Consider the following 144,179-nt stretch of genomic DNA (forward strand, 5'->3'; position numbering starts at 1 on the left):
TGTACAAAGCTACAAGGAAATTCAAACACAAAACAAAAACCCCGGTTGTGACAATATGGGAGTAACACAGGTGCAATGCTCATCCTATACTTTACACCTGCTCACTGGCTAATCCCACCTTTCTGTACTGTACCTTGTGTACAGCACCTCATTTACATTTATGGGTTAAATGACTAAATTGCCAAGAGGCAAAAGGCACTTTGGGTGCAACTGCTCTATGTAGTTCATATTAATGCATGCATTTTTGTACCTAGATGTTGCCCCCAAAATACTATATAGGACCCCATGTCACAAGTGGTGCATATCCTAACACCTTAATTTGTACTGGTAATAATTTATCACTGGCAGTGATAAGCAAATCTGAGAGGGTTTAGATGGGAATTCAACCCACATAATGCAAACACATTCGATACCACAACCCAAAGGTGATGATTCACATACTACAAAAGCTATATTAGACAAATGCATATTGCTTATAAATCAGTGCAATCTTTAGCATAAACTATTGCTAATTACTAGTGATGAGTGAATCTGTCCTGTTTCGCTTTGCTGGAAAATTTGCAAAACATGGGTGCCATGAGTATTTTTTTTTATACTACCGTGCCCTTTTTTGATGCACCCACAAATGACGAAATGCAGAAATTAGCTGCGAATCCATGTTTGGCGAAAAAATTTGCTCATCACAACTAATTATAGGTGTAGAATGGCTAGTGAGAACAGGTCTGTGCTCCACTAAGGATATGATTACCTTCCCAGGCCACTCAAGTGGACTTTCCTTTGCTGCAACCCTGCAATCTCCAGTATGCTGGTGTGTAAGTGCTACCCATAAAGTGACTACTGATAAACCATATATTTTAAACTGCCAATGTGTGTACTAAGTGAAGTACCTTTGCAGAACCAGTTAACATTAACATTCAAATAATAATAATAATTATTATTATTATTGTTACTATTGTTATTAATTAAAGAATCGTTAATGAATCGTTAAGTGTACATATATGAGTTTGGAGACCTCTCCTAAAATGCTACAATGCTACTCTCTTAAATAGAGAGTTGCATGTATTACGGGCTGTGCAAGAGTAAAACAGAAGACACATAAAACAGTTTACATTAGCCTATAAAAACCAGTTGAGTGCTGCCACATTTATATAGCATTTTCCACCACTTCTCATGCCTGAAAATATTTGCTACCTGAATTTGTCCCTTTGAATTCAATAGGCATTTGAGGTTATGTAAAATAAATAGAGCATCTTTAGGTATTAGTCTTTCTCCAAAATATATACACCTTAATAAATATACCCATTAGCTGTTTATAATAGATTATTTCCTCGATCATGACGCATGGCATTCATTTATACATAAGTACTACAGAGTTTTAAATATACAGTGTTTGTTTAACACTAAGGTTTACATCTCTTTTTTGTTCTAAATTATTTTACATGATTTTTTAAATATGCCCCTAGTTTTACTTGATGAAATAATATTCCTAGTCCTGAGCGTATTTTCCTGCTGTGAAACATGATCGTGCCTTGTGCCTTGTGCCCCTTTCGCTGCAAATATATAACTAATTGTTGGCAGATGTTTCAGTATCTGAAGCCAAATATATTTGTTTGCTCAGCCAGCTTTTTTAGTCTCAATGGGTATCAGTAAGTTGCAGCTGGATTTTATCAAATGTCTGTACAGTTTAGACGGCACACCTGGCAAAACAAGATCTGAACACGTGACACATAAAAGGTTTATATGGAGGTACATTATTTTGTCTGGGATGTTCTGTACAAAATCCTGAACACGGCTAATCAAAATAATGAATCTGCTGGAAAGCTTTTACTGAAACAAATTAACTAATCAACTACAGTTTGTACTTTGTTATTCTATTGTGACTTCACCCAATTAATGCACGACTGGAAAATGCATTGAACCAGGCTGCATATTTGCACAGCATCTCTACAGAATGCATTTTCCTAGCCACATAACATTAAACAGAAGGGTTACCAGCATATTGAGGGTTACCAGCATATCCCGTTGTAGTGTTTGAAATCCCCAAGGCATATTTTTATTCATTTCAAAACAACCAGTGAATTTGTATCACCATCCCTTGAAATATATTTTAGCAAAAAAAAAATCCATTGAGATTTTTACGAGTCAGATATAGTAGTGAGGATAAGCAAGAAAGCAAATGATTATTGGCATTCAAAGCAAAGAAAGTAAACTAAACTATTTTTAGTTAACCTACTCTGGAAAAACAATGCAATGCAGCTCTGGGGAACGTTTACAATACACAAAGAATGCAGAAGATTTATCAAATACAATTGTCTAAAAACCTTTCCCTTTTTTTCACAAACAATAGCTAAACATTATGCTCTCATCCTATCCCACCAAGACTACTGCAGCTTTCTACTAACTGGCCCCTAACTCCCATCTTTCCCCACTACAGTCTGTCTTATACTCTACTGCCAGAATTCTCCATTGCTCTTTTTTGAGAGAACAGACACCTTCCCTGCTGAAATCCTTATCATGACTTCCATATAATTGAATAGTAATAATAATAATAATACATATGCCTTCTCTCGCCTTCCAAAGCCCTTCATTCCTCTGCACCTCCCTTCTTCTCTTCTCTTGCATCTCCATAAATTGCTGTCAGTCTCCTCTCTTCTTAGAGACACCACCTGGTAACACCACCCACTACTGTTTCCCAGCTTAAATTTTTCTCTCTGGCTTCTTCTTACATTTAGAATACCACCTCTGAATTTTTCCTAGGAGGGGCATTTTTTTCTCTCCTTTGAGATTTAGCAACTGTATTTATTTGTATTTATTATTATATTGACCTTGTTTGTTCTGTTAATGTAATGTTCTGTTGAACAGCATTGCATGCACAAGAAGCAATATAAAAATAAAATAGATATACATTTATGCATACCTTGAAAAGGGCATTTAAGGACATTTAAGTATGTCTACCTTTACAATCTTTGTGTAGGCACGATGGAGCCATACTATTGGCAAGCTATTCTGGGCAAAATAGAAGACAGAGATATAGAACTGTGTAGCCCTACTGAGGTTTAAGAACATGTAAATTCTCGACAAAAATGTTCAAAATTTAATAATAAGGCTGCATCCCCTTAATTACTTAGATTTCCTTCTCCTCCTCCCATATGACACCTCTCTCAGGAATTTACTTTGGCTGTTGGCTTCTGGGCATGCTCAGTTTTTCTCAACACACCCTCCAGTCTAGCAGCCAATGAAGAGATGGCATTGGGAGTTCCCAGAGAAACTCTGCTCTTGCTGCCTGCTCCTATTTTTTCTCCTAACCTCCTCTCCTAAGCTCAGCTAAACCATCACAGTGTCTAAGGCATAATTAGCATCAGGTGTTATATCCAGATAACATCCTGCTGTGCACTTTTATTTTACTTCAGTCCTAAATGCCACCCTTGCTCATAAAGGGGCAAATTTGTTTGTTCCTGAGTTTTTGTCACCAATTGATTGTAAGGAAAATCTAGAATTTGACTGGTAGAAACAACCAATTGATCAATCTGGCTTCCACAATTTTTGCCTCTAGAATGTTTTTATCTTGCTCTTTAACTTTTTTTTTCTATCTTTTTCCTCCACATCTGTATCTATACTTATGTAAAGTTGTATTTCCATATCTTACTTTCTAGTTTTTCTACATCTAACATGTTGTGTCTCTTAGATATTTTATGCTTCTGTAAAATGTTTTCTAGTGGTAATCAGGCAAGACTTTTGCCTAGGGCAGTGCTGTCCAACTGGCGGCCCGCGACCCCCCTCTGTGTGGCCCCCCACCTGTCTGGCTGCTTTGATGGCTTACTCTTGTGTAAACTTTAAATGGTATCAGTACTGTGATTAACTGGCACCCTGCATGGTTCTCACCTCAGATTCAGGCTGTAAACCCCCTGTATTGTTTAAATATGTAATCCCCTGTGTTGTTCACACCTTTTAATCTCTGCATTGTTCAACCCCTGCAGTGTTCACACCTCAGGCTCAGGCTGTAATCACTCCCATTGTTCCCCTGTTCACACCTCAGGAGCAGTAGAAACCCATAAATACACCCTGCACACTACAAAAAGAACATATACTGAGGTGGTACTGCAATTAAAAAGTTTTTTAATATATAGTTATTGTGCAGACTGTTGGAGCAGTGCCAGCATTGTGTCACAGTAGGCTGCCTGTGTGTGCCATCATAGGGCAAGCAGAGTATGGCACACACAGGCAGGGTAGGGAAGGCAGAGTATGGCACACACAGGCAGAGTATGGCACACATAGGCCAAGTATGGCACAAACCAGTCAAGAATGGCAAACACAGTGAAAGTATGGCACATGCAGGCAGGGTAGGGAAGGCAGAGTATGGCACACACAGGCAGGGTAGGGCAGGCAGAGTATGGCACACACAGGCCAAGTATGGCACAAACCAGCCAAGTATGGCACACAGGCAGGGTAGGGAAGGCAGAGTATAGCACACACAGGCAGGGTAGGGAAGGCAGAGTATGGCACACACAGGCAGGGTAGGGAAGGCAGAGTATGGCACACACAGGCAGGGTAGGGCAGGCAGAGTATGGCAGGTTTTTGCTGTACTACAACTATTAATATGGGTATAGTCATGTGATAACATGGGTGTGGTTTCAAGTGGGTGCAGTTTCAAAAAGGGAGTGGTCAAAACTGGCTTCCATTATCGGCCCTCCACCACGTAGGTCGGATAAATTCCGGCCCTCGGTACAACAGAAGTTGGACAGCACTGGCCTAGGGGATACAGTTGATGTGTGAGTTGTACTTACTCTACAACTCTGCTTGTCCTTTATAATAAGAGCAGGGAAAAAACCCACTGGGCCCCATTGACCCAGACCGACTCCCACAAGAAACTATGGGCACACCCCCAAACCTCACCTAATCACAGCTGCAAAGAAGAAGTACAAGGTATGGGAGTGGGGGAGGGGGTTGCTGCATCAGGTATTTCGTGTGGAGTACCTCACGACTGGAGTGGGGGGGTCCTGTGGTGCCAGCTCTAGGGGGCTCCAAACCCCTAGTCCAATGCTGTATGAGGTTATAGTATTATATTATCTCTTACCAAGCAAATCATAAATAGGCCATTGCAAGCCTAATGTTCTGAAAACATGGTGTATAATTAGGTCAGCTTATTGTTCTCCATATAATTGTAATAGGGAAAATATACTGCAAATTAGTGCCATAAAGCAATGATGTATGTGGTATATTAGCACAGAGGATATGACATAGATAACGACATGCTACTGTGTCTGCTGTATCTTTATAATGGTAGCTTGCCAGCCTGGAATCAGCAACATTACTTTTGCAGAAAAAATGCACTAGTGCTTGTGATAAATTGATCTATATGTTGTACTTTTGTTTTATTAAAGGGATTCTGTCATGAAATGTGTAGTGTACTTTTTATGTCTAGATTACACTGTTTACATAGCAAATAATTCATTCTACCATTTAAAATTGTATTCTTGAATATTTCTTTTTTTTATTGCATAAGCAAAAGTATTTATAAAAATCATCATGTGAGGATTACATTTGTTATGTTGGTCTTGGGTGGCAGAACATGTGCCAGCACTGTGATACACCATGATAACATCACATCATGCAAGAGTCCCAGTGTGGCCTATATTCTTACCATAGAAGCTGGTATGAATGAATGATAGTAATACAAATTCTATGAAGTGCTGGACACCAGATCCGGTGAGTCCATAATAGTGTGATGGGAACCTAAAGTGAAAAACCCACTTTAGAATAAAGCCCCTAAAAAATGACACAAATTCTCTATTTTGCGTCAACATACCTTTCAGTCGAATAGGTGGGTATAAAACCTATTTTTTTTTTAAAAAAAATGAACAAGCATATGATGTTTAATCTAATGTAGGCTGCTGTTCAAGATCAGATATTTAATTAGCATCACTTACATTATTAATATTCAATGCCATTTAAGCTTAAGCTTTGCAAGCCAAAGATTCTACTTTCAAATAAGTTTGGTTCCAGGTTGTGTCTGCACTTGGAAAAGAGCTAATGTGATCCAAAAGGCAATTTTGTGTGTTTTATGCTATCAGCGGCACCCACTGGATTTTCACAAGGAGGTAGAATAAAAGTGATACGGGAGTTACAAGTTGCTGCAGAATTGAATTGTTGAAGAAATCCATTGTCCTTTCCGAACAGCAAACATTTAAATACCTGCTGCTCGGATGAGATTAAGTTATCCTGCTACATTTTACATTTATTTCTATAGTTCGTAAAAAAAAGTTTGAACATACTGAAAATTGTATTACCATCCAGATAAAATGTTGTCTTTAATGCTTTAAAATTGATTAACTGAGCCGTTAGACTGGAGAAAATCACCTATACCACTGAAGTGCAAGGATTTCTAGTTACATGGTATTAAACCCCCAGAGGGCTGCACACAAGGAGATGTTTTAACTTACAACTATCCCTTACAAGGTGAAAGGCTCTCATATATGCATTAATTTTCAGCTAACTCTAAAATATAAAAGAGCATAGTATTTATAGATCTTGAAAAGCTTAAATTTAATTTCTGAGTTTCATTTCTTGGGCAGCGTATTGCAGTTTGACAGTAGCCGCTACAAAAAGGCTATAATCCCATTAATAAACCCTTTAACAAACGTTAGAAAACAGCAATGCACTTTGTACATTTTCTTTTTTTTTTTACGATTCATTTTACTGGTGTTTTTCTACAACTTATTTAGGGGGTTATGCCATTTACCATGTTGAACATGATTCTGAAAGCTTTAAGTAAAATCACCATTCTTAGCTATAATTTTTGGACTACAATGTAAACAACTACTTTGACATTAAATGCAGTTCATGTATGGCTAATCTGTTGCAAGTCAGTTGATTTTGGTGAAAAATTTTCTTCACATGAATAAAACATATAGAAATCCTTTTATCCTTGCCAATGCAAGTCCTCCTGCACTCTTCTAACTCTTATTCTAGTCTTTTTAATATCACCTTTGCTCACCCATTGTCTCTGATGTCAAGAAGAAATGTGTTTTGTGCTCAAGTTTGTTAAGAATGTACCAACAGGTACATATTATATTAAGGCAGGTTATATATTATATTATATATTATATTAAGGCTGGTATAAAAATGAATGTACTATTTATATGTCCTTTATGCTCAGGATCCTGACATTACATTGCATGGGCCTTAGCCACAATAATATCTGCTAAATAATTAAAATAACATTTCATTTACAGTACAACAAAGAAAGGGAGTTCAACGTTTTATTGTTGTAATACCATTTAAACAGCCCTAACGTTTCACAAACACAATGAAAAGATATATACACGATTAAATAGTAATATTGACCGAAATTTACCCTGCTTCAATAACCCATATTAAACAATTAAAAGTTAACATTAACTGGCTGGGTAAGTGTTACTGGAAGGACACACTTTCATACACCTTGTTACTGTATATAATGTAAGCTACAACCACTTGACCCAACTTAACTTCCACTTTTCATTTGGCATACATGATGTAACTCTTCCCTGGTTTCAATTTTATCTTTCTTGTAAGTCTTTTATTCAGTTCTACCACTCCCTCACTACCGCTTTCAGCTTCTCCCCAATGCAAACCCCTCAGTGGCTCCCAAATTCCTCTCAAATTAAATTCATATAATTAGCACTGGCATTCAGTACCCTCAACAATGAAACCCCTGCTTTGCATTTTACAGCTCTTGGGAGGAGGGCCCTCTAAACCTTCCGTTTCATTTTATTGTAAGCCTACTGTCAGTTATAAGATTATTGTAAAACAATATTTAACTCAGCAGCACTATAATATATATATATATATATATGTAGAGAAAAAAAAGCCGGCACTCACGTAATGTCAGAGTCAACAGTGCCTGGGTGCAGTATATAAGTAAGTATATATATATATAAGAGAAGAAATGCCGCACTCACAGGTCTTAGTGAAAAAATAAAGAAAATTTATTCAGGCAGACTAACGTTTCGGCTGGATCCACCCACTAGGGCTGAACCGCAACTCCCCCACCAAGTCATGATGCACTGTATGAGTTGGTGGGGGAGTTGCAGTTCAGCCCTAGTGGGTGACTATGTGTTCTACTTTATTACATTTTTATCTTTGCATATACTGTCTATCTTTCTCTAGCTATTCCTTCCTTGTGACATTGCTATCTTTTTTCTAATTTATGTTGTTTGTTCTTTTATGCATTAGTGTTGGGCTATCACTTACTACACAGCTAGTGACGTCATCAGTTTGTTTTTGGCGCCATTTTTTGTTTATGAGTGGGTTTGCTGTAATGTGTGTTCACTCTGAGAAAGGCTGGGGATCCAGCCGAAACGTTAGTCTGCCTGAATAAATTTTCTTTATTTTTTCACTTAGACCTGTGAGTGCGGCATTTCTTCTCTTCTCTGTATATATATATATATATATATATATAAATCCCCCATAGGCATGTGCACACCGGGAATGTTTTCAAAAAAATTACTTTTATTGTTCCATAAAACCAGGTCGACGTTTCGGTCTCCTTCTAAGACCTTTTTCAAGATCAGAATACTAGCAATTCAAACACTTCTATATATAAATCATTAACCCAAATCAGACCCAATGAGATGTAACAATAGAATCATGTGAATGAATCATGTGATAAACCCCAACCCTGCGTCAAGCAGAGAATATATCTCAAAATTACAAAGCATAAAATATATTATACAAACATTTGGCAATATATCTAAATTAGTGAAAGTAGTCAACAAGTATAGTAATATACTGATGCAATAAAACTTTTTTTATCAGGTATAAAGGCATAGACTAAACTGTGTACACATTTGGCAATATACCCAAACTAGTGAAGGTGAACTCAACAAGTATAATAATATACCGATGCTAGAAAACTTTTTTTATCAGGTATGAGAGCACAGAATATACTATATATACATTTAGCAATATACCCAAACTAGTAAAAGTGAAGTCAACCAATGTAATACTGTACCAATGTAATAAAAACTTTTTTTGTCAGGTATAAAACCCAACACATGTAGCAATAAAAATATGAAACATATTTATAAAATATATATATCCAAGGCAGTGGACTGAGGTAACACCAAAAATCTAGCTTTGGTTAGAAAGCATAAAAATGAACAATATTCGTTGAAACCAAATGGAGCCAGTGTATTTAGTGTTTTAATCCAAAATGTCTCCCTCTGAAGAAGGCATTTGGACCTGTCACCACCCCTCCTTAATTGGGGAACATGATCAATCGCTATATAGTGAAAAGTGAGTAGCCTATGCCCAAACTCTAGAAAATGCTTAGCTACTGGTTTATTTGTCACCCCATCTCGTAACGCTGTACTAATTGCTGAACGACGTCCATCCATACGTAATCTTAAAGGTTGATTTTGCCAATATAAGAAAGGCCACATGGGCACGTAATCATGTAAATGACATATGGTGTAGTACAAGCGATGTGATACCTGATAAACAGACGTTTGCCAGTCTGAGGATGTAGAAAAGACTCTCCAGGCGTCATATATCTACAAGAGGTACAATTTGGGGCATTTAAAACAACCCCATTTAGTATTAGATAACCATGTTCCCAGTTTTTTCTGATAGCAAGCCACAGGGTCACTCTGTACTAATAAATCACGCAAATTTCTACCTCTTTTATAGCTTACTAAAGGTGCTTTAGGTAAAATCTGTTTGAATTCCTGATCTGCCTGCAGTATGTTCCAGTTATTGTTAATGACCTTATTAATCTGCTCTGATCTATTATTAAATGTAGTACTGAATACAATCCCAGGCTGACTCTTAGGGCACTGTACCTCTGCTAAACATCGTTTTCGGGCAATAGTAAGAGCTTGCGAAATGATTTTACTAAGATAACCCCTCGCCACAAATCTTGTGGATATTTCCTCAATTTGCTTCTCCGCTATTTGTGTGTCTGAGTTTTTACGCAAAACTCTACAAAATTGAAAAATGGGTAATTACTTTTTTAAGGAGAAAGGATGATAACTTGTAAAATGTAACAACACGTTTTTATCGGTTGGTTTCCGATAAAGTGTATAACCCAACTTCTGATTGCTGATCCACAATTCCAGGTCAAGAAAGTGGATACGCTCACAATTGATATCAGATTTAAACTTGACAGGACTGTCTAGAGCATTAAGCTCATTTACCATATCCAGGAACTCTTTTTCCGTGCCACACCATAACATATGCATATCATCAATGTAGCATCAGAAAAATTTGATTTTAGAGCCATATTTAGCTACAATGTGACTTTGCTCAAAACAATGCATATATAAATTAGCATAAGAGGGTGCCATGGCTGCCCCCAATCGCGGTCCCCAAAACCTGTGAAAAAAAATTATGTTCAAAACTAAAATAATTTGTATTTAACACTAACTCAAGTACCGTATATACTCGAGTATAAGCCGAGTTTTTCAGCACCAAAAATGTGCTGAAAAAGTCACCCTCGGCTTATACTCAAGTATATAGGGTAATTTGAAGATGTAACGCGCTGGGCGTTCTCATCCCCCCCCCCCACATGGACATGCTAGCTAGCGTGACAAACGCCTTGATAGATGGGAGCGCACACGGGAGCACAGCAGGATGATGAAGCTGTCATGGGAGCGCATGATGGGAGCGCACGCAGGGGAGCACAGCAGGATGATGAAGCTGACATTGGAGCGCATGATGGGAGCGCACGCAGGGGAGCACAGCAGGATGATGAAGCTGCCATTGGAGCGCATGATGGGAGTGCACACGGGAGCACAGCAGGATGATAAAGCTGCCATGGGAGCGCATGATGGGAGCGCACACAGGGAAGCACAGCAGGATGATGGGAGCGCACACAGGAGCACAGCAGGATGATGGAAGTGCACACAGGAGCACAGCAGGATGATGGGAGCGCACACAGGGGAGCAGAGCAGGATGATGGGAGCGCACACAGCAGGCAGCAGGATGGAATACAATACGCACACAGCAGGATGGCAAGTACTTGATATTTAGTATGGCAGCTTCATGGGAGCACACACAACAGGATGGCATACTTAAACCAGAGAAATCCTATTGCAGTAGCTGTTGCATTTCCCACCCTAGGCTTATACTCGAGTCAATACATTTTTACAGTTTTCTTAGGTAAAATTAGGTACCTCGGCTTATATTCGGATCGGCTTATACTCGAGTATATATGCCAATTCCAACACAAATGGAATCGGTGGTCCCTGGTAGATGTCCGAAGTCTCAAGAGTATATCGCACAGCTTCCAGCCCTGCTGCATGAGGAATACACGTGTATAGGCTAGTTATATCTAGACTAGCCAGAAGCAATGGTTCATCATCAGTGATGGTCAGTGACTTTAAACATTCCAATAAGTGAGGAGTATCCTTCAAATATGTAGGGATGGTTTGTACAGTTGGTTGCAATAAAGTATCTAAATATATACAAATGGGATGTAGAAGTGAGTCCCGACCAGACACAATCAGCCGCCCAGGAGGCGGTGTGAGGCTTTTGTGTATCTTGGGAAGGGTATAGAGAACCGGACACACCGGATACTCCTGTTTCAAAAATTCACCTAATTGTTTACTCACCACCTCCAATTGTTGCGCAGTATCAATAACCTTATAAACTTTAGTCTTAAATGTAGCAAGGGGGTCACCTGGTAAACGTCTATATACTGTAGAATCAGCTATTTATATAGGGCGGTTGGGTCTATGTAATAAGAAATGTGCCTAAGGAAGTAATAGTTTGTTTTGATCAGTGTGAGGTTAAAATGAAACTATTTTGTCAAAAAATAAGTGATGACATTTACCTAATTAGATGGACTTTCTATATTTTAATAAAACTTATATATAAAATGAAATCTATATCTGCGGAAACCCATGGATTTCAAAAAGGAAATTTGAGATCTTTGCAAAACAAACATATTCCGGATTGCTGCTAATGCTGAATTATAAGTTGTAGTGACCTTGGAGACAGTTCTAAGACTGCAAATTCATTAAACAAGCAAGTTGCACGAAGTTAGCAAGTTCTTCACATGAGGTAAACTTTGAGTCAAAGTATTTCCCACCAGGTGACTTCTTTTAAAGAGAATAATGTAAACCTTAAATAAAGTGGAAAAATAGAAACAGTCTATTTCAGTGCTAATGATACAGACTTCATGCATTTATCATACAAAAAGCATTTGTCAGGCTGATATTAGGAATCTTGTGTAAATCTCTGTTAACCATATATTCAAGATGCTGGGAGTCATTTTGATTTTAATGCTATGTACTTTAAATTTAAATATATTGTACTGTTAATATCCTACATTTCCACCATCTTATTAAAGCTGGAAGAAAGGTAAGATATTCATCAAAATGCTTCACTTCACTTTTCACTTTCTACACAAAAGGAAGACATTGGAATAATTTAAGTAGCAGACTGTGCTATGTGGGAAATTATCGGTGTGATCGCATACAAGTCAGCTATTTGTATTTAGTGGGAGAGACTATTATAAAGAAGAAAAGCCATAGAAAATAATTGCAATTCTTCCACTGTCAAAGAAGAGTTAATTGCATACTGTATTTCAATTCTGTTCATTTAAGAACAGATTAAATGTTTCTATAAAAATCCTAGAGTGTTACCTAAAATCCAAAAATGGTTGTCACCAAACCTGAAATGCGAGTAAAATGAAGAACAGCCCCCTGTAGATATTGCTGGGTAACCGTAGAGCTGGGCCCAGCTTGGATTTTTGGAGAGCTGTTGGAGAATAAGTGGTTGATAGCAATGAAAAAAAATCTAAACTTTATTCTAGCATAATGAGTGGATTTTATTACTTTTTCTAAATGTAGGAACATGTTGTCTCTTGACATTTTTCTCCCTTTTTAGTTAATAATTTCTCTTATACATTTTTAATGCAATAGAATTGCTCCAGACAGTGTTATAATTAAAGTGCAAATATAGAATAACTTAAAAAGGTGTTTGACATTTAGGCATATGTGTACACTGCTTAAAAATGCTATTGCATCATCATCAGTGGTTATTTTTCAACAAAATAATAAAAGGGGCTTAGAAGGAAGAGTCAGCAAATTATGAATATAAATATTTATGCTTAGAAAGAGATAACAGTACATATTTCTAATTTAACATTTCTTGAAGCTGTGTTTTATTTATGAATCCTTTCTCCAAATACTTTGTTCTCTAACACCTTGTTTAATTTCAGATGAACATTTTTGCAAATGAAATAAATAAAACAAAAGTAAATTATACATGGAAACCCCTAAAGAAGCAATGCTGCGTAAGCTCTGGAGGCAGAAGTAATCATTTAATAAATGTGGAAAAGTAATGAGCATCTTCAGGAAAAACTGAGAAGACCAAACAAAAATGGAACAACAATTGTGTACTCATTGAATACATATATGTTATATGTATATATGAGCAAAAATACAGGTATGGGATCTGTTATCCATAAAGCTCCAAATTACAGGAAAGCCATATCCCATACAGCCCATTTTGATCAATTAATTCAGTTAAGTTTACAAACATATTTCCTTTTTCTTTGTAATTATAAAACAGTGTGTTGTACTTGATCCCAACTAAGATATGATTAATCCTTATTGGGGCAAAACAATCCTATTGGGTTTATTAAATGTTTAAATGATTTTTTTAGTAGACAAAGTACGGAGATCCAAATTGCGGAAAAATCCCTCAACCAGTGTTATAGGACTATATATTAATTCTATGCTCAGAGCTGTGTTTTTTTTTTTTTTAGAAAGCATTTTTCAGAAGTAAAGGGAGTGACTGACCTGACCTTATTATAATTATCCCTTTATTTAGTACAGCCCAAGTGTTTGACCTAGTATGACCCAACTAAATTTGCAGTTTTCCTGTTTTTGTATTTTTAAAAAATGTTCTATTCAGTTGCCGACAAAATATTTTTATGTGTGGAAAAGCAATTTCTGACTAGATAATGGGAGATGCTCTGCATGAGCCCCAAATTCAATGTGCAAAGCCCTAGGTCTCATAACTAACCTGATATTAAAATTATCAATTTTTCTGCCTTGCCTTAAGCTGAATTCTTTGTCAATGTGAAGCATGAAAAAATGCTCATGGGGTTAGGCTCAGTTAGGTTCCCAAGAGAGTCCAATAAAATTGTGAGGGCTAATTTACTAGAAGATGTAAGTTGCCATGTTTTTACCCACAATTCAGCATTTTCCCAATTATTCCAGTGTAATTTCTGCCATGAGTGGGACATTCCCCTCATGTAATTGCATTCAATGCCTCAAAATAAGTGCAATTTCTTTGTCAGAATTAGAATGTAATTTCTGAAACTAGGTGTCAAAATGTTGTCTGCAATGATTCTTTGGGCAAAAGTATGCCGCATCCATTTATGCAGGTGAACTCTGGAGCTACTGCCACCATTGCGGTAGGTACAGGTTTCCCCAGCAACAATAGCTGCACTTGTACACAATATGCAACAGGACATGGGAGATACAGCAGCACTGAGCCCAACTATTCAGAAGTTCAAGGAGCAGCTTTGGACACAAGTACAGTACCTTAAATGATTCACAGAATGACTGTGTTCATTTTAGTGCAACCATAACTGCAGCAAGTGCAGTATGTCAAGTACAATTTTAGAAGAATATTGGCATTTTGCCCCACAAGCAACATTTTGCCCATAATTACAGTGTCATTACAGTGTCATTTTAGTGTTGCATTTACCACGATTACAACCAATATGGCAAATCAAATGCAATGCTGCATGTTCCTGACGGAACCAAACAGTAACACCACTTTCAGTGTGGCAAAAACCCCAGGGTTCCATTGTATCCTTTGGTGTACTTGCACCTGATTGTTTGTGGCAAACAGGTATTTAGAGCAACAGTGTAGAAGCATAAGAAGTGTGTTTGGAGACAGGTACTTTACTTCATGCTTATCAGGGTGTCATACATTTGACTCTGTGTAGCCCTTCCTTGGGAGCATAGTAATTATGAAAATAAAGAAACAGACAAACTGCTGGGAGCACACTTGACACAATTTATATCCTTGGATTGGAATAAATAAATTATATAATAATAAAATATTCTTTGCTGTATTGAAGGGGAACCGCTTTAATTTTGGGCCAACAATATTTGCTTCTTTCATCTGAATTGCATTCAGTGCTTCAAAACAAGTGCATATGCTCGGAAATTCACCGCAAATACATGTCTGGCAAAAATTTCGCTCATCACTTCTTTGAACAAAATGCATGTACTTTTGCAAACTAGAAATGATTTAGGTTTTAAAGGTGCATAATATTTATAAATGGTGCAATAATTTAGAGGAGAACCACTCCTATGTATAAAGAAACACACATCACATCATGCACATCATGCTGTATTAAAGACTGGTGGAGGGGGCCAGGTCTCAGATACCAGCCAGTATTATAGTATTCAACTATGAGCGTGCATTAGATGTGTCACATGTACAATTCCTACTTTCCAAAATGTTGGAAGAGAAAAGGCATGATATCATCAAGGAAAATGAGAGAGTTCTTGACATTTAGCTTTCTTGTCTCACACAGAAGCCATTCAGTAGATATTATTTATAGGGTTTCATAAACTCCTTATACATCTTTATAAGGTGATTATAGATTCTCATTAGGCATAAACTTAGCAAAGCTACTGTACAAAAACAGCCTGCATTATTAATGGAAATAGTAAATTATGTTTATTCATTTAGTGATGTTGTTTATACTGGTTACTTCCATAGTGTTGTTTTTATAAGGTTCACTCCCTTCTGTTAACTGTAAATCCTTCTTTCTCCCCCGTAGCTCCTTAGCAAATTCACATCTAAAAGCTATCGAGGTCATGTAGAAGTCAATGGGAGCTCTCCAAGCAATATTTTTCCAGTCCTTTTACTTCAAGGTTTTCAAGTTTTTCATATTTTTGGGGGAAGCTGTTTGTGTTGTAGAAGTGATGCAAAATTCACAATTCAAGGTTTTCAAGGTTTTTTTTTACACATTTCTGCGTTATTTTTTTTGTTGTGGTTTGTAATAAATGAGCGGGCATTAGTAGTGGTAGAAAAAACTAAAATTACACAAATTCGGATTTAAATAAATGGGCCTCCGCAAGTCACTGCTTTAAGCTTAACACCTTACTACATAATTAGTACAAATAAGATTTTACAAGCATAGTCACTTTCTTTTCTTCGACTCAGTTCTATAAATAAAGTGTAATAAATGAATATGACAGTGGTAAATAGAAGGCTCCCCAGTTTGCTCCACATTACCTAGCTTCCCCTTCATTACAGTAAGTAACATCAGGGCAAATATATTTGCATGTGCAATAGAACGATTCTGATTACATATGTCAAACAAGACATTAGATGTGTAAATAAAATCCTTGCTATTATCCCTTGTGTTAGATTATTTTATGCGTTTTGCAAAACAGCAGTTGATTACAGGCTGATTCTCTTTCTTTTAATAGTTGTCACTGACAAATTAACAGAATGTATGTAACAAAACATAACTGTGAAAGAAAGAGAAATGTTTGTTTCTAATTGTTCTAGGCTATGGCTACGAAATGGAAGCAGGAGGCTGAATTGAAGCACATGGGAAACATTATAGATTTGCTCTGCTATGAGAAGAGTGCCATATATACCCTATGCACCACATGTATTAACATATCTGTATTGTTATGCATAATAGGGTGTGTAAGTGAACCCCCAAATACATGAACGATGGCAAAATTATGAGCACTATGAGTTCAGTTTATAGCAGGCCATTGTGCCAAGTCAGCACTTTTTTTACTGTCGAGAGGACTGAGTTTTACTAAACTCTACAAGAGACACATAAAACTATTTTTACAGTGTTTGAAGAGGCCAAACAGTTATTTGATTATAGAATTTGTTTTCTGAGTGCTACTAAGTTTACACGGTAGCATTGCTTACAAAGAAATTTGACCCGCTGGCAATATACTGTATATTTATTGTCATCTATGTATGCCATTTATACCTAAATGAAATTATGTGCACGATGTTAACACGTGTAATTCAGACTTGCTTCCTATATTTCTTATGCTCTATAAGAAGTACATTTCTGTGAGTCCATCATAAAGAGGTACACAGGAGAGTGAATGTACTTTATTAATACAGATGTGAAAATCAATACTTGGTACAAGTCAGTGATCCTCTGGGGCCCTTTTAGTTGTACTGGATATCTTACTGGTTTATGATGGTGGCTTAGGTTTTTTGCCTCTGGGAAGTTTTCCTATAGACAAAGAAAAAAGAAACCAGTCTGCCCATAGGTAATGTGATTATGATCCAATGATACAGTTTATTGGATATATATTTTAGGCATTTCTGTTTATATTGTTAAACTATACATGTTACATGGCAAAAATGCTGTCTATAAGTGTAATTAACATTAGTACTATTCATGTGAATAAGATCTGGCTGATATTGACTGAAGGTTTCAGCATGTGCATATTACCAACATTTTTCTGCAATCGATAAACCAGGATACATCTCGAATCTTCATCAAAGCTAACTCTTTAAGATGCACAGGCGCTGTTAAGTGTCTAAGGAAATTTCATTAGCCTTTATTCCAGCTCAGACATAGCATGTCATAAACAGCAAGGCACGAAGGAGAGCAGAATATCCACAGGGCTTTGTGATTTTTTAGCAGAAATGAATGTGAGAATAAAGGGCAAGGAAAACCCCTCCCATGTAGGTAAAGATTAAACAGAAACTTCATTTCCATGAATGAATGTGTGAGATAATGACAGCAAAAGATGTGACTGAAATAACTAGGGAACTCGTATAGTAATGCTGTTCATGAGAAATCAGCACATGTTGTTAGCAAGACAGAGAAATATGGGGTTTATACTCTCATTCTGCTATATATACATACACATGAATATGAATATATATATATATACATATATATATATATAGCACTCTAGAGCCATAAATATCCTGTAAATAATATCCTTATAAACAGTGTTAAGTGATGTCATCAGTTATAATCAGTGATATCATTTCTGTCACATGACTCACTGAAACATGTATTATAAAAAATAATGTACCCCAGTTAAAATATGAGGATATTTCAAGTAAGCTCTGTGATCCATGACCTGTATTTTGTCTTTTATGGTAATGGAACTTTTCTGTGACTTATAATGTCCTAGAGAGCACTGAAAAGATTAAAGATTAATGAAAGCGCAGAGGGACTGGGGAGCTAGCGATATGCTAAAGACTCCCCCTGCGCACACACGCGCACGTCAGGGGTTAACTCACCCGTCCCAGCTTTCCCGCGCAGAGCAAAGAAGGTTAGAGGTCTCCTCCCTGGTTTTTCCTTCCCCTTCCTCTTCCCCCTGGTGTTTCCTCCCACGTTGCGCTCCTCTCCTTCACTGCTGCGACCGGAGCTGCATCTCCCTCCCACCGTGTTCTGAACTCAAATTGTCAATAACTGTTTGTTTAAATAAAAAAAATAAATATATATATATATATATATATACATATATACATAAATAATTTATAAACGATTCTATAAATGATTCTTTATATTTGTTGTAAAACTTGTAAAACTTGTCACAGCATAGGTCGGGTAATAGTCCTTGGCCATTTAATTTCTGGTGTTAATTGATGTCTGTTACATGCCTGCTGCATTCGCAGTGGCCAGCATTCGGTTATAAAACAGCTATAAGTTCATTAAGATGTTTTGGTACATGTGGAAAAACAGATGGCAAGGACTAAGGAGGAAGTGTTTTTTCTAATAAAGCTGTTGCCGGCCTGCACCCCACTCATGCGTCCTGGTGTTCTTTTTTGCTGTTTCAGTTAGCAGTAGGGGGTAAATTATTCCCTTTATATACATGGGATTGTTTCTAGTGTCTTCCTTTAGTAGTTATTAAAGTATAACAGCTTCACATTCAAGGTTGAAATATTTCCTCCATGTAACTATTTTCATTTTTAATTAGCAATGGGCAATTTTCTGCAACAGCATATGTCTGGTTTTCCAAAAATGCACTGTGGCATTGTTTCCTTTGACTTTCTTAGCTCAACCCACCTGATAATAAATACCATTACAGGGTTAATAAAAATATCTTGCATGACTGTTATTTTGTGAGGGAGGAATCAGAGTCATTATACTTATAGATAGATGATTGATTGTTAGATGAGGGGGTGAGGGTCTTTGACATACTTTAAAATGTACTGATTGCATGTCCCATTACAAAGTATTGAGTACTTGAAGATAACTATACCTTTAACTAGGCATTTTATGGTCAACTTGTGAACAGTGTATTTTTTTCCTGTTTATTAATGACTGTATAGATATTGGAAATTATACCTTGATAATCTGTGTCAGTTTAAAAAACCTAAATACGGTGTATTTAAGGAAGTCTATAAGCAGTCTCATTTTGTTCATATAAATATATAATTAGCAATAAAAAATGAGAATTATAATTATATATGGTAATCCACATATGATTTCTTTGGGAAATGTGTTGCAGAATATACCAGGATGACTTGCACTAGTGAGTTTGCAACTATATTATAAAAATCAGTTTTATACTAACATTCTGTAGGTATTAGGCATTATAAACATTAATTAAAAAAAAACATTTTCTAAATGCTGCTCATATTTTTGTCATAGATATGCTTTTGTATTTAGAAAAAGAAAATATTTTAGTTTTAAAAATAATGCTTAAATTCTGAAATAGCGTGGTGTTCAGTAAAGGTCTAAATCATGCATTTGTCATTCATGTCTCTTTTAAAGGCAAAGTCTGTCAACCTTTTAAGTAACTAGAACTAAAGGGATTCTGATAAACTGCCACTAGAGGGGGTCATTCTCTGTTCTACCTATCCTTGCAAAGTAATAGAAAATGACAATACTAATTGGGAAAGAGCCAGAATAACTGAAGTGTACAAGTCCACGTGGCAATCTGTGACTGTGAGGGATAACGGTGACAGGGAAGGAAGCATCCCCTTGGAGAGAAGAGTAAAAACCCTCTTCTCAGATCAGTGCAGCAGAGGTTGCATCAGAGAGAAAGTCTGAATAGTCTCTATTGAGATTCCTCTGCTTATTTAAGGCTGGATTTGATAGAAATGGGCATGAAAAAAGGTTTAATTAATGGAGAAATTAATATTATTTCATGTGTCTTTGGTGACTGCTTTGAAGAAAAAAAGTATAGACAGAGACAGGACAAATCCAGGCTCCAAAGGGGGAATTGGGAATGCTTATCGGATCAGAGCTGAGTGCAAGGGAACATGAGAAGACAGACGGTGTGCAACTATTCATTTGCACATCTAATGGTTCTGTTAAATGGTTTCTTTATATCTATATGTACATGATTATTAAATGAACTTGCACCCAGCTCACATATCTAAAATAGGCTACAACCAAGCTGAATATACTTTAAAAATTCTAAAAAGCATTGCTGTAAATGAAGCATTGATTACTCATACTGGTATGGGATCTGTTATCCATAATGTTTAGAACCTGGGGTTTTCCAGATAAGAGGACTTTCCATGCCTTAAGGCTACTAAAACATTTGACATTAAATAAACCCAAAAACATTGTTTTGCCATCAATATAGATTCATGTAGCTTGGTAACTATCAAGCACAAGCTACTATTTTATTATTACAGAGAAAAAGGTAACCAGTAAAAAATAATTAGAATTATTTGCGAAAACAGCATTCCTGTATTTCATTGCTTTCTGGATAATGGGTTTTCATATGTGTATTAATCCATCATATAGCAAACATTAAAGTTTTCTATTGTAATTTGTTTCAGAAATGCATAACATAACAAAATACATAAAAACACTGTATCGAATAAGACATACATTTATTTCTTTGCTCTTATATGTATATCCACCCCAGACAACTTCCATCATGAAGTCTATTTGTGCAAATGTTAAAGAAAACAGAGCAAATGAAAAGAAAAAAAAGAATACTGCAGGAATTTTACATGCAATTTACAGTAAGATGTTAATTTTACATTAAAATCCCATAGTCACCTTATATTTTTTGAGTAACAATAGTGCCAATTGTATCAACTATTCTACTCCTTACCCCTATGCCAAAATGCCAGGGTTATCTTTATTGCTGCACTAATGTAATTCTCTCTAAGGCTGAAGCCCAGTGTTTAATACCCCTGTCACTGTATACATAACCTGAATCTTCTCAACAGCAAATTTAAGTGGACTAAAAATATGCATAGACATTGTCCAAGTCATTGTGTGCCTGCATCAGACATTTAACATTAACTCTTTAATAAACATATCACACTAAAATCCTGTTCCTTCTAGCTTCATGTTGTGCTGCGTGGAGGTATAGCCTTGCTGCACATGCTGACTGAGGGCAACTGTAGCACTTTAACCCCTGAGAATGCTGCTGAGTTGTTGCCTACAGATCTTTTGACATATGTTCTCTGAACTCACACGCATTATTTGTCAAGCATTTCTTTTAACTCTCCAGGCCCTTGCATTCATATCTAGCCATCTGTAATAAAAAGCTTAGAAGTGTGCAGAAATATTCACATACCTTTATTTCTGATTAATCATTCCATTGCATTGGTTAGTTGTAGCTAGGGACATGGGCTTGCAAAATGTTGCAACTAGAAATAATTTTATCTGCCAAATACATTAAACATGATCACATTTAGTTGTTTTTTTTTTTTGTAAGGATTCACACTACTCCTGGAAATAGCAGCTTTGTTGGCTTATTAGCTAAATTATCTGTTTTACTACAGCATATGGACATGGGTAAGAATATTATTATTAATGCACATTTTTTAACCTACTATTGTAGGTATTTCATGTTTGAATTATTCTATTATTATAAGATATTGTAGACTCAAACTGTTTTTTTTATTTCTATAAAAATCAAGTTTGTTTGTTTTGTTTTTTCTGGACTTTTCTATGCTTTTGCCTAAGTTAGTCAACTGGTTTTTAGAGCGCTCTATGCCTTTGAAAGCACAGTTTCGTTTTCATGTAACCCTTACCTGGGTATATTATGACTGAACACTGAATGATTCCTTCTGATGTAGAAATGAAAATAAGTCCGAATAAAAATAACAAGAGAATAATGCATCTGATTTATAATGTATAAATAGTAATAATAATAATGATATAATTCTGTATGGTATTCAAGTCTCATAAATCCTATCACCTGCATTTGTTAAACTTTTGAATAGGATGCCTAATTTTAAAAAGGGCCAAGTAATCAAATAAATATTCATTGTGGGCAATTTTCTTGTCAGTGAATATTCTATTTGCAGTGAAATGTACCATCTTCTGTCTAAAAATGGATCTCGGTGATGACCCTTGTCATATGAAGTGTTCATTTAGTCACTTTGTGGATCATTTGATTTCTAACCCAGATGATTTCCTTGGTATGACAGTGGAAGTAATTTTCTCAAGTAAGTCCTGTACTTTCCCCCCCATCACAGGAAACTGTAGCTGTCAGTCTTTCAGGGATTCTGTTTTTGTGTTTGTAAGCTGTTCCTATCTTAGTGCTGCTTGGTACAGATAGGAGCACTCAGTGTTATGTCAGGGATAAATCCTCATGCACTGTTTGGCTCACACTATGGCATTGTTTTGGCTGTATTCTATTACCAAGCATGTCTTGTCCCTATAAACAAAGTTTCAGCTCAGTGTTTGATGTATCTTTAAAAATCTAGCGGATGAATGACAACAAAACCACATATTACACTTTCAAAGGAGCAATAGATCATCACTGAAGAATAACGCTGGTTATGCCCCCTAAAATGAATATGAAAGCTTTCTAGCTTGCAATGATATGATCTAAGTACATATATTAGATCCAAGGTGTTCTTATTCTTCAATTTGAAGTATCATGCTGTTTTGTCTCTATCAAAAGTCACTTTTTACTAAAGCGTATTGTTCTATCTGGTCAAATCCCTAACCTTTTGGAGACAAGGTGAAAGCTCAAACTTTTTGTAAAGTATACCTATTCTTTATTAAAATATCTAAGATGATTTATTCAGTCAGACCATCATCTACTCATCAGCAGGAGAACAAGGTAAGGAGGAATTATATCTTTTCTAGCATAACACTTAACGTGCAGCATTTTGATCTAAGAGGAAGAAACGTCCCTTTGAGTAAAAGAATAAAAAAAAAAACCTTCCTGAACTGAAACTTGTTACAAGAGAGACCTCTTGTGGATAGAATATGCATGTGTGCCGGTTGGTCTTTGTTGCAATATTGGGAAGTTCGGCTTTTAATGTACAGTGACTTTCATTTAAGTTAGAAACCATTTAAATATTGTTTATAAGAGCTATAGATATATTATATTTCTTAATAAAATATTGTATGCAGTAATTGTACGTATGCAAAAGTCATTTTTTCTCCATTGTTCATCAGAACCCTTTGTATTTGTTTCTTTTATTTACTACTATTTTTCACTGCTTTTTTAAAAAATTTTAACTTACACTACATTGTCATGTTTATGGTGATAATGAAATTAATATATTTTTCTGAAAAGAATAGAATTGTGCTTGAAAATGAAGACAGTGCTATCATGATTAATACAAATTGGTTATAAAAGTTTATTTAAGGCTCCTTTTACCTATGTACATTTAGCTTTTACTGGTTTAGAACTATGGTCCAACTGCTGAGAAACACAATAGCAGGACCAATGTCCAGTGTGCCTAATGCAGTTATCATTTTCTGTCATGATTAACTTTATGGTCTCTGGTTGAATTCAGCAGGTTTTAAGGTTTTAGAGAAAGATGGACATGAAAAATAGGAATATTTATAATAAACATTTTTATAAACCTTATTGTTTAAACAATGCACTGCTGATGTTCAAGTCTCTGCTTGTTCTGTCACTTGTACCTAAAGTCCAGGTATTTTTACATTTATTTCTCCTTGATTTTATAGCACAGATCTAATATGTTTCTTTTTCTTAATCAAATCTAGCATACTCACCAAAAACTCCATTTTCATTTACCTTACTAATGTTTCGTTTTACTTTGCAAGGGCAGAGAAAAAACACAGCAATGCAAAATACATGATAGCAATATTTTTAAATATGTGTTTATATATATATATATTCTTATTGAATCATGATTGTGGTTTTACAAGTACATGTATGAATTGTACAAGTAACTTGACACTGATCTGTCTGTCCATGATAAACCCATTCACCATGGCTCACACAGAACCCTTGAGTAACTATGCAAAAAGAAGTAACTATTAGAACTAGTACAATATGTCACACACTGCACAGTTTCTTTCTAATAAAGAAATACACTATCAGAGCAAAACAGAAAAAAAACAAGTTACTTGCAGTTTCATACAAAAGGAAGGAAAACTGTACAGCATGTTCCACTGGAGTATAACAATGGAAGGTATAAAAGGGATGTAGGAAATATATTTATCTTGCTAAAAAAGCTAGATATAGTATGTTTTAATAGCCACAATCTACAGTACTGATACCGAAGTGACCGCATAGGCGTATATCTTTAATATAAATGTCTTGGTATGCAGTAATCTAATAAATGTTACATAAACATTTAGCAATGTGTTACCAAAATGAAAAGTGTACAAAACCATGCAAGTAATGCTAACTGCTCCATTTTTCCACTTTGGGAGAAAGCAATGCATCAGATTGGCACAAATCAGAACATAGAAATGTATAAGCAAATACATGAAAAGTAATATGTCCCACAAACAACTGTCAAAATAAAGTAAACTAACACATACACAAGGGCTCAGGAGACTATGTAATAACATGCGTCAATCTTTTTACATAAGCCACACTGTAGCAAAGAATTATTAAGATGTGCACAGAAGCATTGAGACAAAGAGAGAATTTGATGAAAGGGTTAAAACGGGCTACTCTAGTGAGCTTAATTGCTTATGCGTTAATAGCTCTTGAAATTCCCTTGTGCTTATGCCAGTTATGCTTAAATTCTCACCTTTATCATCTACTTTTTTTTCTTAATGGACACCGTTTCTATGCTTGAGGGCATGGTCTATTATTCTCTTACTTTGCCCCTCCACAAGATTACTCTCCTTCTAAACTTTACATTTATTTACTCATTTAAATTATGTCTCTTCTCTCTTAACCCTTCTTTTAGCCTCATCCTTCTCGATCAGTGTTATTCCTAGGATTGTATATCATTTTTATACATGTGCAAAATATACTAATAGGAAAAAGCCTCAGCACTCTTACAATAGTGCCAAATTCCAGTGCTCAGCAACTTAGGGACGCCGTTCCATTCCCAGAATTATGAATATATTCAAAAATGAAGCAGCGCATGGATTGTCTTCAATGGAAAAAAAGTAAATTAAAAAGAGAATCACATATGCATTTGTGATGTCATTCTCTTTTTAATAAACTTTCTTGCATTGAAGACAATATGTGTGCCGCTTCGGTTTTGAATATTTACATGTGTAATTGTATGTACCACACAGTACATAATATTTAACATCGAAGATATAATTTTTTATATCCTCGACAGTGTACTGATTGAACAGCAATCTATTTAGAACAAAATACTAGCTGCCAATGTTTCTGCTCTGTGTTTTGTTTGAGGCACAGTAGATTTAACCATTGGCAAAGCTACAGCTCACCCCTGACTTTATTTCAGATTTGTTTGTTTAGGCCATGATGCAAAAGAGTGGATCCGTGATATCAAGCTGTCTATGAGCAGAGCAGCCACAATCCACAAGCTTGACCAAATCATACAACTTTAAAGCTGGCCTTTCTATACCCGCCTTTGGGGTAAGATGAAGCTTTAGATTTGTCTGGACATTGGACTTTGACATTATTCATATTCTACTGCAGGGTCTTTGTGATCAGTTTGTCTCTGTACATTGTTATATTATACATTGATTATATATATTTTTAGGTGTGTATTAAACACAGTTATTACATTATCTTTTAGTCTTAGATGAAATATCATAACACTGTGGCAACTAAATAAAAAAAAAATATACATATATAACATATATTATAGAAATATTTTTATTTAAAACTTTTTAAATCCTTATTAAAAATACAAGTTTTTATACACGGTTTCATGCATAAGTTTTCTTCGGTGGATCGTTGTTATTCATTTAAAGTTGAACTTCTAAATCTGCAACAGAAAAGCTAATCTAATACTGGTGAGTTACTCAGAAATTCCACTCGCACAAATAGCCCATGTATTGGGTAAAAAAAGTAGTTGGTGCACACATCCCTATTTATAGCTCAATAGTTCCCTAAACCTTGTCTTCACAAACTGCTTTAAAAATAAAAATGCATAAGAGGTAGACATGAAAAAATGGACAGTATGAGATTTTGAGTGACTGCATTGAGATATGCTAACTGGGAAATATTACAGTAAAAAGACAAAGCTCAGAAAGCAAAGCATGACAAAGAAGGACATCATAAATTGACAGACTACCTGTGAAAAGGCTTTAGAAAAATTACATGAAAGGCAACATGGTGACTGAAAGGTTGCTACGCTGGCTAATTTAAGATGTATGACAAAAAAGCAAGATTTATGTGAATAATGGCATGAGAGAGGAAATACCTGTGAGACATGAAGATGCCTCACATAAAGATGCTATAAGATATAAAATTTAAAAAACTAGTTAACTTTAGTCACTCTAAAATAGTCTTAGTTCAGAATGCTTATATATACAGCAAGAAGGAGCACTCACATAACAAATCCAGCTTGCCTGGTTGCAAGTAAACAACTTTTTTTTGCAATAACAGGACATAACACCCATCAAGATTACATGCAATAAACTGTATTTAAGAAAACATTTTTCAGTTATCCCATAGTGATCACCATGAAGTGATCAAAAGTTGGATTTTTTACTTAAATCATTTTTTTTCACGTAATCCAGATGTATGAGGTACTCTATCAATATATATGTATATATATATATATATATATATATATATAAAATATTTTTTGTATTCTTCTTTATCAAATGAATACGCATCTCACATTCTAAGCAATGATTTCAGGAGATCCAAGTCCTGTATTTAGACTGGATATCTCCACATACTTATACTATATTGGATTTTTTATGCTTGTTTTTTGTGATTGTTATTTTTTATGGGCCAACAAACACAATGCTTTGGTTTGTACCTGAAACTGGCAAACTGGAGGTGCAGCCCATTACTGGCTCTTTGACGGTGCAGCTGCTTTGGGGGAGAAGATGGCTAGAGGGTTGGAGGAGATTTTAAACTAGTGTGGGGGGAGGGTACAGTGAGTGATTCTGGGGTAGACAGGTTAGATTGGCATAGTAAGGAAAAATGGGGGAGGAGACTTGCTTGGGGGTACTGATAATAGCAAGGAGGACCATAAGCTGTATAAGCAAAATGCTCATGCTAACCAGTAAGTTTGACATCCATGGTGGGCAAGTTATTTGAAGGCTTTTTAAGGGATCACATTCAAAATTATGTTCTGGAGAATGGAATTATGGGCAATAATCAGCATGGCTTTATGAAGGACAGGTCATGTCAGGCCAATTTGATTGCTTTCAATGATAAGGTTAGTAATAAGCTACAGTATACAGTGGGGATGCAGAAGATATGATCTATTTGGATTTTGCTAAATCATTTGATACCGTTCCCCGCAAATGACTGCTTTCTAAACTAAGGTCTGTTGGTCTTAGTGAAGTCATATGCACTTGGATAGGAAACTGGCTACAGTATAGAGGATGGTTGTTAATGGTACATTTTCTACTTGGAGTAAGGTCCTCAGTGGGGTCCCTCAGAGTTCTTCCCCTTTACAGAGCGCTGGTAAGGCCCCATCTAGAATATGCTGTTCAGTTTTTGTCTCCAGTGCTCAAATGGGACATTATTGAATTAGAGAGGGTACAGAGAAGGGTGACTAAGCTGGTAAATGGTATGGAAAGTCTTAGTCATGAAGAAAGACCGGCCAAGTTAGGGCGATAGCTCTCAGTACAAGTTGATCCAGGGGTTGGAGTTAGGATGATTTTTTTCCCCCTCTGCGGCAAATTAGAGAGGCTTCAGATGGGGTTTTTTTTGCATTTCTCTGGATCAGCTAGCAGTCAGGCAGATTATATACAGGCATTAAGGATGAACTTTATGGATGTGTGAATTTTTTCAAACTTGTTACTATGTAACAATGTTACTACTGTAATATTTGGTCAATGAAAGTTATACTGGATAAAAAATATTTAATGTAAGTTTACATTTTTTTATATATACAATAACAAATATAGACAAATATAGTTTGTCGATGAGCAAATACAAGTCTCATAAAATAAAAATGTATATTTAAAAAGTTTAAAAAAAATGCAACCAAATATGAATTGACAATTTGGAATGGGGAATGATTTCTGGAGCTCACCACTGGTTGTGGTAGCCCAAAGTTATAATCTGTATTTTAATGTGGTTGTTATCACCAGCATCTTTCACATCACCCATTATTGCCACTGTATGTGATGGATCCAAGAATCCACATCTGAAAGCTTATCTTATAGTTAAGGTTGAGGTTTATGTTACCTAACTTGTGCTTCCATTCCTTGATCCCATATCTGAGTGGGTATGAAATAAGTCACTAATATAAATGAGTAGACTATTCAGACCAGGGACTGAATCCACACCCAACTTCAGCTCCTCTTTATATCCTAATTGAATTTACCACCCAGTTCAGGCTATATCTGACCTATCCCCAAACAGATATTGGTCAGAGAGGGCATTGTTTTGGGCTCATTTAAGGATCAAAGGGCATAAGTCAAGAGTGGTGAAATGAGCAACCAGAGACTTAAGTTTTTTATAAGATAGGTATCTTTCTCTTTCCTTGCTTTCCTCTCTCCTCTCTTTTCTCGTTCCTCTTCTTTTCTTCTAATTGGTTTATCTATTGACATTGCTAAATTGTTGCTACACTGTTTCATTTAAAGAAAATGTCAATAAAAAAAAATAGGAGAAATAAACAACAAAAGTTCTGCTGACTCTGTCCACCATAGATTGATTGAAGACAAAAATGGATGATGAATAATAGTGTACATGACATGATTAAAAGTTGTTTTTCGGCTGCATCGCTGCTGGCAACTAGATAGCATTTTGAATTAAGATTAGAGGGAGGAAGTTGGCAATGCACAAAGTAATGATAGCTTAACAGTACTCTTCGGTCTGATGCGTGAGCTTGTATGCTTTTAAACTGGATGGAAAAATCATTCATTCCTTTCATGTAGGTATTAGATGATGGAACATTTAAGGCCAGTAGTTAAACAAACATAAATACATAATGGACATTTACTTAACAGGCGAAGTGCAATTTTCATATGCATGTGTTTTCCCAGAACCCCTTTTTAGCAGTTGTGATCTGAATTTCACCAGCAGCAATAATGCCCAATGCAATTGCACATTAGATACAATTTATGAAATTAGATACAATTTGTGGCTAACATTTTCAGAGTGGGGATTACAGAATTCTACTGTGGAAACCCTGGAACTAGGTCCATATGGTTGTAGCTTCAAGTTTCCCAATGCCAGTAGGTGCAATTTGCTCATGATTCATCAGAAGAGACAGGATGGACCCAATGGCACCTGGGTCATGTTTAGAAGCAAGTACCCTAAATAAATGGCATCAACATGCACATCATTTACATCCATTTTAGATCCGCAGCACTTTTTTGTTCATAAATGACCCTTATAGTTCAGTCTTCCCTGAGGATAAAGAAAATATTTTTCGAAACTTTATTTTAAAGAAGGCAAATATTCACTGGAAGAAAAATAAGAATGTTAAGTACTCTTTTTCATCACTATGGTATATGCAACATGTAAATTAGAATTGTATTTTCAGCGGGCATGCCTTGTGATTCACATGCCTTGGACATTAATGTTTAATAATGTATCTTAAACTTTTGTTCTACTTTAAGTCTTTAAAAATGTCATTCTTATTTTATATTACAATTCATTTATAACTTTGCATCTGTCATTTCCAAGGACATAAGGTACAGATGGAATTATGAAAATTTAGCCTGCATTCTGAGAAGGAATGGATTTTCATATCTTTGTGAAGCTGCCTGTATATTAAGGAGCTTCTTTCACTAGTAAAAAATCTGTTTCATGCACTAGTCAACCATCTTTGCTTAAATATTAAGCAAGGTATATGACCTGTGGCCTAAAAGATCAGTTTGATACAGAAAGAGTAAAATCTATTAGCTGCCAGTGACGTGCCATGACCACAGCTCTCTCAAGACACCTATTTATGATCATTATTATAATAACCTTTCCACCAGGCATCCTAACGGCAAATAACCTTGGGCTTATCAGGGTCAGTCTGAAATTCCTTGGAGTAACATGAGGAGAATTTCTGGTTTATGTCACTCTGAAATCAACTACAGGCAGCTGTCATATTCTCAGGATTAGAACTACTGTATCTAAACTGTCTGAAAAATTCAACACATTGGAAGAATTTACGATTGTTAATGACAGGACTCAATATTGTTGTGCTCATGACCAACATCAAAAACATATTATATGACACCTATGGTTGATGTATTCATCAGAGAAATACGGAATTACAATCCAGATCTATTTCTTTTCCCTCAAATGCAATAAAATGCTATGGTTGAGAATGCAAAACTACATTAACCCCAAGCATGCAATTTGACTAGAAAAATAGAAGCAGAATGCAGAATTAATGTAGCACTAACTTAAGTACCATTTATTCCCTCAACTTTTTACCTTGGAGGATTAGTTCATGGTTCTGCAGGTTCCAGATGTGTCACACATAAAGAAAAGTGGCATAACTATTATCCCAAATGTATAATTTCAAGTAAATGTTTGCTTCACAGATAAAAGAACAAATGTAATATAAAATACAGGTAGTAGATGTTATATCAATGCAGTTATATAATGAACAGAATGTTTTTCAGTTAAACCATTCCACTCATTTTGACAGCATGCTCATTGCATTGGTTTTTTTTCCCTAAACATATCCATTCTCGTGTGTGGGTAAAAATATAGTCTGCAGAGAAAGAACTTGTGTGAAAGAGATAAAGGGTGAAATGCAACCACAAAATAGTAATGGGACCCAATCATGGCCAGATCGACCTGTGTAACCATTGGTAAGGCTAATAAGCCAGTTTTGGCCAATTTGGGACCTTACGTTGTAGGTTAAGATGGTTACTTTTAGCAGTCTCTCGAGTAACCAGATCACACTGGAGAGGTAGAAAACCTACTAAGCCAATAATTGCTTCCGCAATCTAAAATAATCATGTGGTTCACAACGATGGTTTAAAAACTTTTTTCGTTTTTGCTCATGTGTGGACAGTTGTTAGGCCAGTTAACACAAAGTCAATGTGTTAATCATAAATGTAAAGAGAAGCAGAAATGTGAGAGACATTGGAAGAACAAATACATTTTTAAATGCCCATTAACAAATCCTGAAGACCTGAAGCAAAATAAAGAAAGCATGCATACAAATAAATGCATAATAAGCCCTTGCTCACCCTTCGCTCAGGGGGGATTTTTTTCTCACAAATAGTTTTTTTATTTTTTTTTAAAATCACATAAATCAAAGTTTTTCATGGCCACTCACCACACTGATTCAATGGTCTGGGTACAGCACCCCAGACCCGTAGCAAGGGGAGACCCAGCAGTCACAAGCACAAGTCACTGCAAACAAAAATGGAGGTGGTTAAGAAACAAAGCTTTATTTCACATCAGTCCTGACACATTTCATACCTATGACTTGGTGTTAAATGACACAAACGCATCAGGATTGATTATTGAGAAATAGTATAGTCCTGTCAATATTACAGTATCATACAGATTAGAAGGGCTTAGATTTCTTGGAAGCCTTCAGTCCTGTTAAACATGGCAACAACATTATTATCAGCACCAGAATCAGCCATTATATTTTACTCACAGTGGGTTTATCAGTGCATTAGTGCATGCTATATATTTTGAAAATAATGTACACGTGTTAAATCTGAATATAATATGAAGATACAAATTTCTTATGATTATTCTATCTCTTTCAATGATTTAATACATAAGAAGTTATGTGCATCACATTCCTAGTTCCATTTGTCTGCATACAAAGCCAGCCACAGGGTCACTACCAATTACAAAAACAAAATGAAGAATCATGTTCACATAAAAGTGAATGTCCTTGAAAGATAAAGTATTGGTAGAAATATTCTAGGTATAAGATATTTAAGGTTTTCAAAGCAAGCCATTATCTAGTGTAATGTGTAGTAACATTTAACCTTGGCCTAAGCATTCCCCACCACAGTCATGTTTTGTATCACAACAGAGTATGCAGCCAGTGTTTAACGTTCATCTTACAGCCACATTTTGCTTCTAAGGACAAAACATTGTACAAATCTTAATATGAGAAGTTATTTAAAGAGATCATATATCAGAAAAGGTCTGCTAAAACAGTTTACGAAGAGCAGTAAAAGCCTTAACCTGAACTGCATCATTAGAATCAGGTGCCACATATTGTTATTTATAATTCTGTCTACAGGATTCCTATTAACTGTTGATAAGGACCGCATACTCTACTTTGATGATTAAGAAGGCTTAAGGCTCCATTGCTTACAGCATCACTTGATATGTGTTGTGCCAGATGTGTTTTATTATGAGAAAATAAATTATATATTCTCAGCAAATAATGAAAATATTCTGCATAAGGGGAAGAAAGGGGAAGAAAGGATATTGAAAAGGTGCAATAATAGTTATTTATGCTTACATTGCTCATAAAATATCACTAATTCCAGTAATGTAAGGATATTACCCCCTGCTGGTATTTATTGCTTAGCAACATCAAATATTTTAAGATATGGTTAGTACAAAAATGTAAAAATGTAATCATAATGAGAAAACAAGAATAGCATTTATTTGCCACATGTAAAAATGTCCTCATCTTTTGACAAAATATATTTTCACATAACACCTACAGTATGTGCTCTTTGCAATCACATATCAGCTGCATTCTGTGAAGTACTCCCACACACACGCACTTTCAGTCATATTAGTTTACCCTTATATAGCTTGAAAAATTAATTTCTTCACTAGTGTTGCCGCCTCGTTGCAGGGTTCTTTCTGAAGGCAGACATTGCTGCTGTTGTCTGAATGCACCTATTAATTGTGAGACAGATGTATCAGGGCTCTTTCTGTTGCAGGTCTACACCTAAATGTGTAGGTACTGACATAGTTACACCACTAACATTTTGGCTGTATAGATTTGTGTCATCGATCAAGTGTTGTTCAAGCGCACAGCGTCAGACCTCAATCCCCAGAGGCTAAAGGAAAGCCTGGTAGCACAAACTTTCAACAGATGAGGATAGTGCAAAATGCAGTGAAACTGCTTCAAAGCTTTATTGCTGACTACAAACACAACATATTTCGGGCTCCTGGGAGCCCTTTCTCAAGTGTATACAAGAAAGAATGTGATACCCAAAATAAACCCATAGACCCACCCCTAATATTGCTAATTATTGTGAATCCACATTCTGATTGGAGAAGTCCATAGTTCAAAGTGTCCATCAAAAATGAAAGGTCCTTTAAAGCATATGCAAGTCCAGTTTCTACATAAATCCAGTTTTGTCAACCTGTGCTAGAATTGTGTGAATTTAAAATATATGTACTGTAGAAAAGCAAGCTACATAAAGATAAAGAGCAACGTCTATCATAATGCAGAGGAGTTGTTAAGGCAGGTCTGTTAGCTACCATTGTGCAAGGCAAGTAACAGAAAAAGATCCACTTACAGGGCAATGGAGTTAAACCTGCTGAGGAAAAACACCTCAAGCATTGTTCAGCATTGTTTTGCTATTTAGACTGCCTCTGAAAGCTCAGCCCTGCACAACTGCACCCAGGCCAGCCCTGCACAACTGCTCCCATTTTGCAACAAAGGGCACGTGCAGATTTGTCCATTTAGGTGAACTGCCCTAGGCACAGTGCAACTGTGTCAAGAGAATGCCCATTTGTGTCTGCAGTGATGTCGGAATTCTGGGGAAAAAATACTGCATTGTAGGGAAAAAAATCATATTAATTGCACTCAAAATTGCACTTCGCACACTGTGTCAGTGTGAGTGAATGTACCCTTACAGGTGCAGGACCTTGGATAGTGTGGCTTGCATAGTAGGCAACTCCAATAACCATTGGGCAAAAATAAAAAGTTAGAATTTGGAGGAATGGTAGGTAGTGATGCGGAAACTGGCTCAATTCACTTTGCTAAAAATTTCATGAAACCCTTGAAAATTCACAAAATCACAACATTTTGCTAAAATGCATTGGAGTCAATGGGAAGGTGAAATTACTTTGCAGTTCAGGTAGTTTTATTTGGAACTGATCCAGATGGTATGCTGAGTTTTGCACAGGCTACCTGCTCCCTCCAAATGACATGACACAGGGATGCAAGAATTGCCAATCTTAAAGTAGGGACATTGGATGAGTTGATCTTGACAAAGGGATGTTGGATGTGCCAATCAATTATGCAGGGATGCAACGTCAGACTAGGCTGGCAGGACACTAGGGAAAAACCCGGTGGGCTCCAGCCCTTGTGGACCCCGCTTTCAAGGCTGCCATTCAGGGGAGGAAAGTCCCAGGTAAGATGGGTTTTTGGATGTTAGGGAGGCCCAACTAATCAAGTGCAGCACCGCTGGGCCCCCCTAACACCCCAAAATGCACCAGGTCCAGGACTCCCTGTCAGTGAACTGAAGACTTTAGAAGTGAGGCCCAGTAGCTCAGTTACCTGCATGTTTTTTCCTCTAACAGGAGGAAAGGTTAAGTTCTGGTAAAGATGCCTGGGGATTGGACGCGCTGGAGGGGAAGTTCAAACTTTACCCATTCAATCGCTGTGCGGCTTTACTGGGACTTAGGCTTCAGTGAGGAAAAGAACATTACAAAAAGATGTGTAGGGGAGACAAGGTGTAGGAACAGGGGCTCTTGCCCTCCCTTCCCAAGAAGGTGCAGCACTACAGCCCCCCACGCTTGATTCTCCTCTAAATGAGAATGGGCTCAATCTATTTAATATGGCTATTCAAGAAAGATTAGAATTTGACTAGAAAGTGTGGCAGCAAGTGTGGTAGTATAAGTGTGCTTGAAGGGGATCCCAGCTAGCACAGTGGGTGCTTGTCAGTTGGCATGGTATGGACAGTATCCCAAGTTTGTTTAACCCCACTAGATGGGTATCAATGGTAACAATAAATATGCAAAACAAGGAGAAATACTGTGTGGTCTAACCCTCGCCATAGCATTGACCAGGTTGCGCCAAATTGGGCATGGTCACGGCAAAAATGGCTGCAGAAAAATTGGGCGCGGTCGCTGCAAAATTGGGCACGGGCGACAAAAAAAGAGACGCGGGCAACAAAAAAGTCGCACAACAAATGTGTTTCGTGGATTTTCCGCCGTTTTGCAAATTTTCTTGTTGTTTCACAAATTTTATGGCGAAGCCAAATGTGTCAGATTCACTCATCAGTAATTTTAAGTAAATAATTCCAGTTTTTTTAAATATTTTCTTTTCTCTTTTGTCATGGAACAGTACCTTGTACTTCATGGTAACTAAGCTTCATGAATCCGTATTGGTGGCAAAACAATTAAACTATTGAGTTTATTTCATATTTAAATGATTTTTAACAGACATAAGCTATGAAGAAACCCCAGTCCCAATCATTCCTGATAATAGAGCCTGTATCTGTATAAGAAAGTTCAATACTAATTTGAGAAATAAAGCATATACAAGAGCAGAAATAACAGAAGAAAATATACTATAACATTTCCTTAATCTATACATTGATTATGCATTAAAGATTTGTAAACCCCATATGCTATTTATGCACAATATTAAGTTGCAATCACTTATTCTACAAGTGATTCAAACCACCTTTTTCTTTCATAAAATGGTCTGTAAACAGCTTAAGTCATATTATAAAACAGTATAGAACATATAGAAAAACATGATGTTCTAGAAAATAATTTCCCTGAGTGTCGAATTTATACTTTGTTGTGATCAAGACCAAAACATTGGTTGACAACCAGCACCTCTGCAATAGAACTGCAACTACACTACTATGTATGCCCTTGTCCAGAAATGTATTCAAAGGAGTGATTGTTCCATTAAGGTATATTTGTGCCGCAAGATACCTGTCCCTTGCATAAAATATGCTGGTTTAAAGGTTAAGGTCAAGTTTCAGTATAAATGGATGTACTATAAAATTCCAACCCTTCCATTGAAATGGTATTGTAAAGAGCAATTAGGTATGTATGCACGCATTATACTTTCAAGATACATTCTTTGGTATATGGCATACATGCTGTAAGCATAATGAACCCAGATACATCAGCAGTATTGGAAGTATACAAGCACATTTTATTAGAACGCCATCCTTCAGGTCCAGTCTATTAAATAGGTTGTGCCAGATGCACCACTTAAGGTGACACCAAGACACAGAGCACATCAAAGAGAAGCCGTGCCCTTATCAAACTGCCCTCCCCTTTAAGGGTACCTCTAGAGTACCTTGTGTCCTTGTGCACAAACCATGCCACAGGACAGCCATACACAGTCATGTGCTACCCTTCTAGTCTAAAGTCACAAGCAGGAGCTGGCAGCAGTTCATACATAGACAAACTCAACTCTTTGTCCAGCAAAGAGTTTTATATGTGAGCAGCAGGTGCAGCTCAGGGGTGGCAAGGTGCATTATGTGCAAAGACAAGGCACTTGGAACCTGTTATTGCACTGTGTTTCCACAGGAGAAAATGAATTATATAAACAATACATGTGACTATTTACATAAAGCAGTGAGTTTTGAATTTACCATAGCCAATTAGAAAGAAATCCATTGACAAAATTATAGATGAGTAAGGACTAAATGTATTTCCTTAAAGCGTAAACCATAACATGAAAATCTGATTCAAATGTACATTATGAAAAAATAATATATATATACACTACAAAATAAGATAAGTGGGAAAGGTGTCCTTTCATTAAACAGATATAATGTAATTGCAAGAAATGTTTTGGTGCTTTCTGACCAATATTTACAAAGTAAAAAAGTTGCCCTCATGAATCTTCTCATAATTAGATGACACCTTTGGGCTTCTTATTTAATAGGCTATAGTTGTTAGAGGCCATGTTTTCCTACGTAAAAATATAAAGATTGGACCCACGCTCACATTTAAAATAGAACTGTATCCCAAAGCAATGTAGTCTTTCATTTTCAAATTTTTGTGTTTTCATTTAAAGATCATCCCCATCATCTGTGCTGAAGCTGCTTCTTCTGCTGCTGCCTTTGGATAGGTCTGGTGATGTTGCCGAAAGAAAGGGATCAGCTCCATAGGGTGACATTTCTTCCAACATTTGCTCTTTTAAAGCTGCGCTAAAGGATAGATCTGTGAAATGTGATAGTGGGTCTGAAAATGATGTAGATACATCACACAAGTCTGCCGTTTGTCCAATGGAAACTGGAAGCTGAGAAGCAAAATCCTGAGACATATCTTCCCCATATGTTTGCTGCTTGATGACTTGGGAAGCTATTTCCACCGTACATAATGTTGGCATAGGAAGGCCGTGGGCTCGAGCTTGTATTTCTAGTTCCTAAAAATCACATTATTATGAAATTATTAGCTGTTATTTCAACTGAGCACAATAATGTTCTTTATATAGATGTATTATATATAAACATATATATATCCTACTAGTTTACAAAGTGAAGTACATTATCCACTATATATATATATTTAAATATCTCCCTACATGAACTATATGAACTATGCGGATATATAATGTGTATGTAAATCACAAATACTTTTATTTTTATACAGATATACTGCAGACTACCATCTTGTAGTCAAATATTTTCAGTTAAATTGTTTTCCCTGTAGGGGATTTATTTCATAATAGCAAAAAATGCTTTGATCGCAGATCTTTTCCAAAAGGTACAATAACAACCTTGCATTTAAATATTATTAGCTCCTCTGGAGCCCATATCTGAATATGTTCATATGAGTGATCTATGTGGAAGGTTAAGCACCTTTGGTAGCTACAGATGGCCCCAGTGTTAAATGGGAATAATAAATAAGTGATATCATTAGATGAGATTGATGGAGACAATTTCGATAACTTTGTAGTTCATTCTTATCGTTCACAAACCTGAATACGAAGCAGCAATCTTCTGTTAGCTTGTTCTAATTTTTTCTGCCTGTGTTCTAATTCTCGACCTTTTTGTTGTTCTTTTTGTAGCCATTTGATGTATTCTACCGAAGCTTTTAAAATAGTCCCTTTGTTCCAGCGCATATCACTGCAAAATGGAAAAATAACCTTTTTCTCAATTGTGCACATCAGCAGAATTCATAAGAACTTACAAAATCTTTTACATTAACCTGAAATAATGATTTACATGACCATTATTCACTCTTAGATCTTATTGCTTCTGAATGGAAATTTTAATAGAATAGTTAAGAAGCCCTTGTATAGTTAAATTGATCCTAGAATGAAAATATGTGTCAAAAGAAACTAATAGAGTAACTTTTTGTGAGAACACTAAATGTATTATCATGATTCAAGCATTACAGTTTTTATATTTTTATAAGTGAAAATTGCTTTTATTATTAACTTTATGATACCAATCTATGTGCTATACTTACATATTAATGGAGTAAGGACTGCACTTTGCTAGGAATTCAGGATACTTTTATATAAAGATCACTTAAAATATCCTATTCTTTATACAGTATGGGACTCTCATAGATAGTAGTAGGAAGAGGGACCTCTTCTACAAATAGTTGTTATAAAATAATATAATATATATTATTTTATTTAGCATCAGATTTATATGAAGTGTTGTTAGTCTAAAAATGCATATACTTTATTTACACTGTTTTAGCGATCCTGTCGAATATATGTTGTTAATGTGTGTGTATAAGATTAATGGCCAGTCAGATGGCACAGTAAAGCTCAGTACAGTTTTGGTACTGAATTTTGGATGTTAGTAGTGTAGGGGTTTAATAAAATAGGCCCCACAGGTTGGATACCCCTAGGACAGGCCCCAGGGTGGTAATGTTAAGGGTTTGGTCTGGGACATCAATAGTTAATGGGGAGTATCCCCGCAGTTCAGGTTATGGCCACAGGGTGGTGCATAAGCCTATAAAAAGGGATGCAGCCATGTGCTGAGGGAGAGTGAGTGTGGGGATTTCCTCTGGACAGAGGTACTCCATTTAGTAAGAGTTAGATAGCAGTTTCATGTTACAGGACACCCTAGGAGTGCCATGTAGGGAGTGGTAGTAAGTACAGGAGTGTAGAGGGGTTAAGATCCCCCAGCATTACATCAGCTGGAAGATCAGGGCATACAGTGGTTAGGCAAGAGGGAGAAAGTCCCTATTAGATGGGAGATCCCTGATAAAGAGTGCCTGAGCGTGAGTACCAGGGGTGAATCTTTGTGGAGGGTCTGCCTAGCATGAGTACCGGGGAGAGCCCTATGAGAGGGTCTCTTGGCGAGAGTACTGGGGGGACCTCCTAGATAAGATCATCTTGGCGAGAGTACCGTGGGTACCCCTTTTTATAGAGGTTCTCTATGAGTGGAGAAATGGTGGATGTGCCCTGACTGCTTGTATTACACTCCTGGAGAGGTCTGCCCAAATAAAGATCCATCTGTTTCATCATATACCTCAGTGTTCAGCTTATTCATACCCAGGACCACTAACCAAGCCGGTAAGAAGCTACCCCAGGGAGAAGCAATACTGCCGGGCGTAGAGTGGATCCCCTGAGGGGTTCAACTACAGCATTAAGTTCCCAGGGTAGGAGTTGTAGTCCCACAGAATCATCCCTGGGTGGAGGCACGCCATTGCTGGGAAAGCACTTGTCCCCCATAGTAAGCAGGGCTCAGGGCTCCTGTTGCGCCAAAGTGACACCAGTAGGAGCACCGTCTAATAAAGTGGGCTACAGTAGCATAATTTGTCATGACCAGATCAGTTGGAGCTCACTATGCCCTGGAAATAATGTTTACTAGCTGATTGATAACAGTCTACAGGAAATTCTCCACCACTTGTATAATAATGGATGTTTCCCTGTAGAAGCTGAATTATATATTCCATATAGCTGATAAAGTAGTTATAGAGATGCATAGCATCTATAACTGAGTCATAAAGTGGCCCTAAACATGCTTTATAATATGTACATTAGTGTGTGATGTTTATATCTAAGGAAAAATCAATGGACGATGCCATAAGTAGGCAAAATAATGATATAATCTATTACTCTATATCTGATTAAATAATTCCTGTAGTGCATAGAATGATTTTTTAGATAACATATAAATGTTCTTACACATACTGTACACTGTGCTGTATTCTTTGTGTATATAAAGTTTTACCCTTCATATCTAAAATATATATATATACTGCTAAGGTATGTACATACACAGTTACCTTGCTCTGATCATTTACTGTCTATTTGATAGAAAATGAACGTACACATGGTATATTTTCTATTTATAGGTTTGAATAGCTCTAACACAGTAGGACGTATTTACAATGACCCACGAAGTGTGCAAAGTAAAAAAAAACAAAGGCTGGAATTGGCCATTTTATGCACTTTGCCCACTGCATGGTTCATTGTGCAAATAGCCGCAGACCTTTGCACTCCGTTTGAGATTGCAGAGACCTGGGGACAATGATTAGAATCAAGTGTGACCTGTATTAGGCCGTGCTGGCAGGGGAGAGGCAAATGTTCCCCTCCAACCCCCTACCAGGCCCTACCTTGCACATCAGAATGATGCACATGGTAGGAGCAACAGGACACACAGGCACTAAGACTTAGCTAGCTGTTCATCCTGAAACTTTGCTCTTCACTAAGCCAGATGTGACACTTAGTTCAGACACAGTGTAGAGAGGGGTGCAAGTGCTCTAAAGCAGGGGTCCCCAACCACTGTGCCACGGTCCACTGGTGGGCCATGGGCTGTTTTTGCACTGGGCCGCCTCAGTTCCAGGCACGGAGCGAACTAACGCTTTGTGCGCATAATGGCACGAACGAACATTGCGTGCGCACTCCCCTGGTCCTTGGAAACATTTTCCAACTTGAAACTGGTCCTTTGTGTAACAAAAGGTTGGGGACCACTGCTCTAAAGGGCATTCTCATGCATGCCTTAATGCTATTGCACTGGCACCCCTGGGCAGGGCCGCCATCAGGGGGGCACAGGGGGTACAGCCGTCCCGGGCCCGGACGATTTTAACTTTAAAAGGGGGCCCGGCGCTGCTACAGTTCTCTTAGGTCGGGCCCCCTTTAATCTATTCCGGGCCCCTGTCATTGGTGGTCAGCGGTAATCCTATTGGTCGCGCCCCGTGCGTACATGCACGTCAGTACGCACGGGGCGCAACCTTATAAAAGGGCCTGGCGTCTTTTGGCACTCAGAAGTGCAGTGCTGTTGGGAACGAAGGACCTCGCCGGAGGAGCCGTCGCCGGAGGAACCGTCGCCGGAGGAGCCGTCGCCAGAGGAGCCCAAGGAGGGTTGTGCTGTGCTGGCTACCAATGTACTAGGGGGGTTTGCTGGCTACCAATGTAATAGGGAGATTGCTGGCTACCAATGTAATAGGGGGGTTTGCTGGCTACCAATGTAATAGGGGGGGCACTGCTGGCTACCAATGTATTAGGGGGGCCCTGCTGGCTACCAATGTATTAGGGGGGTTTGCTGGCTACCAATGTAATAGGGGGGGCACTGCTGGCTACCAATGTATTAGGGGGGGCCCTGCTGGCTACCAATGTATTAGGGGGGGCCCTGCTGGCTACCAATGTACTAGGGGGGCCCTGCTGGCTACCAATGTACTAGGGGGGCCCTGCTTGCTACCAATGTACTAGGGGGGGCCTGCTGGCTACTAATGTACTAGGGGGGGACACTGCTGGCTACCAATGTACTAGGGGGGGACACTGCTGGCTACCAATGTACTAGGGGGGGGACACTGCTGGCTACCAATGTACTGTGGGGGGCACTGCTGGCTACCAATGTACTGTGGGGGGCACTGCTGGCTACCAGTGTACTAGGGGGGGCACTGCTGGCTACCAATGTACTGTGGGGGGCCTGCTGGATACTAATGTACTAGGGGGGGACACTGCTGGCTACCAATGTACTAGGGGGGGACACTGCTGGCTACCAATGTACTGTGGGGGGCACTGCTGGCTACCAATGTACTGTGGGGGGCACTGCTGGCTACCAGTGTACTAGGGGGGGCACTGTTGGCTACCAATGTACTAGGGGGGGCACTGCTGGCTACCAATGTACTAGGGGGGGCCCTGCTGGCTACCAATGTCTCATATCTGTGAGTCCTTTATATTTGTGGGAGCGGGGCCCAGAAATGTTTTTTTGTGAGGGGCCCTGTGATTTCTGATGGCGGCCCTGCCCCTGGGAGTCATGGCTGACCCCTAGTGTGAGGAACTACTTCATCTGTCTCAACTGTACATCCCTACACAGGATGAATCCAATTTTACAATGGACATAATAATTGCGTATCTTTTAAAACTGCAACTAGAAGTAATTATGTTTCATTTAACAAACATACAAATTGCGCAATAACCAGTTCCTTTGTCTGCACAACCTCTGGTTCTACTTTTCACACAATAAGGAAGAAACCCTTCTTTAGTGACTGGTGAGAAATATGATGAACCCACAAAATCAGCATGTATATATGGCTTAGTTTCAGAAGTAACTTGTGAACACAGCAAACTGACTTTAGGATGTAGTAGTGTATGCTAACTGAAACAGGTTCAAAATAAATTTTCCCAATATTTGTGCACCATGAAAGTAGTATAAAACTATGTATAAAATTCATATCCATCCCTCACTAAAAAAAAAATGTGTTTGTACTCACGGATCATTAGATTTTGGGATTAGTGTTCCAAGTTCTTTAATTCTGTAGTTAATATTGTATCTCCTCCGTCGCTCAACTGTACGAAAAAACAAACACATTTATTGCACATTATTTTTTATGAGGTAAGTACATAGGTAAATATTACTGGGTTTTCAGGCAATGAGGCACCTCCCTAACAATATCTATAAGTAATAAAATGACTCAATCTTCACTTCAACCCAAACTAGATACAATTGCACTGAAAGTCCAGTAGTGACATGAACCCCTATTTTTTTTTGCACATATGTGCTGCACCTATTGACGCAGGGTGCTCTGGGAACCTTGGAGTTACCACCTGGTTTGGAGGTGGCGGTATCTCCGGGGTACCTCTGGTGTCAATAGGTGCAGCAGCAATTAGTTTAGGACTAAATGCTGGAAAATCTGCAGGCCTCTAATTGCTTTTGTGGATGTAAATTTTCCCTTATAAAAAACATACTCACTGAGATTATGGTTGTCCTTTTTCTGTCTTTCTTTTGCCATGGCTCGATTATCTGTGTCTAATAAAAAAAATTGTTGCATTAGTGGAAAGACATTGTAATATGAAAGCACGTGCTTCATAAGGCAGTTAGTTTAGTAAGTACATGAAAAACTGAATTAGTACTCTGTCTGTCTCTGCATCGGCACCTTTGGGGTAGTGGCACATGGGGATATTTTGGTCATTAAATAATAAATAATCTATCACTATAAATAACAAATGGGCACATGTGCTGTTTGTTGATTAACTAAAATATAATACATGTCTTTATTTCAAAAGGCTACTTGTAACAATGAGACATTGTAAAAATCTACTGACAATTTAAGGATATATTTTACCAAAACAGACAGTCCCTTAGCCTGATACTGTATTAAAAAAAACCCTTGAGGTATAAGCAGACATCCTAATTTGTCCTATAATGTTATTTAGGCCTACAGACATGCGCAGGCCTGAATGTAATTTGAGCTTTGTTTATTCTTACAACAGGGTAATAAAACAGCAGTCTATTTGCAATGCAGATTGAACTTGGAGTGTGGCAAGACAATTGATAACCATAGGCCAGTCAGTCTAATGTTAGGCAGATGAGCAAAACAAGAGGATGAGCATATTGCTAATGGCTCCATAGTGTGCCAGTAAAGGTTATTTACCAATTTGTGAGTTTTTTATCAACTACACTAGACTACAAATACTTGATTAGGGGCCTAATGCACACACTAATGCAGTTAAGGTAAGACTCAACCTGCTGACCCAATTTATATGTGGCTATTTGTGCGCATAACAATATGGACAGCATATGTTGTGCAATGAGTGCCTGATTACCTCTCTAACAAATTGGTTGGTGGCCTCTATAGAAATAAGTTAGAGGTTATCAGACAATCTGGAAATGAAAGTCACCACTTTCTGCCTTTTAGATCTGGTTATACAATCAATGTACAGTTCAAATGTTTGTATGTTTAATGTTTCCATGGATTATATAATGTGGTCCTTTGTTCTGTGGACTGAAACACACTGTATTGTTACAATATCTGCACATAATATTGGATTCCGGGAATGCTGCATTAGAATTTTTTTTTAAAAAAAATCCTGCAAATAATTGTTCAGTCCAAAGAAACATATTTTTTGCAGCTAATTACTATGTCAAAAATGGCTGTCGTTTTTCAGTACAACAAAGTCTTTTCCAAGTAGCAGTAACTTTAGCTGCTTTCATTCCCTTACTTAAACTATAATCAGATTTCCCAAATATTCTACTGAAAGAACTCTGTGTTTCGTTTCCCTGACATTAGCAAACAGTAAAAGGTTTTAGGATTTGGACGACTAATTGAATGTAACTTTTCAAGCTGTTAATCCGTTAATATAGATGCTTATTGAATAGAGTTTCTGTAAGCCTAAAAAAGCCATTTGTTCTAGCATGAAAAAATTTAATAGGAGATAATTAATTTATACAGTTCATCCAAAGCCGACATTTGAATGAATCTTGTGTTTCCCAAAATAATTTGATTCCAGAAATGCATGATATTCATAAAGATCACAATAGCAGCTGTGTCTATATGTTTCTAAACTAAGTGTACAGTATAAACATGTCTGTTGCTCTCTACCCTCTTGTTACTAAAATAGAGTTTATTAGGAATGACACTTGCGGTAACAGAAATAGAGGGATACACTAGCAATGTTTTACCATGGAGGAAAAGGAAGAAATATCCTTGTGCTTGGAGGAAATTATCAAAATGTACAGCTTTGTAGGCTAAGGCAATATATTTATTTCTAAGCACATTACCTGTAGCTTCCCTTTTTACTCCAAGACTAGGGCAGGCATTATTTGAAAGTCCCATGTCAGAGCTTTGGTCACTGTTGTAAAGATCCAGAATACTGCTTGAGAGTGGAAGCTGAGAGAGATACATAAACACGAATAACATTTAATTCTACTTGTTCAATAATTCACAAAAATATTAGAATTACAAACACGAGGATCTTTTCTGAATCTTTATTTGGAAAACACAAGTCTCAGTAGCCCAAACCATGATTTTTTGTCTAGGGTTGTTGTGATGCTAGAGGGACACAAGTATGACAGCTAAATATTCTAAAGCAGACTACTTAGCACAGAGAGCAATTGTAGTTACTGCCCTGCTACATGTCAGATATTAACTACAGGGAAAGTGAATTGAGGTAAGGAACAGGGCTATACCGGCTACTGTTTGACTTTTGGAGACATTGGGATCATTTCAGGTGACCCATGAGATGATAAGAGAGTATAAACCAGCAGTCAGCACCCAGAGGCTCATGGGTAGTAAGGAGCAAATCTGTTCTGTTTTGCTTCACTGAAAAATTACTATAAAATTCACAAACAGCAAAACATGTGTGAGATATGGCTACCGAATGACTTTTTGACGCAACTGCATTTTTTTTTATGCTGTTGCAACTTTTTAATCACTCTGCAAATTTTTGTCACAGTAAATTTTTGCTGCACTTTCACAAAAAAAATCACTCCTCACTACCCATGGGCTGAAATATTTATAATAAGAAGGGTCCCTGTACAGTTTACTCTCCAAGTGCAATGTTGCCAGTTTTGATGCAATGTGAAGGGATTAAAAAGCTTTTCCCAGGCCAGCTCATCTCTCTGTTGAGTATTGTTAAGTATTGTATCTTATTTACAATAACACTACTAGAAAGATTAGGTGGGCTGAATACAGTGCTATAGTGGGGAAAGCTGAATCATAATTTAGAATCAACACAGCATTGCATAATAACCAATGGGCTGGCAGGCTAGAGAGGCTGCTTGAATGCTGCATTTCCTGATGCATTCTATTAAAAACGCTTGTGTTTTTGCTATGGCAACCTTATGTAACCTTGCCTTGAAGTGGAGCCCTAAGGCAGTTCAGTTATATAGAAGTGAAAGCATTAATGAGAAATGTGTATAGTTCTGCACTTTTTTCTACATACAATGCACTATTGCATTCACTCACTGGGCTTGTTTAAACAATCATGTATTAATTAGCATTTTCAAGTTTCAGCACATTTTTCAACTTAAAGTTTAACTATCTCATTTGTGGAGCTCCCATTTTACACCAAGTATAAAATCAATGTTTTTCTTGTCAATGAGATCTGATAAATCATTAATGGATCAAATAACCTACCCAGAGAATGTATTTATTTTAAAGACCAGTTCACTATGTTATTAAGTTCCAAGAGCATGTCCATACGCCCATTTGATAGTTAATGCTAGAAGTATCATTGCAATAGTCAAGCTAGTTACTCTTTCAAGAGTGAAATCATATTTAAAAAAAGCAATGTAAAAGTCCAAGAATCATTACATATAGAGGAAACTCAGGTGCACCAACCTGAGCCTTCAGACAGGGGAGTGGATATCACCATATATTGAAGAGCAGGAACTCAATGAGCATATCTCCAGGAAGAGTTCTTATAGGCCTATGATTAAGTGTCATGTGATTTTTTGACTATAGTACTCAAATAAACTGATCCACGTTGCTCTTCATTATATGACTCTTACAAGAGCACCAACATACACTACATCAATAAATGTCATGCACTAGAAATTGATCACTTGCAATCTTGAATGGATTTTACTCATTAGTATCATAAACATATGTTATTAGGATACCCCACAATCCAGCTGATTGTATGATCCATACTGATTATTTTCCGGGCAGTTCTAAAGAGATTTTTGATTATTTTTTGGGCAGTTCTAAAGAGATTTTTGCTGTGTGACACATTAACTTCTAGTTATGTCACTAATATGGATCCAGTAGATGCTGAACTACAACTCCATCATGCTCCAACAGTAACTGCAGTCTAACATAAAGGGGGCAGCAACAGCTCTCTGTATTTACTATTTCATTTTCCATCTGGTTATGGGCCCTAACACCCCTACAGAAACATCTAACATACTTAACATTACCTTTACATTGTTTCTAGACTTTCTTGCATAGAGAGCAATAGAGCAGTGAGCAACAGAGTAAAACAGCTGTTAGTGTATTAAAATCCATAGTGATAATTCTGGGAGTTGTAATTTAGCAACAAATAGTCATAGGTCAGAAATCCCTGCTCTAATTTAAGACAAATGCTGGTTTGTGTACCTGTACTGTCATTTTATATATAGTTTTATACCTCATTTGTACTTACTTTATAAAGAGCATAGCTAGTAAAAGTAGCATTGCATTGTTTAAATAATACTTGTTAGGAAAGGTACAAAGTATTTTCCTCTCTGTAGGGTACAGAAATCATCAATATGCCAGTTTGCAATAGCAATCAAAGACCATTAAGCAGTCCTTAGTTTTTGTTAATAATGCCATAGCATAGCTATGTGGTTAATAATGAATGACAGAATAAAGTAACTATACAGGTATACACTACCGAACATAGATAAAGTGCTTTCTTACCTGGAAATTTCTCCCCAGTTTAACCTGTCCTGCAACAAGTCTCTCCCATTCCTTCTTACACTCCAAGCCCCTAGTCATCTAACTGGCCCTGGGTGTTAAGGAGAGCTAGCATTTGTGCAGCCAGATGACCTTTGCTTCTGCCTATAACTTAGTATACTTGTTTGGCAGCCTGTTTTTTCTCTATGCTAGCAAACTGTGATGTTAATGTTTGTTTTGTTTCTTCCCAGCAAAGGACGGTGCCCTTGTAGGAATTAGGCACTCTCTTCTCGTGTTTGGACTAAGGCAATTGGATGGCTGTAAATTACACACAATAAGGAGGGGGTGTTAAACATGCTAAAAAAACAAAGTTCATTGATAAAAGTTTGAACTATAGTTTGTTAATTCTGTAAACTACTCTGGCAATTTCAGCAAATAGCGTTTTGTGAGTGCTGTTTCTATCTGCAGAAAAAACGGTTATGGACAGGCATGGAATTGCAGCGAATTTCCATTGGTGAATTTTTTGTGAAACTGCTACAAAAATTTACTGCAGAATGAGGGAAAAGTTGCAGCCACGTAAAAAAAAGTTGTGCGCGTCAAAAACAATTTGCATTTTCACAAATTTTTCAGTAGTTTTGCAATTTTCCCGTTAAGAGTAACAGGACAGATATATTCACAAAATGATCACTGTCACCCTGTTGAGGAGTTATAGGAGATTCTTTCGGATGCCATCCCCCTCACTCCCGGGGGTGAGTAACTGTGCACTCTGCACTAATAATTACATTTAAAAAAATTGAATTTAAGCTCCTAAAGTTACAGGAATGGCTTTTTCCAGATGGGTACTGCAATCTAAGGCAAGTTTATTTATATCTATTGCAGTTTCTAGCTCAGTACAAGGTCTGAAAGAGACTCAATGAGGGGAACTATGATGGACAGGGAAAATATATTTTCTTTATTAATCATACATAAAGCTGGTTGTATTTGAAAGCCTTGGCTGACATGCTGGTACATGCTCGGGAGGACCACTCTATCAGTATTAACGCCCAAAATTTGATGTGACTCTAATACAGGTATGATGGAATGAAAAATCTTATAATAATATTTACCAAAAATGTCATTATAATTAAACTCCAGATACACTGAAAATCTTACATTACTTGACATCAACAGTGTGGGTTCTGTGCAGTTCAAGCCATCATCATTGAAACTTGATTCTAGGCTAATTATGTCATCAATTACTTCTTCCATCTGAAGCAAAGGTAGAAAAAAAGAGTACAGTTAGTTATAGAAATGGTAACAGATTGGTTCAAGAGGTTGTCTTAGAAATTACATTTTGAAATTATACACAGATATAATACTAATGACTCTTTTACAATAGATTTAAAAAACTGTCAAGACCCCTTCATGGCCTGGGTCATGCTTCAGCATCAAGATCACAAGATTCTGTACTGACTAAGGTCTTCTATTGAAAAGGCATTATTAGACAATTTTTACATAGCTGCTTTCAAGACTTGGGAACTAATTTAATAACTTAGGTATATACAATTTTACTGTAACTGTATTACAAGTAGCACCTTCTTTGCAAGCAGTTGTTTTAATAGACTGAAGTCCTGGGCATTGTGGTATTTAAAATAGTTGTGCTAAATTAAAAGTCCAGGATTTCTTGTCTACTGGCTTGGTTCTTTGTACCATTTTTCATCAATCTGTCATCGTATACTGAATAGGGATCAGTGAAAAACTGAAGTTCCTCCTTCTAGCAAGTAGATTTGGGCTATATAAAATATCTTGAAAGTTTTGCCTGAGCAGCCCCATAATCAAATAATTGATCACGTTTTGTCACTATATGCAGATGTCTGATTCTAATTTTTGTATCAATATGAACAAATGTAGAAACAAGCCTGTTCCATAAAGATAGTTACCCAATTCTACGCCATCTGCTAAGTAGTTACAACTCCTAACATTCATCTACTAGTTTACACAGATGCTATGTGTGGTTCATCTGCCATACTGTAACTGAATAGCTCAGGTTGGCCAATCCTTGTTTTATTAAACAAACAACAAGTGTGTTTTGAATGACATTATAAACAAATGCAATACCTCATTTTCCCTGTTGACTCCCAAGGGCATCAGTTTTGTTATCGGGTTATCTGTTGTATCATTGTCTGTGTCAGGGGACATGTGTCCATTCCGTAAGGTTGGCACTATTCCAGTAGGTTGAATAGCATGTGGGTGGGAATATGAAAGTGTCTGGGTTGAAAATTTGTTCCCAAGGTTCAGATATTGTTTAACTTGTTGCCTTTGTGATTGCTGTAAATGATATTTTGTTGGGTTCTCCAAGTGAGCTTGAACCTGCAAAATAAGCATTTAATGTTTTTAAGCTAATATATCCATCAAACATGTGAAAAAATATTATTCAGAGGAGCAATTGTTGATAACAGTGATTAAATTGCAAAAGTTGCTTCTCTACTTGCCTCCAAAATAATGTAAATGTTCTCTATACATTTAAACACTGTTATCCTTCAATTATACTGTTTGTTTGTTTCAGTAACTAAAATATTATATATATATAAATAACTTGCTGTGTAGCCAAAGGGATAGACCAAACAGGGTACACATCTAGATAGCAGATAACAGTTAAGCTGTGTATAATACAATGGTTTTCGTTTTTACAGAGAAACATAAACAGAGGTCAAATGTCATTCATGCTTGTCTAGAGCACTATAGAAAGAAACCTTCTGTTATAAAAGAATTGATTTGTCAAGAAGCAGGTTATTTGTACCTCCTCTGTCAAGCAGATGCAAACTTTAAAAGTAAAAATTGTTCTCTATTAAGGTCAAAGCACCCCATGCTGTTAGATCCCCACAAACGGGAAATTCTAAAGATCCAGCATTTGGAACAAACTTTTGCTTACCAGTATTGCCTATGGGAAGCATCCCAAAAGCAGCCCCTATTTCTTGTGTTAGTTATTTCCAAGTCCCCACTGATATCAAAAGTTTTATTATTATTGTTATTATTAACATTTATTTATAAAGTGCCAGCGTACAGAGCTGTACAATAAGTGGGTTTCATACATTGGACATACAGAGCAACATATAAAGCAACCAATACCTGATACAACAGGTGAAGAGATTACAATCTACAAGGTTAAAGGGTTGAGACACAAGGTGTGGGAATGGGCAAGATCAGAATTAAGTAATGTGAGAGGTGTGGCACAGGTTATTGCTTTTAGCAGCACATTGAGGTTATGTTAAACTAAATGATGGTAAGCTTCTTTAAATAAATGCATTTTTAGAGATCTTTTGAAGGCAGAGAGATTGGGAGAAAGTCTGACTGACTGACTGTGGGACCGAATTCCAGAGAAGCCTTTGCAAAGTCTTAAATGTGAGTGTGTGAGTAGGTAATGAGAGAGGAGTTGAGGAGCAGGTCAGTGGAGGAGCAATCAGAAGTGGTCTCCCCCACAGTAATGCAGCCATATTCCTACAGTAGCCAAACAGCCTTAGTAATGTTTCAAAGAAACTGCAACATATAAATACCTATACCTTGGTGATAATGGGCAAATAAAGCAGGCATAACAATTATTAGGTTCTACAGAGAAACTAAAGATACAAAGCTGTTATGCTAAAATACTATTTTTCTTTTACAGCCGTATATCTACTAAATGGGTTATATCCAACACCTGTTGCAAAGAGTTTGACAAAATAAAAGCATAAAAAGGCTCATTTATTAAGGTGATAAAATGGGCTATTAAAAGAGAACACAAAATTACTTTTTTACTCTTTTTTACCAACAATACACTATTCTTTTTCACAATTTCTACGTAATTGTGCCCAATGCATATGCTTGCACCTGATGCTGAAGCTGAAAACTATTGCACTGAAAATGACTAGCGCTCCTTTAAGCATATTATGGCAATCATGTAAAGGTTGGTATGGGAGTGAGGCATGAGAGTCCCCTTGTTTACCCCTAAATAGGTTAGGCACAACATATAATTTGCAGATCTGTGCCCTGTGGCCACGTGTGCTTAACGTATAAATGTACAGCACAGCCTTTGAATTGTTGCAGTTTTGCAACTATTCTTGTACATAACACTGTGACTGCCTATAATATGAGCTCTATACACTATTTTGTTTGTAGATTTTTGCTATGAGATGCAGTTTTCATGAGCTCGAGGACTGCCACCTTGGCATCCAAATATAGTTCTTTTTATTAAAGTTGAACAGGAGGCAATGTTTAAAATAATTAACAGCAAAAGCATGTCTGACTTGCTAATTATGGACAGTAGGGTTGTACATTTTGTGTTTGCTTGTTACTGAGCAAGTAGATAACTTACAGCTTCCCCTTATTTGACAGAGCATGTAGAATGTATGCAATGCAGCAGTGTGTGACAGCAGAGAGATAGAAGGAAGCAGCTGAAGCTTTTCCTGCTGAGAGACAGCCCACACTGCGGCACGTAGCTGCAGATTTCCTACCCCTTTAGCAACTTTTTCAATTCTCTTTAAAAAGAAAACCTTTTCAGGCACTATTACCTTTTTAGTGCTAGTGAAATTTGGTAAGAAACAGATATTTTTTAATATCATAAACGCATAAGTATGATATGGTGATGTAAAATCGTATCGGTTATTTCAAATATTTTCAAGTATTTACATTTATCTAGGAGCTAAACTCCTAATTTACCTACACACAATAGCAGTGATTTTGATACTGTAACAACCAAATGGGAAAAAAAATTGCAATTAAAATCAAATTTCCGCCAGCAAATATAAAGTAATTACGGTATCTCTGTATTTATGGCAAATATTCTTAATGAATTCAGCCAGTCTACAAATATTGTAGAGTATCCAAAATTATCCAAATGTGATATTTGAGAACAAGAATAAGAGAATAAAGAGAATAAAAGGCAAGTATCTCCTAATCTTTTTGAGTTCTAAAACATGGCATAAAATAAAATATTCTCTCTCTAAATTCATTGTACATACCTCATAGTAGGAACAGTCAGTTAAGTGAGGCATTGTGGAGAGCCACTAAAAGCCAAGAGTTCCCTTCAGCCTCAGCAGTAGATGTGTGAGTGAGTAGGTAGTACCAACCAACCACTCCGACGGGACTTCGCATTCAAGAATGACAATGTTTGAACTCAGTAGGACTTTATAATCTTACTAAGCATGATAAAGGATCTAATTGGTTACGACGAGGCCATCCTTTGATTGCAAAGACTGACAGTTACTTCAAATAGCTCTGCTTCTTGTAGATGTCACATTCCTTTAATTTAACCACGACAGGAATACTAGATACAACATAAACCATATTGTCCATTGATTCTTGCATTTTTAACTGCATTTGGGTCTGTTTAATGGTTAATTGCAAATGCCTAGCAATAATTTCCTCTTAGGAGCCCCCTGAGTCAGTATTTTAATGTGTTTTTAATGCTCAACCACACTAATGCCTGATTTACAACCCACACGTATCTCTGGCTTTTATTCCAATTACACAAACAATTTAGAATTCCCATACCATACATTAACAAGCATAAATAATCCACATTAGGTCTTTTGCATATAAATCACTCATGCTATTTACCAGCATTTACACTACTTAATTCAATATTAACATATATGCAAATGACAGTTTTAGCATTGCTCTTTTTTCTTGTTCAAGTATGTATGAGAAGATTAAGAAGTCTATGATCGTAATAGAATTATATTTCACTAATCAAAATGATATAACACAATTCATTCAAAAGAGGCACTTTATTAATGGCAATATATATATATATATATATATTTTTTTTTATTTTTTTTTTTTAAAGATTCAAGAAGACTTGAATGCATGTAAAGGAATAATGCTAATTTCTACTACTGTTTCTTTCACCATGTAATTCCCACCCAAGTATAAATGGCATTTCTACATATACCTCACACGGATGCTGGTAATTACTGGTACTCTTTGTTAATTAAGTATACATTTTTCTTTTTTTTTTGCTTTGGTTTTACCTATTTTCAATTATAATGCTGATGGCCTGTAGTTCTATCGTTATTTGTTCATTAGCTTGCATGAGGCAGATTGTGATTGTCCCCTTGTTCCCAACTTATTTTTGAGTAATTTAAGAGTTTACACTCTATTACATTTGTACAGCTTTGTAAGATACCAAAAATCTGGAGAAATGGAGATGAAACAATGTTTCCAAACATCATACTGTCAAAATAAAGTATAAATGTTAGTAAAAACACAAGATCTATAAAATATATAAAAAAATACTAAATCAACCTGATGCCATAGTTCTACACAAAACTGCATTCAGCACTAATCCTGGGACTGTGTTGAGTTGTCAACCTTAAACTTCTAATCCTGGGGTCCCATTCTCATACTGACACTTCTCCTACTTTAACTTTATGTTATACTGTGTCAGTATGTGTGAGCAAAATGTTTCAGTGCATTGAACCATATTACACTATATACTATTGTACATTCATGTCCATTATACCTTATAATGTGTAGCACCATCCAGAATAGGCACAGCACACTACGGGGTCTATTTATTATGATGTGTAAAATGAAATTTGGCAAAAAAAAACGTGCAAAAAGCTGTGGAAAATAAATTGAGAAGTTTGCTGTCCGAATGGCAGATCTTACACTGTTATTTTACGTAAGTTTTGGCAGAAGAAAAAAACAGGTAAAAGAATAATGCTGATTTAAGGCTGTTTTTTATGTGTGGCAAATGTTGTTGCCATTTTTTACACTATATAATAAATCTGCCCCTTATGTATTTATTGTAACCATAAACAAATAAAACTGCAATAAAACAAAAGAATGCAGATTCACATCACAACAGACAAAAAGGATACAAAACAAAATACACACATACACAGAAATTATATAAATCACCACATACACACACAGAAATATAACACTACACAAGATACAAATCCATACATAACACAATAGTTTTACAGTTAATAGGGAGTTAGAAAGTGTGTTTATGATGCATGAGCCAATAGCATTGGGCATTTGATCGCCATTGCCATACATTGGAGAACAGTGGTGTTTAAAATGTCCCCACTCTCTCCCCACATGTCTTTGAATGACAAACACCCCATATGATTCACACTAAGTGGTAACACAAGGACCTCTTTGCAATGTATGACAGAATTATTGTGCATCTGATTTTATACAGAGATTGATACTGCTGCCTTGCAGCACTAGGGACATAGACTCAATTCCAGGCACTATCTGCAAGGAGTTTGTATCCTCTGGGTACTGCAGTTTCCTCCCACACTCCAAAAACATACAGACTGGTTAATCTGGCCATACAGGTAAAGATCCTTATGTTTGGCAAGATTGCCAAATGGTGGGCAATATAGGGCTGATGCGATTAACTGGCCCTCGGGTCAATGATCAGATCATAACTGAAGCTATGCAGTATGTAGGGACAAGGACAGCATCAATGCACAGATTTGGCCCTCTACCTGTCAGGAAAATCAAACCTGCTAGATAGATATCTGGCCAGATATCAGAAGGGCAGGCTGTCAGCTTGCATCATACATGGGCCAATAAGCTGTCAGCCCAGTCTAGAAGCACAGGGTTTAAAGGTTTTATTGGCTTTAGTTGGTTCCTTATGAAATGAATCATAGTAATTATAAATGTAATAGGCAATTGTTTATTTATCTTTTTGAAGTGCCAGTCTTATGTAAATAAAGGATAATTAGTGTTATACATATAAAGTATAATAGTCATGATACATATACATGTAAATAATAGGTCATAAAACAGAAGGGTTTCCCAGGGACAAGCTTGGTTACAGTTTAAGAAATATTACATTTGAAAAAGGCAATAAACATCCTGAAAGGGTAAGTAGTCAGTGTGCCCCAGGGTGCACTTTTCATATGTAAATGACCACATTTAGGCTGGGAATAGATGTATTTCTATTGGCTTTGGCATATTCATACGGTAGGCACAGTTTATGTAAAGAAGAAGGAAATGCTAAATCACTGGGGGGTGCCAAATGTAGTACCCCTGGTACCCCTGGCTGGTGCACCTGTTAGGAAAAAAACAGCCTGGGGTAAATGCAGACGAGTGATCCTCTTCCCTCCTTCTCCTTCTCCCCTGGGGCCCGCACATGTGCAGTTGAAATAAGAAGCCAGATTTTTTTTGTTAACATTCGCCTTTTCAGTCTACTGCTCAGCAACTTTTTTTTTACGTCACTGTGCAAAGCAGCCACAACTTTTTTCTGCAATTGCAAGTTTTCTGTTGGGCCCATGACTTTTCTGATGGGACCTCAACTTTGTTGATGCGCACAACTTTTTGCATGCAGGGCGCACTCACAGGGGGATAGCTAGGAGCGCTGCCGGGTTGGGAGGGAGGTAGCCCATGGTGGGGGTAAAAGGGGTAGGCAAAGGAAGAGGTACCTGCCTAGCCCCCCCTTACTGTTGTGCCCTAGGTACGTGCCTCTTCTGCCTACCCCTAGTCAGGCAAGAGGCAACAGTAACAAATATGTAGTTGATTACAAAAGAAATCTATCTTCTATACAGTGTTGGACTGTGATGCCAGGACCCACCATAAGACCACAAGCCCACTTTCCAAACTATTTTTCCTCATTTGCTTATTCATTCTCTTTAAGCTCCTATTCTCCTTTCTTTCATACTATAATCTGTTCTTTCATCTATTTAGCCTCTTTGTTTCCATATAGAAATAGGTAACTGACCATGAAATAGGCTAAATGGAGGAGGGCCAACTAAAACCTAGGGCTACAGGGAGTTTCCTGGTATCCTGGTGCAGTGTTCAGTGTCCAAAGTTACATTCAGGCTATATTGACCACTATAATCAGTTGGTTTTATAGTATGTTTCAGTATATTCCAGGCCATTTTAGGAATGGATGTTGCCACAGAAAGGGTTCAACTGCCCACTTGTATAATTGCAGCACTCATATTAGTACATATGCCAAATGCCCTCTCACTGTCCATGCTTGCAAGCTGCATGGCTGGCAGGCAGTAAGTTCATGAAGACTGCAATTTCACTGTCCAAGCTTCTCTGCTCTATCTACAGTAAAGTTAATATTGGTGATTAATGCTAATGTACAATGCAGCTTAAATGTTTTTACAGTTCTTCCATTGTAAAACCTTGTCATTTACTGTAAGGGCAATGGGACATAAAGAAATTCAGAACTGCCTGAGTAATTGCCACCCCAATGACAAAAGGCTTCCAATCGCAATACACCACTTTGCATAATAAACATTTCAATGGAAATTGTCTAGATTTACAGGATCCAGAACCAGGCAACTGTCACTCAAATGCAAAGTGAGTCTTTTCAAGCTACAATCATGCAGCCTTGGTATAGGTGGTTATCACCAAAATGGTTCTGCTCATTATGGCACTTTGTCTCTGATCTAGAGATTGCTAAAATGACAAAACACTCTAAATCGCCCTGTGTTCCATTGCCATAATAAGATACAGTGGCTTGGCTCTTATTATAGTGAGTACATTGTGACCTTCTGTCATACTACCACCCAGGGCCGCCATCAGGGGGGCACAGGGGGTACTGTTGTGCCGGGCCCGGACGATATCCTCGCTTTAAAGGGGGCCCGGCCGTGACAGGTTTTTTTTTAGCTCGGGCCCCCTTTAAAGAACTCCGGGCCCTGGCTGTCATTGGTGGCCAGTGGGAAATTTGATTGGTTGCGCCCCGTGCGTCCATACGCACGGGGCGCAACCATATGAAAGGTGCAGATCGGCGGAGGGCCGGGCACAGATCGCGAGGACGCAGAAGAGGAAGGTGAGCTGGAGGAAGCCGCATGGGAGCTGGAGGGAGTCGCTGGGTGTGGGGCGGGGGACTGGACGAAGTCGCTGTGGGGGAGCTGGAGGAAGCCGCTGGGAGGGAGCTGGAGAGAGTCACTGGGTGTGGGGGGGGAGCTGGAGGAAGTACCTGTTGGGGGGGTCAAGGAAGTTGCTGGGGGGGCTGGAGGAAGCTGATGTTGTGGGGGGGCTGGAGGAAGTTGCTAGGGGGGCTGGAGGAAGCTGATGTTGTGGGGGGGGGGCTGGAGGAAGTTGCTGGGGGGGCTGGAGGAAGCCGCTGTTGGGGGGGAGCTGGAGGAAGTAGCTGTTGGGGGGGTCAAGGAAGTTGCTGGGGGGGCTGGAGGAAGCTGATGTTGTGGGGGGGGCTGGAGGAAGTTGCTGGGGGGGCTGGAGGAAGCTGATGTTGTGGGGGGGCTGGAGGAAGTTGCTGGGGGGGCTGGAGGAAGCTGATGTTGTGTGGGGGGGGCTGGAGGAAGTTGCTGGGGGGGCTGGAGGAAGCTGATGTTGTGGGGGGGCTGGAGGAAGTTGCTGGGGGGGCAGGAGGAAGCCGCTGTTGGGGGGGAGCTGGAGGAAGTAGCTGTTGGGGGGGTCGAGGAAGTTGCTGGGGGGGCTGGAGGAAGCTGATGTTGTGGGGGGGGCTGGAGGAAGTTGCTGGGGGGGCTGGAGGAAGCCGCTGTTGGGGGGGGAGCTGGAGGAAGTAGCTGTTGGGGGGGGTCGAGGAAGTTGCTGGGGGGGCTGGAGGAAGCTGATGTTGTGGGGGGGGCTGGAGGAAGTAGCTGTTTGGGGGGGCTGGAGGAAGTAGCTGTTGGAGGGGAGCTGGAGGAAGTAGCTGTTGGGGGGGGCTGGAGGAAGTTGCTGGGGGGGCTAGAGGAAGCCGCTGTTGGGGGGGAGCTCGAGGAAGTTGCTGGGGGGGGCTGGAGGCAGTCGCTGGTGGGGAGGGAGCTGAAGGAAGTCGCTGGTGGGGTGGCTGGAGGATGCTGGGGGAGCTGTGCAGATGTTGGGGGGAGCTTGGGCACATATCAAGAGGGGGGAACCGCAGGAAGCCACTGGGGGGAGCTGGAGGATGCTGGTGGGAGCAGGGGGGAGCCGGAGGATGCTTGGGCAGGTGGGAGCTGGAGGATGCTAGTGGGAGCAGGGGGGAGCCGGAGGATGCTTGGGCAGGTGGGAGCTGGAGGATGCTGAGGGGGAGGAACAGGAGGACAAGGGAGGGGGGTTAACTGGAGGATGCTGGGGAGATGCTGGCTACTAATGTTTTAGGGGGCCCCGGGCTACCACTGTTTTAGGGGGCCCTGGCTACCAATGTCTGTGTGTCCTTTTTACTAATGGGAGGGGCCATTGAGGGGCAGGACGTGGGTGGAGGGGGGCCCAGAAAATTTTCTTGTGATGGGCCCCGTGATTTCTGATGGCAGCCCTGCTACCACCAAAATACAAGCTGTAATATATATACATTATAAGATTAAAGGGGTAATTTGTGAACAGAGGGACAAGGTCCAAAGTGCAAATAACAGCCATAGGGGTAATTTATGATTAGCAGGGCAAGCTACAAGGTAAAAAAAAACATAAAATAGATGCAAGCCACAATGGTTTCTGCACTTTGCACTCTGCTCCTCTGTTTTGGGCAGCACTGTATTCATGAGGACTAGGATGGGCATGGCATGTAGGCACCAGAATTAAAAACTCACTCTCCTATCTGATGATTGTTTCAAAGGGCTAGTGCAGCTGTAGTCATACAGTAGCTGTAGTCATGCAGTAACCCATGGCTACCAATCAGCAAGTAGAATGTGCCGGTCACCTGTTTAAAAGCAAACATTTTATTGGTTGCTATGGTTTACTGCTACTGGGAAAACTTAGTGCCTTTTATTACATAACCATCTTGAGATCTTAAGTACCGATACGCCTATAAGTCTATAGAAGAATGAGAAGGAACTTTCAATATGTTTCAGAGCCTCTGCAGCAATCACATTTGACCCCCATAAAATGTAGTATCAATTTAACTCATTGTGGGCCTTTTTTCTGTGTTCTAAAGGAAAACTTTATTTTTTAGCAAGAGCCATAGCTAAACTATTCATTTATTGGATTGGATTTTATTTTTCATGCATCATTGTATTGTTCTCCATCTTATTCCCTTTCCCTATAGCAAAAACTGGGAAATTATATGCAAAAGCCTGCTGTTTTAGAAAAGACTATTAAATTAAAAAAAAAAAAGGAAAAACTGTCATTTGAAATGGAGACATAGAACTCAAACCCAAAAAATTAAATCGTAGAAAGCTTTCCAAAAAATACAAGCCCTTAACCTGCCATTTGATATTGCTGTGTTGCATTTTTCCAGTAAACCCCCAATGAGGTACAGATAAAAAGGGAAACCTTGAAACACACTGAGACTGGCATGCTAGTATTTGTGCATCAACACATTCAATTCTGCGTTGAGTAGCACGTAATGAGTTAAATTTCATTCTTTCCTGAAAGCCAGTTCAATGCTGAGAGTGAACTCTTGTAAGCTGTTTAGTTTGCCTATTCAATTCACATTGTAAATTAGCCTAAATCCTTGTCAATCACATTTCGCAAACCAAAGAATGTCTTTTATCTACCAGGTGGATCAGTGGTTTAGACAATGCTTACGAATGCCCCAAGTAGAACATGATTTTAAGCTGATTTGCATCACTGTGGTTTAACTATATAACAGTTTGTTAGCAGGATTTTTGTGATGTCATTACTCTAAATCCACACACATCATTGATATCTAAACAAGTCCCTGCTTTCCAACAGCAATTATTTTAGCTACAATCAGCACTGTTCCCATTTCTTTCACTTTTATTTTATATATAATGACTCAACAATAACACTTCGTTAATATCTACTGCATACTTTCAGTTAAGGGTAGGGATGCATTGAATCCTGGATTCCATTCAGGATTCGGTAAAGATTCTTTTAAACAGAATTTAGCCAAATCCAAGTGTCTGGCCAAACGAACGAGAATCTTTGAAATCACGAGACCTGTGGTTATGTGAACACAGAAGTAAAAAAATGTTTAAGCCTTCTGTTGCCTAATTTGCAAATTAGGATTTGGTATTTGGAGAATCTTTCAGGGTTAAAAAAAATAATAATGGATTTGGTGCATCCCTAGTTAGGGGTAAAGCTGGCCATACACGCACCGATACTATCGTACGAATCCTCGTTTCGTACGATATTCGGTGCGTGTATGGCATGTCGGCGAGTCGACCGATATCGCAGGAAGCACAAGCATTGTCTCCTCCTTTCAGGTAGCATATGGGATTGTGAAGAAAAAACACAAAATGATGTGGCTGAGCACCCTAAATCCTCCAAGTGCAAAGATGGGGCCCTGATGCAAATTTTGCCTTGGAGTCTGTAAACATCTAGTTATGCCACTGTGCCCTTCTAACATGTCATTACAGTGTAATATTGGAAAGGGAAATTAGACAGTAATCTTACAATATTTTATAACAACAAGATGACTAATGGACAAAATTACTAATATTCAAACTGCATTGAAAAGGTAGGACAGTTACAAAACACTGAATTTACACAGCAGATAAGTTGTGACAATGTATCAAAAACCATTCTGTTCTCTGTAATTTAAATTCCCAATGCAGATTGTTAATGGTGATTAACAATTCTGAATTTTTTTTCTTTTTGCATATAACATTGTTTAAAATAGTATTTAAAAAGATATGTTTTCCACGTTGCCTAGGTTTCTTAACCTTATTTTACAAAAATATGTAATTCTAAACTTTATCAAAAGTAAAAATAGAGCTCCTCCTAATTAACAAGGCTCTACTCAACCCGAAGGTGACAAAAGCATTGTAAAATGACATGTGCCACAAATAAATCCATCCAATAAAATTGTAAAACTCATGGATACATGTTAAAGACTTCTTGCTGGTCATATTGGAATCCTAATTGGCTGCTGACCCTTTGTGGATTCTCAGTCACCAATCTGAATGGGCCTTTTATATTGATGAGTGCCATTCAAAGTTTTTATGATATCATTAAGTAATTATGGTAAATTCCCATTTATCACTGAATGACAATAACATAAATAATTCCCAAGATACCATAAACTATGTCATAATTCAAATATAGTGTAAGACACTATACTAAGTTATAGGTGTGCACCATGTTAGTAGTTTAGCACAACAATGAACTTCTCATGGGGAAAATGTTACTGTGCATAGGTCAGGATAATGGACAATGATTCACAGGGTGCCTGAAGACGGCTGCAAGGGAAATGGAATAGGAAGGACATCTTCATGGGGAAATGTAACCACTGAGCAGCACCCGTGGATTTACAATGTGGCATCCATCCCTACACTTCTTATTTGTAGAGACAGAACTGCAGCCAGCTTCACATGATCTAAATTTGTATGCATTTATCCAGGGCATTATACTAAAGTCCTTTTATTTTCAACGTTTAATTTAATTGTATTTACTTTGTGGGTTTCTTTCTAAAATCATCACACATTCATTCTGCATTAAGTTTATTAAATTCTTATTTGAAGACTGAACTTTTTGACCTCTAATAAGATAACAACCACATATGTTTTATATAATGTATTATTATTATTATTATTATATATTATGTGGATTTGTGTTAAAGACTTCTTGCTGGTCATATAAGAATCCTAATTGGCTGTTGACCCTTTGGGGATGCTCAGTCACCATTTATCACTGAATGACAAGAAGTAGCGTGGAACAGGAAGTAGTGTGGAAGCAAAAGGCAGAACTCTGTCCATTAATTGGCTGATGTGGCCTAGCATGTATGTGTGCCTTGGCTTGTTTGTGTGCACTGTGAATCCTATGATACCAGGAAGCAGCCCTTAATTCTTAAAATGGTAATTTTCTGTTTAGGATTACCCAATAGCACATACTACTAAAAAGTATATTTTTATGAAATGATTTATTTAGATGAAGCAGGTATTTACATATGAGCTTGTTTATGCAATATATTTTTATAGAGACCTACATTGTTTGGGGTATAGTTTTCCTTTAAAGTATTTTGTAGTAGACAAAGCATGGTGACCCAAATTACAGGAAGATCCCTTATCTGGAAAACCCAATATCATTCTGAATAGAATGTATAAAGACTTGCCAGTGCAACATGTTGCATATAAATGTGTTTCCTCCTGCATAACAAACAATGTTAATACCTATTAATATCCAGTTATATTAGTCTCTGGAGTATAACTGGGCTATGAATGTAGACTATGGGTTCAGGAACTCTGTCTATTAAGAATTTTCCATTAGAGAATATCTTTCCAAAACTAACTTTTAACACATTGACTTGACACATTGAGCATTTCTGCTTAATTCATATTCTCTAGTACCAGTGCTTCATGTTTTTCCTGGCAAAATACTTACTAATTCATGATTTAACCTTTTTAGTGCCACAGGACGTAGAATCTACGTCCTGGGTACTAAAGGACCTAAGTGCCACAGAACGTAGATTCTACGTCCTGGGGCACTTCCGGGTTTGGGAGCGGAGAAGCGGCTTTTCAAGCCGCTCCTTCGCTCCCTGCTCGTTCCCCAGCCTCCAGACAACAGTCAGAGGTGGGGAACGAGTGGCCCCTGGGGCGCGATCGCCCAGGGGCCACATAAGAAAAGGCAGGCACGTGAAATCCATTCCTGGATTTCACGATCGCCTTCTGCCTTTCTCTGCTCCCCCCCCTGCTGGCCCCCCTCCTTCCTGCTGCTGATACTTACTCCGGAACGGCTGCGTGTGTGTCTCCCTGCAGATCCACGATCTCCTACACAGGTAAGTGGCAAAAACACACAAAAACACACATACACACACATAATACACTAATAATACACTAATACACACTTATACTCACATTTACACACAAACACATACATTTTAGGGGAGTTGGGAGATTTCAAACATTCACAACACTTACACTTACACACACTTACTTGCATACATGCACACAAAACACATTTTACCTAATGTACACACACACTTACACACTTATGTAATTTTGTAATTTTTTTTTTTTTTCTAATCGCATCGTTTTTATTCCTGCCTGAAAAAAATGTTTTATTGCCATTGCGGATAGTGTATTCGCTAACCGCACTGCGCAATATCTTTTGTGTATTATTTTGGTGTTTCTACTACATTTTCTGTGATTTTGGTGGATTTTGGGGTATTTTACTGCATGTTTAGCCATTTTATAGCATTTTCAGTTATGCATAGTTCTTGTTCGCTTGATTTTCAGAAATGTCACAAAAACCGTTCTGTTTAGCATAGCTTTGTAGTTTGTAGTAGAAAGTTTTATTTACCCATTTTTGTTTTGTCAGGATGTGTACTTTCGGAAAATATATGGTTTTCTAGGGTCTCCTTACTGTTAGGTGGTCGTATGGCACATAATACACATACCGGGTGCAAAAACTGCATGAGCCGAAGCATCTTATGTGAAAATTCATATGCACTATTTTTACTTGGGTGCCCCTGTACCCCACATAGTTTGGCAAATCTATGCATATAGGGCATCAAACTGTTCAGTAGACCCCTGGCGTTCATATTTAGAATGTTTTATGTTGATACGGTACAAAATGTGGAGGTACATAATGGGGTAAAATGCAAGCTTTGTGACAATTTTCAGAAATGTCATAAAAACCGTTCTGTTTAGCATAGCTTTGTAGTTTGGTAGTTTGTAGTAGAAAGATGTATTTACCCATTTTTGTTTTGTCAGAATGTGTGCTTTCGGAAAATATATGGTTTTCTAGGGTCTCCTTACTGTTAGGTGGTCGTATGGCACATAATACACATACCGGGTGCAAAAACTGCATGAGCCGAAGCATCTTATGTGAAAATTCATATGCACTATTTTTACTTGGGTGCCCCTGTACCCCATATAGTTTGGTAAATCTATGCATATAGGGCATCAAACTGTTCAGTAGACCCCTGGCGTTCATATTTAGAATGTTTTATGTTGATACGGTACAAAATGTGGGGGTACATAATGGGGTAAAATGCAAGCTTTGTGACAATTTTCAGAAATGTCATAAAAACCGTTCTGTTTAGCATAGCTTTGTAGCTTGGTAGTTTGTAGTAGAAAGATGTATGTACCCATTTTTGTTTTGTCAGATTGTGTACTTTCGGAAAATATATGGTTTTCTAGGGTCTCCTTACTGTTAGGTGGTCGTATGGCACATAATACACATACCGGGTGCAAAAACTGCATGAGCCGAAGCATCTTATGTGAAAATTCATATGCACTATTTTTACTTGGGTGCCCCTGTACCCCACATAGTTTGGCAAATCTATGCATATAGGGCATCAAACTGTTCAGTAGACCCCTGGCGTTCATATTTAGAATGTTTTATGTTGATACGGTACAAAATGTGGGGGTAAATAATGGGGTAAAATGCAAGCTTTGTGACAATTTTCAGAAATGTCATAAAAACCGTTCTGTTTAGCATAGCTTTGTAGTTTGGTAGTTTGTAGTAGAAAGATGTATGTACCCATTTTTGTTTTGTCAGAATGTGTACTTTCGGAAAATATATGGTTTTCTAGGGTCTCCTTACTGTTAGGTGGTCGTATGGCACATAATACACATACCGGGTGCAAAAACTGCATGAGCCGAAGCATCTTATGTGAAAATTCATATGCACTATTTTTACTTGGGTGCCCCTGTACCCCACATAGTTTGGCAAATCTATGCATATAGGGCATCAAACTGTTCAGTAGACCCCTAGCGTTCATATTTAGAATGTTTTATGTTGATACGGTACATAATGTGGGGGTACATAATGGGGTAAAATGCAAGCTTTGTGACAATTTTCAGAAATGTCATAAAAACCGTTCTGTTTAGCATGGCTTTGTAGTTTGTTAGTTTGTAGTAGAAAGATGTATTTACCCATTTTTGTTTTGTCAGAATGTGTACTTTCGGAAAATATATGGTTTTCTAGGGTCTCCTTACTGTTAGGTGGTCGTATGGCACATAATACACATACCGGGTGCAAAAACTGCATGAGCCGAAGCATCTTATGTGAAAATTCATATGCACTATTTTTACTTGGGTGCCCCTGTACCCCACATAGTTTGGTAAATCTATGCATATAGGGCATCAAACTGTTCAGTAGACCCCTGGCGTTTATATTTAGAATGTTTTATGTTGATACGGTACAAAATGCGGGGGTACATAATGGGGTAAAATGCAAGCTTTGTGACAATTTTCAGAAATGTCATAAAAACCGTTCTGTTTAGCATAGCTTTGTAGTTTGGTAGTTTGTAGTAGAAAGATGTATGTACCCATTTTTGTTTTGTCAGAATGTGTACTTTCGGAAAATATATGGTTTTCTAGGGTCTCCTTACTGTTAGGGGGTCTTATGCCGCATAATGCACATGCCGGTAGCTTATATTGCAGTGTATACACTTTGTATGCATTAACTTCCTTTTGGGGTCTCTAAATGCCAGATACATTGGTGATCCTATGCACAATGGGCATCAAACTGTTCAGCGGACCCTTGGCTTTCATATTTAGGGTCTGTTCTTTTGGTACCTAATGTTATGTGGGAGATAAGGTGCTTGAAAGTGGAAGATTTGATGTGTTTTTCAGGTATTTCACCAAAACTAGCAATTTTGGGAAAGCACTGCGACTCTGTAGTTTGGAGTAGAAAGACATGGGTACCAATTTTGAATTCGCCCGAATGTGTACTTTCCAAAAATATATGGTTTTGGGGGGTCAATGTATTTTTTTGTGTTTTTACCCCACAGAAAATGCAGTAAACGTGTTGAATTTTCAGTAGCTAAAGAGACCTCTGGGGCAATCTCTATGCACTGACGTCCTTATGGGGTCTCTAAATGCCAGATACAGTGCTGATCCTATGCACAATGGGCATCAAACTGTTCAGCGGACCCTTGGCTTTCATATTTTGGGTGTGTTTTCTTGGTACCTAATGTTATGTGGGAGATATGGTGCTTGAAAGTGGAAGATTTGATGTGATTTTCAGGTATTTCACCAAAACTAGCAATTTTGGGAAAGCACTGCGACTCTGAAGTTTGGAGTAGAAATACATGGGTACCAATTTTGAATCCAACCGAATGTGTACTTTCCAAAAATATATGGTTTTGGGGGGTCAATGTATTTTTTTGGGTTTTTACCCCACAGAAAATGCAGTAAACGTGTTGAATTTTCAGTAGCTAAAGAGACCTCTGGGGCAATCTCTATGCACTAACTTCCTTATGGGGTCTCTAAATGCCAGATACAGTGCTGATCCTATGCACAATGGGCATCAAACTGTTCAGCAGACCCTTGGCTTTCATATTTAGGGTGTGTTTTCTTGGTACCTAATGTTATGTGGGAGATAAGGTGCTTGAAAGTGGAAGATTTGATGTGTTTTCAGGTATTTCACCAAAACTAGCAATTTTGGGAAAGCACTGCGACTCTGTAGTTTGGAGTAGAAAGACATGGGTACCAATTTTGAATTCGCCCGAATGTGTACTTTCCAAAAATATATGGTTTTGGGGGGTCAATGTATTTTTTTGTGTTTTTACCCCACAGAAAATGCAGTAAACGTGTTGAATTTTCAGTAGCTAAAGAGACCTCTGGGGCAATCTCTATGCACTGACGTCCTTATGGGGTCTCTAAATGCCAGATACAGTGCTGATCCTATGCACAATGGGCATCAAACTGTTCAGCGGACCCTTGGCTTTCATATTTCGGGTGTGTTTTCTTGGTACCTAATGTTATGTGGGAGATAAGGTGCTTGAAAGTGGAAGATTTGATGTGTTTTTTAGGTATTTCACCAAAACTAGCAATTTTGGGAAAGCACTGCGACTCTGTAGTTTGGAGTAGAAAGACATGGGTACCAATTTTGAATTCGCCCGAATGTGTATTTTCCAAAAATATATGGTTTTGGGGGGTCAATGTATTTTTTTGTGTTTTTACCCCACAGAAAATGCAGTAAACGTGTTGAATTTTCAGTAGCTAAAGAGACCTCTGGGGCAATCTCTATGCACGGACATCCTTATGGGGTCTCTAAATGCCAGATACAGTGCTGATCCTATGCACAATGGGCATCAAACTGTTCAGCGGACCCTTGGCTTTCATATTTCGGGTGTGTTTTCTTGGTACCTAATGTTATGTGGGAGATAAGGTGCTTGAAAGTGAAAGATTTGAGGTGATTTTCAGGTATTTCACCAAAACTAGCAATTTTGGGAAAGCACTGCGACTCTGTAGTTTGGAGTAGAAAGACATGGGTACCAATTTTGAATTCGCCCGAATGTGTACTTTGCAAAAATATATGGTTTTGGGGGGTCAATGTATTTTTTTGTGTTTTTACCCCACAGAAAATGCAGTAAATGTGTTGAATTTTCAGTAGCTAAAGAGATCTCCTGGGTAATTTGTATGCACTAACTTCCTTATGGGGTCTCTAAATGCCAGATACATTAGTGATCCTATGCACAATGGGCATGAAACTGTTCAGCGGACCCTTGGCTTTCATATTTAGGGTGTGTTCTTTTGGTACCTAATGTTATGTGGGAGATAAGGTGCTTGAAAGTCGAAGATTTGATGTGTTTTTCAGGTATTTCACCAAAACTTGCAATTTTGGGAAAGCACTGCGACTCTGTAGTTTGGAGTAGAAAGACATGGGTACCAATTTTGAATTCGCCCGAATGTGTACTTTCCAAAAATATATGGTTTTGGGGGGTCAAAGTATTTTTTTGTGTTTTTACCCCACAGAAAATGCAGTAAACGTGTTGAATTTTCAGTAGCTAAAGAGACCCCTGGGGCAATCTCTATGCACTGACGTCCTTATGGGGTCTCTAAATGCCAGATACAGTGCTGATCCTATGCACAATGGGCATCAAACTGTTCAGCGGACCCTTGGCTTTCATATTTAGGGTGTGTTTTCTTTGTACCTAATGTTATGTGGGAGATATGGTGCTTGAAAGTGGAAGATTTGATGTGATTTTCAGGTATTTCACCAAAACTAGCAATTTTGGGAAAGCACTGCGACTCTGTAGTTTGGAGTAGAAAGACATGGGTACCAATTTTGAATTCGCCCGAATGTGTACTTTCCAAAAATATATGGTTTTGGGGGGTCAATGTATTTTTTTGGGTTTTTACCCCACAGAAAATGCAGTAAACGTGTTGAATTTTCAGTAGCTAGAGACCTCTGGGGCAATCTCTATGCACTGACGTCCTTATGGGGTCTCTAAATGCCAGATACAGTGCTGATCCTATGCACAATGGGCATCAAACTGTTCAGCGGACCCTTGGCTTTCATATTTCTGGTGTGTTTTCTTTGTACCTAATGTTATGTGGGAGATAAGGTGCTTGAAAGTGTAAGATTTGATGTGTTTTTCAGGTATTTCACCAAAACTAGCAATTTTGGGAAAGCACTGCGACTCTGTAGTTTGGAGTAGAAAGACATGGGTACCAATTTTGAATTCGCCCGAATGTGTACTTTCCAAGAATATATGGTTTTGGGGGGTCAATGTATTTTTTTGTGTTTTTACCCCACAGAAAATGCAGTAAATGTGTTGAATTTTCAGTAGCTAAAGAGATCTCCTGGGCAATTTGTATGCACTAACTTCCTTATGGGGTCTCTAAATGCCAGATACATTGGTGATCCTATGCACAATGGGCATCAAACTGTTCAGCGGACCCTTGGCTTTCATATTTCGGGTGTGTTTTCTTGGTACCTAATGTTATGTGGGAGATAAGGTGCTTGAAAGTGGAAGATTTGATGTGATTTTTAGGTATTTCATCAAAACTGGCAATTTTGGGAAAGAATTGCGGCTCAGTAGTTTGGAGTAGAAAGACATGGGTACCAATTTTGAATTCGTCCGAATGTGTACTTTCCAAAAATATATGATTTTGGGGGGTCAATGTATTTTTTTGTGTTTTTACCCCACAGAAAATGCAGTAAATGTGTTGAATTTTCAGTAGCTAAAGAGATCTCCTGGGCAATTTGTATGTACTAACTTCCTTTTGGGGTCTCTAAATTCCAGATACATTGGTGATCCTATGCACAATGGGCATCAAACTGTTCAGTGGACCCCTGGCTTTCATATTTAGGGTGTGTTTTCTTGGTACCTAATGTTATGTGGGAGATAAGGTGCTTGAAAATGGAAGATTTGAGGTGATTTTTTAGAATTTTCATAATTTTTTATAGAAAATGCTAAATTCAGTAAAGCATTGCCGTTTGGTACTTAGGAGTTTGAAGACATAGTTACCCATTTCGGATTCGTCAGAATGTGTAGTTTTCAAAAATGTATGGTTTCCTGGGGTAAACCTAATATTCCAGGATTTTTGGCTTTGGAATGTAAAGTATGCCGTATTCTGCTGTAATGCTTTGAAAATTTAGTAATTTACTGCTGGGAGTTTTTGATCTATAGAAGTCAGAAATCTCAATAAAACTATACATATCAGGTATTGGCACGTTCGGGAGACATGAGGCTTTCCAAATCAGTTGAATTTTTGTCCATAAAATAAAATGTGTTTCTGGTATAAATCCTTATATCATGAAAAATAGCATTTTTTCTTTTTTTTTTTGTATTTCAAGCTCTAAATCTTGTTCCAGAAGTGGAAATACACAAAAACTCAGGTAGATTTGGAAAGCTCAGGTTCTCCTGAAAAAAACAATATATAGTTTGCCTACCTAAACTTAACCCTGCCCCCAGTAAAAGCCCCTACATTGAGAGAGCACAGAATGTTTACAAAACGTCTGGCACTGGGGGGAACTGAAATGACGAATTCGGCTGGCACTTAAAGGGTTAATATTGTATCTTTGCCAAACTTGATCAGTAGGCCCAGTACAAAAGCTTCTGGATTTTGGTATTACAATGCACAAATTATGTGATTTGCTTCTACCTATTTTACACTGAAAAACTATACAAATGTCACAGAAAAGGTTTACTCAGCACAAATTTAACAAACAAATGATAACCATAAGGGCAGCAAATACATAACAAACTATTTTACAACGAAAAGGGGTTCAGCCATTTGGCAGTTTGTTCTTGCTACAGTGAGACTGGGGCTTAGGACCTCAATATTTACTTGATTATTTAATGAATTAGATGCTACTCAGTATCTCATTTTGCATGATTTATAAATAAATGATTTCTATAAACTTTCCCTTCTGCTCTAAGTGCATGAGGGCATTTCAGATTATTCTGCATGGAGTGTCATGTAATTTAACCTTTTGACATGCTGCCCATTGAGAAATGATGTTCTTTATAAAGCGGATAGACTGAAGAAGAATCAGACGCTGTCTTAGGTTCTTGACAAAGGTCAAGCTTTAAATATCTCAGATATTCTCCACCGCCTTCTCTATTTTTATATATGAATAGTCTAAAAAAAGCCTGACAACTATAAATGATCAACTATGGTGTGCAATCTTTATTTACCAGTCAAGTCTGTGAAGGGTTATTCTCAAATATAATACTAATGTATTTATAGGTTTTCATTGCAACTCAAAGTAGTTATTTCTAGATGACTTATTTATATCATCTATTCTCTATTCAATACTCGTCTCAGGCATATTCCTAATAATTGCCATTACATTTTTCATGGATAAATTAAAGGATGAAGACTATGTTTGGTTCAAAGTTAAGCTTGCCATTTATTGTCACGTACTAGCAGTAATAAATGCTGGAAAAGTACAAATGTGCCATTCTTGTTTTACACTTGTTACAGTTATAGATATGCTAATGCAGGGATGGTTCTAGGAACTCTGTAATCTGGGGCTATAATTACATTTGAATCTGATGGTAAATCAGGCTTTACTCAGCATTTGCTGTTCTAAATTTTTTGTCATAGTTTCTATCCATAAAATAGGAATAGTTTTAGACAAAAATATTATGACTTTATTGGTTTTTATTTGTATATAAATATATAAAAAAAACACTGCATTAGAAGGAAATAAATCATTAACTTAGTAAGATGTTGGTATTAAAAGCAATACTGAAAAAAAGGCCCAAAGGTTTTTTACTAACAATATAATTTTATACCTTGACACAACTCACATTTCCTCTTGTCTACTTTATATATTTTGCCCAATACACATTACACTGCAATAATTATGAGTCCTAAGGAGTAATATACAAACGCCACTGATGCAAATGCTAAAGAACTTAGAGGCACCAAGTGCTAATTCATTAAAATACTTTAGTAAGTCCGAGAATTTCAGATTACTGTAGTACAGGTATGGGACCTGTTATTCAAAACGGGACCTGGGCTTTTCTGAATAAGGAATCTTTCTGTAATTTGGATCTCCATACTGTAATTCTACTAAAAATATCATGTAAACATTAAATAAACCCAAAAGGATTGTTATGTCTCCAATAAGGATTCATTATATGTCAGCTGGGATCAAGTACAAGGTAGTGTTTTATTATTACAAAGAAAAAGGAAATCGTCTTTTTTTTTGTGCAAGTAAACTGGTAAAGGGGGTGGAAGATTTAAGCTATGAGGTGAGACTGTCGAGGTTGGGGTTGTTTTTTCTAGAAAAAAGGCGCTTGCGAGGGGACATGATTACTCTGTACAAGTACATTAGAGGGGATTATAGGCAGATGGGGGATGTTCTTTTTTCCCATAAAAACAATCAGCGCACCAGAGGCCACAGTTTTAGACTAGAGGAACGGAGCTTCCATTTGAAGCAGCGTAGGTGGTTTTTCACGGTGAGGGCAGTGAGGTTGTGGAATGCCCTTCCTAGTGATGTGGTAATGGCAGATTCTGTTAATGCCTTTAAGAGGGGCTTGGATGAGTTCTTGAACAAGCATAGTATCCAAGCCTATTGTGATCTACAGTTAGGGGCCAATTTATCAATGTACGATTGAGTCGGAATACAAAAAAATCATTTTAGAACTGTGCGTATGTTCTGCGTTTTTTTTGTTAATTTCCACAACTTTTTCATACTTTGCAACAATTTGCGTGACAATTTGTGCAACAAAATCGTATTTGTCCCAATGAGTACGAAAGTTTCAGGATTCATTCAAGCTTCCGTATTGTGACTTTCCTTGGCTTAGGTTGGAGCTGCAGAGTGCCATTAAGTTCTATGGGAAGCTTCCAAAATCATGCACTGAAGGTTCAAAGTCAGAAAGGTTTTTGCGCCGTTTACGATTGTTCGGATACGAAAATTTTGGAACTTTGGACATTTACTAAAAAGAATCCATCCCTGATGCACATGCTCATGCACCAGCTACACAATTAGATGGTTAGAGGGGAGCGGAAAAGTGAGGAGTACAGTGACATCTAGGAAGTGCTGAATGGTACATATCTATGCCTAAAGCATAGAGTCAGGGTAAGCAATCAATGATTGTCAGCTGGGATTTTTAAATGCCTTTATAATGGGTATGATTCTGTTAATAAGAAAAGTAATTTGGGTGTCATGTTTAACTTGCAAAGGAATTGTATTATATACATTTTTATGTCTGGGTGACAGGTCCCCTTTAAGAATACACTGATGCAACCAATTTGCTTGCTGGGAAAACCTCCAAATATGTTCAGTAAAATATGTCCTGCTGCTCCAGAATAAAAGCACACTGAGCTCTACTTGTAAACAGAATTATTGCTTGTATTTTGACATACAGTTTGCCATAAGGCCAACTGGAATGTAAACACTGTCCAAACCAGACAAAATGAAACTACAAGTAAAAACCAACATGGCAGTTTCAGTTCTCGATCACAAGTAAGTAAGTATTAGAAACCCCAAAAAATCCCATTTAATAGAAGCAGTGCTTTTCCCCCAGTTCTTGGAATTGATCTTGCAACATTTACCAGCAGCATTGTGTTTATGTAAAATGTAACATCTGCAAAGCAGAGAGATAAATCCGACACCAACATGATGTTACATGAAACATTGCATGAATGACTTTGCTCAGAAAATAGACAGTAAAACAGACAGACAACGTGCTGCAAATTCCTTATAACAATTAGTGGCTGCTTAACTCATGTTTAGAAAGCACAATGGCTCTCATGTAAATTCGTATTTCAATTTCCTGAAATTATAGCAATAGCAGGATGGCAATAGCAGGGCAAGAATGAGGAAGTAACACTTTATATCTGTATTATGGCCCTTCAGTTACTATTGAAATAGAATTCCCAATACTCATTTATAGCCAAAGGCTTTTGGTGAGGTGCAGGAACTTATAGCTGAACAGCAATTATCCTATAGGGCCACAGAGTGGATAGCCCTTCTTTTAACAATGGAGCCCAGTAAAGTCTGAACTGCCATGAGCAGTGGCACATCTACTGGATAGATGGACTTGTCTGCCAGGTAAACAAAATTATGGATCCAAAAAAATAAATATGCCATTTGCCCCAAACTAATAAATATAGGACAATTTCTGGTGTATCTCATTTGAAATATTAATAATATATAAGGTTGCCACAGTGACATGATGTCACTGGGGATGGGGCTATGAAGTGGTTGGCTGATCACTTTGCAACAGTCCTGCAATCAAGAGAAAAGGCACAGTAATTCAGTGCTTAGTACATAGTATTCCACTACCTTGTTTTCTCAGTAACCAGACATATTTTAATGGAAAAATCACATAGGCACAGAAAAGCATGAGTTGTCTCTCTATAAACCTTGTGTTTGACTGTGCATTTACCCATACTATTTTCTGTTAGAAAGGGGCTGTGCTACCAGGAGCATGTTGAGAAACTCACCTCAGGCGGCAGCAGCCTACAATTTACCAGCGGCAGCAAAAAGGAAATTCCAATTTTTAGTGCAGAGAGTGAGATGCGGCCCCTTCCCACCTCCGCCATAAATCCCAAAACGCCCCTGCTGCTACAGTATCAGCAACAAATTGTGATGCCAAAAGTACTGATGTTATATTCATATTTACAGAAACAGGTTTAATTCAGTTATTCATTTATTATCTGGAAATCTGTCATCCTATATGGTTTTTAACAATGAAATATCTAAGTAGCCTAAAAGCATGGTGCTTCACATTACTGAAAGACCCTTTATTCAATGTGAATAAATATGTCTAACATGGTCCAGATAAACAGTGACAAAATAGAATCAAATAGTTTCACTAACATGCCTAACAAAAGAGTAAATATCTATACTTATAATGGATCACTTATCTGGAAATTCAGTGACCATAAACTTCAGAAATACAAGAAATCCATTTTAAGCAAATAATTTCCTTTATTTCTCTTTACTCTGTAATAATAAAACAGTACTTTGTACTTAATTGTACCTGCATGAATCCATATTGCTGATCCCTGCTTATGTAAAAACCCTAGTCTGAAACACTCCAGGTCCCAACCATTGGGAATAATAGGTCTCATACCCGCAGTGCATCATACTTCAAATAAATATATACAGATACATTCAAAGCTTTGTTACATACCGGAACGGAGTGGATTTGTATCAGGGTTACCATCTTTGTGAAGTACAAACGGAATGTATGGGTAAGCTGGCAGAGACTTTGCAAGAGGGGAAATAAAGAAGTGAATCATGCACAAGCACCACACTAATATGTACTTCCTAAAACCTGACTCAAGTAACACTTGGAAGCAATGATTGAGCATTTTATGGGGAAATAGCTTACAAAGATAAATAGACTAAAAGGTCAGCCTGATTTCATTGCTCTGTATGGCTATCAAATTAAACTTAGTATATTTCCCTAGGTATTCGGGGATAATTGTGCTTTTGTAATCATATGCCAGAATATTTGCATATTAAGAATCATTTTTAAGAAGGTTGACTACTAAAAGGTTTGTAAATATATAAATAAACTATACAAAACACTGGATTGTGTCATTTTTAAAAATGGATACTTTTAAGTTATATTTTATTCTAGTACAGGTACAGGTACCATTATCCAAAAAGCTCCAAATTATAGGAAAACCATCCATTTTAAACAAATAACTCAAATTGTTGGATGATTTCCTTTTTTCTGTAATAACAAAACAGTACCTTGTACTTGATCCCAATTAAGCTGCATGAATCCATATTGGATTGCCAGGTACAGACTAAATGGAAGCTAATACAATAAATAGCAAATAATGTAGTGTATAAAACAGTTCTTCATATAGTACAGTATATCAGAGGTGCCAAACTCTTGACTCTCCAACTTTCTGGAAGTAGAATTTCACTACATCGCAGATTGTGGGTAATGCTTGCATTTGTAGTGCAAATCTATAACAGCTGTAGGGCCATTTTAATATATGGTAGAAACTAAGGGAAACATGACTACAGTACATATAGGGCAGTGCTGTCCAACTTCTGTGGTACCGAGGGCCGGAATTTTTCCGACCTACGTGGTGGAGGGCCGATAATGGAAGCCAGTTTTGACCACTCCCCTTTTTGAAACCGCACCCACTTGAAACTACACCGTGTTATCACATGACCATACCCATATTAATGGTTGTAGTACAGCAAAAACCTGCCATACTCTGCCTGCCCTACCCTGCCTGTGTGTGCCATACTCTGCCTTCCCTACCCTGCCTGTGTGTGCCATACTCTGCCTGCCCGACCCTGCCTGTGTGTGCCATACTCTGCCTGCCCTACCCTGCCTGTGTGTGCCATACTCTGCCTTCCCTACCCTGCCTGTGTGTGCCATACTCTGCCTGCCCTACCCTGCCTGTGTGTGTCATACTTTTCCTTCCCTACCCTGCCTGTGTGTGCCATACTCTGCCTTCCCTACCCTGCCTGTGTGTGCCATACTCTGCCTTCCCTACCCTGCCTGTGTGTGCCATACTCTGCCTATGCTGCCTGTCTGTATGGCACACAAAGGCAGCATACAGTGACACAATGCTGGCACTGCTCCTACAGTCTGCACAATAACTATATATTAAAAAACTTTTTAATTGCAGTACCACCTCAGAATATGTTCTTTTTGTAGTGTGCAGGGATTATTTGTGGGTTTCTCCTGCTCCTACAGTCTGAGGTGTGAACAGGGGAACAATGTGGATGATTACAGTCTGAGCCTGAGGTGTGAACACTGCAGGGGGTGAACAATGTAGGGATTAAAAGGTGTGAACAACACAGGGGATTACATATTTAAACAATACAGCCTGATTACAGCCTGAATCTGAGGTGAGAACCATGCAGGGGGGGGGGGGGGGCAGTTAATCACAGTACTGATACCATTTAAAGCTTACACAAGAGTAAGCCATCAAAGCAGCAAGACAGGTGGGGGGCCACACAGAGGCGGGCCACCAGTTAGACAGCACTAATATAGGGTATTCTTTTACATATACAAGTATAGACAATCAGAACACTTTTATGAAAATACTTCAAATGGCTGTGAGAAAGCCAAACCCCAACAGTATAGCTTTTATATATGGAAGAAACAAGAGTGTAACCAGACTTTGCAGATGCTGAAAAAAGAAAGTGATCCATAAAATCACTTCAAATAGAAAATCTCAAAGGTATAGTTGGCTTGATATCCATTAGTCAGAGATTCCCAAAATGTACTGCTGGATTACAACTCCCAGCATTCTCAAAATTCCAGTTTACGCAAAGTACTAAAGGAAAGTGCTGGGTATTAGTGATGAGCGAATCTGTCCCATTTCGCTTCGCAATAAAAATCACGAAATGGCAAGAAAATTTGCAAAACGGCAAAAAATTTGCATTTGTCGCACTTTTTTTTGTTGCCTGCGTCTTTTTTGTTGACCGTGCCTATTTTTTGTTGCCCGCATTTTTTGAGGTGACTGCGCCCAATTTGACGCTTGACAAAAAATTCCGTGCAACAAATTTTTCTGCAGCGAATTTTCACAGAAGTTTCGCGAAACAGTTCACCATGGCGAAATGCGGAAATTCACTGTGAATCCATGCCTGGCGAAAAAATACACTCATCACTACTGGGAATTACAACAGATTTTGGATACACAGAATATATATTTAGAAACATCTGGGAAAATTCACAGTGAAAAAGTTTGTTGTGCGTCAAAATAGGCAACAATATGTTTTTTTATGGAGTTTCACAAATTTTTCAGGGAAGTGAATCGAGACAGATTCACTCATCACTAATATGTAGATATTAGTCCTCCATTATGTTAGAAATGTAGAATTTGCTTTTTTAGCCATGCTTTTGCTTTTTTAGAAAGGAAGTGGACAAATGCAATTTACAATCCCCCACTGGTCACTGAGATAAATTAAACTGTTAGGCAGAAGTGTAACCATCATGTTTTACAGCTTGAAATAAGACAAGCTCAAAAACATAACCAATAAAATGCAATGGGATTTGAAAGGATTTATTATTTGCTGCTGGGTTGAGAATATTAAGTGCTATAACTATATGGCCTGCACAAAAGCACAAGCCCAACCACCAGTCCCCTATTAGCAATCCTGCTAGGTAGTATTTAGAATTTATTACAAATAGGCCTGCTAGCAGATTTAAAATGCTACACATTGTTGATGATGATTCAACTTTTGTGACATTAATAAGAGCAAATGTTACATTTGTGTTCTAGCATGACTTGATAGACTAATAAAACAGATGGTGCTTAATAGAATATAAATAAATATATAGATTCCTTCTTTGCGTCTGCTGCAAATAGCCTCAAAATGTTGGACATAATAGTAGTATTATGTCCAACATTTTGAGGCTATTTGCAGCAGATGCAAAAAAGGAATCTATATATTTATTTATATTCTATTATTCTATTAAGCCCCATCTGCTATATTAGTCGATCACTCGGGACCTGGGGTTTTCCAGATAAGGGATCTTTCTGTAATTTGGATCTCCATACCTAAAGTCTGCTAAAAAAAAAAACATTTAAACATTAATTAAATCTAATAGGATTGATTTGCATCCATTAAGGATTAATATATATAATTATATCTTAGTTGGGATCAAGCACAAGGTACTGTTTTATTATTACAGAGAATATTTTTTAAAATGTGAATTATTTCCTTAAAATGGAGTCTATGGGAGATGGCCTTTCCGTAATTTGGAACTTTCTGGATAACAGGTTTCCGGATAAGGGGTCCCATACCTGTACTGTATAAATATACTCAAATGAGATTCCTTAGTTGGTGTGTCTGGCAACAGAATCAGGAATGGGGCACTGGGAGTGGATAGGTTGAAAAATGCTAATTCTTTTTTATATAACACCACATATTATGTTGTGCTCTCCCTAACCCAATGGACCATAACACTCATTAATTACAGGGCTCAGACTTAGTAACTTAAGCTAAATGGCCAATTTGTTTTCTATTTTTTAAATGAATATGGGTTGGATTCCAATTAAATCCCTTTAAAACCTCAAGACTTTGATTCAAGCAATGACCAAAAGAAATGACCGAGATTGCTGAAAAAAATGAGCCCTCCTAATCACTAACTTAAATGTCAGACACTACAAGGTAACACTTTATTGCACAATGCGGATTTTGTCGAAGAAGAATGGAAACAAAAAAAGAGGAATAAAAAAACAAAAAGGGAAACATCTGCCATTGATTCATAAAAAGTCATTTACCACTTCTCTTATTTGTATCAATCCTAAGTCAATGCAGAACACCATATACTGTTTGGGCGAGCAAACAAAGGTGCACGCACAATGTTTTTTGCTAATGCAGAGAGGTCAGAAATAGCATGTGTGACACTCAGCAGCAGATACAGATTAAAGTGCACAGCAGGACACTGTGGAAATGTTCACTGCACATTCAATTCAAAGTACATTCAGTGGCTCCCATTTCTTTAATATGTTGTTGGTTATAAATTGTTCATATTGGTGCCAGCATTTGAAAATAAATCCACTTGACCACACATGAGCTATGCACAAGGGGACATAAAGGGTCAGATTTATTCAAATGTGAGTTTAGAGCTTAATACATTAAAACCTACCCACATTCTATTCATTCCTATGGGATTTTTAAAGTGTATGTTCTAATTGGTGAACTCTTTTATCCACTGATAAATACACTTCTAAAAATCCCATATCAATGAGAATGGGTGAGTTTTTATATATTAAGCTCTAAACTCACATTTTGATAAATCTGACCCAAAGTATCAAGCCTACCTTATGTCACTTGGCATGTAAGTACCTAATTGGACTGTATTTAAAGAACCCCCATTTAATAATTATAGGTTATAGAACAACAGCAAACACTTGGAACTAATTTCTATTTATAGGATTACTGAAATCCTTTCTTTTGTTTGTCTTTAAAAAAGAATGACTTTTCCAGGGTCAAGAATATCTAGGGACAGAAACACAAAACCAATAACAGTCCATTGAGGAAAGTTGGCAACACTCTTGGAGCCTTATTTAATAAAATTTGAGTTTGCAAAAATAAAATGTGCATGGGAAAAACACGTCAACAAAATGCAAGTGACTTCTGTTTTATTTTTTTCCTTGAGCAGTGCCTTGGGTGCAATTTTTCACAGGAAAAAAACTGAGGCTGAAAAACATGAATGTTTGAATAAATCAAGAAAATAGATACATTAATAAAGTTGTTAGAGAATTTTCCCATTGACTTCTATGTAACCTCATCAGCTTTTACTTGGAGAGTGTTTTCTGGTGACTTTTTGCAGTTTTTTTCCCTTATTAAATCCTGACTATTTGAGGTTTCAGGAAATACTCACGCTTTTTTTCTCTTTTTTCTCAGCATTTTTTAGAGAAAAAACACCAACTGATTTTTTTTACATATCTGCCCTTTTGAAGGCAGATTTATCATAATTTAAATTTTTGTAATTTTGGAGGTTTTTTCAACCATGACTAAACTTACATTTTTCAAAAGCATGACAAAAAAAAACGCAGATACTTAAGTGTGTTAATAAAAGAGAATACCTTGAATCATGAACTTTACATGCCTATAACACAAATTGCTCCCCCCAAAAATTTAAAATAATTGAATATCTTGAAGTGAAAGGGCCACAAAAATGCCTTTGCTGCATAATAAATGGTAAATAAAGAAAAAAGAATAAAGAATAAAGAAAATTGAGATTTTAAGCGCAATAAATTATGAATTGCAGAAAAAAACATAACCTTTGATAAATCTGCTCCTTAGTGTTTGAAGCCTTTGCATCAGGCAACTTTGCAGTGTTTATGCTCATTGGGGGTTATGTAATAAAAGGCTTGCCAAGGTGCAGTAACCCATAGCAACCAATCAGCAGATACCTGTAGACTTTACTGGTCACCTGTTTAAAATTAAACATCTTATTGGTTGTTATGGGTTACTGCTTCTGAGCATACTTAGTACCTTTTATTACATATGAGGGTTTATTCAAAAAATGGTTTTAAGACAATCAGAGTTTGTACATAAAAATGCAATAAAAAGGTATATAAAATATTATAACACCTACAACTGAGCAAATCTTTTTTGGGACTCAAATATTGTAGCTTTAATCTTGAAATTTTTTTGGGATATTTTTTAAATAAAGCATTAATATGTGTCACAGAGAATACTATTAAATATCAATAACCACAAACTTTATCCTAATCTGCAGTGAGGCTAATAATAGAAGGAGAATAGTTGCTGCAGCGCAGAGGTCCCCAACCTTTCCTACTCGTGAGCAACAGTCAAATGTAAAAAGACTTGGGGAGCAACACAAGCATCATAATAGAGGTACTAAATAAGGGCTACGATTGGCTATTAGGAAGCCTCTATGCACACTATCAGCTTACAGGGGGCTTTATTTGGTAGTAAATCTTGTTTTTTATTCAACCAAAATTTGCCACCAAGTCAGGAATTCAAAAATAACTACCTGGTTTGGGGACACTGAGAGCAACATCCAAGGGGTTGGTGAGCAACATGTTGCCCCCGAGCCACTTGGTTGGGGATCACTGCTGTAGAGCATAGAAGGCATGGCAGCAGCCTGACCATAGTTTAGAAATTCTTGTTTATTAAAATTGTGAGGTCAAAGGGATTTCAATATTGCAAAGAGGAATCACAATATTCTATCTGTCTGTCTGTCTATCTATAATCTATCTATCTGTATATATCATATACTATGCCTGCAATTGTTGTTTTCCTATTTATAAATTAAGTGCAGGCATATTGCATCTATAAAGGGGAGGTTAATTAATATAGGTAAATGAGAGAAAACAATGTTTTTTGTGTGCCCAAATTTTACAATATATGTAGCTTACAAACTTTGAATACACAAGAGAACATAAAACATTTTTTCCTTTTGTATGACCATTCTAAATAAGCTAGTTCTAGTTTTCTAAATAAAGCCTCTGACTTTGGCAGTTCCCATGACATTTATCACTATTCCTAGTAAGGTTTATTTAATAAAATCTGCTGGTGGAAATTAAGTTCAACCATGAAATTATATTTTTAAAATGAATGAATGAATGAATTATTTGGTAAACACCCTGTAGATAAAAGGAAAACCAAAATCTAAGAACCAAACTTATTTAGAGCACACAAAGATTGATTTAAAGTACACTCAGTGACCTGCATGGTAAATTTTGGAAGATCTCATTTGGATTGGCTGCTCTGAGAACATTGAATTAACTGCATACAAAAGCTGTAACATGGTTTCATGGTTGTAAAGTAATATGTTAGATTACATCAGCAAAAGAATAGATACTTTGTTAGAAATTCTTCCAAAAAAATACTAGATGCCTTTACAAGAGTTAACAAATATGTATAATACAATGGGCCTTATACACACACATATATATAGAAAGCAAGATATACTGACAACAAAAATACACAACTTTAGTTAAGTGCCTGGAAGCCGGATTTGAACTCTTGTCATCCTGAGCAAAAGCATGCATATGTATTTTAAAAAAGAGTAATGAATAGCTAGTACTTAACTAAGCTTTGTCATTTGAGCATCTTTTCTACAAGCAAAGACATGGAAATATTTTATTATTTATTATAACTTTATTTACAGAAACTCAGGCCCACTATCTTTGTGTTACGAAACTACCAGGTTATAGTATACAGGGCCACCATCAGGGGGAGAGGGGGTACTGTTGTGCAAGGCCCCTGGGAAGGGGACCTCAGGCTTGTTGTGAAAGATACGTTAATTGTGTAAGTTATGCATAAAGTTACGTTAATTTTACATAACTTTTGTAAAAGTTGTCTATAAACTTAAGAAACTGATTGAACTTGCCTAGAAACTTAGATAACTTGCGTACAAGCAAAGGACAATGCAGAGAAGGGGCAGGCAGGGGCAAACTCCACTCATCACCAATGAATTAAACAACTGAAGGTAAATCCCACTGCCCCCAATGAACTGGCTTAATTATTAGCTCATTAATTATTCATTTAAACTATTTTTATGAACTGCTTATTATAGCTTATTATATCAGCTGTTTATATTGGGAGCTATTTACTGAATTATATCAGTGTCTCCTACATGAACTTTCCAGCAGGGGAATGACTGGTTATTGGGCCCCACAGCAACATCATTGGGCCCCTACACCTGCTCAACTTACACTACTTTCCAACAAACTTGCATAACTTACAAATAAACTTCACTGACCCCCTATTTAAATTACTGACTTATTAGCACATTATATATTTTTACTATTTTTATGAACTACTAATGACTACTAGTTATTGGGCCCCACAGCAAGATTATTGGGGCCCCTAAACTTACGCAGTTTAAGTAACTAATGCGAAAATTTACGTAACTTCCATATCAAACAATGACAGAGTAGAACAGAAGTAGGTAGGTAGGAAGGAGTTAAACTTAGGGCAAACTCCACTGACCCCCCAATAAACTGAACGACTTATTAACACATTAATCAATGGAACTCTTTATATGAACTGCTTATTACAGAGTAATGACAGCTGTTTATATTGCACACACAAGGGGCCTGGTCAAAATTTGGGTACTGCATTCTTGTGTTCATGGGGGGCCCCATATAAATAACCTGTGCATGCCCCCAGAGTTTCTGATGGCGGCCCTGATAGTGTATGGTATGGATAATTATGGTTCAGTCTGGGGCTGAAGTGAACAGATCTGCCTGACCATCGAACAGGCATATTTGACAGACTGTCCTGGATCACAATTGGCCTGTTTGGTCTAAAAGTGATAGGGATGCACCGAAACCTTGATTTCGGCATTTGACCGAATCCCTTGGGTATGGAATCGGTCGAATACCAAATTGAATCCAAACCTGTTGGATGGAAATAGGCAGCATGTGAGCCGCTCACATGCTGCCTATTTCCATTTCCATTTCAAATATGCCTGTGTGCACACAGCACAAACTGCAAATTTTTTAAATTACATAGGGTTTAGATTTGGTTTCGCCTAACTGAATCTGGGATTTGGTGCATCCCTATTAATCACCACATGATTTGACTAGACTGGATTTAAGGCCTCATCCTGTTTTATTTCTGTTGGTTAAAAAAGAACCTACCCTAAACACTAACTTTAAAGTCTATAATTATTAAAACAGGTATGCAATTTATTATCTGGAAACCCATGATTGATTGATTTTTAGCAAATAATTCACATTTTTTAAAATGACTTACCTTTTCTTTGTCATAATAAAATAGTACCTGGTACTTGATTACAACTAAGATATAATTAATCCTTATTGGAGGCAAAACAATCATATTGGGTTTATTTAATGTTTAAATGATCTTAAGCAGACTTAAGGTATGACAATCCAGTTTACAGAAAGACCCCTGATCTGTAAAACCTCAGGTCCCAAGCAATCTGGATAACAGGCCCCAAACATTTATTCACAAAAAATACATAAAAAAAATTACAATAAAGATAGATTTTTCTTTCCAGACTGGAGAGCAAAAATGGCTAAATACAGAAATTAAAAACAAATACAACTGGAAAGTACCTTTGGATAGATACGCAGTGGCAGATACTTTTGGCCACACAGGTACAGAGAGTCATCACACAGTCATATTCCTTGGATAGGTCCAAATGACCCAACTTCCAATCTGATTCCATGCACATGTCTCTAATGCAATTCAGCAGAATGGATTCATTCTCAACACGTATACAATCATTGGCAGAATATTTTATTGGGGCGCCTACCTGATATAATGATTTGGACAGGGGTTGAATTGGCATTAGTGCTATAGGGGCACTCTAGGGTCATATATTACAGGGGTTCTTGTGCCATGATATCCTGGAGGTACTGTGTCATATATTACAGTGGTTCCTGTGTTATGATACTCTGGAGGTACTGTGTCATATATTGCTGGGACCACTGTATCATACACTGCTGGTGACCTGGGTTACCTTGTTATGAAATATTGGATTCTATGCCATTACTTCTGGGGTCACTATGTCATGAAAAACTTGAGTCACTATGATGTACTATGATGGACCAATGTGTAATTAAATTATATATCCACTGTGCCAGAGTCAAAGGGTTGGGGCTACTGGGAGTCACTGAGGGTGACCTGGAGATCACTGCATTAATTTACATTGCATACAGGAGAAGGAAAGCACAAAAGTTTATCTAGTGAGGCAAGAGGCCTTCACATATATGTTTCAGGACAACCAAAGCTTTGCAACGTAATAACTGTCTAATAAAGAATATAACATTACACTATTCATTGCAAATGGATGCAACTGTTTTGAGAATTTTCAATGCATCCCTTCTGATGTTCACAGTTACAGTGATGTGCGTCCATTCTTTAGGTGCAAATTCACTGTGGAGGTGGTGGGTTCCCCTGCTTCAATAGGTGGAACAGGAGGTGGAAAGGACCAAGCAGCTCTGAGCACAACAACAGGGAAGTTAAAGAAACGGGATTTTCTTATGCCACAACTTCTGGCAAGTTTGCATGACCACAACTGCACTTGCAGTAAAAAAAAAATAAGCCTGGTTGTTCACCTATTGCATTTAAAAAAATACTCCTTGCATCCAACATCTTTGAATTAAATAATCAATTTTAAAATAGTGCAAAATGCAGCAATTACATTGGACACATACATTCCGATGGCTACTTTATGTGCAAGGAAGAATGACATCAGAATTTGTGCCAAAGAATTGTAAATACTAAAGTAAAATCCAAGGACCCTGTACAGACACATATTTTAAGCATCTTTGTGCACCCACAGACAATGCAGACAATGCAGAGACAGACAAGGCTTCTGGGAATCATATTCTGTGATCACCACGGTATGGGTTGCGATATATAATTAAAGACAGGAACAAGCTTAGCCTAATTGAGGGTATAGGATGCACATGCATTGATGTGTGTATATGTGTTATGGTTATGCTCAGTGTTTTTAAATCATGATTAAAACAAGTAACAGGCTCTTTGGTAATTGTGGACAACAAAATGTACACTAGGGGCGTATTTATTATGCTGTGTAAAACTAATTCGCCGAAAAAACGGAGTAAATAGCTGCGTAAAATAAATGGAAAACATTGCCATCTGAATGCCGGATATTACGCCGGATATTACGCTGTTATTTTCCATAAGTTCCAGTGGAAGAAAAAACTTGTAAAACAATTACGCCGATTTTACGCCATTTTTACACGGCAAAGCCTGGCGATGTGTGGCGAATTTTCTCGCCGTTTTTTACACAGCATAATAAATATGCCCCTTAGGTTATCAAAAAGGCTTTTATAAATCAAAATATAAATTAGAGTTTTGAAAAGCATACATAACATAATTGTAGAATGTAATAAATAAGTACTCCAGCAAGCTGGCAATATTCAGTATAATTATACTCGTGATCTTAAACTCTGTCAACTTCAAAATCATGAAACGTGTTGTACTTCCAACTAATTCTATTAGGAATTTAGGACAGGATCACATAATCAGCAGAAAATGTAATCAAAGGAGGGAGCGATACATTTTAAAAAAAGAGTAGGTAAATGTAATTTAGAAATACCAAAACAAGTTAAACTGATCGATCTTTATAGGGATGGAATTACATTACATGGATGTACATAAAGGCAAAGACAGGATAGCAGGGATGGGAGAAAAAGAAATGATACATCTCTGACTATACAATAAATTAATTTGTCAACAAGAAATTCAGTCAGCTCACTTGAAGCGGAAGCTAAGCATCAAAATAACTTGTTATAAAATGAAAGCTATACCTACTATAGAAACTTTTCAGCTAGTCTTTATTTTTTTATGTTTAGTAAATTAGTAGCATTCTTATTGTGCTTCTTCTGGTCATAAAGGGTCACTAATACCTGCAACCAAAAACAGATTAGCTGCAGGAATTCAGATTTAACATTATTGTTATTTCTTTTTTTCTCCCAATTTGCCTTCTATGCTGCTTTCTGGCTGATAGGACAATATAAATTACATACTAAAAATTTGCTTTAAAGTGAACTACCCCTTTAACGCAAACCAATGCTCAGTGTTTCTCTATTCTACCTGCTTAGACCTATATTCTTCTCCCCATCTTTATTTGTAACCTTTGCTACAGTATCCCTTATTGTCAGTTATTGCACAGTTTTTATTAGTAATACATATTGGTGGCAGTTTAAAATCTGCCTGTTAAATCAATAGTAGTTACATCAAAGTAGCTTCGGGGACATTGTGCAACCACTGTCTGCAGATATTGTGTAATCATTCCCTTGACTAGACAGTTAGTAAAGAGTACTGGCTATAATAGCAATTGGAAGACGCTCATAATAGACCCTGGCATTTCAAGTACACAGAGGACAAAAAAGCCCCCCACAGGTACACTTAATAGTGATTGCCTACAGCATCTTACAGCAGCCCCTCTGGCATTTGCCAGAATCGACAGATTGCCAGTCCAGGCATGTAGGGGTCATTTACTTAGTGCAACAGCAGCAACGTTTCAGGTCACATAAGACCTTTTATCAAGCTTGATAAAAGGTCTTATGTGATCCGAAACGTTGCTGCTGTTGTTGTTTGCCCCAAAAAACTTTGCAATAAAGGCATTTTAATCTACAAAGACAAGAGGTGCTGTTACTGTTCTTCTGTACTGTAAATAGATGCCAAGCATTTTGTCAATAGGGTGTGTATATAACACACACCACTACATACTATTACAAAAGTGAGGTTAGTTGTGGAGGGACAGAGAATCTTTAGTAAAATATGTCCTTTTTTTACACTTACATTACTGAGCGACAAATAGATTTTAATATAATACCGTGTGGACTGTGTCTCCATACCTAGCTAAGGAAATATTTATTAGAAATTAAACTGATGATTCATTAAAATTACCTAATTTCTGAGAAGGTTTCTTATTGTATATTTGTCAAAACATATTTTTTTACATACAGAAATATCTGAATGAGACACTTGTCAAGTAAAATAACCAAAACCAATAATTTAAAGTAATTCAGCAATTCCAGATATGCTATTATACATACATTTAGGACAAAAGAAAAAAAAGCAAAGTTTTGTATCGCTCGCTATAGCTAGTAGAAATAATTTAATTTAAAAGCTAGAAGCATGCAAGCAATTAGTATGGCCTTTAGTGGTTATTTAATAAGTTGTAATTGCAAATTTAAATTAATTTTCCTAAAACAAAGACACATAACTATGCTGCACTTTTTCTTTATAGAAAGATGGTCTAATCATTATATTGTATCTTCAAAGTAGCTGAAAAAAGACATTGCACTAGGCTCCATATCCAGCAGACTAAATAGCCTAAAGATATGTAATTAAAGTTGAAACAGAGCCCACATTTACTATGAATTAAACAAGGGTCAGCCATGACGTCCCATAAGAGATGGCTTAAGCCGTAATTGTGCAAGACGGTCAAACTGTTTTTTCATCATTTTTTGAAGTTGTTTTTAAACACTGTTTGAAACAGAAAAACGATTACATTATAGAAGTTGAAAGACACAGAAAAAGCTTTGGGTCAATAAAAGTTAGCATGCCTGCCATCAATATGGGCATTGTGTAAGGCTATGTAGCAAACAGTTCAACCCCAACATATTAGAAAGGTTATTCAAGTTAGCAGAACTTCTTTGTAGCACAGAAACATTTGCACTATGATCACTATCACAGGTATGGTGTCTGTTATCCGGAATGCTTGCAACGTTCCATGATTTGGAGTACCATGCCTTAAGGCTGCTATTATACATTTAAATACTTTGCAAAAATAGGACTGTGGATTTATGCTTGCTTAGTTAAAATTAATATGTGAGGTACTGTCATATAACAATTAGAAATTAAAAAAATTAAATTATTTGTTTAAAAAGAACACTATAGGAAAGGGCATTTCTATATTTTAGAGCTAACTTCATATTGACTGATTATATATATATATATATATATATATACACACAGTCGAAAAAGCCGCTCTCACAGGTCTTATGAAGAATAAAAGTGTTTTTTGAACAAAAAAAAGTCCTGTGAGAGCGGCTTCTTTGACGGTCTACATTTGTCCATCAATTTGAAGATTGCACCCAGGCATAAATATATATAGCGATTTCAGTTTTTCAAAAATCCCCTATGATGTCATTTCGGAGGGGTGGTACTGTAGGTAGTATATTGGTAATAGGGGAGGTCCCCCCCATATCGAGGAAATTTACCATCCTATGGCCACCAATTTTGTTATGGTAGGATCTGAGTTTAACAATCCTCTTACAGGTGAATCTTTTAAAATTTGTGGACACAATACATGTGACACTAGTTTTGTGGTGTACATGCTGCTGTGTCCATGTAATCTTATTTATATTGGTGAAACTACCCAAAAAGTCAGGGATAGGTTCTCGCAACACAGGTCCACAGTGAACACCGGTAATAGAACCCTTCCAGTTTATAGACATTGCCTAGAGATGGGACATACTTTGGATGATTTGAGATTCCGTGTTATACAACATATTTCGCCCCTGAAAAAGGGAGGCGATCATACCCAATGTCTCAAAAAACATTGTGAAATGGATATACCGCCTTGATGCGCTGGCCCCTAAAGGGTTAAATAGGAATTTTGATCTGCACCTTTTTTTGTAATATATGTATATACTGTATATAGTGTCCCATTATAATAAACAAATAACCTTATATTTAGTGGTTTACAAATACTGTTAAATTTGATGTTTTTGTTATATGAGAGACTTTGGGCTTCAATGACTCATGTCATTAATTTATACTATTTACATTAATGTTTTGGCAGAGTTACGGAGCTGGTGTACCGGCTTCCGTGTGATGCATCATATGTTCATTCTGTCTCCACGGTGACCCGCTACATCACTTCTGTTTTGTCTATACATGGAGTTTCAAATAAATGTGCTCTATATGATGTGAGATGGCCACGGTAACACGCTTGAGAAAGGAGATGTGATATTCCCAAAATTGCGTAGATGTGGCAAATTGGATGGATAAGTACTCACTCTCATGTTACTATGGACTTGATTGTATATGCTTTTTAAGCATGCTTTAATAAAAGCTAAGTTTTACATATACGGAGTGCAACTCGGTTGGAGGATATACATATCTATATAATAAGCTTAAGATTTTATGATAATGATAGTACTAAGCTGGAGCTACTAATAGATAGTATTTTAGCACACAAAAAAAAACGCTTCTGTGATTTCATCAATTGATAAAGTTCATTACTGAAAGTTAGTCCACACTGCATACACTTTAATAGTCCCAACATATCCACTACTATACACAACATATTTTTTATAGTGTGTAAGCCAATAACACTAGTGATGTTGCCCATAACAACCTGTAAGGATGTGAAATAGTAATAGTTAATACAAATTATTTTAGCCACTAGGTGGCAGTGTGTTCTAAGGTTAAGTAATAAAGCAGTGTGAGAAAGAAAAGTAAATAAAGGAAAGAGGAACAGGAAATGCAGTAGCCATTTTGGCAGTGAGAAGGTAAGGGAAAGAAGTCATTGTCAGGGAAAGCTTAAAGGGACAGTAACACCAAAAAATGAAAGTGTATAAAAGTAATTACTATATAATGTAATCCTGCCCTGCACTGGTACAACTGGTGTGTTTTCCTTAGAAAGACTACTATAGTTTATATAAATAAAGCTTCTGTGTAGCCACGGGGGCAGCCATTTACAGGAGAAAAGGCACAGGTTACTTAGCAGATAAAGCTTATCTGTTATCTGCTATGTGCCTGTGCCTTTTCTCCTTTTTCCCAACTTCAATGACTGCCCCCGTGTTGACATAGCAGCTCATTTATATAAACTATATTATCGTTTCTGTTGCAAACTTACCAATTTTACCAGCACAGGGCAACTGTACATTATATTTTAATTACTTTAAAACACTTTCCTTTTTTGGTGTTACTGTTCCTTTAAGAAGGAGAAGAGTGCCAAAACTGTGTGCTGTACTGAAGTCACACAAATAAAGTTGAACTGGTTTACAGGAGAGTTTTCCATCACTTGTGTCTCAAGGTAACAAACCAACCAAAGGATTTGAATGGTCACCTACAAGTTAGAAAACAAAAGCAAAGATTGATTGGTTGCTATGGGCAACAACACTGATGGTGTTGTCTTACATGCTATAATAAATATGTCCCATAGAGTCTTTCATTGGAGAAATGGAATATAAAACACACAAACATATATTTATTTTTGACAATTCTTTCACAGCTGATGTCTGTTATTGCTATATTCAAGTTTCAAGTTTTATTGTCATATACAAATAACAATGAAGCATCATTACTGTAATGAAATTTTTTTGACCTGTGTTCCTCCCAACTTTTCATAGACAAAAAAAAAATACAAATATTAAATATAATAAAAGTGAGCAATAATGGTACAAGTATTTACAATAAAAAATGCAATGAAATATTTGAAATTGTGTAGTGAGGATTTAATATATAGTGAGTGAGCTGCTGGATGAACAACCCTAATCTAACAAGTCAACTAAGAATACTAAGAATATAACTAGATTGCTAATGAACCTTGGTAGATGATTTGGCTAGTTATAGACAACACAGATTTTCTAGAATAAGATTAAAATCCTAACAGATTCCAGATGGCACATGACATGAGCAATGTCAGATCTTGCCCCACCCCTCTCCCAACCAAAACCCTTCCTCACCTCCTTTACTTACCATCCCCAATAAACACACGGACACCAATTCTTGGGATGAAAATGGCCGCAGAACATTTATTACTAACAACCAAAGTTTTAATTTAAAACATATCATAGAGAACAAATATCATACAAAAAACATCTCATAAACACAGTCTAACATAACACAAATGTTTGTATAACAAACAACCAACTCTTAAAGAACCATACACCGTAACCAGCCAATAACTGTGCAGCACAACTGGCGCCGCCAGCTGCCCTTCTAGCCCAGAACCACCTACCCAACAAAACTCACCTCCACTCCACTTTCTTACCCCTGAGGTTCCAGGTGTGCCAGCCCCAATTAACTGTTAAACTCCCTTCCTAACCTAACCATTGTTTTCCCCAAACTCAATCACCCCGCCAACAACACTTCAGTGCCTCCACCCATGTAGGGAGGGAGGGTGGGCGTTTTACTATGCTGCCTAAAATGGATTGAGAAGCAGGAACGGTTTTTCACTACTTATACCCCTTGTTTATGTTATGCCCTGCAGCTACGAATCCACCAATCCCCTCTAACTGGGAGTGGCTACGTCAGCCCTACTGCTCTGTCATGCCCCTGCTTCCCTACATTTCACTACGGGTCATTGGGCTACTTTATGTCATTCTGCATACATAAAACAATTGCCTGGCATGGTGCACAGCATGATAGGGATCATATACACCAGCTCTCTATTCAGTGCAGTCATGACTAGACATGGGTAAGTTGGGTCAGCCAATGTTTTGGCACTGAGGCTTCTTTACATATACGCTAAATAAATATACACCTCAATGTTCATACTGTGGCTATTGGTCCAAATAGGCCAGATGGCCCTGTAGAAAGCTAAAGCCCCCAAAAAGAGTTGGTAAACACAAGTACCTTTGAAACTGTCCTACTTGCTGTAGCTCTAATTATACTATTGTATTGTCTAAACCTTGTTTGTGAATTTATTATAAGACCACTGTTTGTTATAAAATGATTGAAGTAATAATTTGCCAACAATACATAACAGATGATAACAGATGATCAGGGAGAGAACTGAAACAGAGAAAGACAGTCGTCTTTCAGCTGGGCTCTCCTTTACTACTAAATTACATCAACTTCATACAGCTGGCCTATAATAATAGAAATAATTTAAGCAGCACGGGAGCAAAAATTTCACCATTATAGTTCTCTTATTGGAGGTTAAGCCAAATTTAGTCTGTTCTAGTTAGGTATATGTTAGCAAACACTGACCCTCCATCTCCAAGTTCAAGTAGAACTGCATGACACAGGTAATACAGATGGGTTTGGGCAGGTAAATGCTGTTATGCAAGGGTGGGAGACAAAATAATTGGTTTCAGTTGTTTTTCTGTTAGGTTAAAATACTTTGGCAGAGAAAATGCCCCCTTTGCCATATGCCTAATAGCACTGTAGTGCTGGGTGTGTCAGCTCATTTACCAAGTAGTCAAATTCCCCAAAAATACATAATTTTAATTAATACATGCAATATAATATCCATGGTAATGATTCACAAATTATATAATTAATCAGTCTGATATACAAATTTATAAAGAATTTCCATTAAAGGAATACTGTTATGGGAAAACATGTTTTTTCAAATGCATCAGTTAATAAAGCTTGTCCAGCAGAATCCTGCATTAAAATCTGTTTTTTAAAAACACAGACATATTTTTCTAAATTTAATTTTGAAATTTCACATGGGGCTAGTCATATTCTTCATTTCCCAGGGTGCCATGGTTATGTGACCTGTGCTCTGATAAACTTAAGTCACTCTTTACTGCTATGCTGCAAGTTGGAGTGATATCACCCTCTTCCCTTCCCCCCTCCCCAGCAGCCAATCAGCTAAAAGTGGTTGATATCAAAATAGCACTCAACAGTAAAAAAAAGTATGACTACTCCAGTTTCATGGATTAGAAGAAACAATAGGTTATCTGAAAGCAGTTCTAATGTGTAGCGCTGGTTCCTTCTGAAAGCTCAGACTCAGGCACAATGCACTGAGATGGCTGCCTACACACCTATATTACAGCTAAAAAAATACATTTGTAGGTTCAAGAATAAAATTTTAAATGGTAGAGTAAATTATTAGCTATGTAAACAGCGTAATTTAGAAATTAAAAGTACACCAAAAAATTACAGAATCTCTTCAAAATATTGGATAATATAACGTAATCCTACATGCACACTGAGATAAATGTCTTTATATATGATTCATGGTTATGCTAGAATAAAACTAGAAAAATAAAAAGGCCAACAAGTTTTTCTTTAGCATAATTCTTAAATTAACATTTCTAAAGTAATATAGTTTTTACAATAATTTAAAAAAACATGCCATTTCCATATAATATAATAAAGCTGTTTGTTTATGTTTATGGTGACCCATAACACAAGCTTGGGGTGCTCATGATAAGGGATTTTTCTGAAATATAGGAGCCTCCATCTTGAGGTTTTATACATTAAAAACCTTACAGAAAAGTTTTCCCATCATCATGGATCTATTCTAGCTTATTCAAAATCATGTACAAGGTATCAGATTGTTTGTTTGAAAGGGAAATCATAGGAAATGGCTTTGCCATTTTTTAAGCTTTCTAAATAATAGGTTTCCAGATAATAGACTCAATACCTGTCCTGTATGTACTATATGAACTTTTATATATTTTCAAACTACTAACATCGCTAACTGCATTCATACGTAATCTTCAAAACATTGCTTTAGTTTTTTCATTAAAAAATATGGTCCCTTTTTTATTTTACATCATTTAAAATATCTATTATAAGTCTGTACTGTTTTTGTATAAAAAATGCTTACTCTGGCATTCATGTGTGTATAAAAACACTTTATACTTCGCCACCCCCTTTTTTTTTAACACGTTAATGTATAAACATGCTGGCATAGTACATAGTGCTATCTCCAATCACGTTTATTATTTAGCCTTTCAAACGGTGGTAATATTTTCCACTATAGTGTTTGTCTGCAATTAATAACACTATTTCCAAAGGATCTTTGTATAAAACAAAAGAGCACTACCTAAAATCATATTATTAAACCTGCAAAGAATAGATGGCACTTTTATTTCAACCATTACATTTCCTGAACATAATAATACTCACAGCTCATAGAGAATATCTCAAAAGGAATGTGTAAATATCAGTGCATTTGATTATACCCTGTCTTGTTTCACTTAACAAATCTGGTCTTTTGATCACATTAGCTAGATTATCTACACAGATCAATATCATTAAGCATATTAGCTTTTTGATTTTAACCTGAAGATGACAATGGCCTAAGATAACCATGAATTCATGTTCACATCAAGCACATATAACTTTTAGTTTACAGAATAGACTAAAGGCAACGTTACAAGTTGCAATACAGATAAACTTTAGCTGATAGTTAGAAAACATTTTAGTGGCCTTTACCATGAGCAAGTAGAAAATATTTTACATACCTGTCCATACCAGCTGTACTCCAGCATTATAATTGAGAACGGATTCCCCTAGACAACCTGTATAGTTGTATGAACCTTGGTGGCTAGGTTAATGCTTTTTCTTTTAAGGGAGAATGATTTGGGCTCAAACTCTCTCCTTAGCCACCAGTCCAGTTACAATCATAGCTTTGTTTAAGTGTTGTGCACTTACAGCTTAAACCTGTTGATAATGAACCTGAACCTATTATTTTGAGTCAATGAATTGAAAGAAATAGGGCAAAGAATGAAAGCCACAGGGCCAATTACCAGCATTCTTTGATGTATTACTTGCTAGCGCCCACCAAATCACTTTGTGTCTTTGTCTTGATCCCCTCTGTTATTCATTAATTATTCTAGAAGGGTTAGAGTTCAAGTTAGCTAATTGTGCAGACAGTCTTACTTCATGGGGATTCTCCCAAAACTGACACTTTCCCCAACTGTGCCCAGCCACCTTGCATTAGGCCAATTAATACAATTCTTGGCATATTTGTACTGTATCCAGGGCCCTTTGAAAGCATTTTTGTAGAATGCATTCCACAAGCCATTAGGAAAAAAATGACCATGGTTTATAACTGATCAAATTTAGGCATTACATTTTAGCCAGAATCACAGGCTGAGTGTTTATTTTCTTTAATTGCAATTGTTTTTATATGTACTGTATGTGTTTTTGGTACTGTCAGAAATTGACTCAACAAATAAGTCCTGTGAAAAACCAGGCCTTACCCCTGACATGGTACACTACATTGTAGTGATCCCCAACCAGTGGCTTGTGAGCAACATGTTGCTCACCAACCCCTTGGATGTTGCTCTCAGTGCCCCCAAACCAGGTAGATATTTTTTGAATTCCTGATTTGGTGGCAAGTTTTGGTTGAATAAAAACAAGATTTACTACGAAATAAAGCCTCCTGTGAGCTGATAGTGTGCATAGAGGCTGCCTAATAGCCAATCGTAGCCCTTATTTGGCACCTCCATGAACTTGTATGATGCTTGTGTTGCTCTCCAGGTTTTTTTACATTTGACTGTGGCTCATGAGTAAGAAAGGTTGGGGATCACTGCAACATTGGGGGCCTGCATAAAGACACCATACTGGTGGAACCCAGAATGAATGCTGTGGCTGAACAATTTTAATTTTAAGTGGAAAAAGGCTACTGGCAATGGAGAGTGGCACACATGCTCTCTTCCATAACAGGAATTAAATCATCTCTGTATGTTCTCAGCTTAAGATGCCCTTCATTAGCTGGTAGACTGTTCTACAGTCTACCAGCTAATTGTCATCATCATTATATGTGCTTTTTCTGGCATAAAATTCTTACCATTATAGAGGAATGTTTATAAAAATGGCAGATAAATATTTTAAACAAATTTATCTTTAAATACTCCTATGCAAATACATTTGGAATTGGAGAAATGTCATTTTTTAACAATGCTCATTATATCGCAATCTATTCTAGTTCATAAAATTTAAAGATGCTTATTTAACTTTACTTACTTTGCAGTGCTTTTAGATTTAAGAATTTATTTTCTAAAATGAAATGATTCTTTCCAGCTCAGTTAAGATCATTTTTCCCCACAGGATTTGCATCAGAGTGTAAGGTGTCAGATGGATGTTAGTGCTCAGCACTTCTGTGGAGCCGCAGTAAGCACAATTTGGCTTATCAAATGGTTGTGCAATTGACAGGCTAACATTACATATAGAAATGGTAAATGCATGGCAGTCATCAGTTGAATCAGAACTGCATAGATCCATAGATATGATTGGCTCATCATTCCATTTACATGTGTGGTGAAATGATGAAATAATGGTCAGTGGCCTGAGAGTGGCAAGAAATATACATCTCATGTAGGATAATAGCAGCATTAAGATTATTATAAATGTATTAAAATAATTTTGTAAAATATGCTTTGTGACCTATGTGACAGAGTGCTGCAAATATATAGTATATTTAGTCACAGGTCATTTACACTATCCCAGAAGCACATGGAAATAGGGGCACAGCAGCCTGACTGTATTTATGGCACAGAATTTCTGTTGCAAAGGTTTCATTATTGTAATATGATGAGCCATTTACATTAATACAAAAAATATCAAAGTTAATATTCCTATGAATATCACACATTACTATAAAAGACATGGTAGCTGCATACTTTATTATATACAATGCTATGAAAGGATTCCTAGAGAGATTACAGTTTAATCTTGGGTAATGTAAAGAAAACATATTTGATACATGCATTTTCCCACAGAGCTGGGATTAAGATCTCTATACTTCTATACTTTGCTGTTCATAACATAAAGCCATCTAGGTAGTTATGGCTAGGGTTCCCCATGTTGCTTATGTGTCATTAGGGTTTTAAGGAAGGAAGTCTCCACACATGCATGCTTACAATACTTCACAAGAGTAGCACTATACAATGGAGCTCATTACAATACAACTGATATAGCTGATGTTTTATTCCTATAAAAAATAAAATGGTATAACAGCTGACTTCTCTATATGTATACAATAAACCATGAAACCAGTAAACGTAATAGGCAGGAGCTGGATGCTGAGTGTTAGCAGCTTGAGGGAAGCAAATGATAGTCCTATAAATATTCAAATTATTTAACAAGAAGAGGTTGAGGAATGAGCTAATACTTTCCAGATAATCTTTTTTTGTACATGCCTTCTGCATGCTACTTCCTACTGGGATCATAAGGCATCACTACTGGGTCAGGCTTGTAGTAAATTGTTCAATTATGCCTTACCCAAAAAATAGCTAGTGCAAATGCAAGTGTTTTCAAATGAGGCCTTGAAATATGTTGTACGCTGGATTTCCAGGGGAGTGGATGTGCAAGTTGCATTGATTATAATACAGTAGCTACAAGTATCTGCTCTAAATATGTTCCAGTTTAAATGCTGTAATGTACTTGTTTCCAGTGCCATCCTTAGGAACACAGGCTGAAAAATCAGAATGATTCATTTTGACAGATCCACCTGTGTTGCCTGCCTTTGTTCTTATGATGTAAAGCTGAAAATATTGAGCTGCTTAATTTCTCAGGATCATAGACTATGTTTTAAATCTAGTTAAACTTTGAGAAATGGCTTTATAGAGACTTCCAAAATCCAGAGATACCAAAGCAATCATGGTTGTATGGCATATTTGTAAAATTAGTTATTTTTCTTCCAAATATGAAGAATAGATGTTTCTTGGTGCGTTGTCACAGTAAGATCAAGTTAAAAGATTACAGGAGAATATTAACAGAGTACAAATCTCAGAATTTTGGAGGTTGGCTGTGCGAACTAGGGTTCATGACCAATGCCCCACACAGTATGCAAAGTGAGAAAATAGGCCATAATCTGCCATTTTTTTTCTTTGCCCACTGTGTGGTGCATTGTGCAAGTAGCAGCAGGCCTCTGTGCTCTGTATTGTAGAGCAGAGACCTGTGGACTAAAGTTTGAATCTAGTGCGTCCTAAATTAGACTATGCTATGTGAATCACTGGAGGGAAAACATTTGCGTCACTTTGGCTTTGTGAAGTAGCCCGAAGTTGCATCACAATGTTTACCACCAGTGATTTACATTATTGCCGGTGGTAGAGGAGATTTATCACAGGCGACTGATCTCTACATATGCCATAGCCATAAGTTAAGAATATGCCACTTATCTCATTTAAAGGGATAATGAGAGACAGCAAAGATGTCTAACCATTGGGCTCTAAAATATAGGACTATGGTTGGCAAATCTATCCAGGCCTCATTACAGCATGGACCAGTGCTTCTTCCTGTCCCTGGTCACCAGATTGTCTATAAACTCAAGGATTTTATTGTGCAGACAAAGCAAATATCCAAGCTAGCTTTCCTCTAATCTCAATATTCTGAAACATATATTTTTTTTATACTTCTTGTTTTGAATACACAAGGCTCCTGCAGAACCATTCATCTACCACTAACCACTTTGCCTTGTCTTCCTGAGTATTTATAATATGTACATCCTTATATATGTCCCATTTGTGGTTTACAAAGGATGGATAGAAATAGTATTTTATTACTGCCAATATTTAAATAATCTGCAGTAAATTACATTGCAGACCATGCTGAATAAATTTAATGGCTGATCTCGATCAAACACAAAACAAAAACCAAGATGATCTCTCAACAAGTGACCGGGCAATTCTGAAAAAATGTTAATGCCTTTTGATGCTGATGGTTTATCTGGGGTGTTTAAAACATTTTGGGGTGAATGTCAGTCTTTGTGAAGATTAGTCTTTTAGTTCACAGAAAAATGCATTCCTGTATTAATCCACAGCCTAGCCATCATTGTACCAGTAACTGCAGTGTAAGCTTGCAGACGTTTGCTCACTTATGACCTGACCTTGGACCTTAGAGGACTGAACTCTCAATGGGAGATGGATAATTCCTTACTTAGGATAAATACATGGCTTTTCACGGTATCGGAATTTGTACTAAATGTTTAAATTAGCCCAAATAAAATTGTATTGTTAATTAGATAGTTTTGCCCTGTCACTTGTTGAGAGATCATTTGATGTTTGTTTTGTGTTTGATTGAGATTAGCCATGAAGTTTTATTCTGCATGGTCTGCAATGTGACTTACTGCAGACTATTTAAATGTTGGCAACCAGATAGCTATTGAAATTCCAAACTGAAGAGCTGCTGCTGAACAAAAAGCTAAATAACTGAAAAACCACAAAAAATTAAAACTAAAATACAATTGCAAATTGTTCTCAATATATTAATGTCTGCATCTTACTAAAAGTTCATTTAGAGGTGGACAACACCTTTAATGTTGTACTACTTTAGTTCCACTCCTGCCAGTTACACTTCTATTTTGAAATGTAAACATTAAACAAGTAACGCAAATAAAGTGTGAACAGCTTCATAACACACAGCCTCATTTCATTCATAACCAGTTAGATGCTATCCAGCAAGAATGGACCTTTAGTTCCTCACTTTAATGAGTGCTCTCTACTTTTATTTTGGCTTACACTTTAACTCTCCCTTTATTAGACCCAGTGGAATTCAATGTTATCAGAGGTGGCTGTGGTGATTCCAGAGAAACATTTATTGGTGTAACAAAATTAAACTGTTTTTTTTAGGCAATTATACAGTACTATCTCCAGTCAGCTTAGAGAGTTGGGCAATAGAGAATGATAGCATTAAACCTTATTTTTGACTCTTAGGGCTCTGGCACACGGGGAGATTAGTTGCCCGCGGCAAAACTCCCTGTTCGCGGGCGACTAATCTCCCTGAGTTGCCTTCCTCCTGCCATCCCACCTGCGATTTCGATTTGCGTAAAATCGCGCCGCCGCGTCTGCCATCCTGCCGGCGACTTACATGTTCGCCGGTGGGATGGCAGGGGGAAGGCAACTCGGGGAGATTAGTCGCCCGCGAACAGGAAGTTTTGCCGCGGGCGACTAATCTCCCCGTGTGCCAGAGCCCTTAGTGGCAGATTTATCAAAATGTGAGTTTAGAGCTTAATGCATAAAAACTCACCCATGTTCTGTTCATTACTATGGGATTTTTAAGTGTATTTATCAGTGGGTGAAAGTTAGAATTCACCATTTGATAATCCCATAGGGATAAATAGAACATTGGTAAGTTTTTATGTATTGAGCTCTAAAATTACATTTTGATAAATCTGTCCTTTATTTTTGCATTCCACCAATCTGTGTATGTAAATATATGCTTGTTTTGCATTTTTTTTTTCAGTTTGATACCTGCAACAGAAAAACACCTGGTGGAACATCTCACCAATTGGCAACAGGTCAGGAACATGATTAGGTATAAAAAAAAGGCTGGGTCACCCAGAAGTAAAGATGGGGAGGGGTACACCACTCTGTAAAACACTGCACAGGTAAATATTGGAACTGTAAATTGTGGGTATGTGGTCAGTCCCCTTCTAGAAAGACATTATGTCAACAATGTTTAATAGAATAATAGTGCTCAGTGAGAGTTTTATCGCCAGTCCAAATCTTTGTTCTCTGTATGCGTATATATATTATATATCATATACATGTTATATTCTGAACTGAAATAAACAATATTCTTAAATTTGACTAAATGAAATAAATAAATTAATAATAATAATAATAATAATAATAAATTCATGGTGCTTGATATATACAAAAATAATCCATGTGCTGTGTCAATATGTAGAGAAAGGCTAGTGCCACAATGGGCTGCTTCTCAGCTTCATATAAGTGCAGACCAAGAAACAGCCCCTCTGCTCGCGTCTGCTTGTGTCTTTGCACTGTGTCAGCCTGGGTGCAGGCAGATGGAGAGGACTTAAGAGTGGAAACGCGTGGGTATGAATTTTCACACTGAAATTCACTCCATGTGTCCGAACCCAGGCTGACACAGTGCCTGTTAGTCAAAATGAGCAGATACAAGCGGAGGGGTTGTTTGCCCCACAGGCCGAGAAACAGGTTATTGTGGCATTAGCCATAATGGAGTCACACAGAAAATTGAAAGAAACCTATTTGGATAATACCTGTACAGGTATGGGATCAGTTATCTGTAAACCCATTATGCAGAAAGTTCCAAATAATTGGATCAATTTTATTTTAGTCAAATAATTCCAGAGCTGGATAATAGCTCCCATATCTGTATATCAAATTCTTTTACAGAAATGATGAATGAATGAATTTTACCCTAGGCTTTATTTGGGGTTTCACCTAACAAAGACTGAGATATCTATGTATACATTAATTTAATTCATGGTTCAGATATATAAATATACATATATCCCAAAGGGTCCACACTCAAAGAACTTCAGTGGATGCTGAACCTAAATGGTAATGTATGCCGTGAAGAACCTGTACTACATTCTTCAATCTAACGTATAAATGTTTTATTTCACACTACATCTCTGGAATCTGATGTTTCAGTCCCCCTTGGGACCTGCTGGTCCTTCATAGAGTGTGTATGTATGTATATATAAAATCCATAGGTTTTCAGCACACCAACAGACCGAATGACCTGGGTGCTACCAGATTATGCAAGGTTATGCAAAAAATCAGGAAAAAACAGGTGCACTCCAGGAACCTTTAAAAATAAAAATCAAGATTCTTTATTTAAGTCATTTTGAAAATGTATCAGGCCAACGTTTCAGTCTTCTTCTAAGACCATTGTCAAGACCATATGTACACTTAAAATCAACATATAAATAGGTAAAACCTGTAGCACTCACCCAATCCCACGCTCTCACACAGTCATAAGACTGGAGGAGAAGCCCTGTACTCAGGATACACAATACCCAGAGTAACTACATACACAGGGACCCGTGCAATTAGGGAAAAATACAGTGGTTAAAAACAAGTGCATAATTTTACTGACCAAAAAACAGCATGTTACAGAAAAAGGTACACAATAATCCACAACAGTACAGTACAGGCTAAAGGCTTGTGTGTAATTGTAATGTCAGTGGTTGTAAATACATTTATAAAAAATTTATGATGATATTCACCTTAGCTTACATGGGTAGTAACAAGGCAGGTAATATAATTTCAGTTACTAAGTATGCCAGATAAGTACACCACAAACAAAACTGTTTATTTTAGCTGTGTGTTGTTCAGCATAATGAACTGATAAGAATTTGCATTCCACATAAACAATACATTAGTTTCATAAACTAATTTTACATCTAGCCTCTGGCTAGATGGTAAGTTAATGATAAGCTTTCTACAACTACATAAAAGGATCTATAACATTGGGCTCTGAAAAATTTGCTCTCATCTTATTTTTTGTCAAATATATTTATGAATAATAGTGATTTTAATGAAGTGAATACATCTCAAGTCATTTCTGTTTTTGTGATTTTTTTTTAATATTAACACCTATTTAGATGCCCTTTTCAAATATTTTGCACATGAGTATTAACATGATTTCCCAGATAGACAAGGTTTTCCAGCCAATAAAACCCATTTGCCACATAGTTTGCACACAACCACTATTACTACAATTTCCCAGTTAGAGAAGAACTTCCAGCCAAAAAAGCTATTTTAACTTTAGTGACTGTGCCTTTTAGAATCCATATTGCATGACCCCCTCAAAGGAAACTCTAGGGAGAATTGTTGAGGTGATCTCTTTAAATGGTTTTGTATTTCAGATAATTATTTAGTATCACATCCCTGCAGCTATCTCTTTGTGCAACAACAAGCTTTCAAAAATAAAAGTCGCTTTCTTCTTCATTACATAGTGACATGCGCCTGTGAAAGCCTCTTAAAATGTTGTGTAGCAACAATACGATGAAAAAGAAATAAAACAGGCAGCGCATTTTGTCATCAGCCCTTTACCCTGGAAAGCCAAGTGAAATCATTAACCACAACTTGAAATGTTCTCTCTTCATGTTTTCTCTATTTATTCCTGTTGTGCTCAAAATGTTGGAAATCTGAGCTAGAAAACAAGTTAAAATAATTGCATTTCATGGAGTAACACATATGCCACAGCGATCCAAGCATGCCTTATGATGAAAAGAAGAAGGAAAAGCAGTATGGACTGGAGTGTTAAAAAGAAATAATGTTAAGATACAATTTTTATAATAGAGGATGTAGCATTTTTACAGCAAATACATTTATTTGTTTTCCATACAGGTAAGAAAAATTATCTTTTATGAATTTTCAAACAAAACTATCCCACAGTCTCCCTTCTGAGCACATAGAAAAGCAACAGGGGCAAAACAGAACACCTGGCGCTCTGGCATTATATGGTCAATCTTCTTATCTACCAGAATGATATTCATTAATTTTTCATCTTTGATAGATGATCCAGTTACATTTAGGGTGACTGGGATACCTTAGTCCAGGTAGACTGTTAGCACTCTTCTACTGTCTATTTCAACTATAATCCATGTGACAGATGAGTAAACATATAGAGATATACCACTAATTTTGCACCACTCAGTACAGTAGAACATCTAGTATAGATGATACAGATAAAGGCTTGGACTGTACAGGAGGAGAAGAAGAAGTAAAATGTGTGCAGAGATGGTGGCCTGAATTACCAGCATTGGAACAGGCAGTTGCCTGAAAAAAACTGCTACACTGTTCCTTACTACCCAGTAAAAATAATTTAGTTCTTCCAGGAACTAATCTGAATAATACACAAAGCCCTGTAAGAATGCTTCAATAACCCTAATACCATTCCTATAAATTAGTTCTTTTGTAGCAGTAAATGCAGTCACACAGGGCTGTAGCACTCTAAGCCATTTAGAATAGAATGGCCTGACACTAGTGGTGAGCAGAAATTTTTGCCAGGTATTTCTTTTTTGCAAAACCATCACAAAATTTAGCAGTGAAAATTTTTGCAGTGTAAAAATGTGGGGACAAATGGCCCATAGACCCCAATGTATTTTGCATGAAAAATGTTGTCCCAAAAAAATCACCAATAGACTCCAATGTATATCTGCGCAGAAAAAGATGCCATGAAAAAAAAGACCTATAGACCAGGATATTTTGCACAGGAAAAAGTTGCTGGGGAAAAAGTTGGTAAAAAAGAATGTCCATACAATGCAACACAGTTTTTCACATGTTTTTCGGTGAAGTGGAGCGGGACAGATTTGCTCATCACTAAATGGCTCTAAAGCATCATAAACAGGGTTTATATTAAAGTTTTAAAAACAAAATAGGGCTATTTCTGTAAAAAATGTGAATACGCATGGGAGAACAATATAATGTATCGGTGTATGTATATTATTTTCCGAAATTTATATTTCTGGTTCTTTAAGTGAGATTATATGTCATGATATATTGGCAAATAAAGAAAGCCCTACTCATTACAGATTACAATCTTTAAAGAAAAGGGTGTATCAGACACAAGGTGCATCCATTAAACTTGGGTCTATGATCAACAGCAACATTTTAATATCGGGCATACTTATAAAAATGTGAATTTTTTTTCTTAAATTAGTTTTATGCATTGCCAATGTTCTCAAAGATTTGAATAGTAGTGATGAGCAAATGTTCAGTGTTTCCCTTCACTGAAAAATGTACAAAACTGTGAAAATTCGTATTGGCAAAAATGCATTGGAGTCAATGGGTAGGCAAAAATTCAATTGCAGTTAAAGTGTTTTTAGCTCTGCAATAGCATATACATTGCCCTACATTAGAGAAGATCTATTCTGCTATGCTACAGCTGTTCTTCATAGAAAATATGGCTTCCACAAAGCTATTTCTTTGCAAAACATGGCGCTGACTTCTCCATCAATAGTATACCATCAAGATATCCATTTTCCCATTTTCTCAGCACAGAAATTCTCCAAATCAACTTGACCAAAACCCCCTTTTAATTTTACAGTCATAATGCACTGTAGTAAATGTAGCTGTCTCACCAGAGTGCAAACAAGCAGCTAGACTTACGTACAAAAACACTGTATTTTCCAATTTGCCAGAAACTTTTACAAGTGCCACCCAGACAAACAGCCTACAACAAACAGAAGGACCCTTAAGTGACAACTGCCACCAAGAAAAACCTTAGCTGCAGATGCAGCAGCAGCAGCACAAGTATAAAGGCGAATGAGGCAGCACTGGGGAAAGAAGGATATATCTTTGAGGAGATTACTCTCTGATGCCAGCGATCAATAATATACAGTTTCCTCTCTGAACTGTTGCTGAGATCTTTCTGTGACAGCGACCAGGCTCTGTCCTTGCCATCATTATAATCCTCCCCTACATCACTAGAGGTTCTAGCCTGCAGCTCTAGACCAATAGCTAGAGTGCTGCCCTTGCCATTCTGTAAACATGATGGACATACCCTACTGCTGATGTGCTGGGAACTGTCATGTTCTCATCCTCAGACAGTAATACCCCCATGCCTGTCAGCTCCTCAGAATGATTCTAGGTGTCTGGACCCAGGTTCACCTCATGCTCAAGATCAGGGGAGTCTGCTAACATTGAGGTAGCAGAGGCAGAAGTGAATGGTCCATGAACCTGCTCACTGCTGTCTGCAGCAGAGCAGGTGTCCTGGGTCAGCCAGTCTTCCACTGTCCCTGTATGCTGTAATGCTATCAGTTGTTTAAGATAATCTGGCACAGTCCTGCTGGTGCAAGGTGCCCCACGGAAAATAGATGCCTGCCACTGATACATTTTGCCAACATTAAAAGCACATAGTGTAGGCTGAAGGACTCAAGGGCTGAACACTCACTGGACAACATCTTAAGAATTTCTGTCTTCTCCCTCAGCAATGTTTAACAGTGATATTGTTTTGGTGCTTTGTCAAGGTGGGGGGGGCAAAAATATTTTTAGCAGGGAGCCCTGTGACTGCTAGTTATGCCACTGATAATGTTTAAGTCATTTTTGTATAATGTGACAACCGTTAAGACACATATAACTGGCAGCAGATTCTGTGTGTTTAGGGTATGAGGCTCAACTACACCCTGGAACTTGATGCATGTATAAAATTTAGATTTTGTTTTCATATATACATAAATAACTGCTAAAAGCTGATTTTTAACATCTGCTGGGTGACTGCAGGATTATAGCCCTACTGTATGTACAACATTTGCATCACACATGATACGTCATTGCAAATGTGCATCTTGTTTTCTTTATTGGGATAAGAATACAGCTTTATAAATAAGAAGAATATTTAAAAAGCTAGTGAAAATGTATTTTTAAAAATAAATGTCTTTTTAGAATAAATCCAATTATAAAGCAAACAGAATGGCACAATGTGTATATATATTTTCATCCAAAATTTACATTTCTTTTTAGTATGATGTACTAGTAAGAGCTGAGCTGCAGTTTTAAAAAGGAATTCTTTCCCAGCTATGTAAGGACATCTATTGGTCTCACTGAAATCTTGCAGAGCAGCCGCTTCCATGTTCCCCTTCTGTTTGTTCTATGGTTAAGGCCACTTCTTTTCTCACTAAGAATATGTGCCAGAATTATCAAATGCAGGTCATTCTGGGTGAGGCAGTCTTTTCTTTGATCCTTTCAACAAGAAAGTGAACAATGAGTATAAGACTAACAAGTAGTGGAAACATAAAAGAAAATGTCATCTGGTCAGTCAAGCATACATTGGCAGATAAATCAATATTAACTTAATTGTTTGTATTAAACAAACAATTAAGGTTTAAATGTTGCATTGCACAGCAATAAATCTATGCCTTCCTAATTAAAAAGAAAACTAAGGGGAATTTAAAAATAAGCATAAAGATACGCACATATTCCTGGCATATTAAAAATATATATCTGGGCTTTGTATAGATATAAAAAAAACACCAAGCTCTTCTAGCACTGACCATATGACTTCTGGCAAACATTAATATTCAGAAATTATCAGTCAAGATTCGCACATTTCTGTCACTAAAACAGTTAATATGCATATGTTTGGAACTGAGACTGTTATGTGGTAACATTTTCCTATAGCACTGCAATTGGCAGAGTTTGTGTGTGTGTGTGTGTATGTGTGGCAGAATACAGAAATAGGTTGTATTTATAGTATTCATTTACTGGCAAGTAAATTCTGCAACTATCTTCACATTTAGCACTATACTCATTCTGGAACTTTTCTGGGAGCAGGCATGGACTTGGATACAATATAGGCCCTATTCAAGAACACAGAGGCCCCCACAGGTCCAATAAATAGTGACTGGCTATGGCATCTTACAACAGCCCCTCTGGTACTTGCCAGAAACCACAGATTGCCAGCCTGGGCCTGATCAAGAGTTATGGGTAGATAAAGTGTAAATGGTAGAATTTGCAGCTGTGTCTCCATCTAGTGGGATCTAGCAATACACCATTAGGAGGCTCCACAAGACAAACTAAACCCAAATAATAGTGTGTTATGATAATTATAGTTATATATGTGTGGCAAGCACAACCTACCCCTTTGCAATCAGTTTATAGAGTCGTAGGGAGCAGCTACTTATTGAATCTTTAGCATTTGCCTACATTGTAGGATGCAGTGTCCAATAAACTGGGGCATTCTTTGGGAGTAAAGTAAGTGACAGGTAACAGTGACAGTCCTGCTATAATGCACATTGGTGGCACAGCCCTGCCCATAAATCAACAGCTATTATGTGCCTTTATAAACCACATCATTAAATCCCAGTGCCAATCTCAGTTCCTAGATAAAATCCTCGCTAAGTAATTTTTGATTTATTTGCTTGCTCTCTGGTACTCACCTGCTCCAGTTGTTGCTCCTGATTCTAACTTGCCAGTACCAGTACCACATGCAACATGTTTATCCAACACGGTGGGAAGCAGTGATTTCTGCTCAGTCTCTCAACTTCTTTTCTCCATTAGGTGTCCCAAACTGCAACAAGCACTGGAAAGTTTGGTATCACTCTGGTACAGTTAAAAATAAGCTTGTTATTTAAAAATAGTGATGGTGGTTTTTAGTTCTCATCTTGAGTACTGCAAAAGGAATAGGAAATAAGCAAAGTTTTATTTTTTAAACTCTTATGACCTATGAATTATTATTGCCTTTGGATTGTGCAGGGTGTCATAACAGTTCTTCTATACTTTGTTTTTGTGGCTTTAAAAAACAGCTCCTATACATTTGATGGTCACAGTGTGCCTGTGAAGAATTTCAATTGACATAAAGGGTCTAAAATATTTGCAAAGCTACTCTTTACTATAAAGATATGTTGATAATGATTCTTAAATCAAAACAAAATATAGAAAATCAATTTTCTATGTTTACCTGTAGGAGTGGCTTGTATTTTCCCTGTTTCCACTAAAGATAAAAACATATAACCAACACTAAGCAGTAAATGTGTAAGAAATCATGCAGGCTCAGTAGAAAAATCCTGCATAATAGCATAGTTTGACTATCACTATTAAAACGACCATTTTACACATATTTAGTAATAATCACAACTGGATAATTTTGCTTTTCCATACATTTCCAAGCTATTTTAGGATTCAGATGATCATTTTTCCAATATTAGAACAGGTTTTTTTTCTTAGCCTTAATTTTTTCCCTATGGCAGACAGTCGGCAAAACTTTCCAGCTGGTGGCACTGTTGCAACAAATCCATTATTCATCAGTTTAAAAACGGCAAAAATCTTGGAAACAAAAAAAAAAAATGAAAGCTACAAAAACAATTAGAAGAGCACTGTAAGTAATTGTACATAATTTAGTTTATTTGTATTGAGGATTTGCATTTCCTATAGATGCAAGGGAAGGCTTTTTTTTATAATAAACAGATAAAAGAATACCCCTTCTCTGATTGCTAAATTAAAATGCTAGATTAGTTTACTCCTTTGTTAAATATGTAATGGTGAACTGCAACTCACAGTAAAGTGTTAACTGTGCTATTAAAGTGACAACGTGGGGGAGGGAATTCCCTACCCGAATCAGTCGTGCTGGCTGATACATTATATAACTTTAAGAAGGGGCTGGATGGCTTCTTAGCAAGTGAGGGAATACAGGGTTATGGGAGATAGCTCTTAGTACAAGTGAGGGAATACAGGGTTATGGGAGATAGCTCTTAGTACAAGTGAGGGAATACAGGGTTATGGGAGATAGCTCTTAGTACAAGTGAGGGAATACAGGGTTATGGGAGATAGCTCTCAGTACAAGTGAGGGAATACAGGGTTATGGGAGATAGCTCTCAGTACAAGTGAGGGAATACAGGGTTATGGGAGATAGCTCTCAGTACAAGTGAGGGAATACAGGGTATGGGAGATAGCTCTCAGTACAAGTGAGGGAATACAGGGTTATGGGAGATAGCTCTTAGTACTAGTTGATCCAGGGACTGGTCCGATTGCCATCTTGGAGTCAGGAAGGAATTTTTTCCCCTTTGCGGCAAATTAGAGAGGCTTCAGATGGGGTTTTTTGCCTTCCTCTGGATCAACTAGTAGTTAGGCAGGTTATATATAGGCATTATTATTAGTCTTTTTTTCAACCCAACTTACTATTTAACTATGTATTTTAAATAATTATGTGCCAAGCAGCTAAGAAAATGTGATCACAACTTCAATAAAACATTTTTGAATTTAATACTGTGGTGATTATTGTGCTTCTTTAAATTAACATAAAAAATTGGTGAACTACAACTCACCAAAAGTAAACAGTGCTTTTAGGGTGTTTATAATGAGAGAGGATGAAAGACAACCCCTTCTCTGTATTTAAATGCTAGAATATTTTACTCTTTGGTGAAGGTAAGGCATTTTGTGAAATTAAATGAAGGTGAGAGATGTGATGTCTTAAGACCATTTAGAATAAGGAGGTTTGTCTGCAAACCTCCATGTGAAATGTCAAAATCAAATATAAAAACATTTGTTTGTGCTTTTGCTTCAATGTAGGATTCTGCTGGAGAAGCTCTATTAACTGATGCGTTTTGAAAGAAAACATGTTTTTCCATGGCAGTATTGCTTAAATAAAAGTTGGACATGTTGTACTTACATCACTGGCTAAGTCTTCTTCCCAGTGTTATTTCAAATTCAAAGGAAGGCAAACTGTGAAATACAATGCTAATCTATAATACTATAGATTAATTCTATAGACTAGCGTTCCCCTACATTGATAAACCAATGCTTGTTATGCGCAACAGGAGGTGGGACAGCCCAAGTGGTGTCAAGAGCAGCTACATGGAAGAGTGGCTTTAGATACAAGTACCTATAATGTATGACATTTAATGTATTTGTGTGACCGTAAACTACTAAATATACTGACAATTATAGTAGTCAAATCCTGGCAACACACTGACTGATTTATTTAAACCAGTAATTTCACGCTAAAAGTACCCAAATCAGAAGATGGCCCGGGTATATACACCCCAGGCCCGTCACCCCACGCATCCAAGCCAGCTTCCGATTAATAATTTAACAGTGTGGAGCAACTCACCACCGTCGATGCCTGGTCCGGGTGCTTGAAGCCCCGAACCCGTAGCCTAGGGGAGCAATCAGAATCATCCAAAAACCACTTCAGGAGCCCACCGAACAGCCATGATATGTAGTAATATGCAGATTTATCAAAATACGAGTTCGAATCCCGAATGGGAAAAATTCGGATTGGTAACGAAAATTTCTGAAGATAGCAAATATCACGAAAATGCTTACGAAAAAATCGTATTAGTCACGATAATATCGTATTGGCGTTCTTGAAATTTTCGTACCGAACGATTGTAAACAGCGGCAAAACCGATCCGATTATTTCGCGCTAAAAATACGCAAAAGTCGCGCAAGCTTCGAAAAAGTCACAGAAAATATGATTGGACTGATCGAACAAATGCTCGGAGCGTTCGTGGATAAGTAAATGTGCCCCTAAGCCTTTATTCATATCCGTTAAAATATCTGGACGCCTGACGCGTTTTGTGCACATGCGCACTTAATCATAGGCATTATTTGTGTGACCGTGGCAAAAACTTAATGCAATTCTTTTTTGAGACAAAAAGTGATCACAACTAATCTGTGTTTTTGTTCTTTTTTTTTTTTAACTTGCTAGTTTTGTTGCAATTTCTTTCTCAAACCTGTATAAATTGACCTCTAAAAACGGCAACGTCATAAGGATCACAATATTGTATTGTAGCATGCCAATAGGTAATAAGTCCCTCACATTAAATAAAATCTCTATGAACTGCAGTTTAAGGATTTTCACAAAAACTGACAGATCTGCTTTAAAATGCAGATCATATGCCTGTGCTTAGCAACAGGTCAAGAGAAACAAAATGTAAGGGACAACATTGTGTCTAGTAATTAGATGCTTCAGTTACAAGACCTCACAGCATTTTTACTCAGTGTGTGGTCTGGGACATAAAATGTAGTTCTAGGAACTAAAGTGTTATAACGTGTGCTACTGAGTTAAATCATAAGTGAAATTGTCCCTACACAAAAAAAATGTAAAACATGTTTGTTACTGCATGACAGCTATTAGGAAATATTGGTTCTAGTAAGGAGACATTTTACTATGGCGGTCTACTGAAAACCTGTCTGCTATATTGATGTGAATGAATATGCAATAAGCTAAAAAATTAGCATTTATTTTTCATGATATAGTGCCAAGGAAACATGATTTTGCTAAGTAACATAAAAAAGTTCCTGAGTGAGCAAACTGCTCATTTACCATGACCCCAGGCAGAAGGGCAAGAGGGCTATAGGGCCTATTTATTATGCTGTGTAAAATGAAATGAACCGAAAAAAAGGGTGTAAAAATCTGTGTAAAATAAATAGAGTTTGCCATATAAAGACCAGATTGTATGCTGTTATTTTACGTAAGTTCTGTAGGAAGAAAAAACATGTAAAAAATTATGCAGATTTGACACCATTTTTTACACAGCAAAGCCTGGCAATGTGTGGCAAATTTTGTCATCGTTTTTTTACACAGCATAATAAATCTGCCCCTTAGTGTTCATGCACAGAGCACACCTGCCTGGGGTCTGGTTGTGCTCTGCACCACACACCAGCAAAAAACTCCAGTGCAAGGTAAAAAAAAACGCAGCATTGGTGGGCACAGGCCAGCCCAGTCGCCTAGGGATGAAATTAAGTGCCATAACTTGTAGATTGTATTTTCTAAAAACTGTAAAAACTTCCTTCTACCTTTAGTGGACACATGGTGCCCCTCATTGGTTTCCTTCACCTTTCAGCATTTTCTAACATATTCTGACATTTTCTATTACAGGTATCGGACCCCTTATCCAGAAACCCATTATCCAGAAAGTTCCAAATTACGGAAAGACCATCTCCCATAGACTCCATTTTAATCAAATAAATCACATTTTTAAAAATTTTCTTTTTCTCTGTAATAATAAAACAGTACCTTGTACTTGATCCCAACTAAGATATAATTAATCCTTATTGGAGCCAAAACAATCCTATTGGGTTTAACTACTATTTAAATATTTTTTTTAGCAGACTTAAGGTAGGAGATCTGAATTACAGAAAGACCCCTTATCCAGAAAACCCCAGGTCCCGAGCAATGGGTCCCATACCTGTATATGCAGACACACTTTTCAAACTAAAACTTATGGTGCAGGGGCTTTTGAATACTCACAGCACACATACACAATTCACAGCTCGACAATTATTCACACATATATACATACATATACAAACGTTTAACTTTTTCAATATTATCAATTTTTTTTCTCTTATTTTTTTCTATTTCTAGTGTAACTTCTTTTTTATTTTTTTGCTGTAGTTTTATTACATTTTTAGCAATATTATTGCATTTCAGTTCTGTGTGGCTTTTGATTGTTTATGCTAGTAAAACATTCATTGTAACAAGATTCGTATAAGAAGATTTGACCACAGAGCTTACTGTGCAATATTTTTTTTCTGTTGCTCTGATTGGCTTTACCATACTTTGTGGTTATTTTGGATTCTGCATTGTTCTTGATTACAAGTATTCGCCCTTAAAACTTTGAGTACAATATATTTTTTTAGGGCTTCTATATGCCACATTGCTTGTAAAAGTATGCATCTTGAGTATCTGTCTACCCATGTATGTATATATTTTTATTTATATGGCACTACTTATGTTCATGTGCCTATTGATGCAGGGGAACCCTGGGACTACCACCACCCTAGACCTGGTGGTTATTCCAAAGCCATTTCAATAAGTGTAACAGGCTTAAAGCAGAGTTGGAACTTGTGTGGAAATGACACAACATCCCACTCTGGCATCTGAGGCAAAAAATGCTGCATTATGGATAACAAATATGGCAAATTGCTCTAACATTTGCACCTTGCATACTGCACTTTTATCCATAACCATGAAATTACAAAAAAAATCATGGTTTTCTGGTGTCAGGAACGTCTTCTGACACATAAAATGTAGGTAGTGTGATAGCTTTACAGTAAAGTCTTTGCCAGTTTATATGCAATATTTTCATTTTCGGGTCTTTACATGCTGCACTTTGATACCCCTATACACATTGGGCATCAAACTGTTTGGAAGAACATCAGCATTCATTTTTAGGATATTTTATCTTTGTATTCAAGGACATGTTGGAGATAAGATGCTGTAAAATGTAAGCTTTTAGGTTATTTCCATAAATAAACATCATTTAATTAAGCAAAGGAGGGAGCAGAGGTGGAGAGAGTCAGCTGCTTCAGATTCCTGGGCATCAATATCAGTGAGGATCTAAGTTGGTCTCACCATGTTGGTGTGATCACAAAAGCTGCAAGACAGCGGCTCTTCTTTCTGCGGCGCCTGCAAAGGTTCGGCATGGACTCCAGAATACTCACAAACTTCTATCGATGCACCATTGAGAGTATTCTGTCTGGCTGTATCATCACCTGGTATGGCAGCTGTAATGCCTTGGACCGCAAAGCTCTGCAGAGGGTGGTGAGATCAGCAGAGCGCATCACCAGGACTGAACTGCCGGCCATGCAGGACCTGTACAGACAGCGCTGTAGGAGGAAGATGCAGCGGATCCTCTCTGACCCCAGCCACCCCAGCCACAGTCTTTTCACACTCCTACCATCAGGCAGGCGGTACAGGAGCATCCAGACCCGCACCAGCAGATACAGAGACAGTTTCTACCCACAAGCCATCAGGCTTCTGAACTGCTGACATTCTACCCAAACCAACACACACTCCCCATAACTACTGGACTCTTCCCAGTGTCACTTTAAGCAAAGCCACTTTAAATCCTCACTGCACAATTTCAAATATTGCATTGCATTTTATTATTGTAAATACTTGTACCTTTATTGCACACTTTTATTATGTTTAATATTTGATTTTTTTTTTTTGTTTGTTTTGTTTTGTTTGTCTATGTAAAGTTGGGAGGAACACGGGTCAAAAAATTTCATTACAGTAATGATGCTTCATTGTTATTTGTATATGACAATAAACTTGAAACTTGAAACAAAGTTTTGCAGTTTTGGCTACATTTTCCAGATTTAAATATTTGATAAAGCAATATAGATTAAGATTTGTATGTGCCTGAGTGTACATTGTTCTGTAACCTTCAGATGAAAAATACATGATAATATGAAGATAATGAGCATGATTTCAACTGCTCCATTGATGCGACTCTTCATACACATACATACCTAAAGGTAGAAATAGATGTCTAAGGTGGCCATAGTTTTTTATCTCCATCCCAAGATTCAGGGGCAATAGAAAAGGGTCCCGATAAGAAACTGAATAATTATTACTCAAGTTACTCAAAGTTTTGGGATTAGCAAGTCTTTTCAGTTATGAGAGATGAAAATAATTTTAGCACCATATTTTTATGATTCCAGTCAACTAAGGTTCTTACAAACACTGCAAAATGCAGTGGCAAAATGTATTCACAGTTTTAATGTCTAAAGCTTGTGTAGGCTTGGGGTAAATGAATATAAATCTAAATGGAACTTTGATAAGATTCTACATGCTGTTTAATTCTTTAGCTGAACACAGTAAAGTTTGAAAAATGGAATCTCCCCTATCATGTCGCTATTTATTTGCCTATTGCAGGATGGAAATGAAGGAAGTGAAAGGAAGATGTCATCAGTTAACCATTTGTCCTGGCAGGGAACATGCAAACAGTCTTCTGCCTTTGTTTTGTCTACTCTCATGATAAGCATTTCTGCAGGGCACTCTGCCAGAAATGTCCCTATTAGGAAAACAAGACATGTTGCTAAACTAATGTTGCTAGTAGTTAACATAAAATATAGCTACAAAAATACACTGCTAGTTGTCAGTAATTGCTGCACTGTGAACTGTCAACTACAAATTCACTTCACACACCAGATGTAAGTGCAATCAAGCTTTTCCTTAATTACTGTACATATACTATGGACAACTGGAAGTCCATTTCATTCCAAAACCAAGGGTATTACTATAAGGCTGGTCCTCCCTCTTCTGCTCTAGGAAAGTCATCTGGGAAAAATTTCTTGGAAGACATTGCCAAGATTGTAGGTGGAAATTGTTTCCATTACATCATAAACACATTAGTACTGTTGGACACTGGTGCTATGTGATTAGGCCTGGCTTGCTGGCAGCTGTTCAGTTGGGTTGAGGCCACGCCTCCATGCAGGACAGTCCTGTCTCGAACCCAAACTCATTCTGTACAGAACTTGCTTTGTGCATAAGGAAGCGAATGTACTGAAACAGGAAAGCCATCCCCAAATTTCTGCCATTGTATGCCACCACATTAATATTTACTTTCACTGGAACTAGGTGCGATATCCTCATACTGCATGAGACTATTACAGCAGAATCATACATTCCTATCATATACACTTGGCTTTTCATCCCTAGTATTCTTATTTATAATATTATTATTATTATTATTATTATTATTATTATTATTATTAATAATAATAATAATAATTGTTGTTATTATTATTATTATTATTATTATTAACCACAAATATTTACAAAAATGGTTAAGTAGCATTAACATCTGTACATGGTTAAGGCCTCATTAAAATAATTAACACACATAGCTGTACTTTATAAAGGTCTTTATTCAATCCCACATTACAAAAATGATATTAACTAACTGTTTTAGTTATCTTAGCAACAGGTTGAAAAATATGTTTTTCAGGGCACACTGGAAATCTGCCCAAAACACACCTATGAAATCCCCAAGAAGCATTGTATTGTGAATATTATATTCTGTTTCTTCTGTCATTAGCTCGTTTGTCTCCATTTTATAGTAATATGTTTCATGTTAGATTCCCTAGATGCTGCTGAAAGTTTATTTTCTATAAAACACACATAAAAAGAAATGTCTGAGCCGTATTAGTTGCAGGATTCTCATTAAAGAATAAAATATTCCTGATGCAGTAGATGACAATGAAAAACCAGAATACCTGAACGTTTACCTCTGTTTAACAGGCCTATCGGAACACAAACTAAAATCACAGAAAACAGTTGGTATTCAGTTAACAATCACACGTTTTTAGGGGTGGAGGAACAGCTCGCTTTGTTATCATAAGGTAAGACATTTACTAGTCAGCTGGTATTAAGTACAAAGAAAAGACAAAAGTGGGCATTTTTGATCCTCAAAAGGTGACTGCTGGGTTTTCTGTTCACCCCTCTTCTTCTCTCTGTGCATGTAAGCTACATTAGAATGTCAAGCAGAAAGACAATTGCTGTCAACTATTTTTCAGTTTAAAGTAAAAAATTCCAGCTGCTTTGGTGCCAAAGTGAATGCAATTCTACTAACAAAGTGTACCATGTGTCTACACAGATAAAAGTTTAGATTCTCATTAAAGTGGAAACAAACACTAAAAATAAGGAAAACTGACATCTAGGAAAACGCATCACATTGGTCTTTATATCATCACAAGAGGCAGATCACGAAGAGGTTACATAGTAAGCAAAGCAAGCTCCTTAACAGTAATGAACACAACATAATACTAAAGGAATGCCTTTCAAATTCTTCCATTCAATATAAAAAAATTATAAATTAAAAATGTTCCTCTACTGTATATATAGCACCTAACAGTTGTTTGGATAACACAGTTTTATTATTGTCTTATAAGCTAAAATAAATAGAAAACTAAAATGTAATTACTAAGAGAAGAATTAAGCCAAGGAAATATTTGAAGTAAATTTTAGAATCCACAGAAGCAAAAAAGAGTAAGTTAAGCATGATTCCAAAATGCTACACATGATACAGTATTGCTTATAAAAGTTACAAATAAATAAAAGACAAGGAAATGCATGGTAGATGTAATTTATATTTTCCCTTTCATGACTGATGCATTTTGCTGTTAATATTTGTGCTATAGCTGTATAATTCTATCATCTATTTATCTATCTATCTATCTATCTAATCTGTGTACCTTTTCCCTGAACAGGGTCTCTTACTGGATAGAGTTCTCCCCCACAGCTTTATATGCATTGTGGTAAGTTAATAATTATTATAAATCATTCAGTTTACCATAATTCCACTACCATTCACCATTCTCCAACCAAATCAGCAATGGAAGCTGTATGGGCTTTCTCGTTTAACAGCACCCACCATCTGGCCCATAAGTGCTAGAGAATCTAGTTTAACTTCCCCTGGTGGGCATTTGGCCTTCTGTTGTTTAAGGTATGCTGTGGACATCTACACTATTATATGCTGGGAGGACTCTACCATTATATAATGGGAACACTGTACTTTTAGATGCCAATACAGGAGGTAAAGAGTTTCTGGCTCTCATTTAGAAACACTGGGCAAATCTTACTGTGAGCGTAACCTATGTCAGTTAATTAAATGTTTGCTTTTATTGTTCTACCTGCAGCTTTTAAAAATGCTAATCACTGTCACTGATTGGTTGCCATGGGTTACTGCTCATGCCCAGGTGCAAATTTGCACAGTGTTTATAAATGACCCCATTGTATCATTATACTCTATGGCAGTGCTGTCCAACTGGCGGCCCGTGGGCCGGCTTCTTTGATAACTTACCTTTGTGTAAGCTTTAAATTGTATCAGTACTGCCCCCCTGCATGGTTAACATCTCGGATTCAGGCTGTAAAACCCCCTGTATTGTTTAAAAATGTAATCCCCTGTGTTGTTCACACCTTTTAATCCCTACATTGTTCATCCCCTGCAGTGTTCACACCTCAGGCTCAGGCTGTAATCACCCACATTGTTAACCTGTTCACACCTCACATACTCTGCCTTCTCTACCCTGCCTGTGTGTATGGCATTCTGAGGCCCACTTGAAATTGACATGAGGACTCTAGTAAGGTACAGGAAAGGCAGGGGAAAACTCCACGTACCTGTATATCCCTTGCAGCAGCCTTTAGTGTCATGCAAGAAATGTACTGAAAAGTAAGCAGCTCCATGTGAATACCGCACTGTCTGCATTCAGCACCACTGTATTCATGAGGGGTGGAAAGGGAGAGGCACTGAGACATCCTCCCCATCTGAAACAGGCTCTCTGCTTAATTCCTGCCCTATAGCAAATTAACTGACTTCTGATATAATTTGGGTTACCAGATAACTTGAAAATCATGGGCACATCTAGAAAATACAGCCCAAAGGGCTGCACTAATAGGTTTTGGAGCCCTGCAACATGCATTATTTAGAGGTGTCCCTGAATTTTCAAGTGATCTGGTATGGCCCTTGTATGTGTGTTAATGTGATAGGGACCTTAAATGCCTTATGCTGGGGTTAAGGATTGATGTAAATAATGTGTAATGTCTCTAAAGCACTACATAAATGTGTCAGCGCTATATTAATAACAGATAATAAATAAATATTATGCCTCTAAATATCTCCTCTAAACAACTGGCTAGCAGCTATCAGTCATGCTGACTGAATGATAAAACAAAGATAAAGGCAACAGCAGGGATGATACAAACATGCCCCTTAACCCCCATTTGTTGAAACGAAACTCTAAATGTGTCATTTATGACCCTGAAGGCGTTGTGACCCCCTTGATGCTCATTCAGAAAGGCACTTGCCCTCCCCTGCACTCTACACTCTGCACTAAACGCTGGATAAAAATTCAGGTGATCAGTTACAAGCACATCCTCAGAATAATGGGCAAGTTAAAGGAACAGTAACACTAAAAAATGAAAGAGCTTTAAAGTAATAAAAATATAATGCACTGTTGCCCTGCACTGGCAAAACTGGTGTGTTTGCTACAGTAACACTACTATAATTTATATAATAAGCTGCTGTGTAGCCACGGGGGCAGCCATTCAAGCTGGAAAAAAGGAGAAAAGGCACAGGTTACATAGCAGATAACTAATAAGTCCTGTAGAATACAATAGTGTTCTATCTGTTATCTGCTGTGTGCCTGTGCCTTTTCTCCTTTGAATGGCTGCCTCCATGGCTACATAGCAGCTTATTTATATAAATTATAGTAGACTTTCTGAAGTAAACACACAACTTTTACCAGTGCACGGCAGCAGCACATTATATTTTAGTTACTTTTATACGCTTTCATTTTTTGGTGTTACTGTTCCTTTAAGGGCAGGAGAGGAGGATGGCTATGTTCTTCCCCCTGCCTGCCACTTTTAAATCTAGTGCAGCTAAGTGTGAAGACATATAGAGACACTATTAGCAGCTACTAAAATAGACAATGCTGATCATTTACTGATAATGGTCTCACCATGTGTTTTAGCAAAGGCAATTCTCAGTATTGTCTATGGCAGGGTATTTTTTGGCGTTTAGTAGCCGTGAAAAAGTAGCTGCTGCTAGTAGCTCCATGTGTCTTTGCCCTAACACAGGTCACACAAGATTTAGAGCTCAGTCTGCAGGTCTCTGCACTCCTAAATTGTTTATTTTATTTATTTGCACAATTCCCCATGCACATAGCCCACTGCGAGGGGGACTGTAAATCAACCAATTTTAGGCCGATTTTGTTGTGGAAAACAAACACATTTCTGTTGAAATGTTTAGTTAGAGAATACAGGTAGGTATGAATCAGTAAGAGGGTTGTTTGAACAGGAATTGTTTAAAAAAGGGTGGGATGGAAGGAAGAAGAGATAGGCGTGGGTGTTTTTTGCTGAGCTGTTAGGTAGGGGGATAGGATAGGAAAGGGAACAGGGGAGAACAGTGACATTTTTCTTTGATGAGGCTACCAACAGAATGTTTTCTACTGGATAATTTTTATTTACACATTATAATATGGCAGTTCATCTATTTTAATTGGGGGTGGGTTTAAGGGAGGATAAAATGATTAGGAAGGCTTAGGTAAGTAGCTGTTTGGAAAATAAAATCTTTCCAATAATCCAGTTGCAAGCAATGATTAATTTCAATTATATTTAGTGTGTTTTTAGAACAACTTTTCTGTTTTCACTATCTATGACCTTGCACCATGTATTCTTATAGCGACAGATACTGTACATGTACAGTTGAGATAACCAAAATTTTGGTTGTTCACTTAAAATGATCATTCGTGCTAGTAAACAGAAATACAAAGATGTCTATAGACAATTTATTCTCTGTAATCCTAACTAGTCATGTATGCTCCACTGACAAACAATGGGACACATTTTTCAATTGCTTTTAGTCTGACAGTGGATAGAAAATGTGGCTAAATGTTGAATGAAACGAAGAACCTTCTCAAGTTGATTGTGGGTATATAACCTTGGAGTGCTGCTTACACAGTATAAGACCATGCAATTTGCATTCTTTTGAGGTCCTCTGACAGTATCAAAATAGCAGCAAAGTCTATTTCCTTTCCATTTTTCAAAAAAGCTACCAGAGTAAAGCTACCAATATAAGCACTGTCCTAATTTTGTATGATTTTCCACAGAAACATTAAAATAATATTAAAATAAACTTAGTTTTTTGTAATCAGAAAAAAAATTTAAATCAAAGACACAATTTTTCTGTGGACATTTTCATGTTTGCCTTGAAGTATAATCATTAGACAAGCGTGATTGTTACCATTGAAGTCAATTTATAGAGCTGTTTAAAGTTTGCTCCTCCCCGCTGCTCTTCTCCAGACAGTGTTAGGTGGCAGGCAGCATGCTGAGTATAGACATGCCTAGCAGTCTCACACTCATTAGTAAGCACCAGCCAGGAGCAGGTTTACTAATTGTTTTCAATTAAACAAATGTATTATCATGCTTTAGGGTAAAGAAATAGAATGCCACAGCCCAGTGATGTCAGTTTGCCACTTTAATGCTCATGATCATGAGACTTAGTAAACAAACATCTATAAAATAAGTACATTTAGATGTGACTTTAAAAGTGAGACATGTTAATATATAGATTTTTAATAATAGTTGTAACCACTGATATGGTAACTTTATCTGCTTCACAAGCATTTGCTTTCAGTTAAAGCATGCAGTGTTACAGTGTGTGCCTGGCATATGATATAACTGACAAGCACCCAGACATTGCAATCGGATGAAATACGAATGAGCTACTCTACTGGGGAACAGTTACATGGGCTTTTATGCACATGAGTCAGTCAGTGCAATGTCAATAAACATAGAAATAGATAGATCTCCCGACGCTGTTTTGTTTTACCCAATGCAACAAAACATCCCATTTCTTTAGATGCCTGAATGAAGCTGTACAAACATAGAATTGTATTATTTTTACTGTACTTTGGAAATCAGGGCACATGGTTGGAAAATATAGCACAGTTTCTTTGAGATAACTAACTAAAGCTACAAAATGAGCACTGTATTTCCAAGGTACACGGTTCAAAAGTTGTAAGATTACTACTAAGGTTGTTTTATTCTTTACCACATTTGGAACAGGAAGTCTGTGTTGTTCTTGAAGAATTCTGAAAAGCAATGTCACACTCTGATGACCTCTTCTCCTCATTAAAACGTTCCCAAAGACAGCTCTCTGCATGATGTTTTGTATCTTCAGCAGCCATGAACTAATTTGTACCTCTTATTTTGATCATACACTGGTGAAAGCACCAAACAATATTTCCCTTTAAACAGGGAGAGGTCTTTCAACAGCTCAGCATGTACTTCTACCCTCTTTTTAATCTTGGAGCACCTATTTATTTGCTCTTTTCACCACTAAATCTTCTTTGCTCTTTTTAGCCCCCCTGCAAAGCTGTTAGTTAAAATCCTTAGTGTTTTTTTTCTCCATAGGCTTGTATTCGAAAAGAGGCATTACCATAAAAAGGATGACAAAAAAATAAAGAGAATGGTTTTAAGTTATATTTGAATTTGTAATTTTTAATCCAGCAGTGTTCAAATATTTGTTGTATTCCATTCAGATGAAATGTTTTGAACCTTTACTAGCATGATAGAACATGAACTACATGTGGCACTTTGAGAATTTGTACACATAATATAATATAATGGTCGGAAGAATGCATTTGAATACTATAGACAGATTTTAGTGAGCTCTCAAAATTAAAAACCTGAAACGACACAAACATTTTTCTCCATCTTTTTGCATCTGAATATGTTTGGTGATATATTCATTAAAAAGAAGTAATTTTCCTGCTATGTCATCAGATCCGCAGCATACAATGTACAGACAGGTAGTGCAATATGGGCACGTGGTTTTACTGCTTTAGGCATTTACCTGTCAAATAGGAAGGGTAGAGCTACATTATTTGACATTTTGAGTCACAGAGGCAATTTTATATGGGATAACATAAGTTGCAGCAGAAATTGTGTTTTGATAGAATTTTAATGAATAGATATTAATATTGCAAAGGCCTTTAATTGGCAAAATACTGAATAGCTCTTGCAATTTTGTGTCCCCATATTCACTACGCTGGAATCTAGGTTTTATGCAAATAAATACAAGGAATATACACAATTTAAACTGTTTTTAAAATACATTTCAATAAGCTGGAAAGATGAAGCCTTTTATTAAATAAATCATTACTTACAGATGTTGAGAAATAATATTTTGAATAAAATGCATTTTTCAAAATGTCATCTGAAAACTCTATAAAATATTATCTGAAAATTATTTTTTTCTGCCAGCAAAAAATCTATCATTACTATTTGCAAATAACTTAGTTGGGTTCATTTTCTAAGACTGGGCAAAATGTTCTCAAGCTGCTCAAATCTGTAATTACAGTTTTTACATATAATACATATCTCTAAATGTAAACAGACATTTTCAAAACACATAGAGGGCTCAGGTTTTGTAAACTTAGGTTATGCAGAGTGCCTGGTGTATATATATATATATATATATATATATATATATATATATATATATATATAGCGAATGAACACAAAGCACTCACGGAATTTGTCCTGAAAAGTATGAAATACTTATTGTTTCATCAATTTGCCATCAATATTGACGCATTTTGATCCACCTGGGACTGTTGTCAGGGTGTAGGATTTTATAAAGGAACCGTTTTATAAAAATGCAACTGTGTCCAATCTTTTTGTATTAATCAAAACAAGTGCAAAATCTGCAACAAACACATAAACAAAGTGCTTGTGCTTAATAAAATGAGCTAATCCTTAACACTTAATCCACACTACAATTAAAGGCCATGTTAAACATAAAACATAAATAACTTACATGTATCGACACCAACATATTCTCATAAATCAATCAATATAAATGGTAACAATCACAAATATCTTCTCATGTAGTAAACCCATCCCACTAATGGACAATGCTTATTGTGAAAGGGACAATTAATTATATTACACATATATGGGTACTGAAAAGAGCACTCAACTATTTAAGGAATCAGCTGTCTGGGTGCAAATAAATATAGTGACATAAATAAAAAGTATTCCACTGAACAGGACTTGTGCAAAAAGATCAAAAAGAGTTTATTTAAATTCCCAAAGTTTGGGTCACACGTAGTGACCTTTCTCTGGGGAAACCAAACAATTAAGTGTATATATATCCTAAATATTGTGTGTAGAAATCTATATGAATATATATGCGTTTTTCATTCATTTTCATAATTATTTTTTTTTTAATTACAGAATATAATTGCCTTAATGATCATCCACTGCATAAAAGACAGAGGGAGACATTTTAATCTCCACTCATTGTACGGATATGTCTTTGAAATTACTATAGTCACGAATCCTGACTTCCTGCCACAGTTCTAAAATTTTAAATGACACATAGAGCCTTCAGTTTGGCTTAAGAAGAGATAGTCATATATTTTGTGAAATTCTGTCATTCCCACGCATTTTTTGTCAATAGAATGAATCCTTCCCAGACTTAACAGAAAGTTCCAGAAAACCTTTCTTTAGAGAATGGCTATAAAAGAACTGCCTGTTTCAATTTAAAAAATATTTAAATGTATTTATATATGGATTGTGGAACTCTTCCTTTTGCTGCAGCTAAATGCAATACAAATGTTTCACTAATGTGTCCTATGTTATCAAGAGAAGAGCAACTTTCTGCAAAGTTGTTTTTCTGTGTTACCAACCCAACCCTACCTGTACCATGATTTGCCCCCAATGCACTCTAAGCATGTTTGGAGCCCAGAAGTATATCCCAGATCAAAACTAAATTATCTGTGTCACACTACTGGAGTGGTGGAGTTTTCTTCATACAGAGAAGGCTTTGTTGTCCCTGCTAAAAGGAGAATGGCTTCTGCAAGGGAGATTTTGGCTAATGCAATCTGGCCTTTGTAGCTAAAAATTTATAAGACATAAATAAATAAATAAATAAATAAAGACATATGAAATATTTACTCATTCATTTTCTCTATGACTACTGTTTATACCATTAAGGATATACAATATCAATGAAAAAGCAAAGAAGCTGATCTTGAAAGTAGAAGATTTCAGAAACATTTCTTATGTGGGAATGTGTAGATTTTATTATACAGCTGTACATTAAATTTCCAAATAAAAATATGGCTTTGCTAAGGACAACTTCCATTAACATTGCCATTACATTCTACATAAACTTGCAAGATTTTAGATGCCACATTTTACATTTGAGTTTTTGGGACTTTTGCCCTTAATAAATATTAGACATTTGAGTTTTTTAAACATAATTTGAATTTTGGAAGTTTTAGCACAAAAAACTTGTACATATATTGCAATATATGCAAGTCATCCCTGGTCTTGTCAGTTATACACTTACCTTTGGAAACCAAAATGCAGATAAAACTTAAAAAGTATAATAATCAATAGAATTCTTACTGAATCAGATGAAAGTGAGAGTAGGCCTGGCCAGACCAGGGATGGCTTTGACATAGTTGGCCAGGTTAAAGTATATTGTAATATATGGACAAACATTAAAGGGGAGGGCATTTATGTCTTAATGTCCTATATATATTGATAATGGTGAGTGCAGAGGATCTCTTGATTTTTTATTTTTTTTTGGTCACGCCCTCATTGCACTCTGACCTAAAGGTTTAAAATGTAGTGGTGAGCAAACATTTCGTTTTTTTTGCTATAGGTTATATAGGAACAGTAGCCAGCTTTATGTTGTAGCTCCCTCCCATTTATGAGTTTTAACCTTGAGAGCAAGTAAGGTGCAAGTACAACTCAGTCCCTGTGTAGGTAGAGTTCTTAATGAATTAGAGGAAATGGAGGAATCAGGCAAAGTTATCAATTAAAAACAACTTGTTTTTCTAAACTAAGCCTCTATGCCAGTGACCCCCAACCAGTGTCTCATGAGCAACATGTTGCTCACCGTCCCTTTTGATGTTGCTTTCAGTGGCCTTAAAGTAGGTGCCCATTTTTAAATTTCTGACATAGAGACAAGTTTTGGAAGCACAGAGACAGTTTTACTCCAAGTGAAGCCTCCTGCAGGCCAGCAGTCCACAATGGGCTACCAAATAGCCAAATCCTTATTTGGCATCCCCAAAGAACATCTTTCATGCTTGTGTGGCTCACCAACACTTTATTCATCTGAATGTGGCTCACAAGTAAAAAAGGTTGGGGATCCCTGCTCTATACAATAACTACATGCTGATTTGTTGGAAAACAATTTGTTGGCAAAGTCTTTCTCAACTGTGTACCTAGTGGGGTTGTTTGAATAGAAAGTATAAATCATGAAAGTATGCAGCACTCTATAACACAAAGATATTTAAAAATATATTTGACCAAAAGCATACAGTGTGGCTTTCCAAACTGCAAAACATATCCCTACACAATGTCACACAGAAACCCAGGGGCCCAATAAACATTAACCCTAGACAAGCCAGTACGATCACTGAAAAATGGGCAGTGAGTAACTCCAGACATGCCAGTAAGATCACTGCAGAAATGGATCTCTGACTGGCTTCTGTAAAAAATCCAAGATGGCTATGCGTTGTGGATTTCTTTCTGAGGACCAGAGAGCTGAAAAGAATGAAGAAAACATGGCAAATGTGGGACATTTAAATAACAATCAGGGGCAGCTGGCTGGAACAGAGTAATTGGAAAATATGCACAATTCCCATAGAAACCAATAAGATGCTTGCCTTTAGAAAGGTGATTAATAAATGCTACCTGCGGATTTGTTACATATGGGGAAACATGTCTTTAATGTCCTAGATACAGTATATTCATAGTTTGTGTCGAGGAGGTCTTGTCTTTGTATGAATTTTGTTGTCACACCCTCTTAGCACCCCCATCCAAAGGTTTAAAATGTAGTGGTTAGCACAACGTTCTCTTTTTAGTTAAGTAAAGCTTTTGTTGGGATTATTTCCACAGCAGATACCTCTCACACTGGCTGAGAGGTGGCTATCCTATCAAGAGCCGATGCAAGAGGTAACCCCAACATATTTATTTATATCTACCTGCCCCTCCGGCAAGTATGGGGTGTCAGTAGGAAAGAGATTGAAGAAAAATGTTCCTTGGTCATCTTGGAGGATTTTTCTTGCCTATGGGAATTGCCCTTACACTCAAAAAAATTATATATCCACAACACATAGTTTAAGGGCTAGTTTAAACATGGAAATTACAGGTTTAAAAATATGGAACATGTGGTGGTTTACCGTCGCTAAATCGACGACTTATTTGTATGGGATGGAACAGAGGAGCATTTTAATGACTTTGTTAAAGGTCTTAATACTATGGCTCTGTGCCTGTAATGCAAACCACATAGTCTATCTGGATCTATCACTGACCATTAAGGAAGGAGAGATAGAGTATACACAGTATACACAGTATACACAAAACCTTGCTCTGGAAATTCCCTATTGAGAGTCGATTCTTGTCATCCTCTGCATCTTAATACGGGTATTCCAAGGGGTCAGCTTCTGCACTTGCGCAGGAACTGTAATTCTGATGAGGAATTTGTTAAGGAGGCCTGCAAGTTGCGTGATAGGTTTCTGGACAGGGGCTATGCTATGAAGTCGCTATTTGATGCATTTAAGTCTGCACTGGAAACTAATAGACATGAATTGCTTCCGAGAGGAGAAGAGACAATGATAAGAACTTCAGAGAAAGAAAAGAGGCTAGCCCAGTGATGCTTATAACTAAGTACAGTAGGCAGTTTGACCAGATTAAACAGATTATAGGAAAATATCTGCCGGGGTTCTATTTTAGCTCCTAGTCTGTATGTGCGGGTGATTAAAGAACCACTTGGTTACAAAGTAAAGGGATGTATAGGTGCGGTGCAAGGAAATGTGTGACGTGCACAGCAGTGCATGTCTTGGATTTTTTTGTACGCAGTGTGACAAATAAGCGTTATGATATAAGGCGTTATATAAACTGCAATACTAAGTCAGTTGTATACCTGCTTACCTGCAAAGGATGTTTACAGCAATATGTTGGCTGTACCACCAGACCACTAAAGGAGAGGGCTAGGGAACATTTAGACTTAATAAAATCAAGAAGTGAAACTACAACAGTCTCTAGGCACTTTAGTGAGTGCAGTAATGGTAATGTAGGGTATGTGAAACTGCAGGGAATTGAAAAAGTGACCGCAGGACCTAGAGGGGGCTATATACAATCAAAACTGTTATGGGCAGAAGTGAATTTATAAACTGTGCACAAGGCAACCTCAAGGGCTGAATTTAACATTTGATATAAGCTGTTACTTTTGCAAGCAGTTCATAGTTTGATTAATTTGCTGCAACAATGTATTTATCTAAAGGATTGTAACTGTAATTGTAATGTTATGCAGTTTTTTTAACTGATTATCTGAAAAGTTCAGGATATAAAGCTGTGTGAACAATAAACTACTTAATAGGCACATCTAATTACTTCATGGAATATGAATATGTTTGTAACAGCCATTGGATATTTTAATTTTATGGGTGGGATTATTTTTCCTATGTGTAAGAAATGGAGAGAGGTCTCTGAGGAAGTGCGCTGTCACGAAACGCATAAGACCTAAAGCTGTGTTTTTTAGATGTGCAAATAAGGGTTAATTGATTTTAATACCAACTGTTGCGGCTTTTTAGGGTTCTGGTACACGGGGAGATTAGTCGCCCGCAACAAATCTACCTTGTTGCGGGCGACTAATCTCCCCGATATGACATCCCACCGGCGAAAATGTAAATCACCGGTGGGATGGCATACGCGGCGGTGCGATCTCGAAGTTGCCTCTCAAGGCAACTTCGGCAATTTCCGCAAATCGCGCCACCACGTATGCCATCCCACCGGCGGTTTACATTTTCGCCGGTGGGATGGCATATCGGGGAGATTAGTCGCCCGCAACAAGGGAGATTTGTCGTGGGCGACTAAACTTCCTCGTGTCCCAGAACCCTTATGCTGACCTGGAGTGCACTGCCAATATGTGAAGTTTTAATTGCCCTTACAATACCACTAAATGCTTCCAACAAATCAGACCTGCTTCTCCACATTGCCCAGATGTATTGGGAGAAGGGAAAAGCGGCAATGGGACTACAATCCCATGGTCACTTAAACGTGTTTATTTGGTGTTTAACTAAAACTCTATACCAACTGACTGCAGTGGTTGTTGCACAACTTCAGATACTGTCTATTAAATTATCTTGTAATACAGATATATACATTGAATATTAAGATTAGATGATCCCTATTTAAATACATGTATATCTAAAAATACAAAGTACTGTGCTAATTGTTGACCTCGGTATACCTTTGAAGGGATGTAATAAATCTGCTCAGTTAAACTCAGGAATGGAATTTACTGAAAATATTACGTTACTTCTTAAATATCTATGACAGTTTGCATGCCTTTGCAATTTTATTGTAAGGTTAATGCCACACGTAGAGCAGGTAGCGTATTCTCGGCAAGCAGAAAAACACTTGCCGTGAATATGCCCCGTACACTTAAGAATCCTCCTACCTGTGCCTACACCCGACAGCAATGAAGATGCTTGGGTGTAGGCACATGTAGGCGATATCTGCCGAAAATGCAATGTCTTGCGGTTTAACTCTTCCTGTACCAATGCCTACCTTCTTCCTTGCTTGCCTTGTATTTGTAACCCAGCCTGTGCTTCAGTAGAGTTTTTCTGTTTCCCAAGGATCTGTGGGGCCTGTTTACCAACTCCTTTTATCGTACTTCAAACACAAGACCAGTGTTTCCTGAGCCCCCACTTGGCCATATGGTGTCATTCATAGAATGTTTTGGCCAAGGGTAATGACAACAGGGTTGAGTGCAACTCTAAACTGAGAGTGAAAGATGCTGTTGTAGAGACCTTGCTTTGATACTGCTGCAGGCACCAAGGTCTGCATAATCCAGGCCTAATACTCATTGGGACATCGTACCTCCATAACTGGTGCAAAGTGTGACACACTAACCTTAGCTACTCCAGTCAAGGAGCTGAGTCTACAACAACATGATTGGCCATATTATTTAATAATTAATTGTGTTGCTGTTCAAAATAGTAATTTCAAGCAACAGTCTGGTCTTGTAGCATAAAAGCTGGCAAAGAAACCAAATACATGACTGTCAGGCAACCTGTGTTACACTTGACCAAGCTAAACTAAAAACATGTTCAACCAAAACTCTATTTATTGAACTCATATTGAAAAAGGATTGTTTTGCCCCTTTGATCCATAGCTGTGTGAACTTCATGGTGGCACCCAGGTCTGTATTTGTTGCTGCAAGACTGTTTACAGATTTGTTTACAGATATTATACTAATACTGACTGGATTAAGTTGCTAGCACCATTGTATGTTAAGCTAGTAAGTGGGGCTTGTCCTGAGAGTAAAAGATATACAAAAGGTATGTACCATTTCTAGTCAAGCTAGAGCTGATAGCAAGGGTGAATTCATAAAAATGGGCTATCTGGGGTGTAACACCTGTTTACACACAGTCTTGTAAATGGATTATAAGTAGACACAGGCAGCAGATAAAACAATAGCTGGAATCTACAATTATGAATGAAGCTACAACATCAAAAATGATTACTGTATTCCTTAAAAAAAATTTGGTGGATTTCTCCCATTTTTTTTTTGCTACATGTCTTGCATGTAGTAAAGGAAACTTGGCCAGAACATTAGCCCACAATTACTTAGATTTCCACATATTGTCCACTAGATGTCCCTAACACACCATATTGAAATTTCAGGTTGCTGCAAGTTTTATCAGAAACATGCATGAATAAAATAATTTGACTCTCTCTAAAAATATAAGAACAATTATCATTTCATAACCAAAAAAATATGATTAAATGTAATAAAATGTTTATCTTTATTTCCAGGAGAATTCAGGGTTCATTTATTAAACAGTCCTGTGATTATACAATGAACCACAAGATTCTTACACACGATGCACATATACTGTACATATACTGTAGTGTCTATATATTACAATCTAAACATATAAATCAATCATTGTTTTGTGTATTGGAACAATTGTTTTTGTATTACATCTATTACAGGAAACCAATGTACCACCTCTAGGATGGTATGTAAAATAAATGAATTTATCAAAATAAGTGAATTTATCAAGATGTGTATTTTATTTTATGCTGCCTGCACGCTGGATTTGAGGCCTTTTTTGACACCATGTCAGACCTCACTAATCCATCAAAGTCAATCAGAAAAATACAAGTGGCAACTAAGTACTGGTGAAAAAAAATTACTGGTGATAAAAAATGCAGGTAAAAAACTACAATGGATGAATGGTTTTCCCATAGCATTTTACAGCTGCTTCTGTTTACATCATATTTTTACACAGATACGTGATCTCTGGAAATCCTTTCACAGTTTTATGATTACCCTATTTTTTATACAGTGATGCCTGGTGTTATGTGGAGTATTTTGTTACCTTTTTAAAAAAATTCCTATTATAAAACAACACTGATTCTGTGTAAAACACCAAATAGCTTATTCACAAAACAGCACTTTGTGCAAACTGCAAAATACTGATGCAAACTGCCATCTTTTTTATACTGGGGCTTTTCAGGATAAATGATCTTCATACCTTAAGTTTATTAAAAAATCATTTAAACATGAAATAAACCCAACAGGATTGTTTTGCCTCCAATAAGAATTCATTATATTTTAGTAGGGATCAAGTACAAGGTACTGTTTTATTATTACAGAGAAAAAGGAAATCATTTTTGAACATATTCATTATTTGATTAAAATGGAGTCTGTGGAAGATGGCATTCCTGTAATTTGGAGCTTTCTGGATAACAGGCTTCCGTATAACAGATCCAATACCTATATTATTGTTGCAATTATTAGAAAGGCTCTCTGCTCCTGTTAAAATTACCATAGGATTTATACTGTATGCATGAAATTGATGTAGCAGAGCACAGCCTAGATCATTATAATGGCTGGAATCTACAAATTTATGAAAGGGTAGGGGCAAACAAACAAGAAAGGGGCCTGCATAGGGCACTTATGGCCCACACACACACCCCTAACATGGCATAAGTTTTTCAATACCAAAACACAAAATTTGACCCTGACAGTAGTGTCTGCTTTTGCCTATAGAGCAGGATGCATTATATTACCTTTTCCTTATCCTACCTTTTCTTCATTCTGTACCCCCATAATTGAAAATTAATAAAGACTGAATTGAAAAAAAAAAGGCACTGTGCACCACTCTTTTTGCACTTTGCTCCCATTTTAGAAATGAGCCTTGATGTTTTATGCACTACAGCTACATGCAGGCTTGTTATTAACCACCTAGCTGTCACAGATAGCAAAATTTATGATCTCTACATGATTGGCTTAGTCTTCTCAGTACTGGTGGGGGCACTTTTAACAGGTTTAAATCCTGTTCAGCACACCTAGCAAGCTACCACACCTTTAAGCAATACGAAGAACAGAGTAACAAGTGTTTTCTGTTGCCTGCCTTATTTTATTGCATTAGGCATACTTCTAGATTACTTGCATTGCCTGTAAATATGGAGGGTTTTTTAATTAAAAAATAGCTAGGGGGGTTCAATCAATTTTAGGGGCATGTTGCTTCCAGGCATTTAAATTGAGAGCTTAGTTATAGCCACAAGCACTTCTGTGGCATGTTCAAATGGGTTCTCATGCATCGGGAGCCAGAAGTGACAGCATCCACCCTCTGCAAGCACAAGCTGCATGCATATTTTGGCACACTGCACACAATTGGGTCAGACAAAAACATAGTATTTTGGGTAAACTAAAGCCCCCAACCCCCTTCCAAGAATTACTTCTCAAGTGAAAGAGCACAGAAGGTCACACATTATCTACAAATTAATGCAAATGAAGAGCTATATTCAGCTAACTGTAAAGGGTTAAATAAAAACATATTCAGTTTTTCAGTTGGAAGATCAGGCATGGGAATAATAGTCCCAATAGTGCTTGATATATCTAAATTAGATGCTAGTCTCATACAAGAATTGCTACTCCTTCATTTGATATATTAAAGCTCATTATTTATCATCCATCATTCCAATATAAACATACACTACTTTCCAGTTAGCTGGGCCTGAGTTTCTGACCTTCATCCTTATTTCAAAGGGTGGAGGGAATCTTTCCAAGCTTGGCATTTACAGATTACAGGCAGACATTACATAAATATCATGTACACAAATATTATGATTTTAGAGAGCTAAGCGGAGGCTCTGAGTAACATCATCAGATAGTGAGGGATATTATTTTTGGCCAGATTGTTGCATATTTGAGCCAGGGCATGAAACCATGTTGAAGTAGTACAGAGAAATACCCACAAGGTTTTCCCTAAGAGATGTTGTACTAATTATAGGGTTTTTTTTACAAACTAAAACCAAAGTCAGCATATTTATAAATGTATGGCAAATACATTCCAAGGCAGTATGTGGTTTAAATATTTCTGGTGTGATTGCAATTACTCTAGATAGGGTAATTATTTTGCTAAACCTGTAATCTTTTCCCCTGCCATGCAGCTGGGTGCTACAATTAAATTTCAGAAATGTCTGTAATGTGTTGCTGTGCCTTGAGCTGCTGGATAACTTTTCAGTTACTGTTGTAATTTGTAGGAGTTGATCAATACTCTGTAATTATACTAGCTCTTGATAATAGGTGTCTTTTAGCCTCATCAAAAGTTCAAATATCTCAGTGTAACATGGGGGGCACTCTGTGACCTATAGTGAGTGCCTTAACTGTCTGCAGACCTTGAAATTGGTACCCCTCCATTTTTGTGATACAGTTTGAGCATGTACAAGGTCTGCTTGAATGGGGCCATGTTCTTAGCTCTTTTGGCAAGTCTGTTTAATAAACTGATTCCAAGAGGTTAGGTTGAGTTGCTTCTCTGACTCAATGTGCCAGAAAGGAGAGATCCATTGCTGCTTCTATATGATATTTTATTTTTTATCTACCGGATCCCTGAATCTATATACTATAGATATTGGTCAGGCTCAAAAATATAAACCTCTATTTTATGTGTCCATGGCGCATGGCACATATTTTCGGCAATCGTTTTTTGGCTTGCTGAAAATACACGCCATACGCATGGTGTGGCATTAGCCTTAATCAAGTAAATGAATTTTCCTGTGCTAAAAGCTTTTCATATGCATTAACAAAAACTGTGGCAAGCAGGTTATATCCCTTGGTGGACAAAACAGATGTAAAGAATGATTACCTTAATGAAATCCAAATTAATCTAATGATTTTAAATTAATACTAAACCCTAAAAATGAATATGGCTAGAAATGCCATATTTTACATATTGAACTTACTGCACCAGCATAAAGGTACAGCATCTCTATAGTAGTAATGATCCAGGTCAATGTCACAGGGTGTCACCATCTTGGATCCTGTTAGAAGGGTCAGCAACACTCACATACTCAGTGTGCTTTGGGAAGTTGTTGAGAAGCTAAACAAATGAGTGCTATTCACAAATCATCAAGCAGGTTTGCCTGTAATATAAGCCAATGTTATAGGGCTGATTATCAAATTCTGATGTTAATAGCCATGTAACGTAAACCTGAATAAATTACTAATCAGCCTTATATCAGGACCTATATTCTATATATACATATACATGTGAGACATGAATCAGCAGAAAAGATAATCTTCAGTTTTGGCCAATCATCTTTGGTTATATCCCACCAAAGCCAGCCTTGAAAAGAAGTTTGTATGTTCCCGCTGTGCTTGCTTCCTCTTTTAAATTACCATAAGGCTTCACAAAAAAAAATCAAGTACATTTAACCTCATTTAGCCTTCTGTTGTTGCTGACTTGTGCCCTTTCTTATTTACTGTATTTAGATTACTGGTTCCTGTATCTCCTTTCATTGCTGCTGCCAGAAACCACTATTATTTCTCTGTTTCCTCTCTAGCATAGTTGTTCTAAAAGCTATTAAAAAATTCAAACAAAAACTTAGAGTAAATCCAGTCTGAAAGAAAACAGAGGCCTGTATTTATATTATAGAACTTAAGAGAAATATTACAGAATAACACTGCAGTATAAATCGCTAAATGTAAAACAACCCAAAAGCATGGACTATAGTTCAGATATTATTAATTTATGCCAAATTGTAACTATAAAGATAGGTGGATTACAACAGAAGATTCTAAATATTTTTATTATAAACTGAGTCCATCCAACCTTTCATTGTATTCTTTTCGAAATGATACATGAACTTAGTTGCAAGAATAAGACTTATGATTTACAATATATGCTCATATATACAGAATATTGAGAAGTCATTGCAGAGGCACTTAAAATGAGTTAAGGCATACATGTACAAGCATACTGGTCTGTCTGTTTTTACTGGCCAATAATTTGTACAACACGTTTTCTAATAAGATCTATACATTTATGATAAGTCTAAAAGGACTACTAATAATTATTTTTCTGTCTACATTTATGTTTCCTTATCTTCAAATGTAAGCCACTAAATTTTATCCAATAAAGTAATTGCCAAATGTAAATAAATGGAACATTCCTACCTATTAACTGCTTTAAGTAGCTTCTTTTTGTAGCTGTAGTTTTAATTGCTTAATTACTTTGCACGCACTGAGTACTGATCAACCTGAACTTGCCACTAAAGCTGGCCATACACGCACCGATGATATTGTACGAAACCTCAATTGGTGCATGTATGGCGGATCGACGAGACGACTGATATCGCAAAGGCTGCGGATATCGGTCGTCTTGTTGATCAGCCAGGTTAAAAGATTTTGATCGGGCGCCACTAAAGGTGCCCGAACAAAATCGGCGTTCACGGCTGAATCGGCAGGTGGAGGTAGAATTCCTATTGTTTCTACCTCCACATCTGACGATTCAGCCCTGAACATCAGTGGGGGAAAAGAACTGATGGTCGCAGGAAATATCAGAATAGGTCTTTTCACACAGCAGTCACATAGCAATTGTCTTGCAAACGTAGTGCACTAAAGGTGGCCATACAAGGGCAGATTTAAGCTGCTGATTTGGGTCCTTCAGACCAATTTGACAGATTTGTTTTAAACAGAATTCTCTTCTGCCTAAAAATGCAACAGCTTTAAACATTTTGAACATACCTGACTGTGGTAATTAGGGATACACCAAATCCACTTTTTCGGATTCTGCTGAACCCCGAATCCTTCATAAAGGATTTGGCTGAATACCGAACTGAATCTGAATCCTAATTTAGCATATGCTTATTGGATTTTGGAAGGGTTAAATGTTGTCACGTGTTGCTGCACTGTAAAAAATTTTCAACTTCCATGTTTACATGATTTTTTGGATTCAAATTTGGTTCGGCCAGGACCATAAATTCAGCTGAATCTGAACCCTGTTGAAAAAGGCAGAATCTTGGCCGAATACCAAACTAAATTGTGGATTCGGTTCATCCCTAGTGGTATTTATAAACACTATTTTCATCACTTATTAAGATGTTCTGTAAATCTGACCCTATCCATTCTAGTCTTAATGGATATGCAGAAAATATAGCTTTAAAGACTGCAGTAAAACATTTGAAACATCATGTTCAAACCTGTATTTAGACTGTAATATTTAACAGTATGCATCTAATGAAATAAGTATGATTCCCTTCAACCACCACTCATATCCTCCATTAGTGTCCTAAGTTGTATATGGTGGTGGAACTTCTAAAATAAGGTGTAAGTTATTGTATTTACGTGTATGAGGTCCAATTTTAAACAGAATAAACCCTATCAAAGCCTATCAGTTAAGCCCTTTACTATTGGCTCTTAAACTCCAACTACCCCTGACACCACTTTAGTTCTTTCTTTACTGTACCACATCTTTCTGCATCTGGGTCTCTATTTTATGTGTCAGGAAATTTTTTATAAGAGCCCTGTCTTTCACCACCTAAATAGCACCTTGAGGAGAAATTATAGGAACCCCCTAAAAGAATATAAGTGCTGGAAAAGAGACTGAACAATATTTTCTTCCATAATATTTTCAAAACATTATTATTGATTCCTGTAATATAGTATGTCAGACAGAAGCACACAGAGATCAGACATTCAATATGTTGAACCTGAATTACACTAAGAGGGTTATTTATTAACGTTCAAATTTATTTTTTCCACAATTCAAGTTTTTTGTGTTTACAATTATAAATTTTAAAAATTGTATTTTTGATATTTATCAAGCAAAAAAATGTGAAAAACTCAAATGTAAAACTTTGGCATCTGGAAGCTTGCAAGGTCATGTAGAAGTCAATGGAAACTGTTAAGGCAAAATTTTAATTATTGAATCAATTTGAGTTTTTTTTCATGGTTTAGTTTGATCACTTTTTATTCCATTTCTTTAATACATCTGGTAACATTCAAACTCTTTTAAAAATATCTAGGTTATTTGAAGTAAAATAAAATACAAACGTTACACAACTACAAACGCTGATATATAACTCCCTAAGGGGCCGATTCACTAAAGGCCGAAAAAACGAGTGTTATTTATAGTATGCATTAAAATTATTATCACTTCTTATATTTGGAGAATTAGCAATCGATTCACGAAAAAGACACTTGTCTGAATTAAGAAGCAATTTTATTGTTATAATTTATGTTGCGATGACATATTTTTAAGCGATATTTTAAAGCATGCAATATACTTATGCATTATTTTGTAGCACACGATATTACGATTATTACGCATGTAACCATTACTTTCTGAGAACTACCGTTCTTAAAATTACAGGTTCCCTGAAAACTTAAGCATGCATCACTCTAGAACACATACTTGATTCTCTTCTTCCCATTCCAACAAAATCCGACTGCAAACTCCATCTTGTCTTCACAAACACTCACGAACCGCATGTTTTTTGAGTAACGCCTACTCCAAGAGGTGTTAATATTAGCACTAATTATTGCAATATTTCATGCTTTTAACGCTTCAAATATGTCTGTGAATTATGCGTTAGTATTATTTCTATTAGATAATTACTGCAATGCGATGGAAATAACGCTTTGCGATAACTGAGATTTTTGCGTCCTCACTCCTTCATCAGCAACTTCATTTAAAATTATAGACCTTTGCAATATATAACGTAAGTTTTAAACAGAGCAAAATGTTCACACATTCATAAATACTTTTTGGTTCTAAGTTTTTGTTTAAAAGATAACACTTGCACCCATATGTTATTGTCCCGCTGTCTATAAATATAACCTTAAAATAAAAAGTAGCAAACTGAGAAATGTTTATTTGGTAATCATTTAAAACATTTAGACTGAAGCTAAGTACGAATTGTAAGCAGAAATTATTCATGTAAACTGAAAATCGCCAGACAAGGTTTTTTGTTTTTCTCTAAATGTTCCTGGAGCCATTAGAAAGAATTATAAAAGTGGATTGTTATACAAATATCTAATCATGCATAACTGACTTGCATGGGTATATTTAATACTTTACTATAATAGATAGAGACAGAGCTTTTAGAAAGTCCAGTTTCGAGGGATGCTTACTGTAGTATTTTTTACTCAGAGAACTACAAACCATAAGGCTATGTATTTACTAAATACCAACATATTCTACAATGGTGTACAATAAATTGGTGTATACATTGAACATATATTGACATATATATCTCTAAAACACCTGGTTTTATTTATTTCATGGCAATATTGATTTTCATTGCTAAATAAGACACCCCCAACCCAAGAACTGATCAAGAGTAAAATAATGGAGTCATATTTCATAAACTTCCAAAAAGGTGGAAGTGGCATACTAGAAGAAAAGGGGCTGCATTCAGTTCCCAAAATACAATTTTAATGTGCCTGTTTAGCCAGTCATTTAGACCACACACAGAGGAAGGGAAATCAATCAGCATCTCTATATTTGGTTTACCTGCTTGGAAAAAAGGTGAGTTGTTCTTCTATTGAATTTGGCAACTGGGGTCAATCAGTGTTTTGGTGTGCTGATAGGCCAAGCTTACAGAAATTAATTTTTGCCCACAGCTTGCTTTCTTACTGGTTTATGCACTGTACAAAGTGCTGGGACACCAGAAAGATTATTTATGATGCAATGACCTAAGATACATTATCTACTGCATTTTGCAGTGCTACCTAGTTTCTGTTGTGCTGCACTGATGCACTCATATTTGATAATCTTAACATCAGCTACCTTCAGCAGGTTTAGCTCCCCCAACCCCTGAATCAAATAATTTATAAGATCCCAGTCCAGTCTACGACCAGCGCTACCCACATTCCACAATAGCCAGTAGAAGGTGTGCTCTCCCTTTCCCACAGGACCCAATACCTCACCAGACATCAGAGGCATAATTCCCAACCCCCTTCCTCCGGTACCATAGCCCATCCTTTCTGCTCCAACATAGGCAAACACATACTGGGTTACCAAAACCCAATGTCCCTAAGATTAACAATTTAACAGTCCAGTTTGTATTTCTGAATTCTCTGTCAGCTTTAATATGTGGTAACTGACAAAGCACCCTACAACATATTTTGGTTGAAAAACACCAACACTAGGGGGCTGATTTACTAATCAACGAATTCGATTCCGAATGGGAAAAATTCGGATTGGAAACGAACATTTTGCGATTTTTTCGTAGCCGTAACTGTTTCGCAAATTTTTCGTAGCATTACGACTTGCGCGAAAAGTCGCGATTTTTTCGTAGCCGTTACGATTTGCTCGTATATTGTCGCGACTTTTTCGTATTGAGCGCTCGTAAGCGGCGGGCGAAACTTTCAGACTTTGCATGATTTTGGAAGCCTCCCAAAGGACTCAATGGCACTCTGCAGCTCCAACCTGGCCCAAGAAAAGTCACGATACTGAAGCTTGAATGAATCCGAAACTTTCGTACTCGGCGGGAAGGCTATGAAAAAGTTTCGACAATTTGTGCAAGTCGTAACCAATCATTACGAAAAAAACGCATTCGGACGCCTTCGGACCGTTCGTGGATTAGTAAATCAGCCCCTAGGACACTCAGGTGCTTTGAATTCAAGTTAATGGAAGGCAATGGGTGGTTTGGGAAATTTTTAAACAGCTAAAGTACATCCACATAGAAAAAGCCCAGAATTACATCAGCCTTTGCATCTGAGTGTAACCAATAAAAATAATTTTTCCCAAATAAATCCACCCAATGTACATTTCACAGTCTAGCTTCCTTATGCCAATATTTGTACTAATGATATAAGAAAAGCTTTTTGCATATTCAGGTTTTGTGCAGGTTAAATCCTACCTGTGTCCAAACACAACCAGGTGATTATGACAAACGGTTCATTTACAAATTAAAGTGCATGTATATAAAGTAGTTATATTTCTAATACTACAGTGGTCTAGGAAACTGTTTGTATTAAGGCATTATCAAAATGTATATGAAAGTAGATGACAAGACCAAATACATGTGCAGAGAATGTTTTCATAAACTGATAAGCTGGCTAAGAATGCTGTGTGCTATTGACTTATAATTCTCCAGGTTTTTTTTCCTTTTGGAAAGAATGAATAAATAAACCTGTATTTCTATTTATATTTCCAATTGTGTTTGGCTCCTTAAAAGGGTTTTCTTGCTCTCTACCTCTTAGGAGGTTTATCCCTTTTTATAAACTTAGAAGTGTCACTGGCTGTGCGTTCCAAATAAGCAGCACTCCCTATGGCATTAGTATTATGACTAAAATACTTTTTTAAAAAGGCTAAGAAAAAAAAGTAAAACAGCAATATATTTCAAAATACATTATATACAATATACAGTGAATAATACAAAGACAGAACACAAACCTGAAATAAATTATAAATAGTAGAGTAATTTCTGTCATTATAAATGATTCTCCAGCCCATTCATTACATATCTCTTCCAGTGTCAGAATAGGGGTTCTAGGGCCCACTGGGGCTGCTACCTCAGGGGCCCCCACACACCCCCAGGGCCCCCCTACCCCAGTCATGAGGTCCTCCACTCACCAAGGCTGCAAACCAACCCCCCACTCACCTTGAATTTTCCCTTGCAGCCACAATCAGGGGGATGTTGGAGGGAGCACCTATAGTGTCAGGTCTGGGTAAGTTTTTTCCAGGTGTCCCATCAGCCAGTCAAACCCTTAGAGATCATTTACTAGCGCTGACATAGTGAGCAAAATGCACATTTTGGGTGCAATCACCATGTTTTAACCCATAATGCACATCTCACAATGCACATCACTCAATGCACATCTCCCCCCCTAAATCCAGCAAAATTGCGGTCATAATGAGGCAATGTGTGAAATATGCTTTGGAATAAAAAAAATGACATCTGTGGCAGAGTGCAACTATGCAGAAGGGCACGGTGCAACTTTTAATTAAATGGAATATTTTATGCATCTAACTACAGCAAATTTGTGCAACTGTACTTCATAAATAAATGTGTTAATATTAACTTGCTGTATTATTTATAACCATATATAGAGTTACATTAACAAAAAGCACAGCACTCACACATAGAACAAAATTACTATATAGGGAACTTTGTATGTAGATTCATATTTTGAAAATTAGGTTTTTCATGTCAGTATCATTTTAATCCATAGTCAGCGTCACATCATATTTGAGAAGCTTGGGTGAAACTTTGTGACCTCTCTCTGATGCCTGTAACTGATATAATGAGAAACATGTCATCTGAATTATTAACAGTTTGTTACACATTATTTTCAGTGGGACCTTGCTAGTCAATGGATTTCCATCAATTATCATCTTGTGGGAACCTGTCATTACCTTAGCTATGCCACTGGCATTATAAAAACCGTTGTTTGCAATCATATTCATTGTTTTTAAAAGTCTGGCCCTATTAATTACAGCTGTCTGTGTATACATGTCATCCACACATGACCATCAATAAAGGACAAGCAAAGCAGAATTTACTGGGGTGCCAATATGTTAGACCTCACCCAGTGTCATTGGCGTAAAATTGGGGAAAAAAAACTTAACTTATTACTTTTCAATGATTCTGCAAAATCTGACATTCTTCTAAAAAACTCATATTTTAAAATAGTTTGAATTTTGTAACTAGACCTCCCAATGACTTCTATATAATTTTGCTGTCTTTTAGGTGCCAAATATTTTTATTCTAGTTTTTTCATATGATAAAAAATTTACATTTTGAGCTCATAAAACTCAAATTAAAAATTAATCAATCTTTTCTTGCATCAAAAACAGATATTGCGGTAAGAACACATTCTTGAATTTTAATAGTTCTGCCCCTTAGACTTGCACATGCACAGTATACTAATTACTAAAATGTTCTTAATTTAGTACACTGCACATGCTTACATGTAATGTCTGAGTGAGGAATACCTGAGAACTACAGGTAAAACTGTGGTGCACCACAGCTTTAGAGATTCCCCCTAGTGCATTTTCTTCTACAGAGAGCACCCGCTCAGACACTAAAATTTTTAAGTAAAAAATCTATTCTACCCTGCCCGAATAATTGCCCTATCCTGCACACCATTTATTATTTTGAATGCTTTATTAGAAAATACCTGCTAAAACTTGGCTTCCGGTAATTTGAAATAGGGTGATAAGGCGATGCAGGGGAAGCATCCACTATGCGACAATCGATTGATCGATCCTAGCCCGATTCCTTCCTATACAGAAGGAAGGCTAGGATAGATCAATCAGTCGTCGCATAGTGGATTCTGCCCTGCATCGCCATATCACCCTACTTCAAATGACCGTTTAGTGACCACTTCCTATTATTCTATAATGTGATTAAAAAAGGGGTGGCACTTCCTCTTTGGCCTTACATACTCTCTCAAGGTGGTTGTTTCTGGGAAGCTGGTGTCAACAAGGCCCAGTAAAAGTTCTGTCATATAGGGACAACACAAGCTTGGGCAACAGGGACCCTGTCAACAGAGCACAGGACTAGCTTTGTGAGGAGTACATTCTAGTAATTTAAGATAGCTAGTAAAAGCCAGAAAAACAGCTTTGTGTTTCCAGAAAGATTGACAGCTAGAAGTAACTCTCCCTACTAGCCTAAAGTGAAGGAACAGCAGTTCTGAAGAGGGATTCAGGTTACATTTACTCCCTGATCAATTTCTGCTGTAGGGGCTCCTAGACCACTATTGCTAGAAACCCTAAAAGCAAACTCTAGAATCTACCAAGTTGTCTCCAGAGTGGTGTCACAGATCTCTGCTCTACCCATGACTGTATCTGACATGAGCTACAATACTACTTTTCCGGCAGGGTTCGGATTCAAATTCAAATCCTGATTAGAATATAGAAGTTTTCCTCCACTTAGCGAGGGCCCATCTGGGTAAGAGAATCCAATGTGACCCATGTTCTACCATCACTAGCTGGACAAGGCTTTTTTAGCCAAGACAGGGTTACACCTATTTTGCAATAATGCTATTTATTACAGTTCCTCTTCTATCTTCAGTTGTCACATATTCTAAGTTTAGGAATGAAAATAAATATCAATAGTTTTCTTCTTGTATTATAATTTAAATATAAAGTAACTAATAATAACTAAAAAGCTTGTGATTATTACAAAATTGCCTAATTAAAATTGAATTTGTATTTTTAAGATTAAATGTTTTTCATAGTTTTGATAGAGGACAAATGAGTCATATTCTTTGTCTTTTCCAATGCAAGTACGTTAGTGATAGCAGTCCTATTCACTTGATGCAAGTCACTTCTATCCATGGACACAGGCCACTAAGGAAACATTGGAATTACCAGAAATTTACCTTGCATCCATGCATGCAATTTATCAGAACAGGCTTTGCAGTCGCACAGGTGCTTGTTGCAAGTTAATAATAGGAGCACTATTTGGACAAATATATCTCAGCCCTAGAAATATCCACCCTCCTCCTTTTTTAGAAAGGTGAAATGTTTATATGTAAAACTGTTATGTCTTGTATTAGAATCCCTTTACTTTATGTACAGTGCTGTGGGGATGATGGTGCTATTAATGTAGTAATAAAATGTACTAAAAAGACTAAAGCAGAAACCAACAGGAAATAAGTAAGCATAACAATCTACTGTACCACTGCACTATTGACCTACACCTAATATTTCCCATTGACTCAGCCTCCAGTCCAAAGTTTGATTATTGATTTTGCTGTAAGAACAATTTTTCACGTGTTTCATTATTAATACAAAAAAGAAGAATAAATTTCCATTTATTTTAATCTAGAATTATAAGATCTATATTGCTAGCACTTTCTTGCCATTTAAAGGAGAACTAAACCCTAAATATGAATATGGCTAGACATGCCTATTTTATATAATAAAGTTATTGAACCAGCCTAAGGGTTCACCATCTGCTGCAAGCCTCATACAGAGCCAGGCAAACCAATAAGCACATACATTAAGGGGCAGATTTACTTATTCACAAATCCGAATCCCGAAAGGGAAAAAATCGTATTGGAAACGAAAATTTTGAGACTTTTTCGTCGCCATCGCGATTTTTCGTATTTGTCGCAACTTTTTCGTCACCGCCGCGACTTTATCGTATTTTGCGCAACTATTTCATTGCCGTCGCAATTTTTTCGGA

General features: G+C 37.1%; 1 protein-coding gene across 4 annotated transcripts; it reads right to left on the reverse strand.

The window, feature by feature from the left end:
• Positions 1 to 35,500: 35,500 nt before the first annotated feature.
• Positions 35,501 to 121,050, reverse strand: tfec (transcription factor EC). Of its 4 annotated transcripts, none has more exons than XM_031898969.1 (8): positions 120,952 to 121,050; positions 49,755 to 50,006; positions 48,810 to 48,905; positions 45,062 to 45,170; positions 43,253 to 43,309; positions 42,774 to 42,849; positions 38,068 to 38,215; positions 35,501 to 37,512 (listed from the first exon to the last, which is right to left on the reverse strand). In XM_031898969.1, the coding sequence occupies exons 1-8, from the start codon at positions 120,952 to 120,954 to the stop codon at positions 37,156 to 37,158; spliced, it is 1,098 nt and encodes a 365-aa protein (XP_031754829.1). In that variant the 5' UTR covers positions 120,955 to 121,050; the 3' UTR covers positions 35,501 to 37,155. The 4 variants fall into 4 exon arrangements, with proteins under 4 accessions (XP_031754829.1, XP_004913039.1, XP_002935013.2 ...); XM_004912982.4 differs by lacking the exon at positions 120,952 to 121,050 and adding an exon at positions 74,770 to 74,845; XM_002934967.5 differs by lacking the exon at positions 120,952 to 121,050 and adding an exon at positions 52,634 to 52,778.
• Positions 121,051 to 144,179: the final 23,129 nt, after the last annotated feature.

The sequence above is a fragment of the Xenopus tropicalis genome, chromosome 3, assembly GCF_000004195.4.
Source record: "Xenopus tropicalis strain Nigerian chromosome 3, UCB_Xtro_10.0, whole genome shotgun sequence".
NCBI classification, from domain to species: Eukaryota; Metazoa; Chordata; class Amphibia; order Anura; family Pipidae; genus Xenopus; species Xenopus tropicalis.

Coding starts and splice junctions, on each gene's coding strand:
- tfec (XM_004912982.4), bottom strand. CDS start 74,802: ATGGTAACCCTGATACAAATCCACTCCGTTCCG. Junction 38,216..42,773: donor ATCCCAAAATCTAATGATCC/GTGAGTACAAAC, acceptor TCCATTTTGCAG/TGATATGCGCTGGAACAAAG. Junction 37,513..38,067: donor GATTGCTGCTTCGTATTCAG/GTTTGTGAACGA, acceptor TGTGATTTTTAG/GAACTAGAAATACAAGCTCG.